The sequence below is a fragment of the Hemitrygon akajei genome, chromosome 2, assembly GCF_048418815.1.
Source record: "Hemitrygon akajei chromosome 2, sHemAka1.3, whole genome shotgun sequence".
Taxonomy (NCBI): Eukaryota; Metazoa; Chordata; class Chondrichthyes; order Myliobatiformes; family Dasyatidae; genus Hemitrygon; species Hemitrygon akajei.
This window is the reverse complement of record NC_133125.1, coordinates 171,300,531-171,443,633: the sequence shown is the minus strand read 5'-3', so window position 1 is coordinate 171,443,633 and position 143,103 is coordinate 171,300,531. Positions and strand designations below refer to the sequence as shown.

General features: G+C 50.8%; 3 protein-coding genes across 4 annotated transcripts; all 3 read left to right on the top strand.

Annotated features, from left to right (window-relative positions):
• Positions 1-26,474: 26,474 nt before the first annotated feature.
• On the top strand, positions 26,475-63,040 carry LOC140718546 (phostensin-like). Its single transcript, XM_073032506.1, has 3 exons — positions 26,475-27,112; positions 50,884-51,103; positions 61,195-63,040. Exons 1-3 carry the CDS (start codon positions 26,936-26,938, stop codon positions 61,209-61,211), a joined length of 414 nt encoding a protein of 137 aa, XP_072888607.1. The 5' UTR covers positions 26,475-26,935; the 3' UTR covers positions 61,212-63,040.
• Positions 63,041-74,208: 11,168 nt separating this feature from the next.
• On the top strand, positions 74,209-128,895 carry dhx16 (DEAH (Asp-Glu-Ala-His) box polypeptide 16). The gene is given in 22 exon segments (XM_073032532.1): positions 74,209-74,324; positions 75,740-75,944; positions 76,776-76,993; positions 83,126-83,294; positions 86,660-86,716; positions 88,586-88,840; positions 89,634-89,855; positions 100,740-100,928; positions 103,499-103,609; positions 106,356-106,471; positions 108,961-109,171; positions 109,468-109,566; positions 109,720-109,761; positions 109,763-109,873; positions 112,352-112,492; positions 113,561-113,723; positions 117,773-117,891; positions 121,918-121,985; positions 124,646-124,808; positions 125,359-125,520; positions 126,717-126,890; positions 128,315-128,895. Coding segments are annotated over 21 exon segments (3,117 nt in total). The 5' UTR covers positions 74,209-74,324; positions 75,740-75,746; the 3' UTR covers positions 128,444-128,895.
• A 961-nt stretch (positions 128,896-129,856) lies between these two features.
• Positions 129,857-142,708, top strand: polr1h (RNA polymerase I subunit H). Of its 2 annotated transcripts, none has more exons than XM_073032543.1 (5): positions 129,857-130,011; positions 130,613-130,742; positions 132,761-132,867; positions 141,164-141,273; positions 142,529-142,708. In XM_073032543.1, exons 2-5 carry the CDS (start codon positions 130,619-130,621, stop codon positions 142,551-142,553), a joined length of 366 nt encoding a protein of 121 aa, XP_072888644.1. In that variant the 5' UTR covers positions 129,857-130,011; positions 130,613-130,618; the 3' UTR covers positions 142,554-142,708. The 2 variants fall into 2 exon arrangements, with proteins under 2 accessions (XP_072888644.1, XP_072888640.1); XM_073032539.1 differs by having other exon boundaries at positions 132,761-132,931.
• The last annotated feature ends 395 nt before the right edge of the window (positions 142,709-143,103 follow it).

The window sequence follows — 143,103 nt, the reverse complement described above, 5'->3', positions numbered from 1 at the left end:
CTATCCTATCTAAGGCGGAATACGTGGAGCTGCTCCTCTGATCTGTGCCAGATCTGAACGGGAGGCTGTGGACCAGAGGTGTCGGTGTGGGAATTAAAATGGGTGCTCACTGGGACATCCCGAGTGAAGGTCCCGCGGTCCGCGTCAGGTCTCACGGCTGTGCAGGAGGAGGCCCGCGCCGGGTGCAGTCAGAGTCACCGAATGATTCACCGGTGAAGCTCTGCCTCACCTGGGCGGACTGTTCAGAGCGAGGGGGATGTGTTGGGGGTAGGTGTAATAATTAGTGCAGCAGTGGGGGTAAGAGCCCGGCGAGGCATCAGTGGGGGTAAGAGCCCAGCGAGGCATCAGTGGGGAAGGACAAGCGGAGAAGGGATTCACAGAGAGACCGACCCCTGCAGAAAAGCGGGGAGGGGAGGGAAAGGTGTGCCAGGCGGTGGGATCCCGTTGGAGATGGTGGAGTTTGTGGAGAATGATATGTTGTGCTCCAGAAGATGCTTACGGTGTAATCTCCCCGAGACAGCACGCACGTTCAGAGGAGCGTCCAGGTACACAGGTTCATTCGCCGGTGGTCAGCCCGTGCTCAGGGCTGACAGAACCTGCAGAGAGAGAGGTGAACACTCCCTGGGGACCATCACAGGTTCGCCCGTCCCTTCCATCCTGCGGACCCTCCCAGTGTGCTGCAACGCCAACGCGGTCATTGCGGATGCCGGCTCCCTGGCCATTCCCTTTCTGCCAGACACCCGGACCTTGAACTAACTGTTTGCTCGCCTCTACCGTCAGGCTTCTGAACCGGCCAGCTCATTCACGTCCCCTTCCCAGAGCTGCTGCCCCATTCTCGAACTCTGACCTCTCCCTCATGCTCTTCATCCGTTTCTGCACCGCTCTACTGCACTTCGCACGCTCCCTCAGGGGCTCCTGAATTTGAAACTGGAAACTGTGTTGAATGAAGTCCTGTACACGGAGCCTGCGGGCCCTGAACGGGGTCAGCAATCACGCTCGTGAGTTCGCACATTTTAGTCAATTAGTGTTTCACTGTGGTCGTACTTAACCCCCTTCCGTTCCTGTCAATCGTGTCGAGTCTTGTCCCCACAGGCAGCGACAGCAGCGCTCCCCGCTCTCCTCATCCACAGTCCGGGAAAGCAGATTCATATGCAGGCTGACGCTAAAGGAACGGCATTGATGTAGTATTAGTTACTGCGTCCGAGCCACAGTGAATGCGTTAGATTTTAGTTCGGAAGTTCCCCTTTGGGCCGGGTGTTTATCATTTTCCTTTGGTTCAGTACAGTTTTTATTAAAAGTCAGTGAACTGTTCCTTCCACTTCTGTGTCTACCCCGCTGCACCGCGGCCACACCAAGCAGTGTCATGTGAATTGTACCCGCGCGTATCGTTCTGATATTGTAATCACCCGAACAAACTTTCGGATACAAGTAATGCACTTTACACCAGTTTCTGGCCTTTCAACAACTCCTTCTCAGTCTGGCTTTTATTTGCCCAGTTTGTCTTCTTCGTCGTTTGCCGTTCTTTGTCTGTTTATAAAATTCTATTGTACTTTTTCCCTGTAAATGCCTGCAAGAAAATGAATCTCGAGGTAGTATGTGGTCACACACACACATCGATAATAAATTCATTTTCAACTTTGAATTCGGTGAAAGGAGCCATCTCCTGTGCTTCAAAGTTCCCTGATGTTGTGGGGCGAGGCACAGTATTGTCCGCAGCGAGTGAGGCGCTGTGTTGGACGTGACCACCCGCTGGTGGAGGTGCTCGCCGGGTACGAGGGCAGAGCTGATGGCCCTCCCACAACTGCACATTGTTCCGTTAGTACCTCTGTTGTGACCCTCATGCTCCGGGTCTGTACCTACGTGACAACTGACGACATCCTAATGTTATTGCCATAACATGATGTGGGATACACATGAGATTTCTGTTGTATGTCCGTTGATTTTCCTGTGAGGAGAGTAAATACTGAAATAAAAAAAAAGATATTTGGAGCCAGTTCTTGACTCCAGTCACTTTTAAAGTTAAGTCCTCGAATTCACTATCAACAGATCCAGTCTGGCCCATCTTTTCTCTTGCGTCTATACATAGAATGTGGAACAGCGCACACAGGAACAGCCCATTCGGCCCCCATTTCTGTGCTGGCCATGATGTCAAAAGAAGCTAATATTCCACCTGCCTACACGTGATCCACATATCTCTTCCCACCATTTTTATATGTTTTCATTTTTTTATATGTCTGATTCCACGACCACCTCCGCAGCCAAGTCCAGGTGCTCTCTATGTATAAAAATTGCCCAGCACATCTGCATTTCCCCTCTTGCCTTTAATCTAAGCCCTCAAGCATTTGATATTTCTACCCTGGGGAAAACACTCCGACTCAGGGGTTGCCACCCTAATGGGCCAATACCATTAAGCAAGGGGTCCGTGGCCCGCAGGTTGGTCATACCTGCCACTATTCTCATTGTCTATGTTATTCATTAACTTCTCTTGGGTCTCCCCTCAGAATCTGACACTCCGATGAATAACTTCTCCCTGGATGTAATCCGGACCACACCTTGGGGAGCTCCTCTGCACCCTCTCAGAAGCCTCCACGTGCTTCCCATAATGGAGAAGCCAGAACTGGGCATGTAGCAGGATGGATAAACACTCAGAGTTCATAGCTGTGATGGTCCTGAGGCTCCTCTCTTTGCCAAGGAGGGAGGAGGTTCTGCAGAGCAAAACCTCAACACTCTATTTCCTCAACGATATGGACCACGTCCTCCTCAAACTGCAGCCACTCCCTCCGATGGCTTGCTGGAGGCCACTTAACCCACCAGTGTTCTCCTTTGCTACCTCGAGTGGGGGTTTCTGGCGCTTGGGTGATTCCGGGCCAGGCTTCTTATGCGTCTCACCAGGAGTGAAGCTCAAGTGGCCGTAAGAATTAGGAATTAGCCCATTTGGCCCATCGAGTCTGCTCCGCCATTCAATCATGGCTGGTCCTTTCTTTTCCCTCCTCCCCGGCCTTCTCCAGTGTCCAATCAAGAACCTATCAAGCTCTGCCTTAAATACATCAATGACCTGTGGTAATAAATTCCACAAATTTGCCACCCTCTGGCTAAAGAAATTTCTCCGCATCTCTGTTTCAAATGGACGCCCTCTATCCTGAGGCTGTGCCCTCCTGTCCTAGACTCCCCCACCATGGGAAACATCCTTTCTGCATCTACTCTGTCTAGGCCTTTCAATATTCAAAAGGTTTCAACCCCTACCTTCAAAATTCCAGGAAGTACAGACCCAGAGCCATCAAACATTCCTTGTATGATAACCCTTTCATTCCCAGAATCATCCTTGTGAACCTCCTCTGAATCCTTTCCAATGCCAAACATCTTAGATGAGGAGCCCAAAACTGTTCACAATACTTAAGGTGAGGCCTCACCAGTGCCTTATAAAGCCTCAGCATCACATCCCTGCTCTTGTATTCTACACCTCTTGAAATGAATGCTAAATTTGACTTCCTCACCACCGACTCAACCTGCAAGTTAACCTCTAGGGTGTTCTGCACGAGGACTCCCAGTCCCTTTGCATCTCAGATTTTTGGACTTTCTTCCCGTTTAGTAAACAGTCTGCACACTTATTTCTTCGACCAAAGTGCATGACCGTGCATTTTCCAACATGCTGTGTTACTCCCTCCTAACTAACAAAATAAAATACAATATTTCACTAGAAGCTATGGAAACAGACGAAGACTGACAAACAACCCACATGCAGAAGACAAAACTACAAATAAAAACAATACTGAGAACAGGAGTTGTAAAGAGCCCTTGAAAGTGAGACTGCCGATGGTAGAGTCAGTTCCGAGTAGCGCTGAGTGAAGTGATCCACACTGGTTCAGGAGCCCGATGATGTAGGGTAATAACCGTGGTGGTGTGGGACCTGAGGCTCCTGTACCTCCTGCCTGATGGTAGTGAGAAGAGGGCAAGGCCCGGGTGGTGGGAGGTTTTTGATAATGGATGCTGCTTTCTTGTGGCAGCCCTGTACGTCAGTGTACTCAGTGGCGGGGAGGGCTTTGCCTGTGATCGACTGGGCCTTTTGCCTTTTCTCCAACAATCTGGTGAAAAGTAAGCAGGGAATTTTCTATTTTCTCCTTGCTATTTCTTTTCAGGAAGGAACAGGATATTCCCTGATCACTTTTCACAAGGGCAGAGCGAAGAGCGATACCGAGAAGGCACATCCCAGACGTGTACAGCATCTTCAATGTACTTTGTGTTTAAAATCACAGACGGTACTGAGATCAGAATGTGTAATGCAGCGTCGCGACGGCAGAGGGAGCCCTTTCCCTAGTCATGCTGCCTATGGTAATTTCATAGACATATTTGGTTAATTAATTCAAGAATTCATTAGGCAACCCGTTAATTCCTTGCTGGATATTTAATAATGCAAGTACAAGTACCTGCTGGAATCTATTAATATAGCCATTTACAATCAGTCTTTGTTAAGGATGCCTTTCACCCTGGCTATTCCCTTTTCTGTCTTCTAGCCTCTGGGAGGATTTACAGGAGGCTGAAAGCCCAGGCACCAGACACGAGAACAGCTTCTTCTCCACTGCTATCAGTCTCCTGAACCGATCACTCCTTTCATATCCCCTTCCCACTGGTGTGGCCACATTCTCGGTTCTTAACTCTCCATCTCTCTTCAATCAGAATCAGGCTTATTATTACGGACTTCAGCTGTGAAATTTGTCGTCTTGTGGCAGCAGTGCGAGACATAAGAAAGTGCTAAGCTTCAATAAGAATTACATAAAAATAAACAAAAGGTGCAAAAAGAGAGGTAGGTTCATGGACAGTCGGCAGAGGGGAAGAAGCTGTTGCCAAAACGTTGATGAGTGTGGGTCTTCAGGCTCCTGGACCTCCTCCCTGATGGTAGTAATGTCCTGGAAGGCGAGGGTCTCTAGTGATGGATGTTGCCTTCCTGAAGCATCACCTTTTGAAAGTGTCCTGGACCCCGGGGGGAGGTTACTGCCCTTTGATGGAGCTGGGTGAGTTTGCAACCCTCTGAAGCTATTTCCGATCCCTTGCAGTGGAGCCTCTCTAGCAGAGGGTCAAAATGCCCTCCACAATACTCTAGTAGAAATCTGCGAGAGGTAACTAAAGCCCTCTAACTCCTAATGCAGTAGAGCCGCCGGCATGCCTTCTTTGCGATTGCGTCAGTGAGTTGGGCTCAGGGTAGATCCTCTGGGATGTTGACCCCCAGGAACTTTCGTATTTCTTTATGCACTTCCCCACACTGCACTGCTCCGTTCTGCATCTCTCTGTGTTTTGTACATATTATTGTGTTTATTACTTTCCGGAACTGTTTACATTGTATTTACAACCTTCCTTAAATAAGGACACCAATACTGTACACAGTAGTCCAGCGGTCTCACCAGTTCCCTATATAACAGAAGCTTGACTTCCCTACTTTTGCGTTCAATTCCCCTTGCAATAAATTAAGGATGAGTTTACTGTAATGCGTGCTAGTATACGTATGCACAGGTGCAATGAGACACTTACTGGCCATGGTATCTGCCATGCACTTAATATTTCAGCAATATTGTAAATATATTGGTTGATCAAGCATTCCTTACTGTTTACAGGTTATGTGTAAAAGTATGTAAATGGCATACGTCACCACGCCACCACGTCACATGTACGTGACTCGCTTAAAGTCAAACCAAAGTGGGATCCACGTTCCCGGCTCCCTTGTTTTCTTTTCAATTAGTTCTTATATTTTGGCGTCACAAAACCATATAATAACCATATAACAATCACAGCACGGAAACAGGCCATTCCGGCCCTCCTAGTCCGTGCCGAACTCTTAATCTCACCTAGTCCCACCTACTCGCACTCAGCCCATAACCCTCCACTCCTTTCCTGTCCATATACCTATCCAATTTTACCTTAAATGACACAACTGAACTGGCCTCTACTACTTCTACAGGAAGCTCATTCCACACAGCTATCACTCTCTGAGTAAAGAAATACCCCCTCATGTTTCCCTTAAACTTTTGCCCCCAACTCTCAAATCATGTCCTCTCGTTTGAATCTCCCCTACTCTCAATGGAAACAGCCTATTCACGTCAACTCTGTCTATCCCTCTCAAAATTTTAAATACCTCGATCAAATCCCCCCTCAACCTTCTACGCTCCAATGAATAGAGACCTAACTTGTTCAACCTTTCTCTGTAACTTAAGTGCTGAAACCCAAGTAACATCCTAGTAAATCGTAACGTATCTACCTAACGGTATCACAGGCACGAAGCATTAGGTAGGCAGCGGTAAAGAGAACAGCATAAACATAGTTTATGTGCACATTTTACGAGACAGGAGGCAATTAAAACAAGAAAAATCCACCACATTTACAAACAGAAAGTCCATTGTAGTGCGTAGCCATCAAAGTGGCCACGGCGCTGTTAAGGTTCGGTAGACTGGTTCAGGAACTGAATGGAAATCAGAATCAGAATTGGGTTTATTACCAGTGATATACATCATGAAACGTGGCAAACAGTGCAGAGAAACTCATAAAAATAATTTGAAATATATAAAAACAACAGACACAGGAGGTACTGCAGATGCTGGAGATCTCGTACAATTCACACACAGCTCTGCAGGTCAGGCGGCGTCGATGGACGGGATAAACAGCCGACGTTTCCTCAGCCCGAAGCAGAGACTGTTTATTCCCATCCGTAGGTGCTGCCTGACCTGCTGAGCTCCTCCAGCGCACCGTGTGTAAACAATAAATAATTAGTGAGAAAAGAACGACAAACAGTGAGGTGCTTTTCATGGGTTCATTGTCCATTCGGAACTCTGATGGTGGAGGGGAAGTAGCTGTTCCCAAAACTTTGAGCGTGTGCCTTCAGGCTCCTGTACCTCCTCCCTGGTGGTGGTATTGAAGGGAGGATATATTCTATGCGGCAGGGGTTCTTAATAGTGGATGCCACCTTTTTGAGGCATCAGCTTTTGAAGTTGTTCTCGACGGTGGGGAGGCTGGTGCCCGTGATGGTCTGAGCTCACACTCTCATTTGAATTTCCATACCAGATTGTGTTGCAATCTGTCAGATACGATCACGTGTACTTATGTGGTTGTTTGTCAGCATTTCAGTGACAAGCTGAACCTATTTAACCTCCCATGAAAGTAAAGATGCTGACGCGACTTCCCTATGTTCTTCCTGAACTCAGGACAGTCCTCTGCTACATGAATCCCCAGGAGTTTGAAGCCTCTGACTCTCTCCCCCACCGATCCTTCAAAGCACATGTTACATTCTGTTCAACCTGATCCTGCAGTTGCTGGAAATCCAGAGCAACACACACAAACTGCTGGAGGAACTCAGCAGGCCAGGCAGTCATCTGTGGAGGGGAATAAACAGTCAATGTTCTGGGGCCCTTCGTCAAGATGGGGGAAGAAGCCAGAATAAAACGTTTGGGGAGGGAAGGGAAGGAAAAATGAGGGAGGGGTGAGAAATTACCTCAAGTTAGAGAGATTGATGTTCATGCCATCAGGTAGGAGGCTACCCAAATTCTATGAACTTTCTATAGAGACATAATTGAGAGCATCCTGACTGGCTGCGTCACTGCCTGGTATGGGAACTGTACTTCCCTCAATCGCAGGACTCTGCGGAGAGTAATGCGGACAGCCCAGCGCATCTGTAGTTGTGAACTTCCCATGATTCAGGACATTTACAAAGACAGGTGTGTAAAAAGGGCCCAAAGGATCATTGGAGACCCGAATCACCCCAACCACAAACTGTTCCAGCTGCTACCATCCAGGAAACGGTACCGCAGCATAAAAGACAGGACCACCAGGCCATCAGACTGATTAATTCATGCTGACACAACTGAATTTCTATGTAATGTTGACTATCCTGTTGTGCATAATAGTTATTATAAATTACTGTAATTGCACATTTAGATGGAGACTTAACATAAAGATTTTGATGTCTATGAAGGATGTAAGTATTAAAGTCAATTCAATTTCCGGATGGAATATGAGGTGTTGTTCTGTCAGCCTGTGTTTGACCCCATTGGTTGGCATTCTCTTCACGAGTCATACACTGGGATATCCAAATTCCCCTTCATCTCAGAGCTCTACAGCTTCTTAGCATTTAGATATATTTGTTAGTAGTAGACAAAGTGCAAAGGCCACAGCGAGTAGGTTGGGAGATCAAAGTTCACCTGCAGCGTCTGAGGCCTCTGTTCAAGACTCTGGTAACAGTGGGATGGATGCTGTGTCTGAGTGTGGCTCCTGCCCAAGCAGTGGTCTCTTCTCCACCACACAAATGTGTAGTGGAAAGATGCACTGCCTGGATTAGAGAGCATGTCTTATCAGGGTGAGTTGGGTGAGCTAGGGCTTTTCTCTTTGGAGTGAAGGAAGATGAGAGGTGACTTGATAGAGGTGTACAAGACGATAAGAGGCACAGATCGAATGGACAGCCAGAGACATTTTTATTAGAGCAGGAATGGCTAATACAAGGGGGCATAATTTTAAGGTACTGAGGAAAACATAGAGGGGATGTCAGAGGCAAGGATTTTTACACAGAGAACAGCCAGGGCTGGGAGAGGCAGATACATTCGGCACATTTAAGAAACTTTTAGATAGGTACGTGGTAGTAAAAGGAGGGTTATGAGGAAGGGAAGGGTTAGATTGATCTTGGAGTAGGTTAAAATGTTGGCACATTGTGAGCCTATGCTGTACTGTAATATTCAATGGTCCATCTAAGTGTTTGCCACGGGTGAACACTATTAAAATGGGAAAGAGTTTGCTCGAAAAATTTGCAGGGAGTGAGACAGGAAACAGATGGAGCTCAAAGAGTTGACAAGAAAAGTCCAGGCTTCAGCAAACATCCTTAACGGTTTCCCCTCACTGATACTTGTGAAGGGACCTCCTGGGAGAGCAAAAGGGTTGAATGGAGCTCACCCGCAGGTCATCCTTAGGCAAGGTGTAATATCTGCTTACAACCACCCACCCACCCCAGATCAGGGTCACGTGAAGCCACGGGGGCAGGTGGTGGATGGTCGTATGAGCAGCCAGTGCAAATCACAAGTCCTGGTTATGCTACCACTGACAGCAGGCAGACAATCTCTGAAGAGTATTGATGGGATGTGGTCGCCCATCTTGTAAAGACACCGAGCAGAAGAAGGCCATAGTAAACAACTTCTGTAGGAAAATTTGCCCAGAACAATGATGGTCATGGAAAGACCATGATTGCCTCATCATACAACAAGGCACATAATGAATGAACGAACATGTGTGTAAACTGGATAAGTTATTGTTCCAGCTTCCGTTACAAAGTGTATGAACCTCTTTACTCACCTATCCATTAGTGTTCTTGCCACCCCGCACATTTCTCTCTACTTCCCACTACCAAAAAAATGCAATTACAGTCGACCTTCACTAATCCGACTACCTGTAATCTGGTTCCTTCGATAATCTGGCTCTGATTTCAAATTTTCCGCACAACTGTAATTTCAAATTTCCCGGGCCACCGTACCAATCTACTGCGCATTGTTTCAGTTGTGCTAGATCTGTTTACATGTTGGCGTGCTCTTATAAGCACAGACAGGTGATTCCTGCTTGTTTTCCTGCATTTATTAATATCATTCGTGTGAGGCGCGGCCAGATTAGTGAAGGTCAACCTGTACCAGAACAAAAAGCAACAAACAAAAAATGCTGGAAATAGTTAGAAGGTCAGGCAGCATCTACAAGGTGAGAGACAACATGAATGACTTTTTATCAGAACTGGAAAACGGTAAAGGTAAGTACCAAGAAAGTTGGGGTGGTGGTGAGAGGTAGAGCCAGAGATATCAGCAAGCACAGGCCTTTGCCAGAGTGACACAAGCTCTGGTGGTATTGGCCGAAGGAGAAGGGAATATCCTCCCAGGCATCACTGTTCTCTTTAGACCGTTCTGATACGTCTGGCTGCGTTCACCATCCTATCTCAGCAGGACACCACCAGCATCATTAAATGTCTTGCAGATACCAGCGGGCGCACATTCAATGTGAAAGGGGTAAGTTTAAAGGAGGCATGCAGGGCCAAGTTCCTGTGCTTCCTACGGTGGGGGTGTCTGGGACCAGAGGGCACAGCCTCAGAATAAAGAGGCCTCCATTTAGAACGGAGATGAGCAGAAATCCATTCACAGACAAGAGAAAATCTGCAGGTGCTGGAAATCCGAGCAATACACACACAATGCTGGAGGATCTCAGCAGGCCCGGCAGCATCTATGGAAAAGAGTACCGTCGACGTGAGCCAGAGAGTGGTGAATCTGAGGAAATCGGTTGCCACAGGAGGCTGCGGAGCCAGGTTGCTGGGTATATTTAAGGCAGAGGTCGATAGCTTCTTCTTTGGTCCGGGCATGAAGTGTTACAGGGAGAGGGCAGGAGACTGGGGCCGAGAGGGAAATGGATTGGCCATGATGAAGTGGTGGAGTAGACTCGAGGGGCCAAATGGCCTAATTCTGCTCCCGTATCTCATGGTCTTTTTACACGCAGGGTGTGGGGGATGCTGGTGCATGCACTCAGGAAGCACATGTGTATGCAGGGAGTAGAGGGATGTGGATCAGAGGATCACATGCAGACAGAAGGGGTTCAATGTGTTGTGCGTTCAGAGATGCTTCTCTGCACACCAGAGTTACTGTCACCTTCCTGTCAGCTTGAGCCAGTCTGGCCATTCTCCCCTGACCTCTCTCATTAACAGAACGGTCACTCATTGGATCTGTTTTGTTTTTTGCCACGTTATCTGTAAACTCTAGCGACAGCTGTGCGTGAAAATCCCAGGAGGCCGGGGCTTCCTGGGATACTCAAGCCACCCCATCTGGCACCAACAATCATCCCACAGTCAAAGTCTCTCAGGTCCCATTTTGTCCCCATTCCGATGTTTCGTCTAAACAACAATTACATCTTCCTGACCACGGCTGCACGTTTTGTTACACAGAGTTGCTGCTACGTGATTGGCTGATCAGGTATTCACATTAATGAGATGGTGTACCGGTGTACCCAATAAAGTGAGCGTATGTCTGCAGGAGAGTAGTGTAGCGAAGAAAAATAAAATCTAAGAGTACCAAAAGAGGAAATAGTATCTCCACACTGGAATGACGAGATTCCAGCCTGGAATGGTGGATGCAGTGCAATGATTTGAATTCATTGCTGATTCCAGGGATATTGCCCTATGAAGAATGAGATGTTTTAAGGTCTTCTAATGAGGTTAATGATAATGAGGCTAATGATAATGAGGCTAACAATAATGAGGCTAATGATAATGAGGTTGATGTTAATGGGGTCTTTTAAGAGACTCTTAGCTACATGGAGCTTAGAAAATTAGGTAAATTCTAGGCAGTTTCTAGAGTAGATTATGTGGTCGGCACAACATTGTGGGTCGAAGGGCCTGTGATGTGCTATAGAATTCTATGTTGTTTCTTAAGCAGAATTTTCATTCAAGCTCTGTGAGAAGTTTGTCTCGATTCTGTTTGCCTGCTTAAAATAATCTCTTATCTGTGCTTATCTAGCTGTGTCTTCCTAGCCCTGTCCTATCTGCTGTACATCCGGAACTGTATCCCTCGCCTGTAACCTGGATAACTGAGCAGTGCGCGCGCGCCCACACACACACACACACACACACACACACACACACACACACACACACACACACACACACACACACACACACACACACACACACACACACACACACACACACACACACACACACACACACACACACACACACACACACACACACACACACACACACACCTGGAGGAACTCAGCAGGCCAGGCAGCATCAATAGAGAGGAATAAACAATCGGTGTTTCGGACCAAAACCCTTCATCAAAGTTCAATATAAACGTATTACCAAAGAACAAACTGAATACGTCACTAAATACGACCTTGAGGTTCGTTTTCTTGCAGGCATTCACAGGAAAATAAATACGATAGAATTCATGAAAAACTACAAAGTTTGATGAAATAGCAAAGACTGACAAGCAAGCAACATACAAGAGGAGGCAATTAGTGCAAATAATTTAAACAGTAAGGAAATAACATGGAGCTGGAGAGCCCCTGAAAGTGCGTCTGTAGGTTACGGCATTGGGTTGAGTGAAGTTACCTACACTGGTTCAGGAGCCTGCTGGTTGTAAAGTAATAACTGTTCCTGAACCTGGTGGTGTGGGACCTGAGGCCGCTGTACCTCCTGCCCGATGGTGGCAGCGAGAAGCGAGCCTGGCCTAGATGGTGGTGTTTGCTGCTGTCTGGTGTGAAGGGCCTTTGTAAATGTGGTCAATGGTGTGGAGGAGATTTCTGTCATCTGCAGAATCTGGCCTGTGTAACTGCCTCTCACCCAGATGAGCCTGGAGATGCAGCAGCTGCCTGCGTTGAGCAACTCTCCGTCTGCATTTATCTTGCTACATCTCAGCTACTTCCTCCCCCTTCATTCTGTCTGCACACACTGCCCGCTGAACCTGTTTGCTTCTCACCGAAGTGGGTGTTAAACGCCTTGCAGGGTAGTCACTTCCTGCGACAAGTTTTCTTTCGAACTTCCTCTTTCTTCTGGGGGTGCTGATTTCAGACCTGCGGGCTCGTGTAGCCGCCGTGTCCGCTGCGGCGATGTTTCAGCACAGTCTGCTGGTTGCCACAAACCCCCCCCCACCACCCCCCCCCCCCCCGGCACCTGATGGGGAAGAATGCAGAATCGGGTGACGCTGGTCTACAGAATCGAAAGCCGGCTCGGTGAATGCAAAGGACAGCGTTTCCTTCGGATCCTTGTTAACTCTTGCACCCAGCGCTGCACAGAAAGAAACGAGCAAGGTCTTAGTGAAGTTTACCAAAGGGATTGGAAGTGTAAAGTGCACTTTAAACCCCACAACCTCTTTGAGCCACTACCGCGAGGTTTCCTCAATGACCCAGCGAGCTATGTTGGCTGGAGTCAGGGGCTTTATGCCAAACAGGTCAAAGGGTAAAGGCCAAACTACGAGTGGTCCACCAGTCCTCCAGGTTTGAGGGTTCAGGTCAGGGTGAACAAAAACTGTTACAGAAACAGCAATGAAGAATCCTTCTACATCCGAGTGCGACGGTGTTCGAGTCTCCACCCGGGACTTGCGTGACTGACAGTGGTGAAAATTGAACTACTGGCACGATGAAGGAAGCCCTGATCACTGCCAGAGATGGAGGACCTGCCTTGCTGCCCTAAACACCAGTGGCACAACGGGCCGTAAGAAGTCCATTAGGTTGGTGGTACAGGAGCATCAGGACTAGGACAGTCAGTCTGGTTAGCAGATTCTTCCCCCAGCCTGTGAGACTAATGAATACCCTGCCCACCACTGAGGTTTCGTCACTGGGACAGCCAGCTGTTTGTTGTACTGTTTACCTTCACATGCATCTTGGATGATATTTTATTAACTTATTTGTGATAATAGTTTGTTTCTTGAGCTGTGTGTGTTATATGTATCGTGGACACACTGTGGTGTGGAGGAATGTTCGTTTGTTGTCAGATGACAATAAACTTGAACGTGAATAACAGCGATGGAGATATGTTTGTGGGGCTCTCAGTTACATTTACAGGGCAGTGGATTTAATTTCAACCGCAGGGCAAGCAAAATCATTCAAGTTATTGTTGACCCACAACTGTTGTTGGCAGAATCTCAGATGGTGACGAGGAGGCGTACAGGAGTGAGAGAGATCAGCTGGTCGAGCGGTGTCGCAACAACAACCTTGCACTCAGCGTCAGTAAGACCAAGGAATGGATTGTGGACCTCAGGAGGGGCAAGTCGAGGGAAGACACACCGTTCGTCATTCAGGGATTAGCAGCGGAAAAGTTGAGCAGTTTCACTGAGGGTCCATCCTGGGCCCAGCATATCGATGCAACTACAAAGAAGGCATTACACTAGCTATACTTCATTAGGAGTTTCAAGAGATTTGGTATGTCACCTAAGACTAGTAAACTTCTACAGATGTACTGTGGAGAGCATTCTAACCGGTTGTATCACCCTGATGCGGAGGGGCCTCCGTACAGGATCGGGAAAAGCTGCAAACCCAGCCAGCTCCATCATGGGCACTCAACTCCCCACGGCATCGAGGGCACCTTCAAACGGCGATGCCTCAAATAGGCGGCACCAGACATGCTCTCTCCTCATCGTTACCATTCAGGGAGGAGGTACAGGAGCCTGAAGGCACACGCACAACAATTCAGGAACAGCTTCTTCCCCTCTGTCATCAGATTTCTGAATGGAAAATGAACCAACCATGAATACTACCTCATATGGCTCTCTTTTTGACACTACTTGGTTAATTTAATTATATTTGTGCGTGAGTGCGTGTGTGTTGCTGCTGCAAAACAACAAATTTCACAACAGACGCCGGCGATGTTAAACCTGATTCTGAATCAAGTTCACTGTTGACACAGGCACGAAGACCATGAAATTGAGCTGTTCACAGCGTCCACAAAATACCTGACAAGATGTCAGCACAGGAAAGTGAACACACATGGATTTGTATCAAATATACATTTCAGCAAAGCTAAACAGAGCAAGGTGGGGATAAGAGTGCAGTTGGAGATAGTGTTCAGTGATGTTCCCAGTGAGGGAGACAGTGTTGACCAGTGTTCCCAGTGAGGGAGACGGTGTTGACCGGTTCCCAGTGAGGGGGACGGTGTTGACCGGTTCCCAGTGAGGGAGACGGTGTTGACCGGTTCCCAGTGAGGGAGACAGTGTTGACCAGTGTTCCCAGTGAGGGCGACAGTGTTCACCGGTTCCCAGTGAGGGAGACAGTGTTGACCAGTGTTCCCAGTGAGGGAGACAGTGTTGACCGGTTCCCAGTGAGGGAGACAGTGTTGACCAGTGTTCCCAGTGAGGGCGACAGTGTTCACCGGTTCCCAGTGAGGGAGACAGTGTTGACCAGTGTTCCCAGTGAGGGAGACAGTGTTGACCAGTGTTCCCAGTGAGGGAGATGGTGTTGACCAGTGTTCCCAGTGAGGGAGACAGTGTTCACCGGTTCCCAGTGAGGGAGACAGTGTTGACCAGTGTTCCCAGTGAGGGAGACAGTGTTGACCAGTGTTCCCAGTGAGGGAGACGGTGTTGACCGGTTCCCAGTGAGGGGGACGGTGTTGACCGGTTCCCAGTGAGGGAGACGGTGTTGACCGGTTCCCAGTGAGGGAGACAGTGTTGACCAGTGTTCCCAGTGAGGGAGACAGTGTTGACCGGTTCCCAGTGAGGGAGACAGTGTTGACCAGTGTTCCCAGTGAGGGCGACAGTGTTCACCGGTTCCCAGTGAGGGAGACAGTGTTGACCAGTGTTCCCAGTGAGGGAGACAGTGTTGACCAGTGTTCCCAGTGAGGGAGATGGTGTTGACCAGTGTTCCCAGTGAGGGAGACAGTGTTCACCGGTTCCCAGTGAGGGAGACAGTGTTGACCAGTGTTCCCAGTGAGGGAGACAGTGTTGACCAGTGTTCCCAGTGAGGGAGACGGTGTTCAACGGTTCCCAGTGAGGGAGACAGTGTTGACCAGTGTTCCCAGTGAGGGAGACGGTGTTGACCGGTTCCCAGTGAGGGAGACAGTGTTGACCAGTGTTCCCAGTGAGGGAGACAGTGTTGACCGGTTCCCAGTGAGGGAGACAGTGTTGACCAGTGTTCCCAGTGTGGGAGACAGTGTTGACCAGTTCCCAGTGAGGGAGACGGTGTTGACCGGTTCCCAGTGAGGGAGACCGGTTCCCAGTGAGGGAGACAGTGTTGACCAGTGTTCCCAGTGAGGGAGACGGTGTTGACCGGTTCCCAGTGAGGGAGACGGTGTTGACCAGTGTTCCCAGTGAGGGAGACGGTGTTGACCAGTGTTCCCAGTGAGGGAGATGGTGTTGACCAGTGTTCCCAGTGAGGGAGACAGTGTTGACCAGTGTTCCCAGTGAGGGAGACAGTGTTGACCAGTGTTCCCAGTGAGGGAGACAGTGTTGACCAGTGTTCCCAGTGAGGGAGACGGTGTTGACCGGTTCCCAGTGAGGGAGACGGTGTTGACCAGTTCCCAGTGAGGGAGACGGTGTTGACCAGTGTTCCCAGTGAGGGAGATGGTGTTGACCAGTGTTCCCAGTGAGGGAGACAGTGTTGACCAGTGTTCCCAGTGAGGGAGACAGTGTTGACCAGTGTTCCCAGTGAGGGAGACGGTGTTGACCAGTTCCCAGTGAGGGAGACAGTGTTGACCAGTGTTCCCAGTGAGGGAGACAGTGTTGACCAGTGTTCCCAGTGAGGGAGACAGTGTTGACCAGTGTTCCCAGTGAGGGAGACGGTGTTGACCAGTTCCCAGTGAGGGAGACGGTGTTGACCAGTGTTCCCAGTGAGGGAGATGGTGTTGACCAGTGTTCCCAGTGAGGGAGACAGTGTTGACCAGTGTTCCCAGTGAGGGAGACAGTGTTGACCAGTGTTCCCAGTGAGGGAGACAGTGTTGACCAGTGTTCCCAGTGAGGGAGACGGTGTTGACCGGTTCCCAGTGAGGGAGACGGTGTTGACCGGTTCCCAGTGAGGGAGACGGTGTTGACCAGTGTTCCCAGTGAGGGAGACGGCGTTGACCAGTGTTCCCAGTGAGGGAGACGGTGTTGACCAGTGTTCCCAGTGAGGGAGACGGTGTTGACCAGTTCCCAGTGAGGGAGACGGTGTTGACCAGTGTTCCCAGTGAGGGAGACGGTGTTGACCAGTGTTCCCAGTGAGGGAGACGGTGTTGACCGATTCCCAGTGAGGGAGACGGTGTTGACCAGTGTTCCCAGTGAGGGAGACGGTGTTGACCAGTGTTCCCAGTGAGGGAGATGGTGTTGACCGGTTCCCAGTGAGGGAGACGGTGTTGACCAGTGTTCCTAGTGAGGGAGACAGTGTTGACCGGTTCCCAGTGAGGGAGACAGTGTTGACTGGTTCCCAGTGAGGGAGATGGTGTTGACCAGTGTTCCAAGTGAGGGAGATGGTGTTGACTGGTTCCCAGTGAGGGAGATGGTGTTGACCGGTTCCCAGTGAGGGAGACGGTGTTGACCGGTTCCCAGTGAGGGAGACGGTGTTGACCTGTGTTCCCAGTGAGGGAGACGGTGTTGACCGGTGTTCCCAGTGAGGGAGACGGTGTTGACCAGTGTTCCCAGTGAGGGAGACGTTGTTGACCAGTGTTCCCAGTGAGGGAGACAGTGTTGACCAGTGTTCCCAGTGAGGGAGTCAGTGTTGACCGGTTCCCAGTGAGGGAGACGGTGTTGACCGGTTCCCAGTGAGGGAGACGGTGTTGACCGGTTCCCAGTGAGGGAGACGGTGTTGACCGGTTCCCAGTGAGGGAGACGGTTTTGACCGGTGTTTCCAGTGAGGGAGACGGTGTTGACCAGTGTTCCCAGTGAGGGAGACAGTGTTGACCAGTGTTCCCAGTGAGGGAGACAGTGTTGACCGGTTCCCAGTGAGAGTGACAGTGTTGACCAGTGTTCCCAGTGAGGGAGACGGTGTTGACCGGTTCCCAGTGAGGGAGACGGTGTTGACCGGTTCCCAGTGAGGGAGACAGTGTTGACCAGTGTTCCCAGTGAGGGAGATGGTGTTGACCGGTTCCCAGTGAGGGAGACAGTGTTGACCGGTTCCCAGTGAGGGAGACAGTGTTGACCAGTGTTCCCAGTGAGGGAGACAGTGTTGACCAGTGTTCCCAGTGAGGGAGACGGTGTTGACCGGTTCCCAGTGAGGGAGACGGTGTTGACCGGTTCCCAGTGAGGGAGACAGTGTTGACCGGTTCCCAGTGAGAGAGATGGTGTTGACCGGTTCCCAGTGAGGGAGACGGTGTTGACCGGTTCCCAGTGAGGGAGACCGTGTTGACCGGTTCCCAGTGAGGGAGACGGCGTTGACCAGTGTTCCCAGTGAGGGAGACGGTGTTGACCAGTGTTCCCAGTGAGGGAGACAGTGTTGACCAGTGTTCCCCGTGAGGGAGATGGTGTTGACCGATTCCCAGTGAGGGAGACGGTGTTGACCAGTTCCCAGTGAGGGAGACAGTGTTGACCAGTGTTCCCAGTGAGGGAGACGGTGTTGACCAGTGTTCCCAGTGAGGGAGATGGTGTTGACCAGTGTTCCCAGTGAGGGAGACGGTGTTGACCGGTTCCCAGTGAGGGAGATGGTGTTGACCAGTGTTCCCAGTGAGGGAGACGGTGTTGACCAGTGTTCCCAGTGAGGGAGACGGTGTTGACCAGTGTTCCCAGTGAGGGAGACGGTGTTGACCGGTTCCCAGTGAGGGAGACGGTGTTGACCGGTATTCCCAGTGAGGGAGACCGTGTTGACCAGTGTTCCCAGTGAGGGAGATGTTGTTGACCAGTGTTCCCAGTGAGGGAGATGGTGTTGACCAGTGTTCCCAGTGAGGGAGACAGTGTTGACCGGTTCCCAGTGAGTGAGACAGTGTTGACCAGTGTTTCCAGTGAGGGAGACAGTGTTGACCGATTCCCAGTGAGGGAGATGGTGTTGACCAGTGTTCCCAGTGAGGGAGGGCTGTATCTGCTGTCTTTCTGATCAGGTAGCATCTGTGGAGTGTAACATACGGTCCCTGGTTCAGGTCGATATCTTTCCTCTGGACTGAGCTATAGAGGGGAGGTAGGCAGTGTAAAGCGGGAGCATGAGCTGGCAGATGGATCCAGGTGAGGAGGGGGTAGATGGGGGAGGGCAGGGTGTTGTAAGTGACCGAGGCAGGCGGAGATGACAAAGGGCCGCAGATGGTGGGACAGGAGCTTAGAATCGAGTGAGGGAGGTGGGGAGAGCAGATGGGAGCAGTGAGAAGAATGTGTGGGTGATGGGCAGATGGAGTGGATAGAGGAGGGGGTAAACAGGAGGATGGGGGCCAGGGTAACTGTCAGAGAATTGGATAGATCGGGGGGGGGGGGGGAAGGGACGTTTAAGAGCATAACGGTTTAGCTGAAAACGTGGAATTCAATGTTCCTGGTGCTCCCACTATGAGGGGGTAAAAGATCCCTGGCATCACTTCCATGAAGGAAGTTCTCCTCCGTGAATACTCATCCCTTGATTTTGGGCTAAGATTAATAGATTATCTGGTCATATGTGTTACTGGATCACTCTCTGGCATTACTGTACTTTATTAACATTTATTTAACAGAAAAAGACTTTGCGGTGACTTATGTCCATGAAAGGGTCTGTAGAAATGCACCTGAAGATGCTCTTAAACGTTGAGAATCCGAATCAGGTTTATTAGCACTGAATTTTATGATGTGAAATTTGATGGTTTGTGGCAGCAGTGCAGAGTAAAACGTAAAATTGCTCTAAATTACAAATGTAAATAAATAAATAATGTAAAATAGGGGATTAACATGGACCGCCCAGAAATCTGATGGTGGAGGGGTAGAAGCTGTTCCTGAATCATTGGGTGTGGGTCTTCGGGCTCCTGTACCTGCTCCCCGATGGTAGGAACATGAAAAGGCCATGCCCTGTGTGGTGAGTGTCCTTAGAGGTGGACAGTGTCTTCTTGAAGCTCAGCCCCTTGAAGTTGTCCTGGATGGAGGGGAGGGTTGTGCTGAGTCTCCATCCTCTGCGGCCCCTTGTGATCCTGGGCGTTGACGGCTCCATACGAAATGGCAGAGCACAGTCAGGATGCATCTGCACGAGGGACATAGCAAATCTCCTCAAACTCCCACTATCAAGGTGCTACAGTTCTGCATCAGAAAGCTTCTTCTTCAGACCGGGATCCTCCCCCTCACTGGCGTGACACAGTTTCCCAGTGAAGGATTGCCCTTTCAGAACAAGACTCTCTTCCGAACCAGAATCACTGACCTGTGTTGTGAAATCTGTTGTTTTGCGGCCGCAGTACATTGCAACACACGCACAAATATAATTAAATTAAATAAGTAGTGCGAAAAGAGGGCCAGAAATAGTGAGGTGGTATTTGTGAGGTGGTAAAAGAGGGCCAGAAACAGTGAGGTGGTATTTGTGAGGTGGTAAAAGAGGGCCAGAAATAGTGAGGTGGTATTTGTGAGGTGGTAAAAGAGGGCCAGAAACAGTGAGGTGGTATTTGTGAGGTGGTAAAAGAGGGCCAGAAACAGTGAGGTGGTATTTGTGAGGTGGTAAAAGAGGGCCAGAAACAGTGAGGTGGTATTTGTGAGGTGGTAAAAGAGGGCCAGAAACAGTGAGGTGGTATTTGTGAAGTGGTAAAAGAGGGCCAGAAACAGTGAGGTGGTAAAAGAGGGCCAGAAACAGTGAGGTGGTATTTGCGGGTGGCTCTTTGTCCATTCAGAAATGTGATGGCAAAGAGGAAGAAAGCTCCTAAAGTGTTGGGTGTGGGTCTTCAGGCTGCCATAGTTCCTCCCGATGGCAGTAATGAGAACGAGGGCATGTCCCGTGTGGTGGGGCTCCTTCATGATGGAGTCCAGCTTCTTCAGGCATTGCTTTTTGAAGATGTCTTCCATGCTGGAGAGGCTACTGCCCACGATGGAGATGGCTGAGTTTACAACCCTCCGCAGCCTCTTCCGATTCTGTGTATCGGCCCCCCACTGACAGAGTACGCACCACGCCACCACTGTCGAAGTTTGCAAGACACACCAAATCTCCTCAGACTCCTAATGAAATGAAGCCCCTGGCACACCCTCTGTGTAAGAGCATCGGCCTGCTGGGCCCAGAACTGACCAACACGGGAACCTGAAACTGCTCACCGTTTCCACTGCTGGTCTTTCGATTTGGACTGGTGTGTGTTCCCTCAGCTTCCCTTCCTGAAGACCACAATCAATCCCTTGGTCTTGTTGCAAGGTTGCTGTTGTGACACTGCTCGACCGGCTGATCCCTCCCGCTCCCTGTCACCGGCTCAGACTCTGACAACACTCGTGTGATTGGCGAATTTTCAGATGGCACCCAGGTTCTGCTTTTAGGTGAAAGATCCCTCAGCACTACTCAACGACAGCGGGGAAGCTCTGTACTTGGTGCAGTATGCCCTGCGGACATGGTGCGAAAGATACTTCCTCTTTGTTAGTTGCCAAGAGAAGTGTTTGAGACCAAAATGGCTGCGGGTTCTGCTGACCAGAATGGGAGAGCTAAGACCCTCGAGCTAGAGAGGCGGAGTGAACAAGAGAGCAAAGAAAACGGGGGAGGGGAGAGAGAGAGAGAGAGAGGGAGTGTGATCTTGAGGAATACAAAAGGATAGAGCGAATGCGTGAGTGATAGAGAGAGAGGGTAGAGGGGAGAGGGAAGGGGAGAATAAGAGAGCGGGGAGGGGGAAGAGAGCAGGAGGGGAAGGAAGAGAGGGAGAAAGAGGCAGAGTGAGGGGAGGGACAGGAGGAGAGACAGGGAGAGATGGAGGGAGAGGGTAGAGAGAGAAAACAAGAGAGAGTGATCTAAAGGAATGCAAAATGATAGAATGTGTGAGAGAGGGAGAGAGGAAACAAGAGCGGAATACAAAATGAGAGGGAATGCGTGTGGTGAAAGAGAGAGGAAGAGGGAGGGAGGAAGAGAGGGAGAGTGGTGGGAGGGAGCGACAGAGTCAGGGGGAGAGGGGGAGTTGGGGAGGGAGGGGGAGAGAGGGTAGAGGGGACAATGAGGATGAGCACACCAGGGTCAGTGATTCAAAGGGCAAGAGGGGGAACAGGAAGTAAAATCTCGGATACAGGTTCATGAATGAAGAGGAATGAAAGGTGAAAACCTCACTCACTTTTCTGCTCCTCTCACTCCCTGCCTCTTTCCTCTCTGTCCACTATCCCTCTCGTCCCTACCAGCTGCCCTCCCTCCCCTTCTATCCCTCTTTCTATTACCCTGCCCCCCAGTTCTCTCTCTAGCAGCCTTCCCTTCTCTCTTCTGTCCTCGCACCACTGTCACCCTCTGTTGTCTCCCCTCCTGTCCTGGTCTCACCCTTTTGCCCTTTATTCCTCTTTGCCACCCTCTTCCTGCTCTATTCCTTTACTCTATTTGCTCTCTCCCTCCCTCCGATTCTCCCATACTGCCTCCTTTTTTCCTTCTCTTCTCCAGTAATCTCTTCACTCTCTCTACTTTTCTTCTCCTCTATTGCAAAGTTAACTTTTCTCTCCCCCTTTCTCCAGCTCTATTTGTTATCTGTTCTCTCTATCTCCCCTTTCTCGCCCTCTCTATTCCGTTAACTTTGTTTCTCTCTTCCTTCCCCTCTCTCTCTCTCTCGCTATTCCGTTATCTTCTCCCTCTCTATTGCTGTAATCCCGTTTTCCTTCTCCCCTCCCCCAGTTGTCCTGACCTCAGCCCCCGTGTACCCGATCCCTCTCCCTCGCTCTCTCTGTTCTGTCTCTCTCTGTCCCCCCATTTCCTGCCCTCTCTGTCCCCCCGTTTCCTGCCCTCTCTGTTCTGGACTGTCTCTCTCTGTCCCCCCATTTCCAAGCCCTCTCTGTTCTGTCTCTCTCTGTCCCCCCGTTTCCTGCCCTCTCTGTTCTGTCTCTCTCTGTCCCCCTGTTTCCTGCCCTCTCTGTCCCCCCGTTTCCTGCCCTCCTCTGTCCCCCCGTTTCCTGCCCTCTCTGTTCTGTCTCTCTCTGTCCCCCCATTTCCAAGCCCTCTCTGTTCTGTCTCTCTCTGTCCCCCGTTTCCTGCCCTCTGTTCTGACTGTCTCTCTCTGTCCCCCCGGTTCCTGCCCCTCTCTGTTCTGTCTCTCTCTGTCCCCCATTTTCCAAGCCCTCTCTGTTCTGTCTCTCTCTGTCCCCCCGTTTCCTGCCCTCTGTTCTGACTGTCTCTCTCTGTCCCCCCCGTTTCCAGCCCTCTCTGTTCTGTCTCTCTCTGTCCCCCCATTTTCCTGCCCTCTCTGTTCTGTCTCTCTCTGTCCCCCCGTTTCCTGCCCTCTCTGTTCTGTCTCTCTCTGTCCCCCCATTTCCAAGCCCTCTCTGTTCTGTCTCTCTCTGTCCCCCCCGTTTCCAGCCCTCTTTGTTCTGACTGTCTCTCTCTGTCCCCCCGTTTCCAGCCCTCTCTGTTCTTTCTCTCTCTGTCCCCCCATTTCCTGCCCTTTCTGTTCTGTCTCTCTCTGTTCCCCCCGTTTCCTGCCCTCTCTGTTCTGTCTCTCTCTGTCCCCCCGTTTCCTGCCCTCTCTGTTCTGTCTCTCTCTGTCCCCCCCGTTTCCTGCCCTCTCTGTTCTGTCTCTCTCTGTCCCCCCCACGTTTCCTGCCCTCTCTGTTCTGTCTCTCTCTCTGTCCCCCCATTTCCAAGCCCTCTCTGTTCTGTCTCTCTCTGTCCCTCCGTTTCCTGCCCTCTGTTCTGTCTCTCTCTGTCCCCCCGTTTCCTGCCCTCTCTGTTCTGTCTCTCTCTGTCCCCCCGTTTCCTGCCCTCTCTGTCCCCCCCGTTTCCTGCCCTCTGTTCTGACTGTCTCTCTCTGTCCCCCCGTTTCCTGCCCTCTCTGTTCTGTCTCTCTCTGTCCCCCCGTTTCCTGCCCTCTGTTCTGACTGTCTCTCTCTGTCCCCCTGTTTCCAGCCCTCTCTGTTCTTTCTCTCTATGTCCCCCCATTTCCTGCCCTCTCTGTTCTGTCTCTCTCTGTCCCCCCCCCGTTTCCTGCCCTCTCTGTTCTGTCTCTCTCTGTCCCCCCGTTTCCTGCCCTCTCTGTTCTGTCTCTCTCTGTCCCCCCCCCGTTTCCTGCCCTCTCTGTCCCCCCGTTTCCTGCCCTCTCTGTTCTGACTGTCTCTCTCTGTCCCCCCGTTTCCTGCCCTCTCTGTTCTGACTGTCTCTCTCTGTCCCCCCGTTTCCTGCCCTCTCTGTTCTGACTGTCTCTCTCTGTCCCCCCATTTCCAAGCCCTCTCTGTTCTGTCTCTCTCTGTCCCCCCGTTTCCTGCCCTCTGTTCTGTCTCTCTCTGTCCCCCCGTTTCCTGCCCTCTCTGTTTTGTCTCTCTCTGTCCCCCCCGTTTCCTGTCCTCTCTGTTCTGACTGTCTCTCTCTGTCCCCCCGTTTCCTGCCCTCTCTGTTTTGTCTCTCTCTGTCCCCCCGTTTCCTGTCCGCTCTGTTCTGACTGTCTCTCTCTGTCCCCCCGTTTCCTGCCCTCTCTGTCCCCCCCGTTTCCAGCCCTCTCTGTTCTGTCTCTCTCTGTCCCCCCGTTTCCAGCCCTCTGTTCTGTCTCTCTCTGTCCCCCCGTTTCCCGCTCTCGTTGTCTGTCTCTCTCTGTCCCCCCGTTTCCTGCCCTCTGTTCTGTCTCTCTCTGTCCCCCCGTTTCCCGCTCTCTGTTCTGTCTCTCTCTGTCCCCCCGTTTCCTGCCCTCTGTTCTGTCTCTCTCTGTCCCCCCCGTTTCCCGCCTGCTCTGTTCTGTCTCTCTCTGTCCCCAGGTTTCCTGCCCTCTGTTCGTGTCTCTCTCTTCCCCCCGTTTCCTGCCCTCTCTGTTCTGTCTCTCTCTGTCCCCCCGTTTCCTGCCCTCTCTGTTCTGTCTCTCTGTCCCCCCGTTTCCTGCCCTCTCTGTTCTGTCTCTCTCTGTCCCCCCGTTTCCTGCCCTCTCTGTTCTGTCTCTCTCTGTCCCCCCGTTTCCCAGCCCTCTCTGTTTTGTCTCTCTGTCCCCCCGTTTCCTGCCCTCTCTGTTCTGACTGTCTCTCTCTGTCCCCCCCGTTTCCTGCCCTCTCTGTTCTGTCTCTCTCTGTCCCCCCCGTTTCCTGCCCTCTGTTCTGTCTCTCTCTGTCCCCCCGTTTCCCGCTCTCTGTTCTGTCTCTCTCTGTCCCCCCGTTTCCTGCCCTCTGTTCTGTCTCTCTCTGTCCCCCCGTTTCCTGCCCTCTGTTCTGTCTCTCTCTGTCCCCCCGTTTCCTGCCCTCTCCCGGATGCTCTCTCCCTTTCTCCCACGAACAGTGGGCGGCGGCTCAGCCTCTCGTTAATTCGCTGCCGGGAGCTCTGGAGCTTGGGTGCGTGAACCGGAGGAGGAGCAGAGCCTGTTACCTTCAAACACCCGGCCCCAGCTAACCCTGGTGATCCCGGGGAAAGGAGCCAGCCTTCCGCCGGGGATCTCCCTTCCCTAACACCCGGCCCCAGCTAACCCTGGTGATCCCGGGGAAAGGAGCCAGCCTTCCGCCGGGGATCTCCCTTCCCTGGCGGTCAGCCCAGCGGCCGCAGAGCGCCCGAAGCGTGCGGACCGGCTCCTATTGTCTGCGAGGCGGGCGGGACGAACAGAGGGAAAAGCTGCTTGTCCCGGGACTGGAGAGAGAGAGGGAGAGCGCTCAGCCTTAAGCAGATCCAGATTTAACTGGAATCACGTCGGCAGCCGCTCCATGGTCAGAGAAGAGGGTAAATTCATACGGGGACGGGGCGAGGGCGGTGCGCCCCGGAGCAGACAATGGACTGAGCTCTTGTGAATTCATTCCCGGAGCAGACATTGAGGGAGGGAGGGAGGGAGGGAGGGGGGGGGGGGAGCGGGAGGAATCCGCCTCTTCAGGGGGTTGGGTCAGGAGTGAAGTAGACGTGGGTCTGGCCATGGGCTGTGGGTCTGTAAGGTGGAGGGTGTCTTGGGCCAGGAGTTAGGGGTTGAAGTGTGTCTGTGAGTGGGGCAGTAAAACCATTTGGATCAGGCATTGATTCCTGGGGCAGGGATAGGGACCTGTAGGTTCGACTTGGGAAGCTGAGGAGACCAGTGATGCCCAGGACACTGCCTCCAATCCCCTGAAGACTGGATTGGTGCCTGGGGGGGTGGGGGGACAAAGGTGCTGGCACAGGCACCCCACCAGGGGCGGGGGCTTCGGGAGGAGGGCGGGGGTCTCTGAGGATGGCCTCCCTCCCAAAGTGGAAGGCCCAGCTGTTGGAGAGGAAGAGGAGAGATGAGGAAGAGGGCAGGAGGAAGGAGAAGGAGGAGCTGGAGAGGCTGGCCAGCATCCCAGCCTGGAAGAAGGAGGTGATGGAGCGGAGGCGTAGGAGCCGCCTCGGGCCCCGGCCCCACCCGGCCCCACAGGCAGAGGAGCCCCTCCCCGTAGGCTCCGGTGATCCCGGGGTCCAGGAGGCTTCGGTCCTGTGCGAGGCCATCGCCCCGGTCAACCGCAACCCCTTTGTGAGGCAGGAGAGAAGGCGATGGGACAGTGGACTCCGACTACCATCGCCGCCCCCCTCCCCTTCCCTCGGCCGAGGCGGGCAGTGCCTCCGTGGTAGGGCGGGCGGGCACGCAGAGGCGACCCCTCGCCCAGGAGCCCCTGACCCGCAGCGTAGAGGACCTGAGCTGTCTGGGGAGGGACCAGGAGGCGGAGGGTGAGGAGGGGGAGGGGGAGGAAGGAGAGCGGGAGCCCAGGCGGGGGAGGGTCAGCCGGCTCCTGAGCCGCTTTGGCCAGCGACGGGGCGCGGCTGCGCGCTCTCGCAGCACCGAGCCCGTCCCCCGGCCCCCCTCACTTCCCCTGACCCGCGGCCCACCCGGCGGGTGGCGGCCCCCAGAGGCGCAGAAGCCCGAGCCCCCCTCCTCCTCGCTCCTGAAAGCCGGCAGCCCCACGGAGGAGGGAGAGCGGCCGGTGGAGAGGCTCTGGGCGGACGAGCAGGGCGCAGGGCCCGCAGGGGGGGTGAGCCCAGCCAAGGAGGCCGAGCCGCCCCCCCCTCCCCCTCCCCACCGCCCGCCCACCCGAGCCCGACGCCTGCGGAGCCGGCAACCACCAGGAGATGCAGCCAATCAGCAGCTCTTCCCCTTCCTGTGTCGGGCCGGCCCTCGACTGCCGGGCTGCGACAGCTGAAGCCACAGCAGCTTCCTGCCCTGCTGCAGGAGGAGGAGGAGGGGGAGAAGCAGAGGGAGATGGGCCCTGGACCCAGGAGGCCGAAGTAAACCCGGACAGGCCTGAGTCCCCTGAGCAGACGGCCCCCCAGCAGGACTTGGCCATGAGTGGGCTGCGGGGGGCCCGAGGGAGAGCCCCAGGAGGCCCGGCGGGGTGAAGGAGCAGCCGGTCTACTAGCCAGGCCCGGGCTGGCGACCCAGAGCCCCGGGACGGAGCCCGGCGAGGGGCAGGGGGCCCCGCGGACTGTGGGGGGGCTGCCGGCCCGGCCTCCCGCCGCAGAGGAAAGCGGGCCGCACCATCACCATCAACCCCGAAAGATGGCAGCCAGCCGGGCGGCGGCAGAGAATGGCACGGAGGCCCCGCCGGCCGCAGCCCCCTCCCCAGCGGCACCAGCCAAGAAGAGGTACCCGACGGCCGAGGAGATCCTGGTGATAGGCGGCTACCTGAGCCTGCGGAGGTCCTGCCTGGTGAAGGCTGGGGCGACCCGGAGAAAGGTGAGAGCTAGACCTTTGTCTTCACCCCCAACCTACCCCCGTGTGCAGTTGTCAGACCTCCCTGTCTCTGTGATCGACTGAAAGTCAGACAGGCACTGACTGCCCAGTGAGCGAGGGAGGAGGGGGAAGCGGAGGTTCAGAGAGAGAGAGGAGAGTGGGGAGGGGAGGTTCAGAGAGAGAGAGGAGAGTGGGGAGAGGAGAGTGAGAGAGAGAGAGGAGAGTGGGGAGAGGAGGTTCAGAGAGAGAGAGGAGAGTGGGGAGAGGAGAGTGAGAGAGAGAGGAGAGTGGGGAGAGGAGGTTCAGAGAGAGAGAGGAGAGTGGGGAGAAGAGAGTGAGAGGAGAGTGGGGAGGGGAGAGTTAAAGAGAGAGGAGAGTGGGGGAGAGGAGGTTCAGAGAGAGAGAGGAGAGTGGGGAGAGGAGGTTCAGAGAGAGTGGGGAGAGGAGAGTGAGAGAGAGAGAGGAGAGTGGGGAGAGGAGAGTGAGAGAGAGAGAGGAGAGTGGGGAGAGGAGAGTGAGAGAGAGAGAGGAGAGTGGGGAGAGGAGAGTGAGAGAGAGAGAGGAGAGTGGGGAGGGGAGGGTCAGAGAGAGAGAGGAGAGTGGGGGGGGAGGTTCAGAGAGAGAGAGAGGAGAGTGGGGAGAGGAGGTTCAGAGAGAGAGAGAGGAGAGTGGGGAGAGGAGAGTGAGAGAGAGAGAGGAGAGTGGGGAGAGGAGGTTCAGAGAGAGAGAGGAGAGTGGGGAGAGGAGAGTGAGAAGAGTGAGAGGAGAGTGGGGAGGGGAGAGTTAAAGAGAGAGGAGAGTGGGGAGAGGAGGTTCAGAGAGAGAGAGGAGAGTGGGGAGAGGAGAGTGAGAGAGAGAGAGGAGAGTGGGGAGAGGAGAGTGAGAGAGAGAGAGGAGAGTGGGGAGAGGAGAGTGAGAGAGAGAGAGGAGAGTGGGGAGGGGAGGTTCAGAGAGAGAGGAGAGTGGGGAGGAGAGTTAGAGAGAGAGAAGAGAGGGGAAGGGAGGTTCAGAGAGAGAGAGGAGAGTGGGGAGGGAGGTTCAAGAGAGAGGAGAGTGGGGAGGGAGAGTTAGAGAGAGAGAAGAGAGGGGAAGGGAGGTTCAGAGAGAGAGGAGAGTGGGGAGGGGAGGTTCAGAGAGAGAGGAGAGTGGGGAGGGGAGGTTCAGAGAGAGAGAGAGGAGAGTGGGAAGGGAGGTTCAGAGAGAGAGGAGAGTGGGGAGGGGAGGTTCAGAGAGAGAGAGGAGAGTGGGGAAGGGAGGTTCAGAGAGAGAGAGGAGAGTGGGGAGGGGAGGTTCAGAGAGAGAGGAGAGTGGGGAGGAGAGATTTGGAGAGAGAGGAGAGTGGGGAGGGGAGAGTGAGAGAGAGAGAGGAGAGTGGGGAGGAGAGATTCGGAGAGAGAGGAGAGTGGGGAGGGGAGGTTCAGAGAGAGAGAGAGGAGAGTGGGGAGGGGAGAGTTAGAGAGAGAGAGAGGAGAGTTAGAGAGCGAGAGAGGAGAGTGGGGAGGAGAGATTCAGAGAGAGAGGAGAGTGGGGAGGGGAGGTTCAGAGAGAGAGAGGAGAGTGAGGAGGGGAGAGTTAGAGAGAGAGAGGAAGAGAGGAGAGTGGGGAGAGTTAGAGAGTGAGAGGAGAGTGGGGAGGGGAGGTTTAGAGAAAGAGGAGAGTAGGGAGGGGAGATTCAGAGAGAAGAGAGTGGGGGGGAGGTTCAGAGAGAGAGAGTGGGGAGGGGAGAGTTACAGTGAGAGGAGAGTGGGGAGGGGAGGTTCAGAGAGAGAGAGTGGGGAGGGGAGAGTTACAGTGAGAGGAGAGTGGGGAGGGGAGGTTCAGAGAGAGAGAGTGGGGAGGGGAGAGTTACAGTGAGAGGAGAGTGGGGAGGGGAGGTTCAGAGAGAGAGAGTGGGGAGGGGAGAGTTACAGTGAGAGGAGAGTGGGGAGGGGAGGTTCAGAGAGAGAGAGGAGAGTGGGGAGGGGAGGTTCAGAGAGAGAGAGGAGAGTAGGGAGGGGAGATTCAGAGAGAAGAGAGTGGGGAGGGGAGGTTCAGAGAGAGTGAGTGGGGAGGGGAGAGTTACAGTGAGAGGAGAGTGGGGCAGGAGGAGGAGAGAAAGCAAAGAGTGATGGAATGAGAGGGTAAACTGTCGAGAGAGAGAGAGAGAGCTCAAATTATCCACTGATAGAATGAGAGACAGACAGACAGACAGACAGAGGAGTAGACGGTCCACTGACAGACTTGGAGAGAAGAAGAAAAAGAGAGAGGCAGGGAGCAGGGTGAAAGTGAGCAAATCGTCACCTGAGTGAGGGGGAGAGAAACAGAGAGAGAGTGAGGGGGAGAGAAACAGAGAGAGAGTGAAAGGAGAACGAGGTGAGGGTGTAAGAGGGAGAGAGATCTAAATGTGGATGCTGTGATGTGGAACTTCCAGCACTAACCCTGAGTAGGCAGTTACTGTAAGTACTTGCATAGTTTTGCTGAGGTCCACATGTCCTGGTGGAGAGTGCGGACGTGGGTTTGCCCCATAAGCTTTTGTTGATAAAATCGAGGGAAACCGACAATACACAGACGACCATCGTCAGGCATCTGACTTCTGGGGCTCGGTGCCAAACCAGAAGGTCACAGATCCAAGTCCTTGCAGGAGAGTGGCGACAGGGTCGGGATATAGCCTGTGATCTATAGACCCCAATGGACAGGGTCGGGATATAGCCCGTGATCTATAGACCCCAATGGACAGGGTCGGGATATAGCCCGTGATCTATAGACCCCAATGGACAGGGTCGGGATATAGCCTGTGATCTATAGACCCCAATGGACAGGGTTGGGATATAGCCTGTGATCTATAGACCCCAATGGACAGGGTCGGGATATAGCCCGTGATCTATAGACCCCAATGGACAGGGTCGGGATATAGCCCGTGATCTATAGACCCCAATGGACAGGGTCGGGATATAGCCCGTGATCTATAGACCCCAATGGACAGGGTCGGGATATAGCCCGTGATCTATAGACCCCAATGGACAGGGTCGGGATATAGCCCGTGATCTATAGACCCCAATGGACAGGGTCGGGATATAGCCGTGATCTATAGACCCCAATGGACAGGGTCGGGATATAGCCCGTGATCTATAGACCCCAATGGACAGGGTCGGGATATAGCCGTGATCTATAGACCCCCAATGGACAGGGTCGGGATATAGCCCGTGATCTATAGACCCCAATGGACAGGGTCGGGATATAGCCCGTGATCTATAGACCCCAATGGACAGGGTCGGGATATAGCCCGTGATCTATAGACCCCAATGGACAGGGTCGGGATATAGCCCGTGATCTATAGACCCCAATGGACAGGGTCGGGATATAGCCCGTGATCTATAGACCCCAATGGACAGGGTCGGGATATAGCCCGTGATCTATAGACCCCAATGGACAGGGTCGGGATATAGCCCGTGATCTATAGACCCCAATGGACAGGGTCGGGATATAGCCCGTGATCTATAGACCCCAATGGACAGGGTCGGGATATAGCCCGTGATCTATAGACCCCAATGGACAGGGTCGGGATATAGCCCGTGATCTATAGACCCCAATGGACAGGGTCGGGATATAGCCCGGTGATCTATAGACCCCAATGGACAGGGTCGGGATATAGCCCGTGATCTATAGACCCCAATGGACAGGGTCGGGATATAGCCCGTGATCTATAGACCCCAATGGACAGGGTCGGGATATAGCCCGTGATCTATAGACCCCAATGGACAGGGTCGGGATATAGCCCGTGATCTATAGACCCCAATGGACAGGGTCGGGATATAGCCTGTGATCTATAGACCCCAATGGACAGGGTTGGGATATAGCCTGTGATGGAGAATTGTCAGCAGTTCCTGTTGGACAGTGGAGACGGGATTACTCTGAGGGTGCTGTAGACTGGGGACAAGGGTCGAATCTCTGAACTGTGGACTCAGTTGGGGTTGATAGGGATTTTTACTCATCTTCTAGAACAAAGACCAGGGCTTTCCTGCTCTTTACGTTGGAATAGAACATGTACTTGTATGGTGTTATTGCTGAGGTGTATCAAGGGGGAAACTACGTATTTACTGGGGATTTCAGTGGGGGGGGGGGGTTTGGAATCTCATTGAAACCTACCAGACACTGAAAGGCCTGGATAGAGTGGATGTGCAGAGGATTTCTCCGTCAGTAAGAGAGTCTGGGACAGCCTCAGAATAGAAAGATGTCACTTTCGAACCAAGATAAAGAGGGATTTCTTCAGCCAGAGGGTGAAGTGGAGTGTGTTGCCTCGGAGGCCAAATGCAGACTTTAGGTTATAGTTAACAGTGGCATGTAATTGTCAGACATGAGATGTATGAAAGGGGTAAAATGCCAGGTGAGGGGGTGTAAGGGACTGGACTGACGGGGCAAAGAAGGGAGTGAACGGCTTTCAGCATCTCTGTCCCAAGGCAGTGGGGTTGGTAAAGCCTCGCACACCGGTGCCTCGCGGTTTGGGCAGAGGGGTTAAAGACCGGGGTTTGACTTTGGGGTATTCTCCACTGATGGAAAGCAGATCACCCCACATCTATGACCAGACTACCTGTCACCCAGCCTCACAGAATCCTGAGCACAGAGAAATGACCGTCGTCACACACTGGGTTCAGTTATTCCAAAGGTCCTGTTCATGTCTGATGTGCATCGAACGTGTGTGATCCAATTAAATTACAGCCTGTCGATCGGCGGCATCCTTTTATAGAAATCATCTCAACGGAATTAGACTGACGGTGTGGGTGTGTTTGATTCTGTGCGTGCACTGTGCTTTATCTGTATGCGTATTTCATTGTCTATGAGTGTGTGTTAACACTTTACTCACTAGTGTGTACCTGTGCACGCGTGCGTGTGTGTCTTTATCGCAATCTCTCACGCTCTCTCTTTAACTCTCTCGCTCTCCCCCTCACTCTGCACCCCCTTACTCAATCCCTTACTCTCCCCTCACTCACTCTCCCCCTCTGTCCCCTTCTCTCTCTCCCCCCTCTCTCTCTCCCCTCACTCACTCTCCCCCTCTGTCCCCTTCTCTCTCTCCCCTCACTCACTCTCCCCCTCTGTCCCCTTCTCTCTCTCCCCCCTCTCTCTCTCCCCTCACTCACTCTCCCCCTCTGTCCCCTTCTCTCTCTCCCTCTCTCTCTCCCCCCTCTCTCTCCCCCTCTCTCTCCCCCTCTCTCTCTCCCCCTCTCTCTCTCCCTCTCTCTCCCTCTCTCTCCCCCTCTCTCTCCCCCTCTCTCTCTCCCCTCTCTCTCCCCCCTCTCTCTCCCCCCTCTCTCTCCCCCCTCTCTCTCCCCCCCTCTCTCTCCCCCCCTCTCTCTCCCCCCCTCTCTCCCCCCCCTCTCTCCCCCCCTCTCTCCCCCCCTCTCTCCCCCCCTCTCTCCCCCCCTCTCTCCCCCCCTCTCTCCCCCCCCCTCTCTCCCCCCTCTCTCCCCCCTCTCCCCCCTCTCCCCCCTCTCCTTCCCCCTCTCTCTCTCTCCCCCCTTCCCCCCTCTCTCTCTCTCCCCCTCTCCCTCTCCCTCTCTCTCCCCTCTATTTTTCTTCCTGATGCCTACTCTCCTTGTCCCTCTTTGTGGAATCCAATCACATTGATCACCGGCAGTGACGAGGAAAGCAATCAAGTTACCCCAAATCCCAAGGATGTGAAATTTGCCCAAATGAGTGCAACTGGGAGCCTTTCACACCCCCCCACCCCACTGACTCCTTCCTGCAAGTCCCCGCATATCTTGCCCGCCATTCCTGCGCTCTCTGTGAATGAACGCCACTGTCAGGCCAACAGCTGGCAGCTCTCTGCTGCTCCGCTTGTTAATGTCATCGGATAGTTATGTGCAGCGACATTCCTCGGCACCGTCCCACATCTTGTAGATCCATCCGCTTTGCTTCAGGACGCAAGCAATCGGATTCACAATCAGGTTTAACATCGCTGGCTGCTGTCAGGAAATTTGTTGTTTTCCAGCAGCAATGCAGTGCAGAATAGAAAACATTAAATCACAGTACGATCTATATAGAAAGGGTCAACGACCCTATACCTCATCCCTGATGAATGACAGAGATTGTCATCGAAATGTCAGTTATAATCGATCACTGTACCCGGCTGGGGTGGTGTGTGTGTGTGTGTGTGTGTGTGTGTGTGTGTGTGTGTGTGTGTGTGTGTGTGTGTGTGTGTGTGTGTGTGTGTGTGTGTGTGTGTGTGTGTGTGTGTGTGTGTGTGTGTGTGTGTGTGTGTGTGTGTGTGTGTGTGTGTGTGTGTGTGTGTGTGTGTGTGTGTGTGTGTGTGTGTGTGGTGTGTGTAAGGGGAAAATAGTGGGTGGTGTAGAAGTGACAGAGAGAGATGCATATATACACACTCTCACACACACGCGCACACACACACAAATACACATAGAGACGCAGACAGATACACATTCACACGTGTGCGTACACGCACACAGACTCTTAGTCCACCACCCAGAAGGTCACAGAGAGTGGAGACAGGGTTGGGCCCTGTGGTCTATTCACCCCATTGAAGAGTTCACCTTGAACTCTCTCCTTGCGGCTGGAGAGTGGAGACAGGGTTACCTGAGGACAAGGGTTGACTGGTCTTGTCTCAACTGGGTTTGATGGGGATGTTTAATTCTCCTCGAGCAGTCTTGTTATTGGCCTTTACATCACTGTGAGGGCAACCTGGTACTCTTGCTGAGGTATGTTGAAAGCAGAACAAAGTGCAGAGGCAGAGATCTTGAGAGATAAGGACTCGGAGTATGACAGCACAGAAACAACCCCTTCATCCATGGTGACAGGGTGCCTTCCTGGGCCAGCCCCAGTTGCCCGCGTTTGACCTATATATCCCTCCAAACATCTCCTATCTTTGTGTGAATTTGCCAGAGATGGGGAATCGAGAACTAGACGACATGGATTTAGTGTGAGGGGAGTGGGGGGTGGGGGTGGAGAGCATTGAATAAGAACACAGGCAGCATCTTTTACAGCCGGAGGACGCTGTTTGTGTGCTCTAATTCTGCTCCAGTGTCTTGTATATAGAATGCATTGCCAGAGGATGTGATCGAGCCAGGGACGTTGATGTTAAAAAGGCACGCAGACGGGTACGTGGATAGGAAGGCTTTACAGGGTCCACATCCCTCTCGGTTAATGGAACTGGTCCGTGGCATAAAATAGGTCTGAAACCCTGGTTTTTAAAGGAATATGGGACACACATGGAGCAAGTGCTGGCTGTCTTGGTCAACATGGACCAGATGGGCCGAAGGGCCTGTGTCTCTGTTTTATGACCGTGAGCTGTCTGATTGAGTTAGGAGAGCATGTCAATGGAGTGAAGGTGAGTGAGAGGGTGAAGGGTCTGTTGAGATGTAAGAGATCAGACCACCGCTGACTGGGGGCGTTGGCACAGATACCGGGCTGACGCTGAGCTCTTTCCCTGGAGAACGTGAAGACCAGTGAGGCTGTGAACGTGTGGCGAGGGCGCCGAGCGATCTCCCCGCCATGCGGTCCCGCTGTCGTGTAACACGGGCAAGTTGAGGGTTGCGGCCAGCCTTGCGGAGAGTGGGTCTGGGGTGGAGAGTGGTGCCCGCACCGTTGTGCGATACGCCCAGAGGGAGGGGGTTGCGGAGAGTGGGTCTGGGGTGGAGAGTGGTGCCCGCACCGTTGTGCGATACGCCCAGAGGGAGGGGGTTGCGGAGAGTGGGTCTGGGGTGGAGAGTGGTGCCCGCACCGTTGTGCGATACGCCCAGAGGGAGGGGGTTGCGGAGAGTGGGTCTGGGGTGGAGAGTGGTGCCCGCACCGTCGTGCGATACGCCCAGAGGGAGGGGGTTGCGGAGAGTGGGTCTGGGGTGGAGAGTGGTGCCCGCACCGTCGTGCGATACGCCCAGAGGGAGGGGGTTGCGGAGAGTGGGTCTGGGGTGGAGAGTGGTGCCCGCACCGTCGTGCGATACGCCCAGAGGGAGGGGGTTGCGGAGAGTGGGTCTGGGGTGGAGAGTGGTGCCCGCACCGTCGTGCGATACGCCCAGAGGGAGGGGGTTGCGGAGAGTGGGTCTGGGGTGGAGAGTGGTGCCCGCACCGTCGTGCGATACGCCCAGAGGGAGGGGGTTGCGGAGAGTGGGTCTGGGGTGGAGAGTGGTGCCCGCACCGTCGTGCGATACGCCCAGAGGGACGGGGTTGCGGAGAGTGGGTCTGGGGTGGAGAGTGGTGCCCGCACCGTCGTGCGATGCGCCCAGAGGGAGGGGGTTGCGGAGAGTGGGTCTGGGGTGGAGAGTGGTGCCCGCACCGTCGTGCGATACGCCCAGAGGGACGGGGTTGCGGAGAGTGGGTCTGGGGTGGAGAGTGGTGCCCGCACCGTCGTGCGATACGCCCAGAGGGAGGGGGTTGCGGAGAGTGGGTCTGGGGTGGAGAGTGGTGCCCGCACCGTCGTGCGATACGCCCAGAGGGAGGGGGTTGCGGAGAGTGGTGCCCGCACCGTCGTGCGATACGCCCAGAGGGAGGGGGTTGCGGAGAGTGGGTCTGGGGTGGAGAGTGGTGCCCACACCGTCGTGCGATACGCCCAGAGGGAGGGGGTTGGGCTCCAACTCTGAGGCACGCGTAGCTCCTCACACTGAACGGCACCTTGAGCAAGACCATGGAAGTGTCAGAGGCAGTCAGAGGACGGTAGCAGGGCAGAAACCTCCTGGCAGGAGGGGCAAGGGGGAGATTATCGGGAGGCAATACTATTCATGTTTAAGAGGGGGGCACCAACTTAAAAATCGTAGCTTTGGGTGTCCAGGTCCAGCACCTCACCGCAATCTGGAGAGGGAATCCCCCAAAGTCCCACAGGTATCCACGTCAGTAAAGGAAGCGGCAGAAAGCCTTTTGAACCATCTCCACTGTATCTGGTCCTGCGTCTCAAGTTTACTTTCCCAGCTAGTCTCTGTAATCCCTTAATTCTCTTAGTGAACTGAAATCCAATCTTAACTGCACTGTGCAATGAGCCTCCATTTCCCATGGCGCGCAGATCTCTCCTCATCCCACTCGGACACAGCCGGCTCCTGATCCTCGGATCGTGCCCTCCGGTCAGAATTCTGCAGCCTCAGAAAGCGGTGTCTCACCCTCTGTGTTCTCAGTCCCTCTCAGGACCTTGCATGTCTCAATGAGATGGTTTCTCAATCATCTAGATTCCAGTAAGTACGATGCAATCTCACTCTATCATAACCAGGAATCGGTGTAATCAATCTCAACTGCACTCAATTCCAGACCAAATACTGAGTAATCCTCCTTCAGTTACAAAGATCAAGATGCTCCAGATATGGTCTGACAGGAGTTTTGTACGAGACCTTTCCATTCCTGTACCCACACCCCTTTGCAATCCATATAATATAGGAGCAGAATTAGGCCATTCAGCCCATCAAGTCTGCTATCATGATTGATTTTTTAAAATCTTATTCTTATTGGCTGAAGAGATCCCTACTCATCCTGGCTCTAAAGAGACGTCCCTCCGTTCTGAGGCTGTGTCCCTGGGACTCTGGACCCTCGTATCACGTGAGTCTACAGTCACTCTACAATCATATTGTAACTGTTCGTGTACCGTCATGTGAGCATGAAGTCATTTAGCAAACCATCACACCAGAACCTCTGACTGCTCACAGTTTCCAGCTTCCCACTTCAACTTGTATTGACACAGAAGGAGGCTATTTGGCCCATTGGGCCCATACTAGCTCCCAGGGGGAAATCTCATTGTCCCCTTTTATTCTTCCTACCAGGATGAATAATCTCACATTTTCTCTCTTTATATTCCTTCCAATTGCCCACTTCCCTTTGTGCCCCCTTCAAAGATCAGTGTCACAGACATTCTCCCACCTCCAGCACGTTACATACCTTACACGCTCCCTTTACCTAAATGACTCATGCAGTACGCGGTGTACCCAGTACTCAGTCCAGCTAGTTTCAGTTCCTGAGAACCGATTTGCTGAGGTTGATGGGCTTCTGGAGACACAGGCTATGCCTCCAGCTCAAAATAAAACACAAGAATGTGGGGGGTGAGAGAGGGAGGATTGATGGTGCTTGCTGCGGTGTGTGGGAGGGGCAGGGGTCTCCGGGGGTTCTTGCATTTTTTCTGTCATTCATTCTTCGGGGATTTTTCTGTTTTGTGGGTGTCTGTGAAGAGTAAGAACTTCAGGTTGTATATTGTATACTTTCTCTGATATTAAATGGGACCATTCAACAGGCCGCCCACTGTCGGTGAGACAGACGCAGATAGACTGCTTTACCAACAGGCTTTGCTCCATCCGCCACGGGCCGTCTAGAGCTCCCCATCCCAGCCATTTTAATTCTTCTCTTCCCCTCCCCAGCCTGTATGACCTCGGCTTCCCCCACTGCCGGGCACAACCTCGGGGAACAGCCCGGCGGCACGAACATTGAATTCTCCAGCTCCCGGTAACTGCTCTGCCGCGGTCTCTTTCCTCCCTCCCTATCCAGCTGGCCCCCGTCGCCTTGGCTCTCTCTCTCCCCCATCCTCTCCATCTGCCCGTCACCCACGTGCTGCCCCCTCTATCACCATCTGCCCTCCCCACCTCCCTCCCTGTGATCCCCATCAGATTCCACCATCTGCAGCCCCTCGTCTCTCCTCCCTGTCATCTCCCCCAGCTTCCGATAACATTCCCACTCTACCCCTCTCCCTCATCTGCCTATCCACCCCTCACCTGCCAGCCCTTGCTCTGCCTTCTCACCACCTTTTTATACCAGCTACCTCCCGTCTTTCTTTCAGTCCAAATCGACCCAAATCGTCCATTCCCCTTCATTAATGCTCAGCTCCCCCCGGCTTTTAGTATGTTGGTAGATATCTGTTGGGCGTCAAGAAATACCAAGTTCAAGTTTCAATCAGATTTATTGTCGTATGCACAGGCACGGTGAGGTACAGATACAATGAAAAGTTTTCTTCCAGCATCACAGTCACAGCAAACAGAATATAAGTTATATATGAAATTGTACAATCCAGTGGTAAAAAAGACTCTGCAAAACAAGATCATCGTACAAAACCAACTCAGTCGAACACTAGTAGCTCAAGAGATGGTCCGTAGTGTTCCATGGCTGAAGTAGCTGTAGTGTTGTGCAGATTGATTCAGGAACCTAATGGCCGAAGGGAAGTAGCAGTTCCTGAACCTGGAGGCATGGGACTTGGAGGCTCCTGTTCTGCGTATGTGCTGGTGGCTGTTCCTGAACCTGGAGGTGTGGGACTTCTAGGCTTCTGTTCCTCATACCTGATAGTATCCGTTCCTGAATTTGGTGCTGTGGGGGGGAAAAAACCAGAGGTGGACTGGCAAATGGAAGTTCAGCTGCAGATGAGAAATCGTACAGCACAGGCTGGAGGGGGAGGAATCTCCCCAAAGCTGCTGATGTGTTTATCTGTGGCCCTTGTTTGGAATTGTGCTGTGTGTGAGTTTGCACACATTCATTTCCTCCCTCAAGCTGTGTGGTTTACAGGCAATTGACCTGAACGGCTGCTTGTGCAAAATAAGTTGGTGTTTTGTGAGAGGAAGCAAAACGGATGAATTTGCATTAATGTCAGTCCTTTTCTAGCCTTGAGTCATCTCCGAGTGCTGCGCAGCCAATGAGGTGCTTTCGTGAAGGGGAAGCTGATGCAGCCGCCGCTCAATGCAACAAACTACTAAATGGCCAGGCAGCGGCTGCGGTGATGGTAGCCGAGCGGTGCAGGAACAAACTGAGAGTTCAGGCGGAGCTGGTGTAAAGGGCGATTTATTAAAGACTGGTGCACAGCAGACCAGCCAAAGCTTATCTATTGAAGAGGAATTGGGCACAGCGTTTGTGTCCTGAGTTGACAAGATTACCAGGAAAACTACAATGGTGGCTACAGGAAGATTAAATAATAGACTAGGTCCTGATGACAGAATAAAATGATTCTCCCCAGGCCTAACAGCAAATCCAGAATTTCTGTTACGCGAGTGACAAGATTACAGTCGGCCCTCCTTATCTGCGGGTTCCGCATGCGCAGTTTCAACCAACTGCGGACTGGGAAAACCCGGAAGTTGAGCATTGTTCGCCTCGCGTCTCGTCCGTTCGCTACCTGCGTTGTGAGCTGGTGGCAGCGGCGTTCCCAGAAGAGCTACGATGGTTGCGTCCATTCTGAACATGTGCACGCTTTTTTTTCTTGTCATTATTCCCTAAACAATACAGTAATACAACTATTTACATAGCATTGTATTAGGTATTATAAGTAATCTAGAGATGATTTAAAGTATACGGGAGGATGTGCGTAGGTTATATGCAAATACTATTCCATTTTATATAAGGGACTTGAGCGTCCGTGTTTTCTGGTATCCTTGGGGGGTCCCGGAACCAATCCCCCGCGGAGAAGGAGGGGCGACTGTAGTGAACTTTCTGAAAGCAGGGTGTTGTCACTACTGCATTTAGCGTCTCTACTTTTGTCTGCAGTTCCCTGTTTCCACATCAGCACAATCCACGTCCCTATTTATTAGTCAATAGCCCTCACTGTGCTTTACCCTAGAAGGGGTGGCTGCGAGCCAGAGGCACGTACCCTCCTACGGGGCAATGGAGGAGAAGACTCACAGTTCTCACTACTACCACGGACCCTCGTCACTGGGAATAAGTTTTGACTCCCAGCGTCTCTCACAGGCACCCGATTCCCCTGGTGCTGTGCTTCCCAGAGAGCACAGCACAGGTCTTTCAGCCCATGATGGTAGCCAACCTTCAAACCGACTGTGAGATCAATCCAACCCTTCCCTCCTACATGGAGCTTCATTGTTTCTCATCCTTATTAAGAGTTTATTAAGTGCCCCTAATGCATCTGCCTCTACCCTTACCCCTGAGAGGGTGTTCGCGCACCCACCACACACTGTGTAAAGAACTTACCTCTGACACTCCCCCCCATACTTTACTCCAATCACCTTACAATAGCCCCCTCAATTGAGTATTTTGATCGAGCTGATTAATGAGGGTAGGGTGGTGGGTGGTATCTACCTGGATTTTAGTAAGGATTTTGGCAACGTCCCTCATGGTCGTGCTGGATCCTGATACCCTTGTTCTGCGGAAGTCGAGGATGAAGGGTCAAACCTGCTGCGTGCGGCCGGTTTACTGCGTGCGACGAGAGCAAGAGGGGGCGGAGAGAGTGAAGGAAAAGCCCGTCGTGGTTGCCTCAGGCTCCGACTAGAGATAAACAAAATTGCAGTGAAGACTAATAGCCAATAAAATAGCCAGGTTCAAGCAGCGTCAGAACCTGCTAACGAAAAGCAAGTTTCCAGAAAAACACGAAGCAACTGTACTGTAATTGCTGGGAAATCCTCTGAAGAGTTACCTGTACTCTTTATGGTGGGTGGAGGGTGCTGAGGTGAGGGGGAGGGGCTCTGGGGTCCTAACGTTTTTACTGTCACTCATTCTCTGGGGCACTCCTCTGTCTTGAAGGGTGTCTGCGAAGAACAAGAATCTCAGGATGTATATTGTATACATCGTCTGATGTTAAACGGAACCTTTGAACTGTACAGGAGATTATATAAAAATACAGGCAATCATAGGAAAGTCAAACTAAAGTAAAAATAACAGATCTGCACCCTGATCCAGCAGTAGGCTCTCTCAGCAGGTTAAAAAGCGTGGGATCCACGTTTGCAGATGCACTGCATATAAAACTTCGGTTGGACTTCACTTGGGGATATTGTGCGAAGTTCTGATCGCCCCTTTCACTTGGGGATATTGGGGCTCTGTAAACTGAGCAGGATGCTGACTGGATGAGTTGTCAGGGCAGGTTGGACTCGCCTGGAGAGTTTGAATTCCAGATTGGCTTGCCCGTTGGAGACAGGTGGTGACGGTGGAAGGGAGGTCCGTGGCCAGCGGTGTTGCGCAGGGAAGTGACGGAGCCCCGACTGCAGACTCGGGCCCTGAGCACACTTTCCCTTTAAGAAAAAGTGAGGAAAATGTGCTGGGCCGCAGGTAAGATTGAAATGCAGAGGCTTTACTCTCAATTCAGCTTCATCAGATTTCTCAATGGTCAATGGACGCTCTCTTTTTGCATGACTTGGTTATTTTATATCTACTTATTGTAATTGATAATTTTTTTATTCTGTACTGCATTGTACAGCAGCCGCAGAGCGACAGATTTGATGGCATAAGCCGCTGATACTAAACTTGGTTTCAATTCGGCCAGATCAGTGCTGGGGCCTCTGTTGTTTGTGGTTTATATAAATGACTTGGATGAAAGCGTAGGTGGCTGGGTTAGTAAGTCTGGTGAAATCATTGCCGGTGTAGAGGGCTGTCAAAGGAAAGAGCAGAATATGGAGAAGTTACAGATCTGGGTGGAATGACGGCAGACAGAGTTTAAACCGAGGCGGTGCACTTTGGGAGCTCAGATGTGAGGGGAAAGAATACAGTAAATGGTGGGGCCGTTAACAGAGGGATCTTGAGGAACAAGTCCGCAGTTTAGTTTAGGTCATTCAACCACAAGCGTGTATAGATCTAAATAAAATATCGTTGCTCAAGGGCCAAGGTGCAAGGAGTCAGACACAGCTCACGTATAGTTATGATTCTATATCGAGTTACAAAATATTATTTGCACAAAATGCTGAGTGGTCTGGCCTGAAGATGGACAGGTAGACATAAAGTGCAGTTTAGGTCCGACGGTATTATATAACTGGCACTGTTATAATGACACAAACTGTTGTATAAATATGAAAGCATCAGTAAGAGATGAAGAGTGACCGGTGCAGGATGAGTGTGTCTGTGCATTGTGGTGGGGATGGTAGGGTGTTCAGACACGGTATGCACGTGTGCTGGGTGGTAGCGGGATGCTCAGAGGCCTAACAGCCTGGGGGAAGAAGCTGTTACCCAGCCCGACCGTTCTGGTTCTTGTGCTGCAGGAGCTCACAGAGACTGTGGGAAGGATGGGAGGGGTCTGGGGGCACTGAGTATGCAGTGCTTCAGATATAAGCCCTGAACAGGCAGGAGGAGAGACCCCGATGGTGCTTTCAGCATAACTCGCCGAGTGTGACTACGCAGCCAGGCAGGGTGATAGAGGAGGCAGGCAGGGTGATAGAGGAGCCAGGCAGGGTGATAGAGGAGGCAGGTGGGGTGATAGAGGAGGCAGGCGGGGTGATAGAGGAGCCAGGCAGGGTGATAGAGGAGGCAGGCGGGGTGATAGAGGAGGCAGGCAGGGTGATAGAGGAGCCAGGCAGGGTGATAGAGGAGGCAGGCGGGGTGATAGAGGAGGCAGGCAGGGTGATAGAGGAGCCAGGCAGGGTGATAGAGGAGGCAGGCGGGGTGACTACGCAGCCAGGCAGGGTGATAGAGGAGGCAGGTGGGGTGACTACACAGCCAGGCAGGGTGATAGAGGAGGCAGGCGGGGTGACTACGCAGCCAGGCAGGGTGATAGAGGAGGCAGGTGGCGTTCACTGGTCGAGGAGTTGAGTATTAGACTAAAGGAAGTCATGTTGCAGATATATATACTGTATACATAACGCTTTGGTTAGGCTGTACTTAGAGAATTGCGTGCAATTCTGCTCGCCCCATTACAGGAAGGATGTGGAGGCTTTAGAAACTGCACAGAAGAGGTTTACCAGGAACCTGCCTTGATTAAATGGTATTATCTGTAAGGGGAGGTTGGGCAGATTTGGTTGCTTTTACTGGAGGATCAGAGGCTGGGGGGGAGACCTGAACGAAGTCTGTAAACTTATGAGGGCACAAGTCAGAATCCTTTAAGCAGGGCAGACGTGTAAAGTACCACAAGACATAATGAGGTGTGCAGGGCAAATCTTTTACACAGGCGGGTGCCTGGGTGCAGTGGTGGAAGCGGATACGGGGCTTTTTGAGGGGCACGTGAGCATTCAGGGGGCTGAGGGATTTGGACCACACACAGGCAGGGGGTATTTAGTTTAATTTGGAACCTTGTTGCGTGCAGACGTTCACAGACCGAGGAGCCTGCCTGTGTTCTATGTCGTATGTTCTGTGAGTGTATTCCTTCCGGTAGCGTGAGCACATTTGATCTTCCCCACCCCTGAACCACTCACAGAGGGTAAGGAGCGCTGAGCCACAGCTGACCCTCGGCACACTGCAGTTTACTGGCCGGCCGCCCTATCTTTTGTCCCAAGCAGCGACAAGACCGGTTTGCCCACGGTACTTTGCCCCGGCTGAAAGTGCCCGTCCAAGGACATTGGACTGTTGGATGTGGACTGGGCATTCCATCTCCCTCATCCTCCCCACCACCCGACCCAGGTTCAGTTCCTGCTGCTGCCTGTAAGGAGTTTGTACGTTCTCCCGGTGACCGCGTGGGTTTCCTCCCACAGTCCAGAGGCGTACCGGCTGGTTGGTTAGTTGGTAAATTGTCCTTTGATTCAGCCAGGGTTAAATCAGGGGTTGCTGGGTGGCGTGGCTCAGGGGAGCCAGAAAGACCTGTTCTGTGATGTATCTCAATAAATCAGTAAGACCATGGAGTATTGGAGAAGGTTTTGACCAGTCAGCTCCAGCATTCCATGGCTGATGTATCTTCCCTCTCAATCCCACTCGCCAATGTAGGAATGGGGACGGGAATTGAAATGGCTGCCGCCAGAGGTGTTGGTTGCCCAGTCTACACCTGACTGTTTTTAACCCCCCCCCCAACTTCACCCCGTAACACTTTACCAATCTGATAGCCTATCAATCTGCGCCTTGTACATAATGACTTAACCTCTGCAGCCCCTTGCTACGCTGAATTCCACAGATTCACCACCCACTGCCTGAAGAACTTCCTCCTTATCTCTGTCCTAAAGGGACGTCCTTCTGTTCTGAGGCTGGCCTCTTGGTTTTGGGATCTCCCACCACTGGAAACATCCTCTCCACGTCCACTCTAGGCCACTGTAGTTCGACCCTTCCACGGAAACTCCCAGCAGCAAAGTAACTAACAACATTGCCCACATCCCAGACAGGAATTGGGAAGTGACTGCAGGAAGGGGAATTCCTTTGGAAACACCGGGTGATTGTATCACAGGCTGAAGGGTTAAGTTCAGTCCCCAGAGGAAAGGCTTGCAATGTGTTTATGGACACTAAAACAATGACTGGAAAATATTTCAGTGCTTTCCTTGAGGGAAGTACAAATTGGTTCAATCCCAACAAATGCACAAAGTTCTGAAAAACAAGCTGATTTAGCAGGTCAGTACCAGGAATCTGTAACCACTCGAGAGCGGGAAACTGTTTACCCTCAGGAGGTTAAGGGTCATAGTGTTTTGAAAGGATCAGGGTGGTGGGGGGGCATAGTTGTTTCCACCGAAATTATAAAAAAACAGATTGATGGTGATGTTGCAGGTCCCACCAAGGGTAACAAGAGCTTTTTCTGCACTTTACCCAGAAAATTTGTGATTTGGAAAATACTGCCCGCAAAGCAAGTGGCACCAAGCAAAACTTGAAGTAGATAAACGATAAGGTGAAGGCCCAGCGAGTCACCAGAGGAAGTGGAGAGAGGCAGTGGGGGTGGGGAGTGTGTGGTGAAGAACACCATTCTTGCAAAGGGCAAAGACAACAGGCCCCTGTTGAGCTTCATCTGTCCAGGGTTGAACATAGATCAGCAGGAGCGATTTTAACATGAAGTGGCTGTGAAAGGGTTGAGGGATGATGGTGCCAGAGGGTCACACTTAGTGATGAGCTGGAGGTTAGGAATGCTACTTTTGCTGTTTTCCTTGGCTTGTGGGCTAGAATCTTGCCTGGTGAAACATTCAAGTTTGCAAAGAGAGAAGCCCCAGCTCGCTCAACCTTTCCTGATACGACACGTTCTGTAAATCTGAAAGAATCTGGCCTTCATTGAGGGTAAGAATTGGGGCGCTGTGTTACAGCTTACAAGGTGTCAGTGAGGCCCCACTCGGAGACCCGTGTGCAGTTCGGGTTGCTGAGTTAGAGGATGTGATTAAGCTGTGGAGAGGGTGCGGAAAAGATTCCGAAGCGTGTTACTGGGACTGGAGGACGTGGGTTATAAGGAGAGAATGCGTAGGCTGTCACTCACTTCCCTGGAGCAAAGGAGGCTGGGGGGTGATATTACAGAGGGGCACAGATAACGTGGAGGGCCGCAGAGTGAGACAGGGAACTAAGATAACAGGCGTACGGAAATGAGGTCTGAGCAGTTCTCACTCAATCCATGTTCGACTTCTCCTTTGTGGACGAGGTGCTTTAGAGCGTAGCACAGGCCCTTCGGCCCACAGTGTGTGCACTGACCACGAAGCAACCCAAACTAATCCCATCTGCCTGCACATGTCCCTTAACCCTCCATTCCCTCCCAAGTCATGTACTGAGCCTGTTTAAATCCATCTTAAATACGGCCAAGATCAAGTTTAATTGTCATTAATCATGCACAGCTAAATGAAACATCGTTCCTCCGGGCCAAGGTGCAATAGACGATACACAGAGTCTCACACAGCACATCGAGGATGACCATGTTATCATATCTGGGGCAGCCACTTCCCCTGATGTGCCAATCTGAATACCTTTGAAACGCCACTTCCTGTTTGCACCATCTCCCCAGGCACCAAGTGCTCTTTGTTTTAAAAAAAAACATCGCCTCGTAACACTCCTGTGAACTCTCCCCCCTCACGTTTAACTTATGCCCTTTAGCGTTTGGCAGTTCCACCGGATAGTAATCCCAGTCTCTCCGTGTACTTGCAGATCGTACGCTGTCCATTCCTTCCAGAGAAGTGACATAACCCATTGACTGTTTCCACAGCCTGTTGTCTTCTGCACGCTGGTGCCCATCCCGTTGGTGTGGTCTCCCATTGATTCTGTTTTGGTTGTTGGACTGATTGAGTATGCCCGCAAGCAAATGAATCTCAGGGTTGTTTATGGTGCCGTATATGTACTTTCTGACAGCCTGCATCACTGTCTGGTATGGAGGAGGGGGGGCTACTGCACAGGACCGAAAGAGGCTGCAGAAAGTTGTAAGTTTAGTCAGCTCCATCTTGGGTACTAGCCTACAAAGTACCCAGGACATCTTCAGGGAGCGGTGTCTCAGAAAGGCAGTGTCCATTATTAAGGACCCCCAGCACCCAGGCCATGCCCTTTTCTCACTGTTACCATCAGGTAGGAGGTACAGAAGCCGAAAGGCACACACTCAGCGATTCAGGAACAGCTTCTTCCCCTCCGCCATCCGATTCCTAAATGGACATTGAACCCATGAACACTACCTCACTTTATTAATATACAATTTGCACGGTTTTAATCTATTCAATCTACGTATACTATAAATTAATTTACTTGCTCATTTATTATTTTATTTTTTTCTATATTATGTATTGCATTGAACTGCTCATGCTAAGTTAACAGATTAATCCAGTTGGTGCAGTCTGTTTTGGTTATTGGATTGATTGAGTATGCCCACAAGCAAGTGAACCTCAGGGTTGTTCATGGTGACGTACGTGCACTTTGCTTTGAACATGGAGGGGTGGGAAATTGAGAACCGTGTAAACCATGCAGGAGGGGGAATCCATGGTTAAAGGACTGAGGCGGCAAAGACGCAGGTGTAGAAAGTATCAGAACAGGTGTGGCAGAGCTGGAGAAATGGGGCTCTCGGTTAATATTGTCACGTGCACGAGACACAGTGAAAAGCTTGCTTCGCCTACAGATCAAATCATTGCACAGTGCACTGAGGTAGAACAAGGTAAAACAATAACAGAATGCAGAAAAAAGTGTAACAGCCCCAGAGAAAGTGCAGGTAGGTGATAAAGTGCAAGATCGTAACGGGGATGTTGAGCCAGACTAAGTAAATTAATGATCATGTAAATGAATCCCGTTAGCCTACACAATGTCCATATCTTTCCACTTCCTAACCATTCACCTACCTGCAAGATCGTAATGAGTTAGACTCTGAGGTCAAGAGTCCATCTTATCGTACCAGAGGTCTATTCAGTGGTCTGATAATGGGGATAGAAGGTGTCCTTGAGCCTGGTGGTATGTGCCTTCAAGCTCCTGTATCTCTTCCCTGTTGGGAGACGGCAGAAAAGGGAATGTCTTCTCCCAGGATTACAAATACCTGTGAATACAATAAACTGGACTGGTCAAAGGGCACTGAGGCTGTCTACAAGAAGGGTCAGAGCTGTCTCTATTTCCTGAGGAGACTGAGGTCCTTCAACATCTGCCAGACGATGTTGAGGATGTTCTACAAGGCTGTGGTGGCCAGTGCTATCATGTTTGCTGTTGTGTGCTGGGGCAGCAGGCTGGGGGTAGCAGACAGCAACAGAATCAATAAACTCATTTGTAAGGCCAGTGATGTTGTGGGGGTGGAACTGGACTCTCTGACGGTGGTGTCTGAAAAGAGGATGCTGTCCAAGTTGCATGCCATCTTGGACAATGTCTCCCATCCATTCTATAATGTACTGGTTAGACACAGGAGTACATTTAGCCAGAGACTCATTCCACCGAGATCTAACACTGAGCGACATAGGAAGTCATTCCTGCCTGTGGCCATCAAACTTTACAACTCCTCCCTTGGAGTGTCAGACACCCTGAGCCAATAGGCTGGTCCTGGACTTATTTCCATGGCGTAATTTACCTATTATTATTTAATTATTTATGGCTTTATTTTGCTATATTTCTATACTATTCTTGGTTGGTGCGGCTGTAACAAAACCCAATTTCCCTCTGGATCAATAAAGTATGTCTGTCTGTCTGTCAGGGTGGGTGAGGTCTTTGATTATGTTGGCTGCTGTACTGAGGCAGAAAGAAGTATAGAGAAAGAGAGAGTCCGTAGACAGGAGGGTGGTTTCCTGTGACGTTCTGAGCTGTGTCAACAACTCTCTGCAGTTTCTGGCAGAGCAGAGAAGATGGGAGAATTGAATGCAGTCCTTACAGGGAAGCGAGGGACAGAGGGGAAGGTGTGGTCAGGATAGCTGTGGATATTGGTTCTTAGCTCATCTCCTGAGACCAGGAACTTCAATGTCAAAGTGGAGTTTGCTTGTCATGTGCACCAGTTCATCTATGGACAGGTGCACTGAAAAACTCGCTTACAGCAGCCTGACAGGCACAGATCACAGAGGCTGCGGACGGCGAGAGTCAGGAGGACCATGGTAAAGGGAGAGAGGGTGGAAACTGGCAGAAAAGTTGGTGAAACTTTCCAGTTCTGACTGAGTACAGTACCACCAGAAGGAGAGTGGAGTTGTCTGATCTATGCATCTCAGAGGTGGTCGTAACTTAAATTCCAACGTTCAGAATCAGATTTATTATCACAGGTCCTGTGTCGCGACATGTTGTCTTATGGCAACAGTACAGTGCAAAGACATAAGTTACAAATATCGAATAAATAAATCACGCAGAAAAGAAGGAATAATGAGGTTGAGATCATGTTCATGGACCGTTCAGAAGTCTGACGGTGGAGAAAAATCTGTTCCTGAATCACTGACTGTGGGTCTTCAGGCTCCTGAATCACTGACTGTGGGTCTTCAGGCTCCTGAATCACTGACTGTGGGCCTTCAGGCTCCTGAATCACTGACTGTGGGCCTTTAGGCTCCTGAATCACTGACTGTGGGCCTTCAGGCTCCTGAATCACTGACTGTGGGTCTTCAAGCTCCTGAATCACTGACTGTGGGTCTTCAGGCTCCTGAATCACTGACTGTGGGTCTTTAGGCTCCTGTTCCTGAATCGTTGAGTGTGGGTCTTCAAGCTCCTCTACCTCCTCCACAGTGGAATCAATGAGGAGGGCACTTCTTGGGTGGGGAGCATCCCTAGTGGTGGATGCTGCCTTCTAGCTGTGCCTGCTTTTGAGGCTGTCCTTGCCGGTGGGGAAGGTTGGGCCCTTGTTGCAGCTGGCTGAGTCTACAAGCCTCGGGAGCCTCCTCTGATCTTGTGCATTGGAACTCCACACCGGGCTGTGGTGCAGCCAGTCGGAATCCTCTCCACCGCGTATCTATAGAAATCTATAAGGGTCTCTGGTTCTATACCGAATCTCCTCCAAATTCCTAGCCTAGTGGAGCTGCTGCCTTCTTCCCACCAAACCAGACATCTTGCTCGGAGAAATTAAAGATGGCAAAGTATTCCTGGTGTCTTTCTAGCCCTGATGAAGGATCTCAGCCTGAAATGTCGACTGTTTATTCCCCTCCATAGAAGCTGCCTGACCTGCTGAGTTCCTCCAGCATTGTGTGTGTGTGCGTGTAAGTGTGACCTACCCTTTCTTTTCTGAGCATAAACAGTTAGCAGTTGCCATGGGAGGATGTGCTCTAACACTGCTCAGGAGTGGCTGGAATGTTTAGAGTGCCGTATACCAACAGAGTTTACCTGTTTAACGAGATCCAGGCAGGTTTGTCCTGACGGACCAATTCTCTCAGCTGAGGAAGGGAGCTTTGCGTTGGGATTTATTGGAGTTGATTTCAAACATTCCTTTTCAGACTGTGAGCAGTGCCAAAGAGGCCAGTGTTTGTTGTCTCTCCTCGGTTCTGTTTTAGACATCAACCCCAACCCCCACACCATCCGTCATCACAGTTCAAAGTAGAGACGCCCCAGCCAACTGACGGGGGAATCTGGAGCAAAGCACAATCAGCCGGAAGAGCACAGCAGGTCGAGCGGCACCTGCGGGAGGGGAGGGGAGGGGACCGTCGACATCTTGGGTGAAGGACTGGGAGCGGAAGGGGGAGTGTCGAGGCTGAGATTGGCGGACCGAGGAGGGGTGGGAGGTGACCTGCCGGTGGTGCCATGTAGGGATTTACAAGGTAGGGTGGGAGAGGCGGATGTAACCACTGGCTTTTGGTTGCCCGCCCCCCCCCCCCCCCTTCAACTTCAGTGGGGAGCGAAGTCTCTCAGGGTCACGGCACAGCGACAGGCCCTGACAATCCACCCATTTGCCCAAGTTTGTAAAGCTCTCCTGGCCGTCCGAGGGCTTTTGTAAATGCTGGTAATGTACCAGTTTCAGCTGCCCCTCGAGTCCCTGTCTGTGAGAAATGAGATCTGTCTTTGCAGCGGCTGAGGCTCTGCTGTTTGAAGTGGCCTCTCGTGACGTGAGGAAGTCAGGCAGTATCAACATAATCTGAATCACATTTACGTACTTTCCACTGAGGTTGGGTGGGACTACAACCAGAGGTCATGGGTTAAGGGTGGAAGGTGAAGGGTTTAAGGGGAACATGAGGGGAAACTATTTCACTCAGCGGGTTGTGAGAGCGTGGAACAAGCTGGCTGCTCAAGTGGTGCATGCGAGGTTGATTTTAACGTTTAAGTGAAGTTTGGCTGGGCACGTCAATGGTAGGCCTATGGTTCCGGTGCAGGTCGATGGGAGTAGGCAGTTTAAATGGTTTCAGCATGGACTAGATGGGCCAAAGGGCCTGTTTCTGAGCTGTACTTCTCTAAGGCTCCATGTGTCATGGAACTTACAGCAACGACATAAAACTAAAACTGTACAGGTCAAAATTAGATAAATAAAGCACAAGAGAAAGCAGACAGTCAAGTTCAGGGGCCGGCCAGCCGGAAATGTGCTGGTGGAGGGGTAGATGCTGTTCCTAACACTCTGCATGTGGTTCTTCAGCTGGCTCAAACATGAAGAGGGCATGATCCGGTGGCGAGGGTCCTTCTCGAGGCACGGCATTTTGAAGACGTCGCTGATGTGGGGAGGTTTGTGCTGTAATGGAGGTGCCTGAGTCTCCAGCCTCTGTGATCCTGTGCATTAGAGAAGCTGTGCAAGGCTGTGGTGGAACCAGTCAAGTGGGCTCTGCGCCATACATTTACAGATATTGGCAATCACTGATTCTGAATGCAGTCATAGGAAACGGGAATTGATGGGCAGTCCATCTGGGCTTGTGACTGGGAACAGTCCTCACATTACCTGGGTCCTCATCCTCTCCTGTTCCTTCCAGCTGAACATCTCCTTCAATGACTCGGAGTCCATCTTTGAGTACCCGTCGGAACTGGCGCTTCTGGCAGAGTTTGGCGCAGGCGAGGACGAGGTGCTACCCCAGGCCCGGGACCCTCAGGAGGAAGAGGAGGAGGAGGAGGAAGAGGCGTTGGTCTCCCGGCTTGAGGCGCCTGGCTCGCCTGTGATCCGAAGGGCAGTCCGCAGAAAACCGCTGCTCGTAGGTAGGTGTCTCTGCGTGGATCAGGATGAGGATGAGGCAAGATCGAGGTGCCCTCCACAGCCCTCACAATCGGACACATGATGGTTGTGCGGTCCCAATCGAGAGAGTGGCCTGCACAAAACCATCCCCCAAACCTGACACCAACCTCCAAAATCACCATCTCTAAATCACACTCACCCTTGACCATAGACTGGGTACATCACCATCTCTAAATCACACTCACCCTCGACCATACACTGGGTACATCACCATCTCTAAATCACACTCACCCTCATCCATACACTGGGTACATCACCATCACTAAATCACACTCACCCTGTAACATAGACTGGGTACATCACCATCTCTAAATCACACTCACCCTCGACCATAGACTGAGTACATCACCATCTCTAAATCACTCTCACCCTCATCCATACACTGGGTACATCACCATCTCTAAATCACACTCACCTTCGACCATAGACTGGGTACATCACCATCTCTAAATCACACTCACCCTGTATCATAGACTGGGTACATCACCATCTCTAAATCACACTCACCTTCGACCATAGACTGGGTACATCACCATCTCTAAATCACACTCACCCTGTATCATAGACTGGGTACATCACCATCTCTAAATCACACTCACCCTGTATCATAGACTGGGTACATCACCATCTCTAAATCACACTCACCCTCGACTATAGACTGGGTACATCACCATCTCTAAATCACACTCACCCTCGACCATAGACTGGGTACCTCACCATCTCTAAATCACACTCACCCTGTAACATAGACTGAGTACATCACCATCTCTAAATCACACTCACCCTCGACCATAGACTGGGTACATCACCATCTCTAAATCACACTCACCCTCGACCATAGACTGGGTACATCACCATCTCTAAATCACACTCACCCTCGACTATAGACTGGGTACATCACCATCTCTAAATCACACTCACCCTCGACCATAGACAGGGTACATCACCATCTCTAAATCACACTCACCCTCGACCATAGACCTGGTACATCACCATCTCTAAATCACATTCACCCTCGACCATAGACTGGGTACATCACCATCTCTAAATCACACTCACCTTCGACCATAGACTGGGTACATCACCATCTCTAAATCACACTCACCTTCGACCATAGACTGGGTACATCACCATCTCTAAATCACACTCACCCTCGACCATAGACTGGGTACATCACCATCTCTAAATCACACTCACCTTCGACCATAGACTGGGTACATCACCATCTCTAAATCACACTCACCCTCGACCATAGACTGGGTACATCACCATCTCTAAATCACACTCACCCTCGACTATAGACTGGGTACATCACCATCTCTAAATCACACTCACCCTGTATCATAGACTGGGTACATCACCATCTCTAAATCACACTCACCCTTGACCATAGACTGGGTACATCACCATCTCTAAATCACACTCACCCTCGACTATAGACTGGGTACATCACCATCTCTAAATCACACTCACCCTCGACCATAGACTGGGTACATCACCATCTCTAAATCACACTCACCCTCGACCATAGACAGGGTACATCACCATCTCTAAATCACACTCACCTTTGACCATAGACTGGGTACATCACCATCTCTAAATCACACTCACCCTTGACCATAGACTGGGTACATCACCATCTCTAAATCACACTCACCCTCGACTATAGACTGGGTACGTCACCATCTCTAAATCACACTCACCCTCGACCATAGACAGTGTACATCACCATCTCTAAATCACACTCACCCTCGACCATAGACTGGGTACATCACCATCTCTAAATCACACTCACCCTCGACCATAGACTGGGTACATCACCATCTCTAAATCACACTCACCCTTGACCATAGACTGGGTACATCACCATCTCTAAATCACACTCACCCTCGACTATAGACTGGGTACATCACCATCTCTAAATCACACTCACCCTCGACCATAGACTGGGTACATCACCATCTCTAAATCACACTCACCCTCGACCATAGACAGGGTACATCACCATCTCTAAATCACACTCACCCTCGACCATAGACTGGGTACATCACCATCTCTAAATCACACTCACCTTCGACCATAAACTGGGTACATCACCATCTCTAAATCACACTCACCCTCGACCATAGACCTGGTACATCACCATCTCTAAATCACACTCACCCTGTATCATAGACTGGGTACGTCACCATCTCTAAATCACACTCACCCTCGACCATAGACAGGGTACATCACCATCTCTAAATCACACTCACCCTCGACTATAGACTGGGTACGTCACCATCTCTAAATCACACTCACCCTCGACTATAGACTGGGTACGTCACCATCTCTAAATCACACTCACCCTCGACCATAGACTGGGTACGTCACCATCTCTAAATCACACTCACCCTCGACCATAGACAGTGTACATCACCATCTCTAAATCACACTCACCCTCGACCATAGACTGGGTACATCACCATCTCTAAATCACACTCACCCTCGACCATAGACTGGGTACATCACCATCTCTAAATCACACTCACCCTCGACCATAGACAGGGTACATCACCATCTCTAAATCACACTCACCTTCGACTATAGACTGGGTACGTCACCATCTCTAAATCACACTCACCCTCGACCATAGACTGGGTACATCACCATCTCTAAATCACACTCACCCTCGACCATAGACAGGGTACATCACCATCTCTAAATCACACTCACCCTCGACCATAGACTGGGTGCATCACCATCTCTAAATCACACTCACCCTCGACCATAGACAGGGTACATCACCATCTCTAAATCACACTCACCCTCGACCATACACTGGGTACATCACCATCTCTAAATCACACTCACCCTCGACCATAGACTGGGTACATCACCATCTCCAAATCACACTCACCCTGTATCATAGACTGGGTACATCACCGTCTCTAAATCACACTCACCCTCGACCATACACTGGGTACATCACCATCTCTAAATCACACTCACCCTCGACCATAGACTGGGTACATCACCATCTCTAAATCACACTCACCCTCGACCATAGACAGGGTACATCACCATCTCTAAATCACACTCACCTTCGACTATAGACTGGGTACATCACCATCTCTAAATCACACTCACCCTGTATCATAGACTGGGTACATCACCGTCTCTAAATCACACTCACCCTCGACCATACACTGGGTACATCACCATCTCTAAATCACACTCACCCTCGACCATAGACTGGGTACATCACCATCTCTAAATCACACTCACCCTCGACCATACACTGGGTACATCACCATCTCTAAATCACACTCACCCTCGACCATAGACTGGGTACATCACCATCTCTAAATCACACTCACCCTCGACCATAGACTGGGTACATCACCATCTCTAAATCACACTCACCCTCGACCATACACTGGGTACATCACCATCTCTAAATCACACTCACCCTCGACCATAGACTGGGTACATCACCATCTCTAAATCACACTCACCCTCGACCATAGACTGGGTACATCACCATCTCTAAATCACACTCACCCTCGACCATAGACAGGGTACATCACCATCTCTAAATCACACTCAAACTCGACTATAGACTGGGTACATCACCATCTCTAAATCACACTCACCTTCGACTATAGACTGGGTACATCACCATCTCTAAATCACACTCACCCTCGACCATAGACTGGGTACATCACCATCTCTAAATCACACTCACCTTCGACTATAGACTGGGTACATCACCATCTCTAAATCACACTCACCCTCGACCATAGACTGGGTACATCACCATCTCTAAATCACACTCACCTTCGACTATAGACTGGGTACATCACCATCTCTAAATCACACTCACCCTCGACTATAGATTGGGTACATCACCGTCTCTAAATCACACTCACCGTGTATCATAGACTTTGTACGTCACCATATGATTATCTTTGGGAGTTGATCATTACTGGCCAATTTCCAGCACAACGACAGGATGGAATGATGTGTGTCCAGTTCCCTGTCATAATCCGGAGTATGCCCAGCCAGCAGCTGGAACTGCTCACGTGGATTAAACTAGGTCATCCATCAAGTACCGTGTTAGGAGGCACCTGAACCCACCCTCCTCATTGGCCCCACAGCCGACTATCAGCCTCAGTTGACCTCAAGGAGCTAGAAGCTGGTTGCAGAATTTGTCATATTTATTTTGAAGTTTGCACTTAGAGAGTGAAGAATGGGTTGGTAGCAGGGCTTTGAGTTGTGAATCTGCCAGAAGGCCTGTTGCCATGGGAACATTGCCAGTGATGTTCAGATTGTGGAGCTGTGGCAAATGTTTCAGGCAAGCTCACCGTCTTCTTTTGGTGTGGAGTTTGTGACTGGGAATGAGAGCTTTGGAACCTTTACTCTAGACCTAAGCTGACCATGCCTGCCCTGGGAACGTTAGGACAGCATAAAGGGAACCTTCTCTAACCCAGACTGCTGCTACCCTGGGAATGTTTGTTGGGGCACAGAGGACAGTTTATTCTCCCAGGTTGTCCCCCCCTCGCCATTTGGCAAAGTTAGGACAGAAGCAACTTTACTCTGCATCCAACCTGTGGTTTACAATGTGTATTGTAGAGGAAGATTAGATGGCCCATCAAATCCATGAGTTTTCTGAGAAAATTTCTATCTCCTCCATTCATTCACTCATTTTCTGTAACCCATTTGGCCCTCAGTCTTCCTGCTGCACCTGAGGTGGATATGGGATCATTTTCAGAAGGGACTCCACAAAGCTTTAAAACCATCTCTGACACTTTCTCACGCTCTGTGTACGCTTAAGAATCTGCACGTTAATCATTTTTCCAACACACATGCACTTATTTTAGGATGGGATTTCTGATGTACTGTTCATGTCAAAGACAGGGTGACAAGCTGCGGAGTAAACTTACCAGGCTCACTAAGTAATAAAGAGTTAAATCGGTGTGAAAGATAGCAATTTTCAGCATGTGATTTTTCAGGTTTAGATAACCAACTCCATCTTCCCTTTTGCTCAAGTTGTACTTCTTCTGTAGATGTACTGTGGAGAGCATTCTGACAGGCTGCATCACTGTCTGGTATGGAGGGGCTACTGCACAGGACTGAAAGAAGCTGTAGAGGGTTGTAAATTTAGTCGGCTCCATCTTGAGTACTAGCCCACAAAGTGCCCAGGACATCTTCAGGGAGCAGTGCCTCAGAAAGGCAGCGTCCATTATTAAGGACCTCCAGCACCCAGGCCATACCCTTTTCTCACTGTTACCGTCAGGCAGGATGTACAGAAGCCTAAAGGCACACTCTCAGTGATTCAGGAAAAGCTTCTTCCCCTCCGCCGTACAATTCCGAAATGGACGTTGAAGCTTTGGACATTACCTCACTTTTTTAATATACAGTATTTCTGTTTTTGCATATTTTAATAATTATTCAATATATGTAACTGACTTGTTTATATTATGTTTTATTTTATTTATTATTATTTTTCTCTCTCTGCTAGATTATGTATTGCATTGAACTGCTGCTGCTAAGTTAACAAATTTCACATCACATGCCGGTGGTAAAAAACCTGATTCTGAAGATTTCCAGCCTCAACAGAATCTCTTGTGTCCTGTTTCCCCTTAATTCCTCGATCTATTTCTATAACACGAGCAGTTCCATTTCAGTAAACAGCCCGATTTTATCCAATAACTTGAGAGCAAATGAATGTTTTGTTTTTTTGCTTCTTGACCTTGTGGGCCAAGAATGTAAATAGACACGGGTAGACTGGTGGGTCAATCTCCGTCAGTAAGATCGCAGCTGATTCAGTCTCGGCCTCAACACCAGTCTCTTTCTCACTCCCTGTATCCCTTCACTTCACTCCCTTGTAGTTTAAATATCTGTCGGTCTCTGCCATGGAGATATTCAAAGATTCCGACTCAGGACAGAGAGTTGTACCCTTCTGCTGGGAGACATTTCCCCCATCCCCATTTTACATGGGAGGATCAGAATCCGGTTTATTGTCACTGGCATTTGGTGTTCTGTATATTTTGTTCTCAATAATAAAAATCTGTAAATTACAGTGAGTGTATAGAAATGTTAAATTAAATAAATAACAGAAATAGAGGGAATAAAAGCAGTGAGATAGTGTTCATGGGTTTAATGTCCATTCAGGAATCAGATGGCAGAGGGGACGAAGCTGTTCCTGATTCACTGAATGCGTGCCTTCAGGCTTCTGTACCACCTACCCGAAGGTAGGAGTGAGAAGAGGACATGTCCTGAGTGATGGGGGTCCTTTTTGATGGATACTGCCTATTTGAGGCATCGTTTCGTGAAGGTGTCCTGGACGCTGGGGAGGCTGGTGCCCATGATGGAACTGACTGAGTCTTCAGCGGTTTCCAATCCTGGGCAGTGGCCCCTCCATACCAGATGGTGGTGCAACCAGTTAGAATGCTCTCCACCGGACATCTGTAGAAATTTGCAAGTGTCTTTGGTGACATAACAAATCTCCACAAACTCCTACTGAAATACAGCCACTGATGTCTCTTCTTTGTAACTGAATTGATATGTTGGGCCCAGGGTAGATCCTCAGGGATGTTGACATGCAGGAACTTGAAGCTGCTCACCCTTTCCACTTCTGATCCCTCGATGAAGGCAATGAAACTGTGTTCGCCTGTGCTGTGTAGCCCCTCGAAGGGAAATATCCAGCTTGCCAATGATCTTGATTTTTCCATACATTCACTTTGCCTTCTGTACGCCCGTGAGTATAGACTCAATCTGATCGATCACTCATCATGGGAGACTCAAGAGATGCAGATGCTGGAATCTGAAGCGTTTAGGGGGCGTCATGGTGACATGGCGGCTAGCATAACACTATACAGCACCAGCGACCCGGGTTCAATTCCCTTTGACCGTGTGAATTTCCTCCAGGTGCTCTGGTTTCCTCCCACGGTCCGAAGATGTACGGGTTAGTAGGTTAACTGGTCACATGGGTGTAATTGGGCAGCACAAGCTCACTGGGTTAGAAGGACCTGTTACTGTGCTGTATGAGTGATTAAAAAACTGTTTTGCCCCTTATCCTAGTAGTCCCATCAACCCTTCTTTTCCCTTCCTCACCCTCTCTATCTGCCCATCACTCGCAGGTTCCTCCGTCCACTTCCCCTCTCCACCTTTACTCCATGGTCCACTGTCCTCTCCTATCAGATTCTACCTTCTTCAGCCCTTCCACCTATCATCTCCTGGCTTCTTACATCATTCCCATTGCCTGTCTACATCGTTCCCCGCTCACCTGAATCAACCTGTCATCTGCCCACTCTTCCCAGCTACCTCTCCTCTTTCTGCCTAGTCCACGTGAAGGGTCCCGGCCCGAAACGCCGACTGTCCATTCCCCTCGAGAGATGCTGCCTGACCTGTTCATCTTGTGTCCGCTTGCTCCAGTTTTCCAGCATCTGCAGGCTCTCTTGTTGCTACGCACAATCTGTGGGAGAAATCCAGTGGGTCGAGCAGCATCCGTGGGAGAAATGAATTGTTGACATTTCAGATCCTGCCAGGGTTTTGAGCTGAAACGTCAGCAATTCTTCCCTGACGCTGCTCAGCATGCTGAGCTCTCTCAGTAGATAGTTTGTTGCTCTGCCCAGTGAACTCTTCCTCAATGCCTCAAATGTAAACTCATCTTTCCTCAGCCAAAACAGAACTTCCATTGATGAAGGGCCTCAGACAGACACACCGGTTATTTATTCCCCTCCATCAATGTTGCCTGACTTGCTGAGTTTCTCCAGCATTTTGTTCAGGTTCTCAAGATTTCCAGTGCCTGTAGCTTCTCGTAAGCACAAGAAATTCTGCAGATGCTGGAATTCCAGAGCGATACCCTTGCAAAATGCCGGAGGAACTCAGCAAGTCAGGCAGCATCTTTGGAAATGAATAAACAGTCGCTGTTTCGGGCTGAGACCCTTCTTCGGGACTGGAAAGAAATGGGGAAGATGCCAGAATAAAAAGGTGAGGGGGGGGGGGTTTGATAGCTGGAAGGTGATAGGTGAAACCATGTGGGTAGGAGGGTAGAGGGCAGGAGAGGAAGGAATCGGATGGGAGAGCAGGGTGGGCCATGGGAGAAAGATAAGGAGAGGGAGACCCAGGGGAAGCTGATAGGCAGGTGAGAAGAGGTAAGGACAAAGTGGGGAATAGAAGAAAAGGGGAGAGGCAAAATATCTTTTACTGGAAGGAGAAATCGATATTCACACCATCAGTTTGGCGGCTACCCATGCGGAAAGCAGAACTTCCCCGGTTGCCAAACACTTTAATTTGGATTCCCATTCCCATTCTGACAAGTCGGTCTGTGGCTGCCTCTTGTGCCATGGTGGGGCTGCCCTCGGGGTGAAGGAGAAACACCTTGTATTCTGTGTGGGTAGTCTCCAACCTAATTGCATCAATATCGATTTCTCCTTCTGGTAAAAAAAATTTACCTCATCCCCTCTTCTATTCTCTTCTCAGGCCTCTTACCTCTCCTCACCCACCTATCACCTCCCCCTGGGTCCCCTCCTTCCCTTTCTCACAGGGTCACTCCCCCCTCCAATCAGGTTCCTTGCTCTCCAGCCCTCTACCTTTCTCACCCATGCTTCACCTCTCACCTTCCAGCTAACCTCCCTCCCGTTCCCCACTTTATACTCTGGCATCCTTTCTGGTCATGGAGAAGGGTCTCGGCCTGAAATGTCGACTGTTCGCTCTTTTCCTTTGACGCTGCCTGGCCTGCTGAGTGCCTGCAGCATTTCCTGTGTGCGGTAACACCCCGTGTTTGTGGTTTTCTGGCCACCAGACTGATCACTCCGTACGGAAGCACACAAGGTCGTGCAAAAGGGAGAGGTGTTACACTTGCAGACAATGAGCAAGAGCCACGACAAGGTGGATTGGAAGATCCACGGTTCACCTGTATTGTACAAGGGGCCCCTTCAAGAGTCCCAGAACAGCAGGATAGAAGCCGTCCTTGAGCCTGGTGTCCTCAAGATTTTGTAACTTCTGCCCGATGGGACTGGGGTAGAAATGGGAACCCACAGACATAGACATCTACAGCACATTACAGGACCTTCGGCCCACAGTGTTGTGTCGACTATGTAACCTACTCTAGAAACTGCCTAGCGCATAGCCCTCTAATTTTCTAAACTCCATTTGCCTACGTAAGAGGTTCTTAAAAGACCCTCTTGTATCTGCTTTCACCACCACTGCCAGCAGCCCATTCCATTCACCCTCCACTTCCTGAGTAAAAAAACATACCCCTGACATCCCCTCGACACCTACTTACAAGTACCTTAAAACTATGCCCCCTCGTGATAGCCATTTCAGCCCTGGGAAAAAGCCTCTGGCTCTCCACATCATTGTATACACCTCTATCAGGTCACCTCTCATCCTCCGTCACTCCAAGGAGAAAATCCAAGTTCACTCAACCTATTCTCATAAGGCATGCTTTCCAATCCAGGCAACTTGCTTGTAAATCTCCTCTGCGCTCTCTCTATAGTATCCACATCCTTCCTGTAGTGAGGTGACCAGAACCGGACGCAGTACTCCAAGTGGGGTCTGACCGAGGTCTTATATAGCTGTAACATTAGCTCTCGGCTCATGAACTCAATCCCACTGATGAGTATGCCTTCTTAGTGACACTGTCAACCTGCGCAGCAGCTTTGAGTGTCCTATGGACATGGACCCCAAGATCTCTCAGATCCTCCACACTGCCAAAAGTCTTAGCATTAATATTATATTCTGCCTTCAGATTTGACCTACCAAAATGAACCACCTCACACTTATCTGTGTTGAAGTCCATCTGCCCAGGGTGAGAGTTGTGTTGATAATGGTGTCTGCCTTTCTCAGGCAGCAGGGAAGTGTGTGCAGTAAGTTGATGTAATAAGATCTCGGCTGATTTACATGACCTGCAGTCACGATGATGCATCTGTGCCTTGGAAACAGTTTCATTGTTCAAGTTGATCTGCGGATGGGAGTTGTTGACTCAGCCCTGGCAACAAGCCTCCCTCCGTCAACTCCACAAACTTCCTTCCTCTCCTGACCTATGTTGTTTTCCCCTTCACAGACGAGAGCTGCAGGTGATGCTGGACAGCCGCCACCCGACGCTCGACTTCCGTAAATGCCACCGAACTCTGCTTTAAGTCTCGTAAGCTGCTGAGGACCACGTACTTAACGAGAACAAAGATCACAATCCAGGAGCCTTTGGTTTCCCCTCCGTTCACTGGGCCTGCAGTGGACGCCTCTGTCAAAGTGGTTCGCTTCCTCTGGGTGATTTTCTCAGGAACGAACATCTCCACCAGGTCAAGTGGAACTTGTGACCACAGCCGGAGAGAATGGACATCGTGTGTTTATACTGTTAGAGGACCGCTGCGGTTCCTCGCTCGAACATAACTTCCCAAATGCCAAATCCTTTTTCCTAGCTTCACATGCCGGATTACATGAAGTTCTTGAAGAACGTAGGCTCCTGCAGGAGGAACAGTTGCCATGGTGACGTGTGTGTGTGTGTGCGTGTGCGTGCACAAGTAAAGGGGGATTTGGTATGTCAATAATATTTATTCCTCTCCTCGTGTGTAAACAGGGTTGAGTGCTGTACTGTGACAGGGTTTCTCTCAGTGGAGAGACAGGACACTGGGCAGAATCAATCCTTCCCCCCCCCTCCCCCACCACCGACCCTGCTGGTGAGGGTGAAGTAAGTGCGACGGAGGCATGGTACGGTCCAGACCTGGACCTCATCTGTGCTGTGGGGAGGTTCGCAGTTCCCAGTGGCTCAACAGTGTATTTCACACAGATCCCACTGGGCAGGACCTCTCCAGCAGCACTGTCCATCCTGGAGCGAGCCTGCCATTCTCTCACTTCCTGTCATCGGCTTACGACCCCGCTCACGGCAAACAGATTATCACGAGGCGTGGAGACCCTAGCCAGCCTACCCTGGGATCTTCCAACCCTAATTCCTTCATCTTCCCTGTCTCCCTCTACATAGCATTTTGGGAATTGGGAAAACAGGGAGGAGCCATAAGACTATAAAATATAGGATTAGAATTAGGCCATTCAGCCCATCGAATTCGCCCTGCCACGCACTCATGCCTGATATTTCTTTCTAACTTGCTTCTCCCACCTGCTCTCTGTAAATCCTAACCCCATTACCAATCACAAACCTCCTCGATCTCTGCCGTAAGTACAACAACTTGGCCTCCACAGCTCTCTGTGGCAGTGAGTCCCAGAGATTCACCGCCCTCTGCCTGAAGAAATCCCTCCTCCTCAGGGATGTAAAAGGACGTCCCTTCATTCGGAGGAGAATGTAACGACCCCAGCTACTTGTCCATCCTGGGATGACCAGTCCCAGTGAACAGCAATCAGTGTGCAAGGAAATATGTCCACCTCCGACTCAGGAATTCTTCCCCCAAAATGACAGGGTTTCCCCAACCCTCACCCCCACTGGCCTCTCTCTCTCTCTCCAAGTCATTCAGACACAATCCCTCTGAATAATCCTGGGAATTGTCCCACCTTCTAGTCATGCATCTCTTCTGCCTGGAAGTGGAATGCACTCAGCTCCTGTTAATCAGAGGCCCTGCACGGGATAAATCCTGGGATTATCCGTGACAACTGGCTGGTCCCAGGATCACTATCAGGATATGAGATTTCCTAAAAACCACCCCTTCCTGCTCCCAGTCCGGATACAGTCTTCCAGTCCACACAAGACATTCCCGTCTCCCAGTTTACAAGCTCCAGATTGTAAGTGTTTTTTTCTAATATAAACTTTACAGTAGATTTTGTGTGTGAGTGTGAGTTTTTATTACGAGTTTGGTGTGAGTGGTTAAACGATGCATGCCAACTATTCAGCTGTCACAGCCGTATCCTCCTTGAAAGTGTACTCGCACATGAACCTCAATAAAATTTTGTAACTGGTTCAAGGGTGGCTGAAGTCCAGGTATTGGAGTTGTAAGCAACATCAAACAGTACAGCATCAGAACAGGCCCTTTGGCCCACAGCATCTGCATCAGGCATGACACCAAGTTAAACCAATTCTATCTGCCTGCATACAAGACCATCATAAGGCACAGGAGCAGAGTGAGGCCATTTGGCCCATCGAGTCTGCTCCGCCATTTCATCATGGCTGATCCAATTTTCCTCCCAGCCCCAATCTCCTGCCTTCTCCCCGTAACCCTTCATGCTCTGACCAATCAAGAATCTTACCAACCTCTGCCTTAAATATACACAAAGACTTGGCCTCCATAGCTGCCTGTGGCAAAGAGTTCCACAGATTCACCACTCCCTGGCTAAAGAAATTCCTCCTCATCTCCATTCTAAAAGGACACCCCTCTAATATGTGGCCATGTCCCCTGGTCTTAGACTCTCCCACCACAGGAAACATCCTCTCCACATCTGCTTTATTGAGGCCTTTCACCATTCGATAGGTTTAAATGAGGTCACCCCTCGTTCTTCTGAGGCCCAGAGCCGTCAAACACTCTTCATATGACAAGCTGTTCAATCCTGGAGTCATTTTGGTGAACCTCCTCTGTACCCTCTCCAGTGTCAGCACGTCCTTTCTCAGAGAAGGGGCCCCAAACTGCTCACGATACTTGATACATACCTTGCCTATGCATGTGTCTGTCTAAATGTCCCTTAAGCAACACCATCACATCTGTTCTCACCACATTATTATCATCCAGGTTGTTGATTTAGATGATAAAGGATCTAGCATCAATCCCTGTGGCACTCCACTAGTCACAGGCCTCCAGTCAGAGAGGCAACCATCTACTACCAATCTCTGGCTTCTCCCACAAAGTCTAATCCAATTTACTACCTCATCCTGAATGCCGAGCGACTGAACCTTCTTGTCCAGACTCCCACGTGGGACATTGCCAGATTTCTTGCTAACGTTCATGTAGACAACATCCACTGCCTTGCCTTCATCCACTTTCCTGGTAACTTCCTCAAAACTGGGTAAGATTGGTTTGACATGACAGCACCTGGTAGCCCATTCCAGGCACCTATCACTCTCTGTCTATCCCACCCCCGGTGTTTCTGCCCCTCCAGACGCTGCCAGACCTGTTCAGTTTCTCCAGCCTTCCCTGTGAGTTGATCGCCGGTGACTTGCTCTCTTGGCATCAACACGTGCAGACGCTCTCGTCAACTTGACTGTGTCTATCTCGAATAGGGGAAATGCCACAAAGTTCTTCACAGAAGCATTCACAAACAAAATATGTCTCTGTGTCACTGAGGGACACCTCCATTCACAGACTCCTGGAGAGGTGCGGTACAGAAATTGGCTTTCGGCCCACTCCGTCGGCTCTGACCAATGGCCGTCTATTTACGTTAATCCCGGAGACAATGGAGACCGCAGATGACTGGAACCTGGAACAACAAACAAAGATGGGTGAACTCAGTGGGTCAGGCAGCATCTGTGGAGGGAGATGGAGACTCGATGTTTCTGATGGCCGGAAATGTCGGCTATCCATTTCCCTCCACAGATGCTGCCTGACTCGCAGAGTTCCTCCAGCTTCTTACCTGACACGTTAATCCCAGTACCTGAACCGTTGCCATGTAGCCATCCAAACTTCTGTGAAATGCAGTAACTGACCCCACATCCACCACTTGTGCTGGTAGTTCATTCCACACTCTCACCATCCTCTGAATTAAGTTCCTCAAATATTTCACTTTTCACCCATGACCTCGGGTTCTAGTCTCACCCAGCCTCAGTGGAAAAAGCCTGCTTGCATTTATCCTATCTATATCCCTCATAATTCTGTACACCTCTATCAAATCTCCTCTCAATCTTCTATGTTCCAGGGAATAAAGTCTTAACCTATTCAATCTTTCCCTGTAACTGAGGTCCTCAAGCCCTGGCAACATCCTTGTAAATTTTCTCTGCACTCTTTCAACCTTGTTTACGTCTTTTTGTAGGTAGGTGACCAAAACTGCACACAGTACTCTGAATTAGACCTCACCAAGGTTGTGTACAACTTTAACAAAACATCCCATTTTCTGTACTCAGTACATTGATTTATGAAGGCTAATGTGCCAAAAGACCCCACCTACCTGTGAACCCCCTTTCAATGAATTATGAACCTGTGTTCCCAGATCCCTTTGTTCCACCCCACTCCTCAGGTCCCTACCGTTCACTGTGTAACCGACCCTGGTTTGTCCTACCGAAGAGCAAAACCTCGCACTTGTCTGCATTAAATTTCCTCTGCCATTTTTCCAGCTGACGCAGATCCCTCTGCAAGCCTCCTTCCTCACATCCACTACACCCCCAATCTTGGTGTCAGCCGCAAATTTGCTGATCCAGTTAACCGCATAAATTCAGATCATTGATATAGATGACAAACAACAACAGACCCAACACCGAACCCTGCGGCACACCACTAGACACAGGCCTCCAGTCAGAGGGGCAACCCTCTACCACCCTCTCTGGCTTCTCCCACAAAGCCATTGTCTAATCCAATGTACTACCTCATCCCGAATGCTGAGTGACTGAGCCTCCTTGACCAGCCTCCCAGGCAGGACCTGGACAAATGCCTTGCTAAGGCCCCCATAGACAACATCCACTGCCTTGCCTTCATTAACTCTCTTGGTGACTTCCTTGAAAAACTCTGTAAGACTGGTTAGACATGACCTAGTACACACAAAACCATGCTGACTATCCTTAATTAGTCCAGCTCCATCAAAATACTTATTCCTTAGAAAACCTTCCAATAACTTTCCCACACCTGATGTCAGACTCACCGGCCTATAATTTCCTGGTTTATTCCTAGAGCCTTTCCTCAAAAACGGAACAACATTTGCTCTCCTCCAATCCTCCAGCACCTCATCCACATTTCCCTCAACTCCTCCCAGATTTGATATGATATGTCCTTTAATAATGAATTTACTCTGACCTCTGGATTAACCCACTGACCCACACATCTGTGGGATGTGGGAGGAAACCAGAGCACCTGGGGGGGGGGAACATGGGGTCACAAGGACAGCGTAGAGACTATGCATGCACACGCACGCGCACACACACACAAACAGTATAGTAAATACAAAAATTCTGCAGATGCTAGAAATGCAACGTAACACACACAAAATGCTGGAGGAACTCAGCAGGTCAGGCAGCATCTATGGAAAAGAGTACAGTCAATGTTTCAGGCCGAGACACCTTCAGCAGGACTGAGAAGGAAGGGGGAAGATGCCAGAATGAAAAGGTAGGGGGAGAGGAAGGAGGCTCGACACACACACACACTCCATCTCTCCTGGTCTAAAAATGTCCAATTACAATGATTGTTGTGGGAAATTGGACATATTTTCCCCCGTTCATGCCTTTCCTGGAAAAGATCATAAGTGTAAAAGAGGTTAATGAATATCGAAAGTTTCTCCTTAATAAAGGAGTGATGTGTTTTCCCGGCCTATCACATCTGCCTGGAACTGTAACAGCTGACAAGGTAGAGAGGAAACTCCGGACTCTGGAGCAGTCAGACATCAGCCCTGGTCCAGTGAATCGATGCGTTGCTCAACAGCCAGAGAGCTAGCGGTGAGAGTGCAGTGCTTGCAGCAGGGAACAAAATGGGAGCTTGGCTGTCACAGAAGGGAGACAGCCACTCGGCCCATCTGCTCCATGCTGACCATCCCAGCTAGACCCACTTGCCAGTGTTTGGCCCATAACTTTCTAAACCTGTCCACTCCGTGTACCCGCCCCACTGTCTCATGTATGCCCACAGTATTGTAGAGGTTAGCACAACGGTATTACAGCTCGGAATGTCAGAGTTCAGTTCCGTACTTTCGGAAAGGAGTTTGTACATTCTCCCCGTGACTGCAGGGGTTTCCTCTGGGTGTTCCAGTTCCCCCCCACAGCCCAAAGGCGTACTGGTTAGTAGGTTGATTGGTCCCGTGATGAGGTTAGGGATAAATCGGTGGGTTGCAGGCGGCTCAGCTCAGTGGGCTGGAAGGGCCTGCTCCAGTTTGTATTTCTAAGTAAAAATGAATAAATAGATGTTGTTACTATCCTTCTGGCCACCTATTCAATATACACACTTTGTTAGGTACAGGAGTCGCCTAATAAGGTGGCCTCTGAGTGCACGTTCATGGTCTTCTGCTGCTGTAGCCCAACTACTTCAAGGTTCAACCTGTTCTGCACACCGCTGTAAGATCACCTCTCAGTCTCCTCTGCTCTGTCCCATGTGCAGATGATATTGTCCAGAAGCCGCTTTGCAAGAATGAAGCATAAATCTTGTTGTTCCATGACACGGAAATAACAATCACCAACTCAACCTTCTGTAAGAAAGAAACAAAGAACACAAATGAAGGAAGCAAAAAGTAAATAACTCGTTTTGACACTGAACAGCAGCTCCACGGCATTTTGTGTGAGATGCTCCAGATTGCCAGGCTCTGCAGTATGCTGTGTCTCTGTAACTCGCCATTATCATCACCACGTGCCGTGTCCTACGACCTGGGCAGTCGCGTTCTTCCATCTGCCTTCAATCTGAGTTCTAACAGACCCTTCAAAACTTCTGTCTGTCCGTCGTGAACGTCACGCGCTGTCGACAGCAACTTTTCCTTCCACCAAGTTTTTTCAGCAGATTCCTCGTGTGTTTCCCCGTAATCATACATTTCATTCAACAAATCTGTCGGCCTTTCAGTGATGAAATCTTCCCGTGCTTGGAGCATTCCTGTAGCAGTGCCACCTGGTCCTAATGCCTCTGTAACTACAACACTTTATTCTGCATTCTGTTATTGTTTTCCATGGCAACATACAGGTGTGATGAAATGATCCGTAACAGTGGCATGCGAAATGAAGCCTTACACTGTACCTCCCCACAATAACAAACCAATTTACCTGGTCAGGCATCTTCGGAGGAGAGAGGGACGGTGACCATTCCACGTTCTGGGGCCCTGGTCAGAACTCTGTGACTGCGCACTGGACAGTGCGGCACAGGAACCTTTGGCTCACAGTATTGGTTTATTACTGCCACACGTACCGAGGTAAGAGTGAAAAGCTTAAACAAAAGAGAATCTGCAGACACTGGAAATCCAAAGACACGCACACACACACACACACACACACACGCACACGCACACGCACACGCACACGGGAACTTAGCAGGCATCTATGGAAAAGACAGTCCACGTTGAGCTGGAATCCTTCATCCGGACTGGGAAGGAGTCAGACTGAGAAGATGGGGGGAGGGGTTGACATACAAGGCAGCAGGTGAGAGGTGAAACCAGGAGAGGTGGGGGGTGAAGTAAAGAGCTGGGAAGTTGATTGGTAAAAGAGGTAAAGGGCTGGAGGAGGGGGAACCTCATAGGAGAGGGCAGAAGACCAAGGAAGAGAGGGAAGGGGGAGGAGAACCAGAGGAAGGTGATGGGCAGGCACGGAGATAAGGTGGGAGAGGGAAATGGGAATGGGGTGAAGGAGAGGAGGGGCTATTACCAGAAGCTTGAGGAATTGACGTTCATACCATCAGGATGGAGGCTACTGAGGCAGAATATAAGCTGTTGCTCCTCCACCCTGAGTGTGTGGCCTCATCACGGCAGTAGAGGAGGCCGTGGACTGACATGTCGGAATGAAAATGGGAAGAAGAATTGAAATGGGCGGCCATTGGGAGATCCCAATTTGTGGCAGATGGAGGGAATGTGCTCGGCACAGTGGTCTCCCAGCCTAGGTCAGGTCTCACTGATGTACAGGAGGCCACACCGGGAGCACCGGATGCGGTCGATGATCCCACCGGACTGACAGGTGAAGTGTCGCCTCACCGGGAAGGACTGTCTGGGGCCCTGAATGGTGGTGAGGGAGGAGGTGCAGGGGTAGGTGTCCCACTTGTTCTGCTTGCAAGGATAAGAACCAGGAGGGAGATCAGTGGGCAGGGACGAGTGGACAAAGGAGTCGATCCCTGCGGAAAGTGGGAAGTGTGGGAAACAGAGAAAATGCGGTCTTGCATGCTGGTCATAGAGATCAACTCATTACACAGGGCACTGCATTCATACGACAACAGTACAGAGTGCTCAGAGAGAAAGGAAAAATGGAAAAGTTTTCCATCTATTCATCCTTCCACACTTCCAGCCTTTAAACCCTCCACCATCCACCCTCCATCTCCCTGCAGATTCAAGGGCCGGTCTCAGAGCCTATCGTATTGGCCCCCACCACCTTCGGAAGGGCTACTCAGCTTCAGAAGAGCCTAAACAACCTTGACAGGGCGAATGTGACCCCTAGCTGGGGGCATCTAGAACCAGGGTCAGCCGTCGGTGAGAAGTCACTGCATCCAGAGGGCTGATGCCCTTTGCCCTTCAAGGGGGCTGTGGAGTTGTTATCACTGCGGTGAAACGGGAGCATTTTACAGCTCTGGGCCTGTACTAGATGGTGATCTCATTGAAACAAACCAAATATTGAAAGGCCTGGGTAGAGTGGATATAGAAAAGATGCCTCCATTAGTGTGGGAATCTAGGACCAGAGGACACAGCCTCAGAATACAAGAATGTCCCTTTAGAAAAAGTTCAAAGAAATGTAATTATCAAAGTATATATGTATCACCATATACAACCCTGAGATTCATTTTCCTGTGGGCATACTCAACAAATCTGTAGAATAGTAAATAAAACAGGATCAATGAAAGATCAACCAGAATGTAGAAGACAACAAATTGTGCAAATGCAAATATAAAGTCCTTAAGGCTAGATCAATAGTTGTGGGAACATCTCAATGGATGGGCAAGTGAGTATAGTTATCCCCTCTGGTTCAAGAACCTGATGGTGGAGGGGTAGTAACTGTTCTTGAACCTGATGGTGTGAGTCCCGAGGCTCCTATACCTTCTACTGTGAGAAAAGAGCGTGGCCTGTTTGGTGGGGATCTCTGACGATGGAACTGAGAAGATGGGGAATTTCTTCAGCCAGAGGGTGGTGAATCTGTGAAATTCATTGCCTGAGACAGCTGTGGAGGCCAAGTCATTGGGTATATTTACAGCAGAGGTTGATTAGTCAGGGTGTCGAAGGTTACGGGGAGGAGACAGGAGAATGGGGTTGAGGGGGATGATAAATCAGCCAAGGTGGAGCAGACTTGATGGACCGAATGGCCTATTTCTGCTTTTATGTCTGGTGGCCTTATGGTCTCATGTAGTGAGGGAAGAAGTGTTTAAATGCCCTCTGTGTCCCTATTTCTGAAGGAGCTGTTATGACTGGTCTCACGTTGCAGCAGGTGAGCTCGGTTCGACGTGGCTGGGGATTTCCCCCACCCCTCACACCGGCCGGTGTTCTTACCCCGCCCAGCACCCCGCAGGCACCTGACCACCCGACAGCTCTGCCAGAGGACCATGTCACGCTTATCAGCTCTGATCGCAGGAGGGCAGTGTTTAACTCTCTGGCCATTCCGTTTCCTCAGATGTGCCCTACACAAACTTCATTTCCAAATTTGGCCTTTTACAGAAGAAAATGTACAACTTTTTTTTAAAAATCGGATCATCCACAGCCCTGAGCGGGCAGAGCCACAGTGGAGCCCCCCCTTGCAGCTGAGAGGCTGTTACTGCAGGGCTCTGACCAGTCCAAATATAGACAGGGAGCCAGGGAGGTGGCGGGGGGGACGGTGGTGGAGACTGAATGCTTGGCATGCCTGAGTTTACGATGATAAGGGATTTGCTCAGCTCCTGACAATTTCAGCATAAATAAGTGCTGTGGATTGGGAAGTGCTTCTGTGGGTCTGAAGACAGGAATCTGAGGGAGATGGTCAGCAGTTGCTTCACACCCTTAAGGATATGACGATGCAAATTTGATTTACTTGGTCCAGTCTCACACTTTCCCAGGCCTCTCCCCTGCCCTCTTGACCTGAATTTCTCTGCTCTGCTCCCCTCAACCCCTGGGCAAGAGGCACAAGCCAGGCAGCATCTCCAGAGGGGAATAAACAGTCAGTTTTTTCTGGTCGAAACCCTTCATCAGGATTTGAAAGGAAGGGGGAAGAAGCCAAAATGAGAGGGCGAGGGGAGGGGGAGGAGGACTACAAGCTGGAAGATGATAGGTGAGACCAGGTGAGGGGACGGTGGGTGGATGTGGGGGTGGGGGAATTAAGTAATAAGCCGGTAGGTGATAGGTGGAAGAGGCAAAGGGCTGAAGAAGAAGGAATCTGATAGGAGAGTAGAGCGGACCATGAGGGAAAGGGAAGGAGGAGGAGCACCAGAAGGAGGTGATGGGCAGGTGAGGAGAAGAGAAGTGGTGAGAGGGGAACCAGAACGGGGATTGGATAGAGAGAGAAGCTGGGAGGGGAAGAAAGTACCGGAAGTTAGAGAAATCTATCTGGCCAGAGGAGGGTACACAGATGGAATATGAGGAGTTGGTCCTCCATCTGAGTTTGGCCTCATTGTGGCAGTAGTGGAGGTCATGGACCAAGATGTTGGAATGTGAATGGGAAGTCGAATTGAAATGGATAACACTGGAACACCCTGCCTTTCCAGTCCTGATGAATGGCCGTGGCCTAAAAAGTCTTTATTCCCTTCCATAGATGCTGCCTGACCTTCTGAGTTCCTTCCTTCATTGTGTGTGTGTGTGTGTGTGTGGGGGGGGGGTGTGGGTGTGTGTGTGTGTGTGGGTGTGTGAGTGTGTGTGTGAGTGTGAGTGTGTGTGTGGGTGTGAGTGTGTGTGGGTGTGTGAGTGTGTGTGGGTGTGAGTGTGTGTGGGTGTGTGGGTGTGTGTGTGAGTGTGTGGGTGTGGGTGTGTGAGTGTGTGTGTGTGAGTGTGAGTGTGTTTGTGTGTGTGTGGGTGCGTGAGTGTGTGTGGGTGTGTGAGTGTGAGTGTGTGTGTGAGTGTGTGTGTGTGTGTGGGTGTGTGAGTGTGTGTGGGTGTGTGTGAGTGTGTGTGTGTGTGTGAGTGTGAGTGTGTGTGTGGGTGCATGAGTGTGTGTGGGTGTGTGAGTGTGTGTGTGTGTGTGAGTGTGAGTGTGTGTGTGTGTGGGTGTGTGTGAGTGTGTGTGTGTGTGTGAGTGTGAGTGTGTGTGTGTGTGTGAGTGTGAGTGTGTGTGAGTGTGTGTGTGGGTGCGTGAGTGTGTGTGGGTGTGTGAGTGTGTGTGTGTGTGTGAGTGTGAGTGTGTGTGTGTGTGTGTGTGTGTGTGTGTGTGTGTGTGTGTGTGTGTGTGGTGTTGCTCAGGACTTCCAGCATCTGCAGAAACTTTAAGTCCCACAAACCAGCTTCAGGAACAGCTACTTCCCTTCAACCATTTGGTTCTTGAACCAACCAGCACAACTCAAATCACCAGCTCGGTGTAGCAACGCTGTGAGCAGTTCACACTATTTACTTTTGTTGTAACTCTTGTATCGTTAAAGTCAAAGTCAAATTTACTGTCATATGTAGAAATCCACTTGTACAATGAAAACCTTACTTACATCATCACAGGCACAAGAAATGTTGTATAATTGATATATAATTAATGTTTTTCTTCTGAATGTTTAGGTTCTAATAATACGTCAAAGTCAGGTTTATTCCCACAGGTGTAATGGAAACTCACATCTACATCGCAGGCATGTGACATAAGCAGCGATCCCTCGAAGATGCGCGGGCGCGTGGCCACACCGTAACAGAAATGCTCCCGTGCACATAGCTTTCGTTGCCACGCAGCTGAAATGTTCGTAACAGTTAAACATGAAAAATGCCACGCAGTTTTGAGGCCGTGTAAAATTTTCCTGCTCAGACCGATGGTTGGTCCACGCGGCTGTAAAAAAAAATTAGAGAGGAAGTTGTTCATAAGAAAAATGTAAGTTAAAGTTTGTACAGCATTTTTACGAGAAAGAGCACAATTAAAGAACTGTACCTGTGATGCTGCTGTAAGTTTTTCCCCCTTTCCCTGTGCGTATGAGTACTTGAATGATAGAAGTTTGATTCTGAATTGCAAACTAATCTAGACTTTTTTTAAACCAAGACCACAGTCAAGGTTGTTTTACTGTTATAAGCAACACACATGAAATTTTGGAACTCAGCAGATAAGGCAGCAACTATGGAAAAGAGTAAACAGTCAATGTTTTGGGACGAGACCCTTCTTCGGGACTGATAAGGAAGGGGAAAGGCGCCAGAATAAAAAGGAGGGGGAGAGGAGAGTTTGGCCGGAATGTGATCAGTAAAGCCAGATCAAGGGCTGGAGGTAGGAAAGGAGGGTGGACAATAGGAGAAAGGGAAGGAGGAGGGGACCCAGGTGAGAAGAAGTTGAAGTTTGGAGTGGGGAGTAGAGGAAGAGGGGATGGGTGGGGGGAATTTGTTTACTGGAGGGAGAAATCAATATTCATCCCATCAGGGTGGAGGGTGCCCGTACAGAGTATGAGGTGTTGCTCCTCCACTTTGAGGGTGTCTTCATCTTGGCACACAAAGAGGCCATGGATCGACATGTTGGAATGGGAATGGGAATTTGAATTAAAAAGTTTGGCCACTGGGAAGTCCCATTTGTGGTGCGGAGGTGCTCGATGAAATGGTCCCCCAACTTACGACGGGTCTCATCAATGTGGAGGAGACCACATCGGGAGCACTGGACGTAATATTTTGCAACTGCTGTTTTGCAAAAGGCAAACGTCAGACCTGAGACCCCTCTCTCCGGAGCATCTTGCAGAGTATTCCACCAGCAGGTCTCATCACTCCAATCTGCTGCCACCCCCACCACATAGCTCACTTCTACCTCCTACTGATCAACAAACAGGACTGTCCTCAGTTCCAACACCACCCACAACCTTCCCCTCACAAGAATCCCGCAGTGATCACTCCCTTTGTCTCTGCTGTCCCCTCCCCATCCCACAGTCCAGATCCTTCCACTTCAATTCACAGTGTAGCCTCCTCCAACACTTTTGTGAAGTTCGGCCTGCGAGAGTGGGCCTGGACTTCCAGTTAATTCTCAACCCGCTCCCTTTTTGACCAGGCAAGTCCTGAGGCAGGGTTTTGACCGGAAATTGCTGCGCATGGACCTCCAGAGCAGCGGGAGGCGCTGCGGCCACGGGCTGTCTTCTCGAGCGGAGGGGGCACTGCGGTTGCCGTTTGCGCGCGGTCCTCCGGAGCGGAGGGGGCGCTGCGGTTGCCGTTTGCGCGGTCCTCCGGAGCGGAGGGGGCGCTGCGGCTACCGTGTGCGCGGTCATCCTGAGCGGAGGGGGCGCTGCGACCGGAGTTTTCTCGCGTCCACTCTGCTTCCGGTTGAAAGGTCGGAGTTGTTGCTGCCGGAGGGGAGTGAGTTGTGGCCTAAAGTCGGGAAGTGTGGAGCGGAGGAAGGTGAGAGGGGACGGGGACGAGGACGAGGGATGAGGGATAAGACAATCCACCCCTGGCTTGAGTGCTTGTGGCCTGGAGTGTCACGGTAAAGACCAGGCCGGGAACAGCCCCCACCCCGCCGGACTGAAACTCTTCGCCCTGAGGGGTTGATGGGGGGTGGGGGGTTATGGTGTGGTGGGGCGAGACCCTTTGGTTTCCCCGGCTGTCGCCCCCCACTTTCTGAACCCATAATTGCTCTGGACAATGGGAGACCTGGGGTGAGTGCAGGGGGCTGGGGGCGAGGTTCTCCATTCACTGTCAGTCGATGCACCTGAGGCGAATCGACCCGGGCTGCCTCTGCTACCCTGAACATCCAGATTAACCCTGACAGGGTGGGAGCTTCCATTGACATGCGGGGAAGATTCATTCATTGATCGATTAAACTCCAGGATTAGACATTGGCTTTACCAATCAGTGAAATTTGTCTCTTTGTGTCAACGACCAACTCCAAGGATTGTGCTGAGAGTAGCCCGCAAGTGTCGCCACCCTGCCAACGCCAACCCAGCGTGCCCACAGCTTTATTTATTTATTTTTACCTCTTCTACATTATGTATTGCATTGAACTGCTGCTGCTAAGCTAACAAGCCTCACGACACATGCCGCTGATAGTGAACCTGGTTCTGATTCTACACGCATTAGGAATGTGGGGGGGAAGCCCACACAGTCACAGGGTGAACGTACAAGCACCTTACAGACAGCAGTGGGCATTGAACCCAAGTCGCTGGCCCTGAAAGAGCTTTACACTAACTGCTGCAGCACTGTGCTGTCCCAATAAAATAAATATTTTCCAGAAGTGCCTGCAAGAAATGAATGTCGTTATAATATGCAGTAACATGTACAATACTGTGCACAGGGGGTACTGGAGACTTCCGCACAGTGCTGTATTTGTCAACGTGAGCGAAATCTGGCAGGTGCAAAGGGTGTTGGGAATAATTGGAGCCCTGTGGGAAGGTTGTGGGACAGATGGCAGAGAAGGAGTGCCAGGGTGGGGAGGGGGGGGTTTGGTTGGATGGAGGCACACCATGCCCTGAGATACCAGGCAAGGTCATTTGAATCAAACAGTTGGTGTGTTGATCATTACAGAATGTCTCTCTGGTGCTTCCCTGCTCCCTCCCCTCTTCCTAACCAGGATTCCCCTCTCCCTGCCCCCTTCCACAATAGAGACCCATACAGAATCAGGTTTATCATCACTCACAAATGTCATGAAATTTGTGGGGTTTATTTTTGCGGCAGCAGTAAAGTACAATGCATAAAATCACTGTGCAAGCGTCTTGGCCCCCAAGCTACATCTAAGACTTTTGCACAGTACTGTACTCTGAGCTTTGGAAGTGCCCGTGACTGTCAGCCAGACCTGACTGTGCCTGTTTTCCGGTTAGAGCCGCCATGGCCTCCCTCGAGCGGTGGGTGAGCGACCAGCTGCACCAGCTGCTGGGCCTGAGCGACAAGTACGTGGCCCAGTTTCTCATCGGGACAGCCCGGCGTAGCGGAGACCCCCACGACTTCGTCCGGCGGCTGGAGAGCACCGGCACCATCGACATCACCCCCAGCGTGCGCCTCTTTGCCGGCGAGCTGTGGGCCAAGGTGAGTGCAGCAGCGGGGAAGTGGGGGGGGTGGTGTTTCGGTCTCCAGAATGGTGATCTCCCTTTGATAGACACCCAGCAGGCAGCTCTGTGTAGCTCTCCTGGGGTATGTAGGGGACAGTGCGGGGAGGTGTGGTGTTTGTGGTGGGGGGGAGTGGAAGCCACCGAGCCTCCCTGGAGGGGAGTCGGTGTGCCGTGTTCCTGAGTTTCATCTGAGAGCCTGCGTTGGGGGGAGGGTGGGTTCTAACTCTCTGTTCGGGGTGTGTGGGGGCTCCTGATTTTTGAGAGGGCACTTGAAACGGCATGTACGGAGCTGGTTAGACCACGCATGGAATATCGTTTTCAGTTCCATCATAGGAAGGATGTGGAAACTTTAGAGAGGGTGCAGAGGAGATTTACCGGGATGCCGCCTGGATTTAAGAGCATGCCTCATGAGGATGGGTTGAGAAGTGACTCGATAGAGGAGAATAAGAGGATAGTCTGGACAGCCAGCGTCCTTTTTGCAGGCAGTACCAGGAGACATACTTTAAATTCTTTTAAGGTGACTGGAGGAAAGCATAGTGGGATTTCAGAGGTAGGAGTTTTACACAGTGGTGGGTGTGTGGGGCTTTCTGCCAGGGTGGGGGTACAGGCAAATCCTTTGGGACATTTACATAAATGTTTGGATGACAGGAAAATAGAGGGTTCTGTGGGAGGAAAGGGTTAGATCGATGTTCTGCTCTGTGCTGAGTTCGAAGATCCAGCGCTGGGAGAAGGGCTGATCTGTCCGTCTGCCGGCGGTGACTGATCCCCGGCTGTTGACTGGCCCTGACTCTGCCTCTCCCCGATCCAGATCCCCAGGAAGGCGCCAGAGGAGAAGGCGTCGCGGGCGGTGGAGCGCGAGGCCCGGGCCCTGCAGCAGAAGAACCGGACCTACCAGCTGCTGGAGGAGAGCGAGGAGAGCGAGCCCGAGGGGCAGTCGGGACGCCACCGATCCAAGGGCAAGGCCAAGCGGCCCCATCTCCGCCGGAAGAGGGCCGAGTCGTCAGGCAGCGAGGCTGAGGAGAGCGCGTGAGTGCCTTCGGGGGGTTTCGGGCGGTGGTCTACTGGAGTGGGGTGGGCAGGTCGAGAGGATGCGGAAAGCTCGGGGCGAGGGGTCGGTTGGGAAGTCAGGGGTGAGAGGACAGCAGGGAGGTTGGGGCAAGAGGGGATTGGGGGTGGGAGGTGGCGAGAGAGGTGGGGGGGCAGGATGAATGTAGGTAAGAGGGATGACAGAGAGAGACACAAAGTAATTTAGCACGGAAACAGAGCCAAACTTGTCCATGGAGCCTACCAATCCCTGTAAAGCCCTCCCATCCAAATACCTTCTCAGCCACTTCCTCTGACAGCCTACTCCATACACATACATCACCTTCAGAGTAAAGAAGCACCCCGGGTATCAGTAAACTATTGATTATTGATTTGGACTGATAGGTTGGTAAATTGAACAGATAGGGTATCCCGATATAATTTAATCCCGACCGGGTAACTTGCACATTAGAAGCTTGTCCCTCCCCCTCCCCCTCATCCTACCCCAGCTCTCTGCCCCCGCTGTCCCCCTTACGCTGTCACACAGTCAGTCTTATGTTTGTGAGATCACTTTTGAATTTTGTAATATTAGGGGAGCTCGTTCATAGATACAGGTGTCATTGGGCAGGCGTTTGTAATGCAGGGATGGCCGGTATTAAGGAAGAAGGGTCCTTGCTCTTCAAGTCCAGAGGTCCCTGAAGTTGGGAGCACAGATAGATGGTGAAGGAGCTGCACAGGAGCATGAAGTGTACAGACAGGGAGGTGTTGATACAACTTTATAAATTATGAATTCCCAGTTCGGTTATGAGATACTGAAGGCCCGTTCTGTTTTCTTTGGAACCGTTGGGGGGCACCTGGTGGACGTGTACTGATTATGGGAGGTGTAGGTAGATAACCATATAACAATCACAGCACGGAAACAGGCCATTCTGGCCCTCCTAGTCCGTGCCGAACTCTTAATCTCACCTAGTCCCACCTACCCACACTCAGCCCATAACCCTCCACTCCTTTCCTGTCCATATACCTATCCAATTTTACCTTAAATGACACAACTGAACTGGCCTCTACTACTTCTACAGGAAGCTCATTCCACACAGCTATCACTCTCTGAGTAATGAAATACCCCCTCGTGTTTCCCTTAAACTTTTGCCCCCTAACTCTCAAATCTTGTCCTCTCGTTTGAATCTCCCCTACTCTCAATGGAAACAGCCTATTCACGTCAACTCTATCTATCCCTCTCAACATTTTAAATACCTCGATCAAATCCCCCCTCAACCTTCTACGCTCCAATGAATAGAGACCTAACTTGTTCAACCTTTCTCTGTAACTTAAGTGCTGAAACCCAGGTAACATCCTAGTAAATCATCTCTGCACTCTGTCTAATTTATTGATATCTTTCCCTTAATTCGGTGACCAGAACTGTACACAATATTCCAAATTTGGCTTTACCAATGCCTTGTACAATTTTAACATTACATCCCAACTTCTGTACTCAATGCTCTGATTTATAAAGGCCAGCGTTCCAAAAGCCTTCTTCACCACCCTATCTACATGAGACTCCACCTTCAGGGAACTATGCACTGTTATTCCTAGATCTCTCTGTTCCACTGCATTCCTCAATGCCCTACCATTTACCCTGTATGTTCTATTTGGATTATTCCTGCCAAAATGTAGAACCTCACACTTCTCAGCATTAAACTCCATCTGCCAACGTTCAGCCCATTCTTCTAACCGGCATAAATCTCCCTGCAAGCTTTGAAAACCCACCTCATTATCCACAACACCTCCTACCTTAGTATCATCAGCATACTTACTAATCCAATTTACCACCCCATCATCCAGATCATTTATGTATATTACAAACAACATTGGGCCCAAAACAGATCCCTGAGGCACCCCGCTAGTCATCGGCCTCCATCCCGATAAACAATTATCCACCACTACTCTCTGGCATCTCCCTAGACACTGTTGAATCCATTTTATTACTCCAGCATTAATACCTAACGACTGAACCTTCTTAACTAACCTTCCACGTGGAACTTTGTCAAAGGCCTTGCTGAAGTCCATATAGACTACATCTACTGCCTTACCCTCGTCAACATTCCTCGTAACTACTTCAAAAAATTCAATAAGGTTTGTCAAACATGACCTTCCACGCACAAATCCATGCTGGCTACTCCTAATCAGATCCTGTCTATCCAGATAATTATAAATACTATCTCTAAGAATACTTTCCATTAATTTACCCACTACTGATGTCAAACTGACAGGTCTATAATTGCCAGGCTTACTTCTAGAACCCTTTTTAAACAATGGAACCACATGAGCAATACGCCAATCCTCCGGCACAATCCCCGTTTCTAATGACATCTGAAAGATCTCCGTCAGAGCTCCTGCTATCTCTACACAAACTTCCCTCAAGGTCCTGGGGAATATCCGGTCAGGACCCGGAGATTTATCCACTTTTAAATTTCTTAAAAGCGCCAGTACTTCCACCTCTTTAATTGTCACAGGTTCCATAACTTCCTTACTTGTTTCCCACACCTTACACCATTCAATATCCTTCTCCTTAGTGAATACCGAAGAGAAGAAATCGTTCAAAATCTCTCCCATCTCCCTCGGCTCCACACATAGCTGACCACCCTGATTCTCTAAGGGACCAATTTTATCCCTCACTATCCTCTTGCTTTTAATATAACTGTAGAAGCCTTTCGGATTTACTTCCACCTTATTTGCCAAACCAAACTCGTAACTCCTTTTAGCTTTTCTAATCTCTTTCTTAAGTTTCCTTTTACATTCTTTATATTCCTCAAGCAATTCCTTTACTCCATGCTGCCTATATCTATTGTAGACATCCCTCTTTTTTTGAACCAAGTTTCTAATATCCCTTGAAAACCATGGCGCTTTCAAACCTTTAACCTTTCCTTTCAACTGAACAGGAACATAAAGATTCTGTACCCTCATAATTTCACCCTTAAATGACCTCCATTTCTCTATTACATCCTTCCCATAAAACAACTTGACCCAATCCATTCTCTCTAAATCCCTGCACATCTCCTCAAAGTTAGCCTTTCTCCAATCAAAAATCTCAACTCTAGGTCCAGTCCTGTCCTTCTCCATAATTATATTGAAGCTAATGCTATTGTGATCACTGGACCCGAAGTGCTCCCCAACACATACATCTGTCAGCTGACCTATCGCATTCCCTAACAGGAGATCCAACACTGCCCCATCTCTAGTCGGTACTTCTATGTATTGTTGCAAAAAACTATCCTGCACGCATTTCACAAACTCTAAACCATCCAGCCCTTTTACAGAATGAGCTTCCCAATCTATGTGTGGAAAAGTAAAATCTCCCACAATCACCACCTTGTGTTTACTACAAATATCTGCTATCGCCTTACACATTTGCTCTTCCAACTCACGCTCCCCATTAGGTGGCCTATAATACACTCCTATCAGTGTTACTACACCTTTCCCATTCCTCAATTCCACCCAAATAACCTCCCTAGAGGAGCTCTGTAATCTATCCTTCCAAAGCACCGCCATAAGATTTTCTCAGACAAGCAATGCAACACCTCCTCCTCTGGCCCCTCCTACTCTATCACACCTGAAGCAACTAAATCCAGGAATATTTAGTTGCCAATCACACCCTTCCTGCAACCATGTTTCACTAATAGCTACAACATCATAATTCCAGGTATCAATCCACACTTTAAGCTCATCCACCTTTCTTACAATGCTCCTAGCATTAAAATAGATACATTTAAGATACTCTCCACCTCCTCCTCTCTTTTCATCCCTAGCAATGCATTCAAATTTATTATCCTTTTCTTTCTTCTCCCCTACAACTTCGGGCTGAGCGCATCCCTTCTCCATCACCTGCCTTTCCTCCCTCACACACTGTCTACTTACTTGCTCTACTGGTGAACTAACCTCCTCTCCCATAGTTTCCTTAAATTGATTTCCGCCCCCCCATCTTACTAGTTTAAAGTCTGCCCTGTAGCCCTAGCAAACCTCCCCGCTAGGATATTGGTCCCCCCCAGGATCCAAGTGTAACCCGTCCTTCTTGAACAGGTCACGCCTGCCCCAGAAGAGGTCCCAATGATCCAGAAACTTGAATCCCTGCCCCCTGCTCCAATCCCTCAACCACGCACTCATCCTCCACCTAATTCCATTCCTACTCTCACTGTCGCGTGGCACAGGCAGTAATCCCGAGATTACTACCTTTGCGGTCCTTCTTCTTAACTGCCTTCCTAACTCCCTATACTCTCGTTTCAGGACCTCTTCCCCTTTCCTACCTATGTCATTGGTACCTACATGTACCACGACCTCTGGCTCCTCACCCTCCCACTTCAGGATATCTTGGACGCGATCAGAAACGTCCCGGACCCTGGCACCAGGGAGGCAAACTACCATCCGGGACTCCCGATCACCTCCACAGAACCACCTGTCTGAACCCCTGACTATCGAGTCCCCTATTACTATGGTCCTCTTTCTTCTATCCCTACCCTTCTGAGCTACAGGGCCGTCCTCTGTGCCGGAGGCCCGGCCACTGTCACTTCCTCCAGGTAGGCTGTCCCCCCCAACAGTACTCAAACATGAGTACTTATTGTCAAGGGGTACAGCCACTGGGGTACTCTCTAGTACCTGCCCCTTCCCCTTCCTGACCGTGACCCACCTATCTGCCTCCCGTGGCCCCGGAGTGACCACCTGCCTGTAACTCCTCTCTATCACCTCCTCACTCTCCCTGACCAGGTGAAGGTCATCGAGCTGCAGCTCCAGTTCCCTAACTCGGTCCCTCAGGAGCTGCAGTTCGACACACCTGGCACAGATGTGGACGTCTGGGAGGCTCGGAGACACCAGGACCTCCCACATCCGACACCGAGAACAACAAGCTGCCCTCACACTCATACTTCCCGAATAACTGAAAATAACAAGGAAAACTAAAAGATAAGCCTACTGTGCCCTCTTCCGCCTAAGCCCTCTGAGCCCAAGCCCTACACTGCTCCCGGCTCACTCCGCTGCCCGCAAACGAAGCTGCCCGCTGCTTAAGGCTGCGTTCTTTTTATATCTTCCCTCCTTCCCAGGCCTCCTTCACGCGCCTGCGCAATCCCGCCTCTCAGAACTCCGATCTGAGAAGCAATTTGAAAATGGCCGCCGCCGCACTTCTTCTCAAAGCCTCGCTGTCCTCTTCCAAAAGAGAACTACCTCACTCCTTCTCTCCTTTTTATATCTTCCCTCCTTCCCAGGCCTCCTTCACGCGCCTGCGCAGTCCCGCCTCTCAGAACTCCGATCTGAGAAGCAATTTGAAAATGGCCGCCGCCGCACTTCTTCTCAAAGCTTCGCTGTCCTCTTCCAAAAGAGAACTACCTCACTCCTTCTCTCCTTTTTATATCTTCCCTCCTTCCCAGGCCTCCTTCACGCGCCTGCGCAGTCCCGCCTCTCAGAACTCCGATCTGAGAAGCAATTTGAAAATGGCCGCCGCCGCACTTCTTCTCAAAGCCTCGCTGTCCTCTTCCAAAAGATAGGATGGATGATTTTCCTTATGGCATAGGAACACAAGACCAGAGGAGGTGGTGGAGGCAGGAACAATAACAACATTGAAACGGTACTCGGCACAGGTACATGGATGGGAAGGGTGTAGGATCCAGTCAAAGCAAATGTAAATGGGCGCAGCTCAGGTGGAATCTTTGTCGTCATGGACCATTGGGCTAATGAGCCTGATTCTGTGCTGTATTACTCTATAACTAGAGGGCATAGTTTTGGTTTTTAGACACATGGGGTTTTAGAGAGATTCTGAGAGGAATATTTTCATGCTGAGGGTGTTTTGAATGTGACCCCCTTCTGCCTGAGAAGATGCAGGAGGCAGGTACTCTGACAAAAGTATCTGGGCAAGCACTTGAATTTCTAAGGTGTACACCAAGTGCTGGTGTTTTATTGTTGGCACAAACACAATGGGCTAAAGGGTTGTATGATTGATACTGGTAAAGCAGTGATGTTGCTGGGTCCTGAGCTGTTACAGGGGGTTTGGTGTTAGAAGAGAGTGTGCGGGCTTGTCTCTTGTTGCTGGGGTCCAGGCCTCCGTTTCACGCAGTCCGGTGTGTCCCATTGACCGGTGCACTCCTCAATCAGGAAGAAGTCGCCGTCCCCTCGCAAGCAGTCAGCGTCCGAGGAGGAGGAATGGGAGAAGGAAGAGAAGGACCGGCTGAAAGATCTGGAGGAGCGGGACGCCTTTGCCGAGCGGATCAAAAAGCGGGACAAGGACAAGACCCGCCTTGTCGTGGAGCGCTCCGATAAAAAGGTAGGGAAGTTCGGGAACTCGACCAGCCAACCCCTGCAGCCTGTTCAGAGATTCTGCTACCTCTAGATGTGACACGTGTGTGTGGGCTGTCTGACACTCCACGTGGTTAACACTGCCTTCTTGTTAGGCAGCTGGTAGTTTTATTGTTGCCATGTGTACTACGATCCAGTGAAAAGCTTGTTTTGCCCACTGTTCATACAGACCCCATCGTTGCAGATGGGGTCTGTTTGAACCCATACTCAGGTAGGACTAACAGTGCAGAATAAAGTGTAAAAGCTGCGGGAAAGTGCAGTCCAGATAAAAGATAATGAGGTAGATTGTCAGGCCAGGAGTCCATGTTATTGTACAGGAGCTCCATTCAAGGGTCTGATAACAGCAGGCGAGAAGCTGTTGAGCCAGGTGGTACATGCTTTCTGTCCTTTGTATCTTCTGCCCAATGGGAAAGGGAAAGGGAGCGAATGACCGTGGTAGGTGGGTCTTTGATTATGCTGGCTGCTTTACTGAGGCAGTGAGACGTGTAGTCAGAGTCCATGAGAAGGAAGAAGGCTGGTTTCTGTGATGTGCTGAATTGTGTCCACGATTCTCTGCTGTTTCTTGTGGTCTCGTGTAGAGCAATTGCTGTACCAAGGTGTTGTGCATCCAGATGCTGTCCGTTGAGGCCCTCCGTTGGTCAGAATCGACCGTGATCCGAGAGTCATATGACACAGAACTAACTTCACTCCAACTTGTCTCTGCGGAACAAGGTGCCTTCCTGAGCAAGTCCTGTTTGCCTGCGTTTGGCTCATGTCCGTCAAAACCTTTCCTGTCCATGAACCTGTCCAAATATATTCGAAATGTTGTAGTTTGTACACATTTTTAAATTTCCCTAAACCCACCATCCTCTGTGTGAAAATCTTTCGCTCAGATGCCCTTGACCTGTCGCCTCTCATCTTAAACATGGCCTCTAGTTTTATACTCCCTTAAGCTGGGCAAAAGATTGCCAGCTCTCAGCCTCCTTCACTCCAGGGAAAACAATTCCAGTCCATTCTGCCTGTCCTTGTAACTCCCGCTGTCTAGTCCTGGCTACGTAGTGAATCTTTATCGCATGCTCACCGTATTGTCACTACCGTCGCATGGTGTCTGAGAACCCACCATCAGTCCACGAACACTGCCTCGCCAGGTTTTGTGATTTTTGTGTCTCCGCACCACTCTGCTGCTGTAGAACCACAAATTTCATGCCAAGTATCAATGATATAGACCTGGTTCTGATTTCAGTTCCTGGCTTAATCTGTAACTCGATTTTTTTTTTTCCCTTCGTGATACGGCTCGTGTTGGGCCAGTTTTTATTTATTCTCCTTTGCAACTCCTCACGGCGTTGCGCTGATTCCTGTTGAGTAACACTCCTCAGGGGAGCCGGGAGGAACTCGGCAAGTCGGGCAGAATCTATGGAAGGGAAGAAACAGTCCTACGAAGGGTCGAAACGTCGGCTGTTTATTCTCTTCCGTGGATCCTGCCTGACTTGCTGAGTCTAGTTAGTTATTTATTGATTGATTTATCTATCAATAATCGATCGACAGAGATGCAATGCAGAGTGTGCCCTTGGAGACACGCCACCCAGCAATCCCTGGATTTAACCCTAGCCTTATCACGGGGCAATTTATAATAACCGATTAACCTCCAGCCGGTGCATCTCTGGACTGTGGGAGGAAACCCACGCGGTCACGGGGAGAACGTACAAGCTCCTTACAGGCAGTGGTGGGAGTTGAGCCCAGGTTATCTGTACTAACCTCTACGCTACCATGCCATTCGTGTGTGTTGCTCAGGGCTTCCAGTGTCTGCAGAATCTCCTGAGTCTGCAGAGCCTGGGGTAGTTGTAGGAATAGGTGTTGTTGCAGACGTTGGGTGAGTTGGTATGTCTGTCCCATGTCTTCAGCTGTGCGCTCTCAGTACCTGGGAGTTGGAGGACGAAAGGTCCCACGGGTTGAATTCAAGTGCTGCAGGTGCTGGAAACCTGAAACAAAATGGAAGCACTGGAAACACTCAGCAGGTCAGGCAGCCTCTGTGGAGAGGGAAGCTGTTCGTTCGCATTTGCTTTTCTAAGAGCCCAGACTTAATCGAGTCTGCCCACTGTGGCAATGTGGCTTGACACAGCATCCTCATTTCTGCAGAATTAGAATCAGAATCAGGTTTATTTTCAGTGACAAGTATCTTGAAATTTGTTCTGTGACAACAGTACAGTGCAAGACATAATAATCAATATGTTTCAGTAAGAAATAAAATAATAAATGGTGCAAAAGGTTCAGAAATCTGGTGGAAGAGGGGAACAATCTGTTCCCAAAATGATTGTGGGTCCTCAGGCTCGTGTATCCACACCATCCCTTGCCCCCCGATGGTAATGACAGAAGAGGGCATGTCCCGGGTGGTGAGGGTTCTAATGGCGGAAGCTGCCTTTTTGAGGCACCTCGATGGAGTGGAGGGTTGTGCCCATGATGCAGCTGGCTGAGTCGACAACCCTCGGCAGCCTCTTTCGATCCTGTGTAATGAAGCCCACGTGAATAGATCCCATGGCTGATTAGATCCCAGCCACACTTGCAGGCCATGATGCCTTTTACAGCCCAAGTATTCTGACGCTGACTGTGTCCGAACTCAAGCTAGTGCTTCACTGCACTAACCACGAGGGCCGTGCGCTGGAGCGTCACTGAGGTTCGGGTGGTTTATATTGAAAATAGCACCTACCCAGGTGCATTATGGGCTGGAATCCTATTTAGGAGTTTGGGTGGTTTATATATGGAACGACAGATACCTGACCGTGATTACAAAATGGAATTTAATTACAGGGGTTCAAGGCATTTATAATTAAAATAACAGATACACAGGACTGAGTTGCAGGCTGAAATCTATTCCAGAGGTTCAGGGTTTCATATGTAGAGTAACGGATACCCCGGAATCAGTCACAGTCTGGGTTCAGGAGACTTATTCATAGAATAATAGATACCAAGGAATCTATTATAGGCTGAGATTTAATCCATGGGTTCTGGGGCCTTATATATAGGACAGCACATCCCCAGATCTATTCCAGGGATGTTTGTTTACATCTGGAATAATAGATTCCTAAGTGGGTTAAAGGCTGGAATTGTATTGAGCGTTTCAGGGATTTTACAAGTAGAACAATGGGTGCTCGGGTGTGAGTCGTCCAGCTGGTGAGTTCAATGGGCGGGGGTTATAAAATTAATGAAAGGAATTGATAAGAAAGAGGCAAGAAGTATATATCCGGAATGTGTGGGTGTGAGTCAGTTACAGGCTGGACTCCTGTTGCAGGTGTCAAGTATGGTCTGGGAATCCTTGGGCTGCCGTCTGACTCTGCTCCCTGTGTTCATTTGTTCCAGGCTTATGAAGAGGCACAGAAACGCCTGAAGATGACTGAAGAGGATCAGAAGGCCCTGGTACGACAGCTGTTTGGTGTGGAAGAACTCGCTCATTGTGGCTGCCAGGCATTTGTTCCGTGAAGAGCACAGAGAAATGATTCACAAGGAAATGGGGGGCAGGAGTAGGGTCGAGTCCAATGTGAATTAAGGCTGATCTCCCCAGGCAACACCTCCCCTGTGTCTGTTCCCCATTGCTCTCAATCCTCCAAACCTTCGAAGGTTAATCTACCACTTCATACTTCTAATGGGCCTGCCTTCAGTGCAGGGGTTTGCAGAGAGTTACTACCCTCAGACCCTGCCCAGCTCCTCTCCAATGCTCCTTCCTCATGCCTCTGCCTCCACAGCCACTTTCCTTGTACACGGGTGTTACCAGGATAGCAGTTAGAATGTTGGCCTTCATTGCTAGAGGGTTTGTATTTCAGAGCAGGAAGGTCATGCTGCAACTGTACCAGGTATTGGTGAGGCCTCACCCAGATCCCTGTGTGTAGTTCTGGTCCCTCTACTTTTCAGGAAAGGTATACTAGCTTTGGAGGTGCTGCAGAGGAGTTGGACCAGGTAGATTGGGGGGGGTTTAGCCTATGACGAGCGGTTGAGTCGTCTAGGACTATTCTCACTGGAATTCAGGAGAATGAGATGGGATCTTAGAGAAATATAAAATTATGAAAGCGATAGATAAGAAGGAGGCAAGAGATTTGTTTCTACTGGTAGTGAAGTGAAAACTAGGGGATGCAGTCTCAAGATTTGGGGAAATAGATTTAGGACGGAGATAAAGAGAAACTTTTTTTCAGAGAGTAGTGAACCTGTCCATTCCCTGCCCAGGAAGCAATAGAAGCCACCTCATTAAATATACTTAAGTCAGGGTTAGATAGATGTCAGCGGAGCTGGGGAAAAGGCAGGCTGGTGGAGGCCACAGCCAGGTCTTATTGAATGCTTCATGGGGAAGATGGCCAACTCCTGCTCCAGATGTTGTTATGTGTATCCGTGGTCACGCCACGTTAGCTTCGTGAAGTAGTAACCCAGTCTCTAGCCGACACCCTCGGACAAATTCCATAGTGTTTGTCATGGAGGTAATGTTAACTCCTACAGCAGAATCTCCTCCAGCGTGTCAGTAGTGTCCCCCTGAAGAGCCAGAGGAAGCAGTCCACTCGCAGTGTGAGCAGGGGTCTGGGTTCGGACCCCTCGTACACTGGGAACTGCCGAGTAGGGAAGTCAGGTGTTAACTTTTCCTTTGTATCTGGTGACTCAGCACGTCTCTGGAGGGGAATAAGCAGTTGACGATTCGGGCTGAGCCCTTCGTCAGGACTGGAAAGGAAGGGGGATGAAGTCAGGATGAGAAGGCGAGGGGGAGGAGTAAAAGCTGGAGAGGGGAGATGAGGTAGGTAGTTGGTGGGGGTGGGGATAAGTGGAAGAGGTAAGGGATATCTAATAGGGGAGGACATTGGACCGTAGAAGAAAGGTAAGGATGAGGGCCACCAGGGGGAGGAGGCGATGGACAGGTGAGGAGAAGAGAAGGGTGAGAGGATAACCGGACTGGAGAATCGAAGAAGAGAGAAGGGATCAGGGAGAGCAATTTCTGGAAGTTAGGCAAATCGATGTTGGAGGCTTTTTGTGGGTTGCTCAAGATTTCAGCGTGTGGGTCTCCAGGCTTCTGGTAATAATAAGAGGGCAAGTCCTGGCTAGTGAGGGTCATCAGTGATTGGTGCTGTCCTGAGGCACGGCCCTCCTGGATGACGGGGAGGGCTGTGCTCATGAAGAGTCCTCTGCAGCCTGTCTGCGTTTCTGTGGTTTGCGTCTGCACGCGCGTTACGAGTGCCGGTGTAGAGGCCTTGCGCTTGTCAGAAGCCGGGAGATTCTAACCTGTGTCGCCTCTGACCTGTCCCAACCCAGGTCCCGGAGCTCCGCAAGAGGTCACGGTGGGAGTACCTGGGTAAGCGAGAGCAGGAGAAGCTGGAGGACCTGGAGGCAGAGATCCAGGACGACGAGTACTTGTTCTCGCCCAGCATCCTCACCGAGCGGGAGAAGCAACAGCTGGAGTACAAGAAGAAAGTGCGGGACCTAGCCCGGGAGTACAAGGCAGCCGGCGAGCAGGAGAAACAGGAGAAAAGCAACCGCTATTACATGCCCGAGGAGTCCCGCAACAAGGTGGGTGCAGGCACCGCTCGGGGAGGGGTGAAGGTGTGGGGTGGTGACCCAGCAGGATGTCGGGAGTCCTGAGGTGGTAAAGTTTACTTCCCCGGCTTGTAGAGCCCCATCCCTGGACGCCTGCGTTTCCCTTCTTCATTCTTGCTCTTGTTCCTGTAATAATCCGGAAAGCAGGAATGCCATGCCAGTCTGTGGGGTGAGAGCTCGGAGAGGGAGGTCTGAGGAAGAATGCGTGTGGTGGTGTGCTGGGAATGGCACGGGATGTACAGCCAGAGCCTATTCCATCTATTTCCCATGTTTGCTTCCCACACAGCAGGGACTTTCAGGTCACAGGCCCCTCCTGCTCCCAGTAACCCACATCCCCATCAATATCCGCCCCCCTGACTCATCCGGTTCCCACTAATTTTCCAAGTGACCCGCATGCCTATCGATTTCCGCTCTCCACCTTTCCCAAAACAGGTCCTTTGCATTGGCCTGTCACCCAGCACAGCTTGAGAAGTTGGAGGAATTCAGCGCATGAGGGGGTGGGGAGAGGATGTGGAAACTTAGCACACAGACAAACAGCACCCGAGGTCAACATCAAGCCCCGGGTCTCCAGAACTGTGAGCCAGCAGCTCTTCCCACTGTCCCTGCGTGTTAGCAGTGAAAGCTGACTGCCCCAGGCCATGTCCCCCCAGACAGCTCGAGGTGGACGAGCGTCTGCCCTTGTCACCTGTCCATCCGCTCGGATTGCCTCCACCTCTCTTTGATGCCTCTGTTCTCTCCCTGTCCTGACCCTGCCGTGTTTCCAAAGAAAGTGCCCGATCGCTACGAGGAGCCCGAGGGGGATGGGAAGCACGCCCCCCGGGACGAGCAGAAGCGGTGGGAGGAGGCGCACATGGACGCCGCCCTCCTGAAGTTCGGCGCCAGGGATGCCCGCGAGCGGAACAAGCAGAAGGAGTACGAGTTCGTGATGGAGGAGGACGAGATGATCGAATTTGTCAGCTCCATGCCCATGCAGGGCACGGTCTCCAAGGTAGGCTCACACTCTCTGCTGCCTGGATACTGAATCCGGTTTATTACCACTGACAGAGACGGTGAAACGTGTTGTTTTGTGGCATCAGTACAATGCAATATGTAAAAAATTATTACACGTTACAGTAAGAAATATATATAAACAGATCGTGCAGAAATAGTGGGGTAGTGTTGATGAAGTGTTTGGAAATCTGATGGTGGGGGTTAAGAAGCTGTTCCTAAAACATTCCGTGTGTGTCTTCAGGCTCCTGTCCCTCCTCCCCGATGGTAGTAATGAGAGGAGGCCACATGCCAGATGGTGGTGATGGATGCCATCTTCTTCACTCACTGCCTCGTGAAGATGTTGTTGATGGTGGGGAGAGTTGTGCCTGTGATGGAGCTGTCTGAGTCTATAGCCCTCTGCAGCCTCCTTCGATCCTGTAGAGTCTCAAGCCCCATTCCACACGACATAGGCCACTCGGCCCCCTTGAGCCTTTGCAAACCTGGCTGATCTACCCTGGCTGCCCCTTCTGTGCCAGTTCGCCAGATCCTTCAATTCCTCAGTCTCTCCAATATTTATCTATCTCCGCCAGAAATATATCTACTGATCGGCCTCCAGCTCCCGCAGGGGTGGAGAATTCCAGAGATCTTTACTACCCAGTGAGAGAAGAAATTTCTGTGCACCTCAGTTTTACACGACCACCCCCTTAAATTGTGTCTGTGTGACTCCCATTAGCGTTTGGATTAACTGCTCTGTTCGTTGTCTCGCTGTTTTGGCATTCCCATCTCCGTTTGTGGAATGGGAATGGTGGAGATCTCGGGAGATGGTATTGGGTTTTTACTCTGAAGATGTTTAGTCCTGGAGCAACCCAAATCTTGGGTATGAGGAATTACAGGGGCATACTCTTCTGGTAGCAGGGGTAAGTTGGTTTATTATTGTCTCGAGCACCGAGGTACTGTGCAGAGTTTATTTTGCATACTATCCATACAGATCTTTTCATCGTTGGGGTAGTACGGGGAAAACAGTAACAGTGCAGAAGTGCAGTGTGACAGTGACTCTGCAGGCAGACAATAAGGTGAAAGGGAGGTGGAGAGATTGGGATTTCACAAGCCTGGTTACAGTGTGTAGACAGAGTCCATGGGTGGGAGACTGGTCCGTGTGACGTGCGGGGCTCTGCCCACAATGCTCTGCGGTTTCTTTTCGTCTCAGGAAGAGCGGTTGCCGTACGAAGCCGCGATGCATCCAGACAGGGTGTTTTTAAGGTGCATCGATAAAAATTGGTGAGGGTTAAAGGGAACATGCGGGTTTCTGTAGCTTCCTAAGGGAATAGGGCCACTGGGGAATTTGCTTTACATGATGTATTGATGACGTTTGTGCCTAGAAACCTGAAGCTGTCAGTCATTTCCACCTCACAGCGTTGATGTAGACAGGAGCACGTGCACCGTCCCAGCATCCTGAAGTCACTGAGCCGCTCTTGAGTTTGCTGACATTGGAGGGAAGGTTGTTGCCATGACAGCGTGTCACTAGGCTCCCGAGCTCCTTCTGTTACTCTAACTCATCGTTGTTTCAGATTGGACCCTCTATAGTGATGTCATCTGTAAACCTGTAGATCGGGGCTTCCCAACCTCCTCCAGCCATGGACCATTCCCATTAACTGAAGGGTCTGTGGACCCCGCTTTGGGTGGAGTTGGTGCCTCCTCTGGCATTGGGGAATCTGTGAAACTGGTGCCTGACTTCTGCCTGCCTCCTGTCCGGTACAGGGCAGCAGAGAATTAGGAATGCCACTGTCCCGTCTGTGAGGATTGGACAGTGGAGAATGAGGAATGCCATTATCCTGTCTGTGAGGATTGGACAGTGGAGAATGAGGAATGCCACTGTCCTGTCTGTGAGGATTGGGCAGCGGAGAATGAGGAATGCCATTATCCCGTCTGTGAGGATTGGACAGTGGAGTATGAGGAATGCCACTGTCCTGTCTGAGAGGATTAGACAGTGGAGAATGAGGAATGCCACTGTCCTGTCTGAGAGGATTGGACAGTGGAGAATGAGGAATGCCACTGTCCTGTCTGTGAGGATTGGTCAGTGGAGAATGAGGAATGCCACTGTCCCGTCTGAGAGGATTGGACAGTGGAGAATGAGGAATGCCACTGTCCTGTCTGTGAGGATTGGACAGTGGAGAATGAGGAATGCCACTGTCCTGTCTGAGAGGATTGGACAGTGGAGAATGAGGAATGCCACTGTCCCGTCTGTGAGGATTGGTCAGTGGAGAATGAGGAATGCCACTGTCCCGTCTGTGAGGATTGGTCAGTGGAGAATGAGGAATGCCACTGTCCTGTCTGAGAGGATTGGTCAGTGGAGAATGAGGAATGCCACTGTCCCATCTGTGAGGATTGGACAGTGGAGAATGAGGAATGCCACTGTCCCGTCTGTGAGGATTGGTCAGTGGAGAATGAGGAATGCCACTGTCCCGTTTGTGAAGATTGGACAGTGGAGAATGAGGAATGCCACTGTCCCGTCTGTGAAGATTGGACAGTGGAGAATGAGGAATGCCACTGTCCCGTCTGTGAGGATTGGACAGTGGAGAATGAGGAATGCCACTGTCCCGTCTGAGAGGATTGGTCAGTGGTGAATGAGGAATGCCATTATCCCGTCTGTGAGGATTGGTGAGTGGAGAATGAGGAATGCCACTGTCCCGTCTGTGAGGATTGGACAGTGGAGAATGAGGAATGCCACTGTCCCGTCTGTGAGGATTGGACAGTGGAGAATGAGGAATGCCACTGTCCCGTCTGAGAGGATTGGACAGTGGAGAATGAGGAATGCCACTGTCCCGTCTGTGAGGATTGGTCAGTGGAGAATGAGGAATGCCACTGTCCTGTCTGAGAGGATTGGTCAGTGGAGAATGAGGAATGCCACTGTCCCGTCTGTGAGGATTGGACAGTGGAGAATGAGGAATGCCACTGTCCCGTCTGTGAGGATTGGTCAGTGGAGAATGAGGAATGCCACTGTCCCGTTTGTGAAGATTGGACAGTGGAGAATGAGGAATGCCACTGTCCCGTCTGTGAAGATTGGACAGTGGAGAATGAGGAATGCCACTGTCCCGTCTGTGAGGATTGGACAGTGGAGAATGAGGAATGCCACTGTCCCGTCTGAGAGGATTGGTCAGTGGTGAATGAGGAATGCCATTATCCCGTCTGTGAGGATTGGTGAGTGGAGAATGAGGAATGCCACTGTCCTGTCTGTGAGGATTGGACAGTGGAGAATGAGGAATGCCACTGTCCCGTCTGTGAGGATTGGACAGCGGAGAATGAGGAATGCCACTGTCCCGTCTGAGAGGATTGGACAGTGGAGAATGAGGAATGCCACTGTCCCGTCTGTGAGGATTGGACAGTGGAGAACGAGGAATGCCACTGTCCCGTCTGTGAGGATTGGTCAGTGGAGAATGAGGAATGCCACTGTCCCGTCTGTGAGGATTGGACAGTGGAGAATGAGGATGCCACTGTCCTGTCTGTGAGGATTGGACAGTGGAGAATGAGGAATGCCACTGTCACGTCTGTGAGGATTGGACAGTGGAGAATGAGGAATGCCACTGTCCCGTCTGTGAGGATTGGACAGTGGAGAATGAGGAATGCCACTGTCACGTCTGTGAGGATTGGACAGTGGAGAATGAGGAATGCCACTGTCCCGTCTGTGAAGATTGGACAGTGGAGAATGAGGAATGCCACTGTCCCGTCTGTGAGGATTGGTCAGTGGAGAATGAGGAATGCCACTGTCCTGTCTGAGAGGATTGGATAGTGGAGAATGAGGAATGCCACTGTCCTGTCTGAGAGGATTGGATAGTGGAGAATGAGGAATGCCACTGTCCTGTCTGAGAGGATTGGACAGTGGAGAATGAGGAATGCCACTGTCCCGTCTGTGAGGATTGGACAGTGGAGAATGAGGAATGCCACTGTCCTGTCTGTGAGGATTGGACAGTGGAGAATGAGGAATGCCACTGTCCTGTCTGTGAGGATTGGTCAGTGGAGAATGAGGAATGCCACTGTCCTGTCTGAGAGGATTGGTCAGTGGAGAATGAGGAATGCCACTGTCCCGTCTGTGAAGATTGGACAGTGGAGAATGAGGAATGCCACTGTCCCGTCTGTGAAGATTGGTCAGTGGAGAATGAGGAATGCCACTGTCCCGTCTGTGAAGATTGGACAGTGGAGAACGAGGAATGCCACTGTCCCGTCTGTGAGGATTGGTCAGTGGAGAATGAGGAATGCCACTGTCCTGTCTGAGAGGATTGGACAGTGGAGAATGAGGAATGCCACTGTCCCGTCTGTGAGGATTGGACAGTGGAGAATGAGGAATGCCACTGTCCTGTCTGTGAGGATTGGACAGTGGAGAATGAGGAATGCCACTGTCCTGTCTGTGAGGATTGGTCAGTGGAGAATGAGGAATGCCACTGTCCTGTCTGAGAGGATTGGTCAGTGGAGAATGAGGAATGCCACTGTCCCGTCTGTGAAGATTGGACAGTGGAGAATGAGGAATGCCACTGTCCCGTCTGTGAAGATTGGTCAGTGGAGAATGAGGAATGCCACTGTCCCGTCTGTGAAGATTGGACAGTGGAGAACGAGGAATGCCACTGTCCCGTCTGTGAGGATTGGTCAGTGGAGAATGAGGAATGCCACTGTCCCGTCTGTGAGGATTGGACAGTGGAGAATGAGGAATGCCACTGTCCCGTCTGTGAAGATTGGACAGTGGAGAATGAGGAATGCCACTGTCCCGTCTGTGAGGATTGGACAGTGGAGAATGAGGAATGCCACTGTCCCGTCTGAGAGGATTGGTCAGTGGTGAATGAGGAATGCCATTATCCCGTCTGTGAGGATTGGTGAGTGGAGAATGAGGAATGCCACTGTCCTGTCTGAGAGGATTGGATAGTGGAGAATGAGGAATGCCACTGTCCTGTCTGAGAGGATTGGATAGTGGAGAATGAGGAATGCCACTGTCCTGTCTGAGAGGATTGGACAGTGGAGAATGAGGAATGCCACTGTCCCGTCTGTGAGGATTGGACAGTGGAGAATGAGGAATGCCACTGTCCTGTCTGTGAGGATTGGACAGTGGAGAATGAGGAATGCCACTGTCCTGTCTGTGAGGATTGGTCAGTGGAGAATGAGGAATGCCACTGTCCTGTCTGAGAGGATTGGTCAGTGGAGAATGAGGAATGCCACTGTCCCGTCTGTGAGGATTGGACAGTGGAGAATGAGGAATGCCACTGTCCCGTCTGTGAGGATTGGTCAGTGGAGAATGAGGAATGCCACTGTCCCGTTTGTGAAGATTGGACAGTGGAGAATGAGGAATGCCACTGTCCCGTCTGTGAAGATTGGACAGTGGAGAATGAGGAATGCCACTGTCCCGTCTGTGAGGATTGGACAGTGGAGAATGAGGAATGCCACTGTCCCGTCTGAGAGGATTGGTCAGTGGTGAATGAGGAATGCCATTATCCCGTCTGTGAGGATTGGTGAGTGGAGAATGAGGAATGCCACTGTCCCGTCTGAGAGGATTGGACAGTGGAGAATGAGGAATGCCACTGTCCCGTCTGTGAGGATTGGACAGTGGAGAACGAGGAATGCCACTGTCCCGTCTGTGAGGATTGGTCAGTGGAGAATGAGGAATGCCACTGTCCCGTCTGTGAGGATTGGACAGTGGAGAATGAGGATGCCACTGTCCTGTCTGTGAGGATTGGACAGTGGAGAATGAGGAATGCCACTGTCACGTCTGTGAGGATTGGACAGTGGAGAATGAGGAATGCCACTGTCCCGTCTGTGAGGATTGGACAGTGGAGAATGAGGAATGCCACTGTCACGTCTGTGAGGATTGGACAGTGGAGAATGAGGAATGCCACTGTCCCGTCTGTGAAGATTGGACAGTGGAGAATGAGGAATGCCACTGTCCCGTCTGTGAGGATTGGTCAGTGGAGAATGAGGAATGCCACTGTCCTGTCTGAGAGGATTGGATAGTGGAGAATGAGGAATGCCACTGTCCTGTCTGAGAGGATTGGATAGTGGAGAATGAGGAATGCCACTGTCCTGTCTGAGAGGATTGGACAGTGGAGAATGAGGAATGCCACTGTCCCGTCTGTGAGGATTGGTCAGTGGAGAATGAGGAATGCCACTGTCCTGTCTGAGAGGATTGGTCAGTGGAGAATGAGGAATGCCACTGTCCCGTCTGTGAAGATTGGACAGTGGAGAATGAGGAATGCCACTGTCCCGTCTGTGAAGATTGGTCAGTGGAGAATGAGGAATGCCACTGTCCCGTCTGTGAAGATTGGACAGTGGAGAATGAGGAATGCCACTGTCCCGTCTGTGAAGATTGGACAGTGGAGAATGAGGAATGCCACTGTCCCGTCTGTGAGGATTGGACAGTGGAGAATGAGGAATGCCACTGTCCCGTCTGAGAGGATTGGTCAGTGGTGAATGAGGAATGCCATTATCCCGTCTGTGAGGATTGGTGAGTGGAGAATGAGGAATGCCACTGTCCTGTCTGAGAGGATTGGATAGTGGAGAATGAGGAATGCCACTGTCCTGTCTGAGAGGATTGGATAGTGGAGAATGAGGAATGCCACTGTCCTGTCTGAGAGGATTGGACAGTGGAGAATGAGGAATGCCACTGTCCCGTCTGTGAGGATTGGACAGTGGAGAATGAGGAATGCCACTGTCCTGTCTGTGAGGATTGGACAGTGGAGAATGAGGAATGCCACTGTCCTGTCTGTGAGGATTGGTCAGTGGAGAATGAGGAATGCCACTGTCCTGTCTGAGAGGATTGGTCAGTGGAGAATGAGGAATGCCACTGTCCCGTCTGTGAGGATTGGACAGTGGAGAATGAGGAATGCCACTGTCCCGTCTGTGAGGATTGGTCAGTGGAGAATGAGGAATGCCACTGTCCCGTTTGTGAAGATTGGACAGTGGAGAATGAGGAATGCCACTGTCCCGTCTGTGAAGATTGGACAGTGGAGAATGAGGAATGCCACTGTCCCGTCTGTGAGGATTGGACAGTGGAGAATGAGGAATGCCACTGTCCCGTCTGAGAGGATTGGTCAGTGGTGAATGAGGAATGCCATTATCCCGTCTGTGAGGATTGGTGAGTGGAGAATGAGGAATGCCACTGTCCTGTCTGTGAGGATTGGACAGTGGAGAATGAGGAATGCCACTGTCCCGTCTGAGAGGATTGGTCAGTGGTGAATGAGGAATGCCATTATCCCGTCTGTGAGGATTGGTGAGTGGAGAATGAGGAATGCCACTGTCCCGTCTGTGAGGATTGGACAGTGGAGAATGAGGAATGCCACTGTCCCGTCTGAGAGGATTGGACAGTGGAGAATGAGGAATGCCACTGTCACGTCTGTGAGGATTGGACAGTGGAGAACGAGGAATGCCACTGTCCCGTCTGTGAGGATTGGTCAGTGGAGAATGAGGAATGCCACTGTCCTGTCTGAGAGGATTGGTCAGTGGAGAATGAGGAATGCCACTGTCCCGTCTGTGAGGATTGGACAGTGGAGAATGAGGAATGCCACTGTCCCGTCTGTGAGGATTGGTCAGTGGAGAATGAGGAATGCCACTGTCCCGTTTGTGAAGATTGGACAGTGGAGAATGAGGAATGCCACTGTCCCGTCTGTGAAGATTGGACAGTGGAGAATGAGGAATGCCACTGTCCCGTCTGTGAGGATTGGACAGTGGAGAATGAGGAATGCCACTGTCCCGTCTGAGAGGATTGGTCAGTGGTGAATGAGGAATGCCATTATCCCGTCTGTGAGGATTGGTGAGTGGAGAATGAGGAATGCCACTGTCCTGTCTGTGAGGATTGGACAGTGGAGAATGAGGAATGCCACTGTCCCGTCTGTGAGGATTGGACAGCGGAGAATGAGGAATGCCACTGTCCCGTCTGAGAGGATTGGACAGTGGAGAATGAGGAATGCCACTGTCCCGTCTGTGAGGATTGGACAGTGGAGAACGAGGAATGCCACTGTCCCGTCTGTGAGGATTGGTCAGTGGAGAATGAGGAATGCCACTGTCCCGTCTGTGAGGATTGGACAGTGGAGAATGAGGATGCCACTGTCCTGTCTGTGAGGATTGGACAGTGGAGAATGAGGAATGCCACTGTCACGTCTGTGAGGATTGGACAGTGGAGAATGAGGAATGCCACTGTCCCGTCTGTGAGGATTGGACAGTGGAGAATGAGGAATGCCACTGTCACGTCTGTGAGGATTGGACAGTGGAGAATGAGGAATGCCACTGTCCCGTCTGTGAAGATTGGACAGTGGAGAATGAGGAATGCCACTGTCCCGTCTGTGAGGATTGGTCAGTGGAGAATGAGGAATGCCACTGTCCTGTCTGAGAGGATTGGATAGTGGAGAATGAGGAATGCCACTGTCCTGTCTGAGAGGATTGGACAGTGGAGAATGAGGAATGCCACTGTCCTGTCTGAGAGGATTGGACAGTGGAGAATGAGGAATGCCACTGTCCCGTCTGTGAGGATTGGACAGTGGAGAATGAGGAATGCCACTGTCCTGTCTGTGAGGATTGGACAGTGGAGAATGAGGAATGCCACTGTCCTGTCTGTGAGGATTGGTCAGTGGAGAATGAGGAATGCCACTGTCCTGTCTGAGAGGATTGGTCAGTGGAGAATGAGGAATGCCACTGTCCCGTCTGTGAAGATTGGACAGTGGAGAATGAGGAATGCCACTGTCCCGTCTGTGAAGATTGGTCAGTGGAGAATGAGGAATGCCACTGTCCCGTCTGTGAAGATTGGACAGTGGAGAACGAGGAATGCCACTGTCCCGTCTGTGAGGATTGGTCAGTGGAGAATGAGGAATGCCACTGTCCCGTCTGTGAGGATTGGACAGTGGAGAATGAGGAATGCCACTGTCCTGTCTGTGAGGATTGGACAGTGGAGAATGAGGAATACCACTGTCCCGTCTGAGAGGATTGGACAGTGGAGAATGAGGAATGCCACTGTCCCGTCTGATAGGATTGGACAGTGGAGAATGAGGAATGCCACTGTCCCGTCTGTGAGGATTGGACAGTGGAGAATGAGGAATGCCACTGTCACGTCTGTGAGGATTGGACAGTGGAGAATGAGGAATGCCACTGTCCCGTCTGTGAAGATTGGACAGTGGAGAATGAGGAATGCCACTGTCCCGTCTGTGAGGATTGGTCAGTGGAGAATGAGGAATGCCACTGTCCCGTCTGTGAGGATTGGTCAGTGGAGAATGAGGAATGCCACTGTCCCGTCTGTGAGGATTGGACAGTGGAGAATGAGGAATGCCACTGTCCTGTCTGAGAGGATTGGATAGTGGAGAATGAGGAATGCCACTGTCCCGTCTGTGAGGATTGGTCAGTGGAGAATGAGGAATGCCACTGTCCCGTCTGTGAGGATTGGACAGTGGAGAATGAGGAATGCCACTGTCCTGTCTGAGAGGATTGGTCAGTGGAGAATGAGGAATGCCACTGTCCCGTCTGTGAGGAATGGTCAGTGGAGAATGAGGAATGCCACTGTCCCGTCTGTGAGGATTGGTCAGTGGAGAATGAGGAATGCCACTGTCCCGTCTGTGAGGATTGGTCAGTGGAGAATGAGGAATGCCACTGTCCCGTCTGTGAGGATTGGACAGTGGAGAATGAGGAATGCCACTGTCACGTCTGTGAGGATTGGACAGTGGAGAATGAGGAATGCCACTGTCCCGTCTGTGAAGATTGGACAGTGGAGAATGAGGAATGCCACTGTCCCGTCTGTGAGGATTGGTCAGTGGAGAATGAGGAATGCCACTGTCCCGTCTGTGAGGATTGGTCAGTGGAGAATGAGGAATGCCACTGTCCCGTCTGTGAGGATTGGACAGTGGAGAATGAGGAATGCCACTGTCCCGTCTGTGAGGATTGGACAGTGGAGAATGAGGAATGCCACTGTCCCGTCTGAGAGGATTGGACAGTGGAGGATGAGGAATGCCACTGTCCCGTCTGAGAGGATTGGACAGTGGAGAATGAGGAATGCCACTGTCCCGTCTGTGAGGATTGGACAGTGGAGAATGAGGAATGCCACTGTCACGTCTGTGAGGATTGGACAGTGGAGAATGAGGAATGCCACTGTCCCGTCTGTGAAGATTGGACAGTGGAGAATGAGGAATGCCACTGTCCTGTATGTGAGGATTGGACAGTGGAGAATGAGGAATGCCACTGTCCCGTCTGTGAGGATTGGACAGTGGAGAATGAGGAATGCCACTGTCCTGTCTGAGAGGATTGGACAGTGGAGAATGAGGAATGCCACTGTCCCGTCTGAGAGGATTGGACAGTGGAGAATGAGGAATGCCACTGTCCTGTCTGTGAGGATTGGACAGTGGAGAATGAGGAATGCCACTGTCCCGTCTGTGAGGATTGGTCAGTGGAGAATGAGGAATGTCACTGTCCTGTCTGTGAGATTGGCTATTATTGTAATTGGCTAATTGGCTGTTATTGTCACGTGTATCATGATACAGTGAAAAGCATGTCATCCAGACAAATCATTCCGTACATAAATCATTGTCCAGTTCCAGGGAAGGTGAAGATAAATAAGCTGGAAGGGCAACGACGAGGTAGATGGAGGATCAAGAGTTCATCTTTAGCTTCTCAGAGGTCCATTTCGGAGTCTGATTACAGCATGGTAGAAGCTGTCCTTGAGCCTGGTGATCGGGCATTTGTATCTTCTGCTTGACGGGAGGGGGAGAAGGGAAAGGGAGGGGTTCACTGTGTTGGCTGCTTTCTTGAGGCAGTGGGAAGTGTGGACAGAGTCCACGGATCAAGGGTAATCTCAGGTGTTGGGAGTGGTGAAGGCCGTTTGTCATCAGATCTGTGTGTGCCTCACTGGCTTTTCTTCTGCTATCCCCCCATCCCCTCACCACCTCCCCAGGACGAGGCAAATGAGATGTCGGAGGCACAGAGGCAAATGGCGTCGCTGCAGGAGGTGAGGAGGAGCCTGCCAGTCTTCCCCTACCGAGAGGACCTGCTGGCAGCTGTGGCTGAGCACCAGGTCCTCATCATCGAAGGGGAGACGGGCTCCGGCAAGACGACCCAGATCCCTCAGTACCTGTACGAGGAGGTGAGTGCCTGTCTGCACGAGGAGGCGCTCGTGCTGTCAGGTTACTTGGAGCCTAATGTTGTGTTTGTGGTTTTGATGTCACCTGAAAGTTTCACTGCCAAGTGGTCACTGGTGCGGAATAAGTTTGGCCAATTAAATATAGCACACGATGAAAGCACACCAGACAATGACTCACCCAGACAACTGTACTTCTTTGTTAACTATGACTGATTCAAGCAACTCAAAGATTCAACACCTAGTTTCAAACAATCACTGCACTCTATAGATAGATAGATAGATACTTTATTCATCCCCATGGGGAAATTCAACTTTTTTCCAATGTCCCATACACTTGTTGTAGCAAAACTAATTACATACAATACTTAACTCAGTAAAAAATATGATATGCATCTAAATCACTATCTCAAAAAGCATTAATAATAGCTTTTAAAAAGTTCTTAAGTCCTGGCGGTAGAATTGTAAAGCCTAATGGCATTGGGGAGTATTGACCTCTTCATCCTGTCTGAGGAGCATTGCATCGATAGTAACCTGTCGCTGAAACTGCTTCTCTGTCTCTGGATGGTGCTATGTAGAGGATGTTCAGAGTTATCCATAATTGACCGTAGCCTACTCAGCGCCCTTCGCTCAGCTACCGATGTTAAACTCTCCAGTACTTTGCCCACGACAGAGCCCGCCTTCCTTACCAGCTTATTAAGACGTGAGGCGTCCCTCTTCTTAATGCTTCCTCCCCAACACGCCACCACAAAGAAGAGGGCGCTCTCCACAACTGACCTATAGAACATCTTCAGCATCTCACTACAGACATTGAATGACGCCAACCTTCTTAGGAAGTACAGTCGACTCTGTGCCTTCCTGCACAAGGCATCTGTGTTGGCAGTCCAGTCTAGCTTCTCGTCTAACTGTACTCCCAGATACTTGTAGGTCTTAACCTGCTCCACACATTCTCCATTAATGATCACTGGCTCCATATGAGGCCTAGATCTCCTAAAGTCCACCACCATCTCCTTGGTCTTGGTGATATTGAGACGCAGGTAGTTTGAGTTGCACCATATCTCAAAGTCCTGTATCAGTTTCCTATACTCCTCCTCCTGTCCATTCCTGACACACCCCACTATGGCCGTGTCATCAGCGAACTTCTGCACATGGCAGGACTCCGAGTTATATTGGAAGTCTGATGTGTACAGGGTGAACAGGACCGGAGAGAGTACGGTTCCCTGCGGTGCCCCTGTGCTGCTGACCACCGTGTCAGACCTACAGTCTCCCAACCGCACATACTGAGGTCTATCTGTCAAGTAGTCCACTATCCAATCCACAATAGTTTCACAACACCGATCTTTAGTTTACTTTCCCAACTTCCAAAACACATAACTTGTGTTCAGATGTTACCCGAACTTGACAAACCTAGCCAGGGTTACATCCTGCTGACTCGAGATTCTGCAGATGCTGGAATTCTTGGGCAACGTGCAGAAAGTGCTGGAGGAACTCGGCACTTATAGATTGGAATAAACAGTCGACTCGTGCACCTTGGCCTGGAACCTCGACTGTTTATTTACCTCCATGGGTGCTGGCTGACCCGAGTTCCCCCAGCATTTTGTGTGTGCTACATCTTGGCAAGTTCTTCTCGGTGTCTCTGACTCACCAGTGTCTTCTTCAGTGGTTGTTCTTCGCAGTCACTGCTGCTGCTCATCTTGTAAGGCAGCATTTATACATTTTTCACATCCCTCCTCAACATTGGTTAAATCTTCACTGCCTTCACACTGCTGTTATTTTTCTGATCCTCAGGGGGTCAGGAATGGCAAGGAGTTTCAATTCTTAACGCTGTTTATTTTAAAGTGTAAACAAAGGTATAGACATTTGAAACTAAGTGAAGAACTTAGAAGCAAAGCAAAGATTCAGTAGATTCAATGAAAAGAAAAGGTGGTGCCTCTAAAAAATCCATCACCTTTATAATCCAGATAACAGAACTTCCTTAGATAAGAATAAACCAATCAATGGTTGCACAATTACATTACGGGGTAATATGCTACTGCTTAGTCAATGAAAAATTAGAAAGGTGATAAACTGTTAATGTAACTTCTATACTGCTTTCTGCCAGTAAGCAGGGGGGAACCACCACATACTGTGAAAAATACATGGGTACAAATTATGATTAAGCTACAACTTTGGCCTTACATTAATTCATCCAATATCTTATAAAAAGTATTTTAAAAGAACAGTGGATGCCGTTACACGGTCTTAATTCCAATCATTGTCCGTATGAGGGTCTGTTTCATTTTATTCAGATTATATTGTTAAAAAGGATTATTCTAATTGCAGGTCAAAATAATCTTGCAATTATTTTAGCCATTTGGTTCCTAAATTATCCGTGTTTGTTGAGATTCCTGATCCATTATTTTCTCTCAGGATGTCAGGTCGTAAATACTCCGTCTGCCTGTCCTGTTTTTTGGATAACTAATGGAGGGAGGTTACAGGCCCGTGGGTCCGTTCCGTGGAGCAGCTCTGAGTGGGTTTCTCTGCTGCCTTAGGTAGGTCTGCGCTTGGGTCCCTGAACTCTCGCACTCTCTCCACAGGGCTACACGTCCGGCGGGAAGAAGATCGGCTGCACCCAGCCCCGGCGCGTGGCAGCCATGAGCGTCGCTGCCAGGGTAGCGCACGAAATCGGGGCCAAGCTGGGGAACGAGGTGAGCCGGGGGAATGGAGCCAGGCCGTCGCATCGCCGGGGGAGTGGAGAGAGGCTGCAGGATAGTGGCAGGCAGGCAGGATGCTCGGGTCGGGAGGGTACAGAACCAAAGGCTGGGGGGTTGGCAGATAAACTGAGCTGACGGGACGGAGTGGGGGGGGGGGAATAATCGCAGGTAGAGGAAATGCCTGAGGACAGGAATGAGGGGAGGGAACGAGGATAACAGTGGGTGTAGTGGTGGGAAAGGCTGCGTGAGAATGACAAGAAGGGGTTTGTAGTGATGGGCAGCAAGCGGGAGTAGCGACTGGCACTGTGGGTGTCATTCGGAAACAGTGACGGGTGGTCAAACAAACTGCTGGAGGACCTCAACAGGTTGAGCAGCATCTGTCACGTCCTGATGCAGGACTTTGAACCAAAACATTGACAATAGGTATGTAAAATGATGAGGCATTTTTCCAGGGTGGAAATGGCTAACATGAGGGGGTATAATTTTAAGGCGATGGGGGGAAGTATCAGAGGTAGTGTTTTTTTGTACACAGTGTGGTGGGAACATGGAACACACTGCCAGGACTGGCGCAACAGGCAGATACATTACGGACATTTAATAAAGTTTTAGATAGGCAAATGGAGGGCTCTGCTGAAGGGAAGGGTTAGAGAAGGTTAAAGGGCTGGCACAGCATTATGGGCTGAAGGACCTGTACTGTTTTGTACTGTCTATATTCTGTGTCACACCCCGCCCCCACCTTCCACAGACGTTGGTCATCTGGCTGAGTTTGTCCAGCAGATTGTCTGTTAGTCCAGATTCCAGCAGCTACCTGTGTCTCTGTAACTGCGGTTAAGGGGTGGTGATCTGAACTATATTGTTCAGTCCATGGAGGCAGGAGGTGGCTAAGAATGAAGGTTAAGAGGGGAAGCAGGGGTGGTCAAAGTGTGAAACTCAACACAGGAATGGCCGCACACTTACCGAGGGCAATTGCTCAGTGCTGAGGTCGGCAATGTTCGAGTAGCCAGAGACAGAGTCACAGAGTGATACAGCACAGAAACCGGCCCTTCAACCCAGCTGGTCCACGGCAAGCAAGGTTCCCATCTAAACCACTCTCATTTGCCATATACTCGAAACCTATCCTATCCAAGTGTCTTTTACCTGCCTCAACCACTTCCTCTGGCAGTTCATTTCATACATGGCCCATCTCTGTGTACAAACATTGCCCTTCAGGTTCCTATTAAATCTCTCCACTCTCACCCCAAATCTGTGCCTTCTAGTCCTTGATTTCCCCAAAGCTGTGAAAAAGCCTGTGTGCCTCTGTACTATCTCTGTTCCTCATGAGTTTATTCACCTCGATAAGATCACCCCTTTAACACTTCAGTGAAAATGTCCCTGTCTGCCCAATCTCTCACCATTTCTCATTCCCTTGACTCTTGATAGCATTCTCATCAATCTCTTTCAGCTGAAGGACATCCTCCTATTGCAGGGTGACCAAAAATGACGCAATATTCTGACTGAACCCTCAGTGATGTATAAACTTCAGCGCATCCTCACCAAGATTCCGCTGGCAATACATGGCGACTTCTTGTGGAGAGCTCACAAAAGCTTTCCAGCGTCCTGTACAAACTTCCAGCGTTTATACAAACCTCCAGCGTCAATACAAACCTCCAGCGCCCTGTACAAACCTCCAGCGTCCGTACAAAGCTCCAGCGTCCGTACAAAGCTCCAGCGTCCGTACAAAGCTCCAGCGTCTGTACAAACCTCCAGCACCCCGTACAAACCTCCAGCACCCGTACAAACCTCCAGCGCCCGTACAAAGCTCCAGCGTCTGTACAAAGCTCCAGCGCCCCGTACAAAGCTCCAGCGTCCGTACAAAGCTCCAGCGCCCCGTACAAAGCTCCAGCGTCCGTACAAAGCTCCAGCGTCCGTACAAAGCTCCAGCGTCCGTACAAAGCTCCAGCGTCCGTACAAAGCTCCAGCGCCCCGTACAAAGCTCCAGCGTCCCGTACAAAGCTCCAGCGCCCCGTACAAAGCTCCAGCGCCCGTACAAAGCTCCAGCGCCCCGTACAAAGCTCCAGCGTCCGTACAAAGCTCCAGCGCCCGTACAAAGCTCCAGCGTCCGTACAAAGCTCCAGCGTCCGTACAAAACTCCAGCGTCCGTACAAAGCTCCAACACCCCGTACAAAGCTCTCTGGATTCACGCCCAAGCCGCTTCGCCTAAAGTGGGCAGTTGAGTCTAGGATAAAGATAACCAATGTTGATTGAATAGACTGAATGAGATCGAGCAGCCAGCTTCTGTTTCTCACTTGAAATAACAACAAAGCGGCAGAGCGATGCAGACAGGGAATGGTGTGAGTGGGAAGGTGTGAGAGAGAGAGGAGGAAAGCATGAGTGGGAAAGTGACAGAGAGATGGAAAGGTGTGAGTGGGGAAGTGAAAGAGAGAGAGAGGTGTGAATAGGAAGGTGACAGAGGGAAAAGTGTGAATGGGGAAATGCTGGAGGGCGAAAGAAAGGTGTGAGTGGGGAAGTGACAGGGAGAGTGAGAGAGGGAAAGGTGTGAGTGGGGAAGTGACAGGGAGAGTGAGAGAGGGAAAGGTGTGAGTGGGGAAGTGACAGGGAGAGAGAGAGGGAAAGGTGTGAGTGGAGAAGTAACAGAGGGAACTGTTGTCGACGTGCCTGATGTTGCTGTGTCAGGGCTTACTGCTGAGCCCCCTGAATGAGAGTGTGAGAAGCAGGCTTGACTTGCTGTGTAACTCCGCAGGTGGGATACAGCATCCGCTTTGAGGACTGCACGTCGGAGCGCACGGTGCTGAAGTACATGACTGACGGGATGTTGCTGCGGGAATTCCTGACAGAGCCGGACCTGGCAGGGTACAGGTACGGGAGCAGTCGGCTGTGACCCTCACTGCTAGACACACCCCTGCATCCTTGTAGGTGGTGCAATTAGTAATGTGTGTCCTTCTGTCCTCACTATGTGTACTGTGTCACCCTCTGTAGTAGGTGTACGCTCTCTGTGCCAGGTAGTGTGTTAGTTACAGAGCAGAAACGGGCCCTTCCATCCTGAGCACACACTTACACTCATAAACAAGAGAACATTTGCAGATGCTGGAAATCCAAGCAACACACACAAAATGCTGGAGGAACTCTGCAGGCCAAAACCCTTTTGCAAGGTGAGGGGAGATGAGAGAGAAATGCCAGACGATAAGTGAAACTTGGTGGGGAAGGATGAAGTAAAAAGCTAGGAAGTTGATTGGTGAAAGTGACAGAAGGCCATGGGAGAAAGGGAAGGGGGGGGTGGAGGAGCACCAGAGGAAGGTGATGGGCAGGCAAGGAGATAACATGAGAGAGGGACAAGGGGGTGGAAAATGGTGAAGGGGGGGTGAGCCATTGCTAGAAGTTTGAGAAATTGATGTTCATGCCATCAGGTTGGAGGCTATGCAAACGGAATACAAAGTTTTGTTCCTTCAACCAAAGTGTGGCCTTATCCTGACAGTGGAGGAGGCCATGGATAGACATACGGGAATGGGAATGGGAAGCTGAATGGCCACTGGGAGATCCAGCTTGTTCTGGCAGATGGAGCGTAGACGCTCGGCAAAGCGGTCTCCCAGTCTACGTCGGGTCTCACCGATATACAAGAGGTCACACTGAGAGCACCGGATACAATAGATGACCCCGATAGACTCACAGGCGAAGTGTTGCCTCACCTGAAGGGTCTCTTTGGGACCCTGAATAGTAGTGAGGGAGGAGGTGTCAGGGCGGTGAAGCACTTGTTCCACTTGCAAGGATAAGTACCAAGGAGGAGTCAGTGCAGAGGGACAAATGGACAAGGGAGTCACGTAGGGAGTGAGGGAGAGGGAAAGATGTGTTTGACAACTAAGAATGGCCAGTTAGCACGTCTGTGAACTGGGAGGTGACCGGAACAGCCTGGTGGGAATCCTTCACAGCCCAGGGAGAATGTGTAAACTGCACGGACACAAACACACACACAAGTGCAGATAGACAGAGTGCCAGCCATCGGGGTCGAACCGAGCTCTCGAGCGGTGCAGTAGCGGGTCTGTCAGCTGCACCAGGTTGACGTGTTGCTGAATTTCCTGGATATCGCTGGTTCCCCTACCGCCCTGCCACGTGTGGATACTGTGAGGCAGCACAGAGAGACCCGAGTTTGACCCCGGCCTCTGGCACTGTCAGCGTGTGGAGTTTGTACCTTCTTCCTGCACCGAGGCTTTCCTGTCCCCCAGGTGCTCCAGCTTCCTCCCGATCGGCAGACGGAGTGGCCGATGTAGGTGTAGGGGAGTCGCTGGAGTTCGTCGGCAGACGGAGTGGCAGACGCTGGTGTAGGGGAGTCGCTGGAGTTCGTCGGCATCCGAGACAGATTAGATTGGTACAGAGAAATTCCTCGTTTGCATGAAGCTCACAGCGTGGTGGTAATAAAAAATATCGTTATCATAGGAAATGAATTTAACGAAAGGTGCAAAAAGAATGCAGAACAGTGAGCTGGTGTTCGTGGACCATGTCCTGGGCGGTGAGAGTCTGTAACGATGGGTGCTTGTGAAGATGTCCTTGATGTTTCAGAGGCTAGTGCCCACGATGGACTTTACAACTCTGCAGCTTTCTCCCAACCTGAGCGTTGGAATTTCCGTACCAGACGGGAGAGGCAGCCAGTCACAATGCTCGCCATGGTATTTCTGTGGAAACTGGCTCGAGTGTTTGGTGACAAACCAGATCTCCTCAGTGAAGTTTAGCTGCTGCCGAGCCGCCTTTGCGATTGCATCAGGGAGTTGGGCTGACGGTAGGGCCTCTCAGTTACTTGGTGCTGTTTCTGTAACAATTTCTTTGACCGGTCAGGGTTGTCGGCCCTGAGCTGAACCCCCGAACCGGTGGACCACTCTTAGTCTGGCCTCTACCCTTTGACCTGTTTGGCATGGGTGACCCTACCAAGAGTCAAGGCATAAGCCCCGACTCCAGCCAACATAACTGTCTGGGTCATTTATGCACAGAAGCCTCCGAACCCTATGACAAGGTTAGAACGTAGAAATCTACAGCACACTACAGGCCCTTTGGCCCACAATGCTGTGTTGACCATGTAACCTACTCTAGAGACTGCTTAGAAATTCCCTAGCATAGCCCTCTATTTTTCTAAGCTCCATGTACCTACCTGAGAGTCCCTTAAAAGACCCTATTGTGTCCGACTCCACCACCATCGCTGGCAGTGCATTCCACGCACCCACCACTCTCTATGGGAAAACTTACCTCTGACATCCACTCTGTACCTACTTCCAGGCACCTTAAACTATGCCCCCTCGTGGTCCTCTTGGAGGATAGGCCCTCTGAGATGTTGATTTAACGCTTCCTTTGTGCCCTTCCAGTGTGGTGATCATCGACGAAGCCCACGAGCGCACGCTCCACACCGACATCCTCTTTGGCCTCATCAAGGACATCGCCCGCTTCCGCCAGGACCTCAAAGTGTTGATCGCCAGCGCCACGCTCGACACCGAGAAGTTCTCCACCTTCTTCGACAATGCCCCCATCTTCCGGATCCCCGGGCGCCGGTTCCCCGTCGACATTTACTACACCAAGGTGCTGGGGCAGCGAGAGAGGGTGTGGGAGGGAGGCTGAGGAAGGGTGGGGGCAATTCTGACCAGAAGGCTCTCATGTGCACAGCCACCAAGAGAGTAAACAAACTGCAGACTTTGTATCCCTATTGTTCAAACTAAATTTATTATCACAGATTCATATTGTTGCAGGCCTTCACAGTAGGTACAAAGAAACACAATAGAATCAATTTTAAAAAACTACATACAAGGATGCTCGAACAACCGATTGCCCCCCCCCCCCCACACCCTAACTAATGCCCTCCCCCTTGCTCCCCACAGGCCCCAGAAGCGGACTACCTGGAAGCCTGTGTGGTTTCCGTCCTCCAGATCCACGTCACCCAGCCTCCGGGAGACATCCTGGTGTTCCTCACCGGGCAGGTAGGTGGGTCCTGTGGACATAAGTATGGGCAGGAGGGAGATCCTCAACATCTTTCCTCTCCCTCCCCACCTTTGCCTCCCCCCCTTGCCCTCCCTCCCTAAAGGTGCAGCTGGAGCCATTGCTGACGGGTTCTTGCTTCCCTGCCCGTACAGGAGGAGATCGAGACCACGTGCGAGATGCTACAGGAACGCTGCCCGCCGGCTGGGCTCCAAGATCGCCGAGCTGCTGGTGCTGCCCATTTACGCCAACCTGCCCTCCGACCTTCAGGCAAAGATCTTCGAGCCCACCCCACCCGGTGCCAGGAAGGTGAGAGGCCTCTTTGCTCGGCGTTTGGAGAGCGGCACCTTCCGGGGTGAAGCCTCCCTGCGCCCGAGCGTGGAGCGACGTGACTGTGCGTAGGCATGAGACTGGAAGTGTCTGGCTCTGCAACTGTCAGAGGAACTCAGCAAGTCTGGAGGGAAATGGACAGCCAATGTTTCCAAGTTAAGATCGCGTGTTGGCCATCTATTTCTCTCCTCACATGGGATACTGTTTCTCCCTCTGTAGACGCTGACTGACCTGCTGAGTTTTCCCAGTTTTTTTTAGGTTTTCGTGTCAGGTTTCCAGCATTTTGATCCTGATATTACTCTTGAGGTACCTCAGTAAATATTTTCTCTGTCAGTAATCCATATCATGGGATCGGAGCAGTCGGTCAGTGATGCTGCTGATCCGTGTTGTAAATCACACTCCTGTCTGCTCAGCTCCTTTTTCCAGAGTCCCACTTGTTTCATCGTTCTCCTCCTCTCCCTGATCGTGGGGTTTTATTTTCATTAGACGGTAACAGGCCCTTCCGGCCAAGCGGCCCAATTACACCCATCTGACCAGTTAACCTACTGACCCGTGCGGTCGGGTGGAGCACTTGCAAACTCCTCACAGACAGTGATGGGCTGTTGGCGCTAACTGCGAAGCTGCCATGCTGACAGAACAGGATCAGGTGGTCACTCCTGTTTCTACAGATTTTAAGCATTCGTTAACTGGCTTCTCATTGATCCCTTCTCACTCCGAAGGTGGTGATGGGTCCTATGTAAACGTCTTTTTTATTTGATTACCACCTTCTGGTGTCACCCACCTGGTCCACTTTAATGCCTCTATTCCTGAACTCACCCTTGACTTTGCACGTTAGCGTATTCCTCGATGCACACTGTGCACAGTGGTCCCCTCCCTCCCAATGCAGGCTCTCAACTCAAAACGCTGATAATTCCTCCCCAGTCTCCCACCCCACAGATGCTGTTCGACCCTCTCGGTTCCTCCAGCAGGTTGTGTGTTGCACCAGATTCCAGCCTCTGCAGTGCCTTGTGTCTCCTTTGCTCTGTGTGCCAGCCGTGTGTGGAGAGGGGTTTGAAACCCCTCCCATTTTCTGGCGGAGAGGGGGAGAGAGAGACAGACAGACAGACAGGCCTCTGCTGTGTGTGTGTGAAGAGACGTTTAAACCCCCCATATTCTGACAGGGAGAGAGAGATCTGCTGAGTGAGTGAGTGGGGTTTGATCCCACCACTTTCTGACCCAGAGAGAGAGTTCTGTGTGTGTGAGGTGGGGTTTGAACCCCCCCCCCACTTTCTGACTCAGAGAGAGGAAGAGGGATAGATCTCTGCTGAGTGAGTGGAGTGGGGTTTGAACCATGCACCCCTTCCAAAGTTCTGACTCAGAGCTCTACTGAGCCTCGAACACTACAGGACTGATCGGAGGGGGTTGAGTTTGCTATTGGGCCTTATACTTCCTATAAAATGAATGATGAGAGAGCAGGTGAGTGAAGAGGTGCAGCAGTGGACTTCTCCTGTGATACTAGGGTCAGGTAAGTCAAGATTAGCTTCATTTGCCTCGTGTGTCAAAACGTACAGCGAAATGCGTAGTTTGCATTAAGTCAAATCCCAGGTGTCATGCTTCCAGCGTGAACACAGCACGCCCACAACTCACTAACCCTGAACATACATCTTTAGAAAGTGGGAAACCCACAGGGTCACGGGCAGACAGCGCTGGGAATCAAACCCCTAGCCTACAGTGATAGGTTACAGTAACCACTGGGCTGCTGTGCTACCCCAAACACAACCGTGCCACCCTGTGTCAGCCCAACTCCTGCACTGAGACTTGCCGATCCAAGTGTGGAAGTGCAGTCCCGTTCGCTGATCAGAATCCACTGGTTTGTCCTGCTGGGAACTGCTGACCCTCCCACCCTTTCCACGTGCTCTGGTCAGGAGTGTTCGCCTTGCAGGGAGAGGGTGGTATATAAGAACGGGGTCCCCTCTGATGCCCCACGTAGAGAAACAGGACCTTCTACCCACACTGAACATCAGCCACCTCTTTGCACTAAAAGTAATTCTCTCTTATTCTGAGCCACACACACAAAATACTGGAGGAACTCAGCAGGTCAGGCAGCATCTATGGAGGAGTGTAAATGGTTGACATTTGAGGCCAAGGCCCTTCATCAGGACTTCCCCATTCTATTCTCCCCACATTCCCATCCGCTCACCCCTACACAGCAGTCCAGCACATCTTTGGGATGTTGGAGGGAACCGGAGCACCTAGTGGGGTGGGGAGGATATCGATCCCAGATTGTCACAGGGAGAACGTGTAAACTCCACAGGGCCGGAGGTTGGGATCGAACCCATGTCCCTGACACTGGGAGGCAGCAGCTCCACTCGATAAAGCTTTCGTCCATAAGTGTTTCACTTTCAGCCGCCGCTGTGTGACTGAGAGCAACTTGTCTCTCCGTCTACCAGCACACTTTTATTTGCACTCTCCCCGCAGGTCGTCGTGGCCACCAATATCGCAGAGACCTCCCTGACGATTGACGGGATCATCTACGTGATAGACCCCGGCTTCTGCAAGCAGAAGAGCTACAATGCCAGGACGGGGATGGAGTCCCTGATCGTCACTCCCTGCTCCAGAGTAAGTGCTGTGATCACCTTGGCCACAGGTGGTTATAGAGACTGGGAGGAAGCACATCACAAACCTGCGTATACACTTACCAAAAGGGCCTGCATTAATGTGGTGCCTTGCACCTCCAGTACAGGGCTTTTTGCCATATATGTTGATGGGCCAAATGGCCTAATTCTGATCCAGTGTAGCATGAAGTAAGCCCTTCAGCCCACAGACTCCCTGCTAACCATCAAGTTCTCATTTTAAACTAATGCCATTTTATTCTCAGATCCATTGACTCCCCCCGGGTTTCACCACCCACCCACACTGGAGGCAATTGACAGCAGCTTGTTAACCCACTGACCCACACATGGGAGGAAACCAGGGCACTTGGGGGGGGGGACCCATGTGGTCATAGGGAGAAGGAGCAAACTCGGCAGACACAAACACACACGGGTGGACACACAGGCACATACAGATTCGACACGCAGATGCTAATCCCAGTACAGAAGCTTTTCTCCTTCTGCCTGTGGAGAGACCTAATAGAGCTGAATAAAACTATGAGAGGCAAAGACAGAGCAGGCAGCCAGCACCTTTCCCCAGGTCAAAAGTTTGTAACCCGAGAGCACATACCTTCAAGGTGAAGGGGTAAGTTGAAATGAAAAAGGCAGGGTAATTTTCTTTTATTTAGCACGGTAGGTGCCCAGAATAGACAGCCGGCGGAGTGGTGGAAGCAGATATGATGGAGGTGTCCAGGAGCCTTTCAGGTAGACATACAGAATGAATGGATATGGATCGTGCAGACCAAATTCAGAATCGTGTTCAGTACAGTCATCATGGGCCAAAGGGCCTATTCCCATGTCGAATTATTGCATGTTCTGCGATAGCACATCTTTAGGTGCTGTGAGCACTGATGTTGGATTTAACTTTCCCCTCCCACCAACGTGTTTCAGAGGCCCTCAGACAGCACGTGAAAGTGCAGAGAATGAAGACATTGTGTAGGCAGGAGGGATGAGTTTGGCATTTCATTAATTGTGGGGTGAAGGATTTGTTCCTGTACTGTACCGTTACATGTTCTATGCTGCGTTTTACCTCCAGGCTTCAGCCAATCAGAGGGCAGGCAGGGCGGGCCGCGTGGCAGCCGGCAAGTGCTTCCGACTGTACACGGCCTGGGCCTTCAAGCATGAGATGGAGGAGACATCCGTCCCGGAGATACAGCGGACGAACCTGGGCAACGTGGTGCTGCTGCTGAAGAGTCTGGGTAAGGGGAGGGCTCGTGTTTACGGCAGGAGCGACATTGGGTTTTAAGCTGGGAGGTTCTCTGCCGTGCCTACAGAACTGGATTAGGCGATGGCCATAGACAGTGGAGCACAGAACCTGGCCCTTTGGCCCATCTCATCAATGCCGACCCAAGTGGGCAATCCCACTCACCCCACTAATTTTCCTTGCACCCTGTCCGTTTGCCTGCATTTGTCCCACATCCCTCTAAGCTCCTCCCTTCTCTGTACTTTTCCAAATTTTATTTAAATGTTGTTAACATATCTGCCTCAACCACTTCCTCTGGCAGTTAGTTCCATATATACTCACCACACTCTGCGAAGAAGTTACTTTTAAATCTTTCACCCTGAGGAAAACGGTTCTCCCTATCTCTGCCCCCGTGACTTTGTACACCTCAGATTAGATTTAAGTACAATTGGAGAAGCCGGCGCAAATTCCAGTTAAAACTTGGCAGATAATTTTCTTGCGTTTCCTCTTTAGCTTGTTGGCTATTATCTAAGCTGATTCAGAGTGAGTCTGCACAGTTGAGAAGATTTTAAAATACAAGTGCCTGGAAATTCAGTCCCATGCTTTGAGCGGGTTGGGGTTGGAAGTTCATTTCCCATTTTCAAATGCAATGTTGCCTCACTTGATAGATTTGGCTGGTGTGAGTCACTGACCCTCCTGCAACGCCATTGTACGTGCTGACCCGGGGTGGTCATCTGCGACAATATAGTCTCCCCATTGTCATTAAATGGAGGATTAGCCTATGCAACATCTCACTATGTTCAGGCCCTCGAGTCCTGGCAACATCCTCGTAAACTTCTCTGCACTCTTTCCAGTTGAATGATGTCTTTTCCTATAAAAGTGAGCCTCTCACCAAAGGCTTGTATAACATCTCAACTCGGTGTCCTGACTGATGATGCGCCAGAAATTTCTTCACCAGCCTATTGCTCTCAGCAAACTTGTACTCCTAGGTCCCCCTATGCCACAACACACTCCAGAGTCTGGCCAGTCACTCTGTTAGAAGGGGAGGTAATAATGAGGCAAGGAGAAGGGGTAAGAGCAGGAACATGCCCCACACCAGCTCGACCTTGTCATGGGGAGATTCAGTGTGGAAATGAGCTCATCAGCCCATCAACTTGGTGCTGACCTGTTCTCCATCAGCTAATTCCATGTTTGTTATTCTTCCCATATTCCCATCAACTCCACTGAGATACTCCGGCTCACCCACACACCCGGGGCAATTTACAACGGCTGGTTAACCCACCAAATTTGGGATGTGGGAGGAAATTGGAACACCAGGGGAAATGCACACAGCCACAGGGAGAATGCGCATCTCCACACACAGGGTGCGCTGGAGGTGGGTTCAAACACCCGCCGTGAGGCAGCACCCCCACCCGCCATGCGACAGTCCCCACCCGCCGTGAGGCAGCGCCCCCACCCGCCGTGTGGCAGTCCTCACCCGCCGTGAGGCAGCACCCCCACCCGCCGTGAGGCAGCGCCCCCACCCACCGTGAGGCAGTCCCCCCACCCGCCGTGAGGCAGCACCCCCACCCGCCGTGTGGCAGTCCTCACCCGCCGTGAGGCAGCACCCCCACCCACCATGCGACAGTCCCCCACCCCCCGTGAGACAGCACCCCCACCCGCCGTGAGGCAGCACCCCCACCCGCTGTGCCACTCTGCCACCTTTCCTTTGACATCCAACTTCACCTTTGGCTTTCACGGGCTTATTATCAAATCACAGCTGGCAATGTCCCGGTCACGGGCAGCGTTTGAGCAATGGTAACACAGAGGTGGAGGTGAGAGAATTTCAGAGCTTCGAGTGCAGAACTAATTCTCAGTCAATTCTCTACTGTCATTAATTAAAGTGAGGTTAGAAGGGAGTGTCTGCCCAGAATGTTACCTACAGAATTGCGCAAGCCACAATGATAATGGCCGAATATTTGCACAGTGATCTTGTGGTGAGAAGATTTACCAGAATCCTGCCTGGACTAGAGAGCACGCCTAGAGATTTTCTCTTTTGGAGTGAAGGAAGTTCAGAGATAACTTGATCAAGGTGTGTAAGGTGATATAATACATTGATAGAGTGTACAGCCAGCTCCTTTTCCCCATGGTAACAATGGCTAATACAAGGGGGCGTAACTTTAAGGTGATTGGAGAAACGTATAGGATGGATGTCGGAGGTTCTTTTGTAACACAGTGGGAGATGAGTGTGTGTAACGCACTGCCAGGGGTGGTGGTGAAGGCAGATACGTTAGGGTCATTTTAGAGACTTAGATAGGCACATGGATATCAATAACAACTTTGCATTACAGTCGACGTAGCTCAAAACGCTTTACAATGTGATAAAGTGCAAACAGGAAAATAAGTAACAAATAAAAATGAGAATAAAAGACGATGTCATTTTAAAGCAAGCTTAGGTAAACAGGCTTTGAGTTGTTGTTTAAAAGTGACAACTGAGTCTGCACCCTTACAGTTTTAAGTATTGAATTCCACAGTTTTAGGAGTTCAGTTCAAAAAAAGCTGACCTCCCAATTACCTTCTGAGGGAGATTGTCTAAATTTAAGGGACCGGCGGAAAAAGAACTGAGAGCTCGAGCAGGATTATAAAATAAAAGTGATTCTGTGACATTCTCCAGTCCCAGATCATTTGGAGCTGTAAAAACAAATAAGAGAACTTTAATATCAACTCTGAAAGGTACAGGAAGCCAATGCGGAGAGCTAGTACGGGAGTGGTATGTTCCCTCATCCTGGTTTTAGTTAGCAGCAGCATTCTGAATGAATTTAATTTGTCAATAGATTCCTTTGAAAGAAGAATGGTGGGCTATCTAGGAGGGAAAGGTTAGTTTGATCCTAAACTAGGTTAAAAGGCTGGCACAACATCGTGGCCTGTGTGTTGTATGTTGACATAGGAACAGGTAGTGACGCAGGACTGTGGAAAGAACATTCCTGCTCTCTGTCAAAATGATGCAGGGAGTATTTGCTTTGCTACCTAACCTGTTGCAGGAGCAGATGCAATCTTCTTGTACTGGACCACCAGTCTCTCGATGGAGCAGTTGTGATAACTGCTCTACTGAGAGAGACTATTGGTGAGGTACAGAACTGCCTGTCTCAAGCCTCTGGTGCAAATGTTGACCAACCACCTCCAATTCAGAGTTTGGGGGTGCAATTCACTAACTAACCCCCCCCCCCCCCCCCCCCCACCAAAGGCTTGGAGACGGCAGAGGGTCAACGTCCTGTCTAGTTTTAATAGCTGCACAGACGCATCCAACCATTGCTCTTACTGGGAAATTTTTACACGGCCCGTAAAGAGTGTGGCACTTTAAATGCCTTTTTTCCGTAATATGCATACTATGAACATTTAGAAGGAAAACTGAAAAATCACATGCTGTTGATTTTATTTACTAATTGAAATGTGTAGCGAAATATAGTTCAAACAGTAAAACCTTTCATGTTTCTGGCTGCGTCCAATTCCAGGTGCGCAGCAACAAAGGCAACGTGCACGGGAGCATTTCAGTTACTGCGCGACCACGCACCCGCGCAACTTAGGGAACAGTGCAGTGGGTACCGGTGGAGAGGGAGAATAATGGGCCCTGTGATGTGGAAAAGCTGCAGCCGCTCATTGGCTGCCAGGTTTCCCTAGTGTCTAGACCACGACAGAGGCAGGACGCATGTCTCTAAATACTCGTGGATACATGGGAGCGTAATAGTAGTGTCACCTATTACAATGCCACCAATGCTTGTATGTACTCTCCGTGTCTGCGTGGGTTTCCTCTGGATGATCTGGCGTACGGGTTCAGGTGAGTAGGTTGTGGGTGTTGTGTTGGTGCTGAATGCATGGAAACCCTTGCAGGCTGCCCCCAGCAAGTCATCAGTCATTGAAGCAAACGACACATTTGATGTATACGTGACAAATAAAGCTCATCTTTAACCTCTGTCTAACCTGGTCTGGCTGGAATTCCATTTGGGACAGAGGGATGTGGTTCTCTTCATTCCAGGCCGTTCTCCCGACCAGCTCCGGTTTTAACTCTCTCCACTCTCTCCCTGTAAGGAATCAACGACCTGATCCACTTTGATTTCATGGACCCACCCCCTCACGAGACGCTGGTGCTCGCCCTGGAGCAGCTGTACGCCCTGGGAGCGCTCAATCACCTCGGAGAGCTCACCAAGGTAAGATGCGCTCAGTGGGTGGGGGGTCTGCACAGCTCAATCACAGCATTACGTGATGCTCTTCCTAAATTGAACCTCCCTCCCTGCAAACTCCCCCCCGCCACCGACTGCCCTTGCCCGATTTTGCTTGCTTATCCACATGCACCTTTCAGTCCGGACCTGCCCTCCCTGCCCCTCTGCAACCGGCTGCATGCTCTGTGCTTTTAGTCCAGACCTGCCCTCCCTGCCCCTCTGTGCTTTGCCAGGCCACCTTGGGGGGAAGTTAACACTCAAACGTGTGGGTGCAGCAACAAACGGCCTGCTGGAGGAACTCAGCTGGTCCAGCAGCATCTGTGGGGAGAGAGGAGTTGTCAACGTTTCGAGTCGAAACATTGCATCATGACACTGCAGGGTTCCTCTGCAGGTTGTTGCTGCTCCAGATTCTGGTGTGTACAGTCTCTTGTGTCTCCCAGAACAAAGTTGGGTTAGACGACCATAGAGTGACACAGCTTGGAATCGGGCCCTTTGGCCCAACTGGCCCACGCCGATCAAGATACCCATCTAGCTTAATCCCATTTGCTCACGTTGAGCGGTCGCCGAGTCTGATGTAGAAGAGGCCACGTGGGGAGCTCCGCTGTACTTTGTATCTGACCCGTGCTGTCCCTGCCCTGGCATTGTGTGTATAGAGGGGGAGGCTTTACTTCGTAACTGACCCATGGAAGCACAAGGTCCACATTAAAATGTACGGGTGTCACTGGATGACGTTTTGTGGGTTACACAGAAACCTTCTACATATACCTCTTTTAAACTGCTATCGCTGCAATCTGCAGCCTGTATTTTCCCTTTAAGTAACGTTCTTTTAAACCAGCGATTTTACAAAATCCTGAAGGACTCGGCGACCTCAGCTGGTGCGGTTTGAACGGACTAAGGGACATCACCGTGCCTGGAGGAGATGCTGCAAGCTAGACAAACAGCAGGGTGTGAAGCTCCATCTACCCTGCATCTTGTTAGCAAGTTGTACGGTCTCTGGAGAACAAGACTGAGGACCAAAGGGCAAGATCGCTGTGTCGGGGGGAAATGAGAGATTGCTGCCGTCTGTATTTCACGGAGACGTGGCTGCCTCAGACATGCTGGATATGTCAGTAAAGACTTGAGGGTTTCTCAGTTCACTGGATGGACTGGACTGCTGATCCAAACAGGGCAAAAGGTGGGGTCTGTGTTTTGTGATAACTCTTCGTGGTGTCTGACGTAACAGTCGTGCCACACTCTTATTCCCCTAATCTGGAACATCTATTGATTAAGTGCCGACCATTCTACTTACTGAGAGAGTTCTCCTCGGTGATTCTGACTGCGGTTGGCGTATCGCCAGAGGCTGGTGTTAAGCAAGCACTTGAGGTATTGAGTGCAGTGATGAGCAAACAAGAAACAGCCTGCCCTGACGCCTTTCCAATCGTTCTCGGGGTCTTCAGTCAGGCTCGCGTAAAGAAATTTCTGTCCAGTTATCATCAGCATATCACCTGCAGCACCAGGGGTCCCAACACACTCGACCACCGCTATACTACCATAAGGAATGCCAACCATTTGATCCCCAGACCATAATTCGGGAAATCTGGCTGCCCTCCTCTTCCTACCTGCATACAAGCACTGACAACAAGAACAAGGCAGCAGAGGTAGGGACAGTGAGGAGGTGATTGCAGGAGCAAGAGAAACGGTTATAGGACTGCTTCAAATCGGTGGACTGGACCGTGTTCCCAGATTCACCAAATGATCTGAACAAATCACCACAGTTGTCATGGATTTTTTAAAGTCAGACGTGGATGACTGTGTCCCCAGAAAATCATTTAGACTTCCCCAAGCAGTGGTCCTGGATGAACCACGAGACCTGGAATCTGCTGTGGGCCAGGTCAGTGGTGTTCAGGTCTGTCAACCAAGCAAAGTACATATACATTGATTTCTCTGACATCCGATATTGCCCCCCCCCCCCCCCCAGCATTCCCATTTCCTTCTCTCATCTCTTCTCCATACCTGCCCATCACCTTCCTCTGGAGCTCCTCCCCTTCCCATTCTTCCATGGCCTTCTGTCCTGTTTTTCTTGTTTGGTGCTGAGACAGGCGGCGTGGGAGCTGTGTAACCTCAGATGTAGTGAGGACTAGACCTCAAGCTGTGGGCTTGCCTGGTGCCGCAGTCCAGATGAGGAGACGCCGGAGACGGTGTAGCGTGGCGTCCGTGTTCAGGCTGTGGGCTTGCCTGGTGCCGCAGTCCAGGTGAGGAGACGCCGGAGACGGTGTAGCGTGGCGTCCGTGTTCAGGCTGTGGGCTTGCCTGGTGCCGCAGTCCAGGTGCGGAGACGCCGGAGACGGTGTAGCGTGGCGTCCGTGTTCAGGCTGTGGGCTTGCCTGGTGCCGCAGTCCAGGTGAGGAGACGCCGGAGACGGTGTAGCGTGGCGTCCGTGTTCAGGCCGTGGGCTTGCCTGGTGCCGCAGTCCAGATGAGGAGACGCCGGAGACGGTGTAGTGTGGAGTCTGTGTTTAGTTGGGGTCTGGCCTTTCCCATTGGTGCTGCCCTCTAGTGTTTGATCAGTGGAACAATGGGCTGATTTGCTGCGAGCAATTTGTTGTTCAAGGTCTTGGACTATATGTACTGTATATTTCTTTAGCATGACTCTGCTGGTTTTTTTGCTCGCTATTTTGTATGTGCTGTGTACGTTTTGCACCTTGGTCCCAGAGGAACTTTGATTCATTGGTTGTATCCATGAATGGATGAATAATAATTAGACTTTATTTGATTTGAACAGCATCTCCTTCACGATCTCTATCAGCACAGGTACACCACAAGACTGTGTGCTTAGTCCCCTGCTCCATTCACTTTACACTTGTGTCTGTGAGGCTAAGCACAGCTCCAATGTCATATTTAAGTTTGCCGATGACACCACAGTCATTGGCTGAATTAAAGGTGGTGAAGAATCAGCATACAGGAGGGAGAATGAAAGTCTGGCTGAGTGATGCCACAACAAAAGCCTCTCACTCAGCGTCAGCAAGACCGAAGAGCTGTTACTGACGACAGGACGAGGAAACCGGAGGTCCATGGGCCAGTCTTCATTGGAGGATCAGCAACTTTAAATTGTCATTTCAGAGGGCCTGCCCTGGGTCCAGCACACAAGTGTCATTCCAAAGAAAGTACTTACGTTTTTTATTTGGAGGCTTGCGAAGATCCAGCTTGTCATCTATAATGTTGACAACCTACTATAGATGGAGAGTATATTGACAGGTTGCATCACAGCCTGGTATGAAGACACCAATGCCCTTGAATGGAAAGGCCTGCAAAAGTCAGTGGATATAGCCTGGTCCATCATGGATAAAGCCCTCCCCAGCACCGAGCACATCTACACAGAGAGCTGTTGGAGGACAGCAGCATCCGTCATCAGGGATCCTCACCAGTCAGGCTATGACCTCTTCTCGTTGCTGCCATCAGGTAGGAGGTACAGGAGCCTCAGGACTCACACCACCGGGTTGAGGAACAGTTATTACCCCTCTACCATCAGGCTCTTGAACCAGAGGGAATAACTTCATTCACCCCATCACTAAACTGTTCCTACAACCCATGGTCTCATTTTTAAGGACTCATCTCATGTTCTCTATATTTATGTATTTTTTAAATATTTGCACAGTTTATTTGTCCCTCTGTATTTTTTCATTGAGTTCACGGTGTTTCTTTGTATTTACTGTGAATGCTCACAAGAAAATGAATCTCAGGGTGGGTTATGGTGACATGTATGTGGTTTGATAATAAATTTACTTTGAACAAATGCAACCCCTTCAATCGGTCGTACAGCAAGCGCTTAATCATTTGGCACTCAGCAGAACCCTTGTTCCTTGAGTCAGAAGGTGGTGGGTACAAACAATCCCTCCAATACCTCCTTGCACACGTCTCCCTCTCGCCATTCCGCCCCCCCCCCCCCCCCCCGCCGCCGCCCTGTCCCTGGTTGTCATTCCCAATCCCAGGGTGTGTTCCTGCTCACTAACATTGTCCTGCTTTGCCTGTTCTTCCAGCTGGGCCGGCGGATGGCAGAACTCCCGGTGGACCCCATGCTGTCTAAGATGATCTTGGCTTCAGAGAAGTGAGTATGCCACACCAGCATGGGTTAACGCAGTTTATTCAAGTGTGGTTCCTTCTGCAGCCTCAGCACCAGCTCAACAGGCAACCACACGCAATAGGACACTGAAGGCTCTTGGACCTGAAACCTCTCTGCTCCCAACTCTACAGAGCCCGAGTGCTTTTATCTCTAATCCTTTCACCCTAAGCCTATGCCTCTAGTTCTTGTCTCACCCAACCTGGGGCTGGGGGGAGCCTGCATGCATTCACCCTGTGAATGCTGATGAATGAACCCCCCCCCCACCGTTCATCTGTCACCCCTCCCAGAGCACAGAATGCTGATGGGCTCTGCCGGCAGTGCTGTGGAAGTGGTTGCAGTCTTCAGAGCTTAGACTGTGGTCCCTGCTGTCGCCTGAGTGAGCTGTGGGCACAGTGTGAGTGAACTTCCCAATGGAGCCGTGGGCAGCACTTACCCTGCATCAGAGAGAGCCATTTGATCATGGCCTCTCACCGATCAAAGATCGGCTTTGTACTCCTGCTACGTTTACATGTATTAGGAATTGCTGAGGGGTGGTCAGGCAACTTGCAACAAAAAGCAACAGGCAGCAATGATAAAGAATTATTTTTAAAAATAAGCAGAGGTTAAAGTACGGATATGGAATAAAATGTGCATCCACGTAAGTACCAGTGTGTATTGACAATGTAAATGACTTTATGAAGAGTGGCTTAAAGGGTTTCCAGTGCAGTAACAATGTATAGAGCGAGGTGGGGAGGAGACTAGCTGGAATGGCTGCCTGCAAGAAGAAACGTTTGAGATAGCGTGGTTTTGTTTTCTGGAAGGGAGCTTTAGGAAAAGGCAGTTGGCAGGGTGAGGAGCGTGCCTGCTTCTTTGGCCTGCAGTGATGCTGGACGGCAGCCGGTGACCTTTGCTGCTGACCGGAGAGTGCGCTGTAGTTTTCTGACATCGTGAGCAGACACCGCACAGACCAGACAGTAGCGGCTGATGTGAGGATGCCCTCTACGATGGCAGTGTCGAATCACACCAGTACGTTTTGGGGAAGGTGGAAGAAGCTTTCTCGTTAATGAAGGAAGTACTGTTGTTTTATTTTTATTTATTTCGAGAGACAGTGTGAAACCGGCTCTTCTGGCCCAAGGAACCACACCACCCAGCAATCCACCGATTTAACCCGAGCATAATCACAGGACAGTTTACAATAACCATTTGTCTGTCTGTGTATTTGTTTATTTGGAGGTTAGCTAATTAATTAACCTGCTAACCGGTATGGGAGGGCACTGGAGCACCCGGAGGAAACCCACACGGTCACGGGAAGAATGTACGAACTTTCTTACAGAGGACGCTCGAAGTTGAACTCTGCGCTCTGGCGCCCCGAGCACTGAGCTCTGAGATCTGGAGCTTTGTACTAATCGCTACACCCACATGAGTGAAGGAGATAACGGTTCTGGCAGCTGCAAGTATCGGTGTCACAATGTGGATTTCACTTTTTTCAGTGACCTGCTTCTCTTTCATCTTTGTTTTACTGCCGCGAAGGTTGCCCTAACCTCCCAACACAGGAGTCCTTGCCTTCTTTTCATTTCCCCCAATTTCCTGCGTTTGGGTGCTCAGATTCACTGTCTTGTCCTTCTGTGGTGACTGCCCATCTAACGATGAGTTTCTGTTCAGTCTCCATATGTCTACGTTTAGGGGCAACTAGCTCTGAACACGATGCTGCTCTTAAAGCAACACCACTGTTCACCTAATTCCCACCATCCCTTTCAGCTTGTATGCCACTTTGATTGACCACATTTGTAATTGACCACATTACAAACTTTCCCAATGTTCATATAACTCCCAGACCTTCCTCCTCCATAAGACATAGGAGCAGAATTAGACCATTCAGCCCATCGAGTCTGCTCTGCCATTCCATCATGGCTGATCCTGGATCCCAGTCAACCCCATACACCTCCCTTCCCTCTGTATCCTTTGATGCCCTGACCGATCGGGAAGCTGCTGACTTGGGCCAAATGGCCACATCCTATGTTGAAGTGACAGCATAAACCTTCTCTGACAAACTGCTTGTCTTTCTGAAATGTTATATCCCAGTCCGTGTCTACCCTGTAGACCAGATTCCTTCCTAATTGTAATCCCGTGGTGGAATAATTAGCACTGACTGGGATGATGTGAGGTGTGTTGTCTTACAGCAGCTGTGAAATATAAAACTGAATCACTAGGGAAAGTGAAGTAGTGTATATGGGTCCATGGGCCATCCAGAAATCTGATGGCAGAGAGGAAGCTGTTCCTGAATTATTGGGTGTGGGTCTTCAGGCCCCTGTACCTGCTCCCCGATGGTAGGAACAAGAAGAGGCCATGTCCTGGATGGTGAGAGTCCTTGGAGATGGGTGGTGGTCTCTTGAGGCACCGCCCCTTGAAGATTTCCTCGATGGAGGGGAGGGGAGGGTCGTGCCCATGTGGAGCTGGCTGAGTTAACAACCCTCGGCAGCCTCTTGTGATCCTGTGCTTTGGACTAGGCTGTAAAGCAGCCAGTCAACGTGCTCTCCGCTGTACATCTGTCAGGCTCTTTGGTGACATGGAATCTCCTTAAACTCCTGACGATGTCTGTGAGTAAGAGGAGTGGGTATTGGGTGCAGACAGGTCTGCTGAAGCCCCGGCTCTCTGTGTCCCCTCAGGTATCAGTGCTCAGAGGAAATCCTGACCATTGCGGCTATGCTGTCTGTCAACAATGCCATCTTCTACCGACCCAAGGACAAGGTGGTGCACGCGGACAATGCCCGCATGAACTTCTTTCAGCCGGGAGGTGACCACCTGGTACTGCTGAACGTGTACACCCAGGTGAGGAGGAAGCCGGGGGCAAACCTCTGAACTCTGATGTACTGAGACACCACGTAAATCTGTCCACATTCGGGGAGGCCAGTGTGTACCCACCCACATCTTGGGGGAGGGGCAGTGGTGTGTAACCTGCCCACGTTTGGGGAAGTGGGGGGAGTGACGTGTAATCTGCCTGCGTTCAGAGGGAGCGGTGTGTAATCTGTCTGCCTTCAGAGGGAGCGGTGTGTAATCGGCCCGCGTTCAGACGGAGCGGCGTGTAATCGGCCCGCGTTCAGAGGGAGCGGTGTGTAATCTGTCTGCCTTCAGAGGGAGCGGTGTGTAATCGGCCCGCGTTCAGACGGAGCGGCGTGTAATCGGCCCGCGTCCAGAGGGAGCAGTGTGTAATCGGCCTGCGTTCAGAGGGAGCGGTGTGTAATCGGCCTGCGTTCAGAGGGAGTGGTGTGTAATCTGCCCACGTTTGGCGGGGGGAGGGCTGAGATTTGCTCAGATCTCACTGTACCTCTCTGCACTGAGGCTGATGATCTGACTGTTCTCTTTGCCCCCACCCCTGCAGTGGGTAGAGAGTGGATATTCCACCCAGTGGTGCTACGAGAACTTCATCCAGTTCCGCTCCATGCGCCGAGCTCGCGATGTCCGGGAACAGCTGGAGGGGCTGATGGAGAGGATCGAGGTGGAGCTCAAGTCTTCAGCTGGTGACAAGATCCTGATCCGGAAGGTGAGCTGGTGCTATTGCCCGATCCGGTGCCCAGAGTCTGTTTTAACTCTCAGGTCAGCTGTGTCCGGTTTGGCTCCCAGAGTTTAGTCCAGTCCAGTCTAGTCCAGCTCCCAGGGTTTAGTCCAGTCTAGTCCAACTCCCAGGGTTTAGTTCAGTCCAGCTCCCAGAGTTTACTCTGGCCCAATGTAGTTCTGTCTGGGTCCCAGGGTTCAGTCCAGTCCAGCGTCAGTGTGGTCCAGTCTGGCACCTAGAGTTCAGGTCCAGTCCAACATATTAATGAACGAATGGTAAGAGGCAGAATAGGTTAGTTGGCCACAGCGGAGTGTCCTAATGTGTAGGGGAGGGTAGAACATAGGAATGTGGGGGGTGGGGTGTTTCTGGGGGAGCGATGGGAATGTGGGGAGAGTGAGAGTAGGACTATTGTAAACGGGTGATTGATGGCCAGCACTGACCCGATGGGCTGAATGGCCTGCACCCCCTGCTCTGTCTCTCTGTGACTGTGAAGAACTGGGCAGTGATCGAATGCTGGGAGGCTGGAGAGAGGATCTGATAGCAGCGTTCTTCCAGTGAGCCAGAATGGCTGTGATGGGCAGAAGGGTGGCCTTGCTCTGGTGCTGTGTGTCAGATCCAGCTCAGTCCATCTGGCTGGAAGATGTTGGCTTTGTGTAACTGCCCGGAGGCTTGCGACTCGGGACGGGACAAGCTGGGAACTTCTTGTTCTCACTGGCTTTCAGAAGCTTAGGCTCAGACTCAGATTCCAGTTTATCAGCACAGACATATGTCGGGAAACCTGCTGTTTTCTAGGAAGCAGAACAGTGGAAGATATAAAAATAGCTTTAAATTACAGTAAAAGTAAATTAATATTGAGCTAGTGTTTATGAGCTCATTAGCCATTCAGAAATCTGGCGGCAGAGAGGGAAGAAACTGCTCCTACAAGGTTCAGGCTCCCGATGGTGGTAATGAGAAGAGGGAGAAGAGGGGTGTCCCCGGTGACGAGGGTCCTTAATGATGGGTACCACCTTCTTTTGAAGGTGTTCTGGACGGTGGGGAGGCTGGTGCCCATGGCCGGACCGTCTGAGTTTACAACTCTGCAGGTGTTTCTGATCCTGTGCCGGCTGGAGATGCACCCAGTCAGAATGCCGTCTGCACCTCGTCTGTCGAAGCTGTTAAAGTCCTGTGCTGTGTGTCTCCCCCAGGCGATCACCGCTGGCTTCTTCTACCACACGGCCCGGCTGACTCGCTCCGGCTACAAGACGGTGAAGCACCAGCAGTCGGTGTACGTCCACCCCAACAGCAGCCTGTTCGAGGAGCAGCCCCGTTGGCTCATCTACCACGAGCTGGTCTTCACCACCAAGGAGTTCATGAGACAGGTACTGCCCACCCCTCCGATTCGAGAGTCCGGCCCGCCAGGCGACAGCTGCAGCTCTCTCTGCCCAGAGTGTCGTGTTCCCGGTCCTCCGGCACCCAGGGGAGTGCAGAGGCAGACCACTCGTTCACACTACAGCTCACCTCCCCTCCTCTCCCTCACCCCCCTCACGTGCCAGTGGCCCGCCCTACCCTTCATCAAGATAAGCCTGTCCTCCAAATCTAACTGACCCACTACTCACCTGCCTTTGTGGCAAAGCGTGGACAATACAGCACAGGAATGGGCCCTTCTGCCCGTCAGTTTGTGCTGACCCTCCTGCCAGATTAAACTACACCTGGGCTAGTCCCCATCTCTTCATGGGCCTGGCTGAATGCTGCTGTAACATCACATTCAACATAGAACATGATGTTGCACCAACCATTTAACTTACTCCAAGGTCAATCCAACCTTCCCTCCCACAATGCCCTCCGTTTCAAAGTTCAAATTAAATTTATTATCAATGTTACATAAACATCACCGTATGCAACTCTCTGAGATTCGTTTCCTTGCGGGATACCCAACAATAGTCAATGAAAGACCGCACGCAACAGGACGGACCAACAAAGCAGTGTGCAAAACTGTGCAAATACAAAACAAAAATAATAGTAATAAATAAACAAACAATAAGAGAAAGTGAGATGAAAAATCCTTGAAAATGAGTCTGTAAGTTGTAGGAAGATTTTATTGGTGGGACGAGTGAAGTTCGAGAGCCTGTAGGTTGAGGGGTGGATCCTGAGGCTCCTGTACCACCTTCCGGCTGCCGGCAGCCATGTTGTGGGTGGTGGGGCTGCTTTCCTGCAACGTTGTCTATCGTTGATGATTCTCTTAAAATGTCTCTAATGTATCTGCCTCTGCCACCACTCCTGACATCGTGTTCCACACACCCACCACTCTCTGTAGATAAAATCCATAACTCTGACACCCCCCTGTACTTTCCTCCGTATCTGCCTCCACCATTTTGTAAAAACAAAGCTTGCGTAAAATGAAACTTAGCTCGTAAGTCTCCTTCAAACTTTCCCCCTCCCCTTAAAGCTGCATCTTGCAGTTTTCGCCATTTCCGTGAGGGGGATGACACTGAGCATCTCTGCCCTCTCATAAATCTGTCACGTCTCCCTCAGCCTCTGATGCACCAGAGGAACCTACCCTCATTTTACCAATCCCTCCTTGTAGTGAACACTCTAATCCGGGTAGCATCCTGGTGATCCTCACCTGCACCCTCTCTGGGGTATCTGAGGCAGAAGAGGTTTAAATTTGACGTTGTGGTTGGCACAGACCTGCTGGGCCTAGGGGCCTGTTCCTGTGGTGTTTTCCCTGTTTTGCACCCCCATCTCTGCCCCTCTCCGTCGATCGGCTGCCTTTAAACTCCCCTGCGCCTCTTCCCCATCGCAGGTGATGGAGATCGACAGCAGCTGGCTGCTGGAGGTCGCCCCGCACTACTACAAAACAAAGGAACTGCAGGACGCCGCCAGCAAGAAGATGCCCAAGAAAGCGGGCAAGGCGCGAGAGGAGCTGGGCTGAGGGTGACGGGAGTCGTCAGGAGTCAAACCCGTCACAGCAGGAAAGGGACAGGAGGTGGGGGGCCAGGTTCGTCCCACACCGTGCCTCCCTCTCACCTGGCAGGCTGGTCCCTGAGCTGCTGTCTTCACTTTCACAATACGCCGTGCACAGTTTGTAGAGGGAAGCCCTGGTCCCTGTATGACAACTCTGGTCGGTCAAACCCCTCCCCAGGGGGGTTACAACCCTCTGGCCCCACTACACCTGTCAGAGAAGGGGCTGTAATGGTCAGGATACCGGTTGCTGTTCTGTCTTGGGGGATTGTCAGCGAGGATGGGGACAATACCAGATCACGCTGGCTGCACAGATCAGTCTCAGTGGCCGACACTGACCGCTCTCGCATCCGATCTGACACTTCGCTCCAGCCTGCGTAACCTGCCAACCTCAGTGGTTTGAAATAAAGTTTTTATTTTTGAGAGAGTGTATTGTCTTTCACTGTTTCAAGATTCGAGATTATTCATCACACGCACATCAAAACATAGAGTGTATTCATCACACACACGTGAAAACATAGTGATATTTACTTAAGCAGTGACGGCCCTTCTCGCTCTTTGAGATACTCTGCCCCAGCCAACCCACAAACCTGATCACGGGACAATTCACAATGAACAGTTAACCTACCCAGTACCTCTTTGAACTGTGGGAGGAAACTCACACATTCCACTTGGAGGATGTGTGGAGACTCCTTATGGAGGACGTTGGAGCTGAACTCCGAACGCGGGAATTCCCGGGCTGCAATAGCATCATGGTAATCATTTGTAAAAGTGACAATTCCCAGTTCACAAATTCGGTCCACCTAGACTGCCCCACCCAGCATGATGCAGCTCAGCTATCATATAAAGATTAGTTTTATTTGTCACATGTACATTAAAACATGTGAAATTAATGTTTATTATTTGTTTTATTATTTTTTGTGTTTTTTCTTCTATATTATGTATTGCATTGAACTGCTGAATTAATAAATCTCACCTCACATGCGGGTGGTAATGAAGCTCATTCTGATTTGTTTCACCGATATAGTCTGGGGGAAAGCGCCACCATGTTCCCGGCGCTAACATGTCATGCCCACTGCCTGCTCACTGTAAGCTGTGCGTCTTTGGAATCGGGGAGAAACCGGAACACACAGTGTCAGGGGAAGAACGGACAAACTTCTTACATACAACACGAGTGAATCTGCAGATGCTGGAAATAAATAAAAACACAAAATGTTGAGTTCTGCCAGTTCTTACATATACTGGTTGGGTCTCAACTCCGATCGGTGTCGGCGGTAGGAACCTCTCCCCACCGCCGGGAGGCGCTGATGGTTGGAGGAACCGTTCCCCGCCACGCGTGAGAGCGGTATCGGCGAAAGAAACCCCTCCCCGCCGCCGGATGGCGCTCTATCGGCAAAAGGAATCCTCCCCATCTCGTCCGGGGGGCGCTGCTGGCGGTAGGAACCCCTTCCCTTTACTGGGGGAGAGTTCGGCTGAAGGACCGGCGTTTCCCGTTTCCGTGCCCATAGCCTGAGCGGCAGGCCGCGGCCAAGCGAATGCGTAAGAGGGGGTCTGTGCCGGGATAAGGAGCACGTGTTTGGGAAGAGAGGGGGCGCAGGGTGGGGAAGGAGCGGGAGGGCACGCTGTTGGGAGCTAAGAGGGGTGGAGGAGAGAGAGATAAGGTTATAGGAGGGGTTAGGGTAGGGAAGAAGTGGAGGAGAGAGTATGGGGAAGGGTAGGGTGGAAAGGTGATGTTAAGTAAGGTTGGAGGTGGTGGGACAGGAAACTGGCCAGGGACGGGTTGATTAATGGGAGGAAGGACGGGGCCGGTGGTGGTGAGGGGTTCAGGGTCAGGGACCAGTACAGGGTGTGGGGCAGGATCAGGTGGGCAACTGAGCTGTGTCAGATCTCGCCCTGGGTTACTGGAGAGAGCAAACTGAGAGACCCAGTGTGGACCCTTTTGGAGAGGGATGGCAGCCTGTCAACTGGGACACTGATTCTCGAGTCAAGGAGTGGGGTAGAGTGAGGTGGGTACAATGGTTCAGAGCAGTGGGAGTCCAGAGAGGCGCAGGGGACAGGGCTGGGTAGGCCCGGTAGGGTGACGGCCCCATGCTCTGCCTTCTGATGATCTGGCTCTTGGCCACCCCCTCTCTCCCTCCAGGCTCTGATGGCTGATTCCTGCTTTGAATCCGACCCCGACTTCTGCCCGGAGTGTGGAACCATCCTGCCGCTACCGGGTCATGAGCAGTTCGTGGTGTGTCGTAGGTGTGGTTTCCAGATCAGCATCCATGGTGAGTATCCGGGGCGACTGTGGCCACGTTCGGTGTTACAACACAGCATGGGCTGTCTCATCACATACTCCCGGGGTCACTTTCAGAGTGAAGCTCACTCCACACCAGCCCAACACACACTCCTGGGGTCGGACACAGAGTGAAGCTCCCTCAGCACCATCCCATCACACACTCCCAGCGTCACTTTCAGAGTGAAACTCACTCCACACCAGCCTATTACATACACCTGGGGTCAGACACAGTGTGAATCTTACTCCACACCATCCCAATACACCCCCCCGGGGTCAGACACAGAGTGAATCTCACTCCACACCATCCCAATACACACCCCTGGGGTCAGACACAGAGTGAAGCTTCCTCTACATCATCACATCACACATTCCTGGGGTCAGTCACAGAGTGAAGCTCCCTCCACACCATCCCATCACACATACCCACAGCTTAGAGCACCGGGCTGGACATTTGGTAGCTGCTAGTATCACCCCTCCCACTGCTAGGGCACCCAGCTAGGCTGAAGTCCAAGTGAACTGCCTTCCTTTCATCCCTCCAGGCACCAAGAGCTGTGGTGTGACTGTCCCAGTGGGTGGGGGGTAGTCTGTGGACAGTTCTGGAAAGATCACTGGGGTCCCACCTGACTGAGGAACTGTGGGAATGAACTGCACCATCCTGCCTCACGAAGCCTAATCGCGACCCTGCTTCTGTTCCTCCCTGCCCCAACCTCAGTCACAGTACTGTTCCCCTTTTCCCAGATCTCTCTACTTCTGCCAGAACCTGTTTAAAACCTGTGGGTTGGCTCTGGGCCCATGTTTTCAACTGCATTGTGTTTTGTTTGGGACTGTGAATCATAGAAACATAGAAAATAGGTGCAGGAGTAGGCCATTTGGCCCTTTGAGCCTGCACCACCATTCAGTATGATCATGGCTGATCATTCAACTTAAAACTCTGTACCTGCTTTCTCTCCATACCTCCTAATCCCTTTAGCCACAAGGGCCATATCTAACTCCCTCTTAAATATAGCCAATTAACTGGCCTCAACTGTTTCCTGTGGCAGAGAATTCCACAGATTCACCACTCTCTGTGTGAAGAAGTTTTTCCTCATCTCGGTCCTAAAAGGCTTCCCCTTAATCCTTAAACTGTGACCCCTCGTTCTGGACTTCCCCAACATTGGGAACAATCTTCCTGCATCTAGCCTGTCCAATCCCTTTAGAATTTTATATGTTTCAATAAGATCCCCTCCTCAATCTTCTAAATTCTAGTGAGTATAAGCCTAGTCGATCCAGTCTTTCTTCATATGAAAGTCCTGCCATCCCAGGAATCCATCTGGTGAACCTTCTTTGTACTCCCTCTATGGCAAGAATGTCTTTCCTCAGATTAGGGGACCAAAACTGCACACAATACTCCAGGTGTGGTCTCACCAAGGCCTTGTATAACTGCAGTAGAACCTCCCTGCTCTTGTACTCGAATCCTCTTGCTATGAATGCCAACATACCATTTGCCTTTTTCACCGCCTGCTGTACCTGCATGCCCACCTTCAATGACTGGTGTACAATGTCACCCAGGTCTCGTTGCACCTCCCCTTTTCCTAATCGGCCACCATTCAGATAATAATCTGTTTTCCTGTTCTTGCAACCAAAGTGGATAACCTCACATTTATCCACATTAAATTGCATCTGCCATGAATTTGCCCACTCACCTAACCTATCCAAGTCACCCTGCATCCTCTTAGCATCCTCCTTACAGCTAATACTGCCGCCCAGCTTCGTGTCATCCGCAAACTTGGAGATGCTGCATTTAATTCCCTCGTCTAAATTATTAATTTTTTTTTTCCTGCTTGGACTGTGTTTATTTCAGGCCTGTGCACTGGATTGGAGTGTTTATTTCTGGGCCTGCATTTCCACCTGGGCTGTGTTTATTTTAGGGTTGCTTATTCCCAGCACTCTGTTTCTCAGGCTGGGCCCTAGTGAGCCCTGGTCTTCCCTGGGCATGCTATTCTCCACTGACTGTTGTTCCTTCCCCAGCCTTCGAAGGGACAGAGATCCACTCAGAGCTGGTGTTCAATGATCCAGAAATCCTGTTGGCCAACCTGACCACTGAGGACGAGGCAAAGGACGTGAACGGGCCGGTGGTGAGTGTCGGAGGGCAGCTGGCAGAACCTCACAGCCCGGGGGCAGAAGCTGTGCTCCAGTCGGGTGATTCTCAGATTTTTGCATCCTCTGCCTGTCCGAGGGGGAAGAGAGAATCGGAGAGAGTAGAGCCTTTACAAGACAGTAGTCAAGTCAACAGTTTAGGGCACTGTAACTCAGAAAGGATGAGTTGACATTGGGGAGAGTCCAGAGGAGTTTCATGAGGATGATTCCAGGAATGAAGGGGTTAACATAGGAGGAGTGTTTGGTAGCTTTGGGCCTGTATTCACTGGAATTTAGAAGAATGCAAGGGGATCTCATTGAAACCTACGGAATGTTGAAAGGACTGGATAGGGTGGATGTGGAGAGGATGTTTCCAATGGTGGGGGTGTCCGGAACTAGAGGGCACAGCCTCAAAATTGAGGGACAACCTTTTAAGACAGAGGTAAGGATGAGTTTTTTTAACCGGAGAGTAATGAATCTGTGGGATGCTCTGTCACAAACTGTGGTGGAGGCCAAGTCCGTGAGTATATTGAAGGTGGACGTTAATAGTTCCTTGATCAAAGGATATGCTGGGAAGCCAGGTAGATGGGGTTGAGTGGAATCCAGGATCAGCCATGATGGAATGGCAGAGCAGACACGATGGGCTGACTGGCCTCTCCTACCATGTCTTGTGGTCTTATGTGATTATGTTGGCTGCTTTCCCGAGGCAGTGGGAAATGTAGATGGAATGAGTGGTGGGGAGGCTGGTTTTCATGATGGACTGGACTGTGTCCTCAATGTTCAGCAATTTCTTGCAGTCTTGGGCCGAGCAATTGCTGTATCGAGATGTGATGCAGCAGGATAAAACATTTGTGAAAACAAGGAGTTTTTCTTTATTTTCAAGTGCAAAAGCATCATCTCTTGCTTTCAGTAATAAATCGCGACTCTCTTTGTTTATTAACAAGCTGCACATTCTCAGTCGCCCTGTCGTTCAGCGTTATTAAGATGCTGCAGGAACTCAGCAGGTCAGGCAGCATCTGTGGAGGGAATAAACAGTCGATGTTATGGACTGAGACCCTTCATCAGGGCTGAACAAACATCGACTGTTTATAGATGCTCCCTGAGTTCCTCAAGCATTTTGTGTGTGTTACTCTGTATTTGCAGCATCTCCTGTGTTTGTATTTACCTGGTTAACCAGTCACATGTCTGACCAGCAAACTCTTCCACAACTCTGCAATCAGGCGAGATTAGCCAGCAGCCGCTGCACAAAGTCCACCTCTAGAAAATCGCCCTCTCATTGCAAATTCATGGTTGGCATTGTCAAGTACTTTCTCGAGAAAATTATTGTAGCAAAAAATAGGCTGGTTTTTAAAGTCGGTGGTCAGGGAGGTTTGCCAATTATCAGTGAAACGTCTGTGTCTCAGTATGGCCTTTCTCGTGTGGGCCACTGTCCTGTCAGACTCGTACTTCTTCAGCCCTTTACCACTCCCAGCTTCCCCCTCACCCCACTTCCCCTTCACCTGCTTCCACTTATTTCTTGTACTCCATTACCACCCCCCCCCCCCCCATCATCTTATTCTGGCTCTTCTCCTTTCCTCTGCCATCCTGCGGAAGGGTCTGGGCCCTAAACGTCAACGGCTTATTCCTCTGCATAGATGCTGCCTGACCTGCTGGAATCCTGAGCATTTTGCATCTGTTGCTCTTGGTAAGACAGATTTCTGCTCCTCTCCAAAAAATAAAGAAACAGATCTAAAGAACCCGTCATTGCATGAAAATACGTTAAGCACAGAATACTTGCTCAAAAGGTCATCGGTCATGCTGTTCAGAATCCGGTTCCCTATCCCTGACGTATGACGTGAACTTTCATCGGTCATGGAGTTCAGAATCCGGTTCCCTATTTCTGACTTGTATGAAGTGAACTTTCATCAGTCATGGAGTTCAGAATCCGGTTCCCTATCCCTGACGTATGACGTGAACTTTCATCAGTCATGGAGTTCAGAATCCGGTTCCCTATCCCTGACGTATGACGTGAACTTTCATCAGTCATGGAGTTCAGAATCCGGTTCCCTATCCCTGACGTATGACGTGAACTTTCATCGGTCATGGAGTTCAGAATCCGGTTCCCTATTTCTGACTTGTATGAAGAGAACTTTCATCAGTCATGGAGTTCAGAATCCGGTTCCCTATCCCTGACGTATGACGTGAACTTTCATCAGTCATGGAGTTCAGAATCCGGTTCCCTATCCCTGACTTGTATGAAGTGAACTTTCATCAGTCATGGAGTTCAGAATCTGGTTCCCTATCCCTGACGTATCACGTGAACTTTCATCGGTCATGGAGTTCAGAATCCGGTTCCCTATCCTTGACGTATGACGTGAACTTTCATCGGTCATGGAGTTCAGAATCCGGTTCCCTATCCCTGACGTATGACCTGAACTTTCATCAGTCATGGAGTTCAGAATCCGGTTCCCTATCCCTGACTTGTATGAAGTGAACTTTCATCAGTCATGGAGTTCAGAATCCGGTTCCCTATCCCTGACGTATGACGTGAACTTTCATCGGTCATGGAGTTCAGAATCCGGTTCCCTATCCCTGACGTATGACGTGAACTTTCATCAGTCATGGAGTTCAGAATCAGGTTCCCTATCCCTGACGTATGACGTGAACTTTCATCAGTCATGGAGTTCAGAATCCGGTTCCCTATCCCTGACTTGTATGAAGTGAACTTTCATCAGTCATGGAGTTCAGAATCCGGTTCCCTATCCTTGACATATGACGTGAACTTTCATCAGTCATGGAGTTCAGAATCAGGTTCCCTATCCCTGACTTGTATGAAGTGAACTTTCATCAGTCATGGAGTTCAGAATCTGGTTCCCTATCCCTGACGTATCACGTGAACTTTCATCGGTCATGGAGTTCAGAATCCGGTTCCCTATCCTTGACGTATGACGTGAACTTTCATCGGTCATGGAGTTCAGAATCCGGTTCCCTATCCCTGACGTATGACCTGAACTTTCATCAGTCATGGAGTTCAGAATCCGGTTCCCTATCCCTGACTTGTATGAAGTGAACTTTCATCAGTCATGGAGTTCAGAATCCGGTTCCCTATCCCTGACGTATGACGTGAACTTTCATCGGTCATGGAGTTCAGAATCCGGTTCCCTATCCCTGACGTATGACGTGAACTTTCATCAGTCATGGAGTTCAGAATCAGGTTCCCTATCCCTGACGTATGACGTGAACTTTCATCAGTCATGGAGTTCAGAATCCGGTTCCCTATCCCTGACTTGTATGAAGTGAACTTTCATCAGTCATGGAGTTCAGAATCCGGTTCCCTATCCTTGACATATGACGTGAACTTTCATCAGTCATGGAGTTCAGAATCAGGTTCCCTATCCCTGACTTGTATGAAGTGAACTTTCATCGGTCATAGAGTTCAGAATCCGGTTCCCTATCCCTGACGTATGACGTGAACTTTCATCAGTCATGGAGTTCAGAATCCGGTTCCCTATCCCTGACGTATGACGTGAACTTTCATCAGTCATGGAGTTCAGAATCCGGTTCCCTATCCCTGACGTATGACGTGAACTTTCATCAGTCATGGAGTTCAGAATCCGGTTCCCTATCCCTGACGTATGAAGTGAACTTTCATCGGTCATGGAGTTCAGAATCCGGTTCCCTATCCCTGACTTGTATGAAGTGAACTTTCATCAGTCATGGAGTTCAGAATCTGGTTCCCTATCCCTGACGTATCACGTGAACTTTCATCAGTCATGGAGTTCAGAATCAGGTTCCCTATCCCTGACGTATGACGTGAACTTTCATCAGTCATGGAGTTCAGAATCCGGTTCCCTATCCCTGACTTGTATGAAGTGAACTTTCATCAGTCATGGAGTTCAGAATCCGGTTCCCTATCCCTGACGTATGACGTGAACTTTCATCAGTCATGGAGTTCAGAATCCGGTTCCCTATCCCTGACGTATGAAGTGAACTTTCATCGGTCATGGAGTTCAGAATCCGCTTCCCTATCCCTGACGTATGACGTGAACTTTCATCGGTCATGGAGTTCAGAATCCGGTTCCCTATCTCTGACGTATGACCTGAACTTTCATCAGTCATGGAGTTCAGAATCCGGTTCCCTATCCCTGACGTATGACCTGAACTTTCATCAGTCATGGAGTTCAGAATCCGGTTCCCTATCCCTGACGTATGACATGAACTTTCATCGGTCATGGAGTTCAGAATCCGGTTCCCTATCCCTGACGTATGACGTGAACTTTCATCAGTCATGGAGTTCAGAATCCGGTTCCCTATCTCTGACGTATGACCTGAACTTTCATCAGTCATGGAGTTCAGAATCCGGTTCCCTATCCCTGACGTATGACGTGAACTTTCATCAGTCATGGAGTTCAGAATCCGGTTCCCTATCCCTGACGTATGACATGAACTTTCATCGGTCATGGAGTTCAGAATCCGGTTCCCTATCCCTGACGTATGACGTGAACTTTCATCGGTCATGGAGTTCAGAATCCGGTTCCCTATCCCTGACTTGTATGAAGTGAACTTTCATCAGTCATGGAGTTCAGAATCCGGTTCCCTATCCCTGACGTATGACCTGAACTTTCATCAGTCATGGAGTTCAGAATCCAGTTCCCTATCCCTGACGTATGACCTGAACTTTCATCAGTCATGGAGTTCAGAATCAGGTTCCCTATCCCTGACGTATGACCTGAACTTTCATCAGTCATGGAGTTCAGAATCAGGTTCCCTATCGCTGACTTGTATGAGAACTTTGTTCTGAGTCGCAGCATTACAGTGAAAAGGCAAAACAAGTTGGTACAAATCACAAAAATAAATGGTGCAATAAAGGAACAAGTAACAAGGGGGGGTAAAATTTCTGTTTGGAAATCTGGAGGGGGGGGGGCACCTGTTCCTGAATTGTGGATTGTGGGTCTTCGAGCTCCTGTAGCTGCTCCCCGATGGTAGTAACGAGGAGAGAACGTGTCCCGGATAGTGCGGGTCTCAGTAATAGAGTCAAACAGCAGAAACAACTCGTTCTTACCCACCTAGATGCCGATCCACTTGCTTACTCATCCGTTAGCTCCCCATGGAGCACTGGTCATCGATGGCCTCCCAACTCCATCCTCCTCTGAAGTCGATGGTCTTGTTGAGTTCATCGACACTTATGCAGTCCAGGGGACTGGCCTGCACAGCTTCACCGGAGCCCGCTTCCACCTCTTGCCGTGGGGGAGTACGGGTTGGATTCTGGTGCCATTTGCCTACGTTTGGCCCACATTCCGGGTGATAGGGCAGCGTGGCGAGTAGCGCCTGTCTTTCCAGAGCCAGCGACCCGGGTTCAGTTCCCACCGCTGTCTGTACAGTTTGTACATTCTCCCCGTGACCGCGTGGGCTTTCCTCCCCCACTCCAGAGGTGTACGGTTAGGGTTGGTGAGCGGTGCCGTGCTACGTTGGCGCCAGAAGCACGGTGACCCTTGCGGGCTGCCCCCCCACCCCACCCCCGCACATCCTCGGACTGTGTTGTCCGTTGATGCAGAGCGACGCATTTCACTGTATGTTTCGATGTACATGTGGCAAATAAAGTTCATCCTTGAGTCCGTCCACGTCTTCTAAGTATCGCCTGTACCACGTCCTCTGGCCGCTTGTTCTATAACACACCACCCTGTGTGAGTGGGCAGAGCTGCCCCACCAGTGGCTTGTTTTGCGATGGATGGTGATAATCAGCCTTCCCCAATGAGGTTACAGTAACTCTAAAGCAAACCACGCTGGGCGAGGCAAGCTGAAACCTGTGTCCAGCTCATCCAGTGGGGTTACTGTTGCACAGGCTCTCAGTTTGCTTTCCATTTTAACTGGCTGGTTTGCTTTTAACTCTTTCACGTTATCCCGATCAAAAGGACTGATTAATATCACCTCCTCCCAGACCCATCGCTGTCTTCTCACCCTCCTCTGCTGGCCTGTTTGAATACTCCCCAGCCTTTACTGCCCTGTCGTGGTGTAACGATAAGGGCAGCATTAATTTCAGACAGGAACGAGGTGATATTATTTCTTGCTCTGAGAGCTTCACAGACCACTGGAAGCAGGGCCTTGCATCACCTCAAGGAGGGGTATTGTAGATCAAACCTTGGAACAGTCGATGTTTTGGTCAGGTTTGGTTCCAGTGTCCTGACCCCCAAAAACGTCAGCTGTCCAGCTCCCTCCACGGATGCCGCCTGACCCGCTAAGTCTGTGCAGCGGTTTGTTATTCTGAACGAACTGGAGACAATTGTTTAAACAGCGGCAACCTTCAGCAATTCCTGTCCTGATCGGGTTAATAGGAATGAGTCTGTGAAAGAATCAGGCCATTCCAAGTGGCAGGGGAATTCCCGAGTTCCTCATGCTCTTCCGTACAGCAGCAACAACCACCTCTCGGCCTCTGGATAGGCAGGTCGTGTGATTCAGCTTTGCAAAGCCAGTCTGATTTGCTTTTGAGTTGCTGGGAGAGAAAGGCTGATCAACTTCCCACTGTCCTTTGCAAAAGCTGTGTTTAGTGTAGATCCCTCTGTGCAAGTGTCTGCATTACCAGGGGCTCCAACCTCGAGCCACACACACAAAATGCCGGAGGAACTCGGCAGGTCAGGCAGCATCCATGGAGATGAATAAACAGTCGACGTTTCGGGCCGAGACCCTTCCTCAGGACTGGAAAGGAAGGAGCCAGAAGCCAGAATCAAAAGGTGGGGGGAGGGGAGGGCAACAAGCTAGAAAGTGACGGATGAAACCAGGTGGGTGGATGGAGAAGTAGGAATCTGATCGGAGAGGAGAGTGGGAGAAAGGGAAGGAGGAGGGGCAACACGGTGGCCAGAGTGGGGTAATGAGGAAGAGAAAGGGAGGGTAAAAATTATCGGAATGATATTCGTGCCATCAGGTTGGAGGCCTCCCAGACAGAGTATACGATGTTGCCCCTCCACCCTGAGGGTGGCCTCATTGCGGCAGAAGAGGAGGCCATGGACCGACATGTCGGAGTGGGAGTGGGGATTAAAAATGGTTGTCTATGAGGACATTCTACTTGGTGGATGGAGCAGAGGTGCTTGACAAAGCAGTTCCCCAATTTGTGTCAGGTCTCGCCGATGTAGAGGAGGCCACATCAGGTGACCCAGCAGGTCACCTACAATAGGTGACCCAGCAGATTGGCAGCTGAAGTGTTGCCTCACCCAGAAGGACTGTTTGAGCCCCTGGATGGAGGTAAGGGAGGAGGTGAATGGGCAGGTGTAGCATTAGGAACGTAGCCCCTCATTACCTACAGGACGCCTGCCAGAGTCGAGTTTATTGTCATCTGCACGAGGATGTGTACACACAAGGGCAGTGAAAAATCTACTTGTGAGAGCATCACAGGCATGTACCGAAAGCAGCGTTTACCTAAAGATCATCTTTACAAGGAAGGACAGAATTAGAACAAAAGAAAGGTGAAGCATTGCTGTACTGAGCTGGTGGTCAGGTTGTGCTGCGTGGTTCAAGAGCTGAATGGGTGAAGGGAAGTAGCTGTTCCTGAACCTGATGGTGTGAGACTTCAGGCTTCTGATATTCCTACCCAATTGTAGCAGCTGCTAAAAGTCAAAGTGGAGTTTATTGTCACTTGCTCAAGTACGTGTGCACAGGTGCAATGAAAAGCTGTCGGCTGTACAACATCTACTAGTAAAACCTGAATTAAACATAAATTACGCACGACTGTTACACGAAAGAGCACAATGAGCAAAAACAGCAGCCAAGAGCAGAACCTCCTGTACTGACGGTGAAGAGGGATGTACCCGTGAGGTTTTGGGCCGAGTTGAGAGGAAAGAGATTTAATCATAAACCTGAGGGTGGCCGGGCAGCTGCCACAGTGAGTGGCTGAGGTGGGGAGAGAAACAGGAAGGAAAGACTTAGAGGATGTGGGCTAAGCGCTGGGGAATGGGACTCACTGGGATGGGCATCTTGGGCCTGCAGTCTCCATGCCGACTGACTCTGCTCCTCAGTAGCAGGGGTGGGATTCGACCCGCACCTTTGTGGGTGTGAGCGCATGGCAGTCGTGCTCCTGTGAAGCTGGCAGTGAGGTGTGCCCCCACCCAACCGCACCCAGGGGAGCAGGGCCAAGGGTGGTGGAGGTGAATTTGTGCGGGTGGGGCAATTGGAACCCCCTCCCCCACAGGTAATGGCTGGAACAGAAGAGATGGATCATGCTGCACGAGGTGGTCGTGGAGATATGGGTGGCATCTCACTCCGGGCTCTGCTGCAGGGGGCGTAGTGTCTGTGGGAGCTGCTAACGGCCATGGGTCTCTGTTTCAGGTGGATCGGAAGTGCTCGCGTTGTGGACACGACGGGATGGTATATCACACACGGCAAACACGCTCGGCAGACGAGGGGCAGACAGTGTTCTACACGTGTACCAGCTGCAGGTGAGTTCAGCAGAAGTTACAGACCCCTACAGTCACTGTCAGTGGGAATTACAGTGTCACAGATCCTACAGTCACTGTCAGAATTACAGTGTCACGGATCCTACAGTCACTGTCGGAATTACAGTGTCACAGATCCTACAGTCACTGTCGGAATTACAGTGTCACGGATCCTACAGTCACTGTCGGAATTACAGTGTCACAGATCCTACAGTCACTGTCGGAATTACAGTGTCACGGATCCTACAGTCACTGTCGGAATTACAGTGTCACGGATCCTACAGTCACTGTCGGAATTACAGTGTCACGGATCCTACAGTCACTGTCGGAATTACAGTGTCACGGATCCTACAGCCACTGTCGGAGTTACAGTGTCACGGATCCTACAGTCACTGTCGGAATTACAGTGTCACGGATCCTACAGTCACTGTCGGAATTACAGTGTCACGGATCCTACAGTCACTGTCGGAATTACAGTGTCACGGATCCTACAGTCACTGTCGGAATTACAGTGTCACGGATCCTACAGTCACTGTCAGTGGGAATTACAGTGTCACAGATCCTACAGTCACTGTCAGAATTACAGTGTCACAGATCCTACAGTCACTGTCAGTGGGAATTACAGTGTCACGGATCCTACAGTCACTGTCAGAATTACAGTGTCACGGATCCTACAGTCACTGTCGGAATTACAGTGTCACGGATCCTACAGTCACTGTCGGAATTACAGTGTCACAGATCCTACAGTCACTGTCAGAATTACAGTGTCACAGATCCTACAGTCACTGTCAGTGGGAATTACAGTGTCACAGATCCTACAGTCACAGTCAGTGGGAATTACAGTGTCACAAATCCTACCGTCACTGTCAGAATTTCAGTGTCACAGATCCTACAGTCACTGTCAGTGGGAATTACAGTGTCACGGATCCTACCGTCACTGTCAGAATTACAGTGTCACAGATCCTACCGTCACTGTCAGAATTACAGTGTCACAGATCCTACAGTCACTGTCAGTGGGAATTACAGTGTCACACTCCTGGGGTCACTGATAATCAGCCCATTTTGGCCATTGTCCCAGCTGACACCAGCAGCCTGAGACATTTCGGCTGCTGCTGACGTTGTATTGCTGGTGCCTATCGCTCTGTTCAGAGGTCTGGACACCTGCTGAGTTTGCCGTGTGAATGTGTTGTGTGGGCATGTTACCCACTGCAGTCTGTCTCTCCCGGACTGGAATCCTGACCTTCCTCTTTCCTTGCAGGCACCAAGAGAAGGAGGACTCCTGACCATGGAGAAGGCAGCGACTGCAACGAGACCCCGTGCTGGAGGTGGGACCCCTGGCCAGTTGGTGCACTTGTTGGAGGTCCAGTCTCTCTCTCTCTTGTCTCTGTTCCTCTGTTGTGGATTTTGTAAATAAATGAGCCAGATTTCTTACAAGAGAGTCGCTGAACCTGTCAGTTGCTTAGTCCATAAGACACAGGAGCTGAATTAGCCCATTGTATCCACTAAGTCTCTGCCTTTTGATCATGGTTAATTTATTTTCCCTCTCAACCACACAACCTGTGACACCCATATTAATCAAGAACCTAGCAACCTCTGCTTTAAATATGCCCAATGAGTTGTCCTCCACAGCCATCTGTTGCAATGAATTTCGCAGATTCATCACGCTGACGAAAGAAATTTCTCCTTGTTTCTGTTCTAAAGGGATGTCCTTGTATTCTGAGATTGTGCCATCTGATCCTAGATTCTCCTACAATAGGAAACATCCACTCAATCTAGGATTCAATAGGTTTCAGTGAGGTTCCCCCTCATCCTTCTAAACTCCAGCTAGTACAG

Coding starts and splice junctions, on each gene's coding strand:
- LOC140718546 (XM_073032506.1), top strand. CDS start 26,936: ATGGCAGCCAGCCGGGCGGCGGCAGAGAATGGCACGGAGGCCCCGCCG. Junction 27,113..50,883: donor CTGGGGCGACCCGGAGAAAG/GTGAGAGCTAGA, acceptor TGTTCCTTCCAG/CTGAACATCTCCTTCAATGA.
- polr1h (XM_073032539.1), top strand. CDS start 130,619: ATGGCTGATTCCTGCTTTGAATCCGACCCCGACTTCTGCCCGGAGTGT. Junction 130,743..132,760: donor TTTCCAGATCAGCATCCATG/GTGAGTATCCGG, acceptor TTCCTTCCCCAG/CCTTCGAAGGGACAGAGATC. Junction 141,274..142,528: donor TACACGTGTACCAGCTGCAG/GTGAGTTCAGCA, acceptor CTTTCCTTGCAG/GCACCAAGAGAAGGAGGACT.